The 143,522-nt window shown below is 43.9% G+C and overlaps 4 protein-coding genes and 11 long non-coding RNA genes across 18 annotated transcripts; 11 read left to right on the forward strand and 4 right to left on the reverse strand.

The window, feature by feature from the left end:
• Positions 1–5,554: 5,554 nt before the first annotated feature.
• LOC309687644 (very long chain fatty acid elongase 4-like) lies at positions 5,555–42,238 on the reverse strand (the record flags this gene model as incomplete). The annotated part of the gene is made up of 5 exons (XM_082502737.1): positions 5,555–6,981; positions 7,158–7,244; positions 7,395–7,522; positions 8,313–8,484; positions 42,224–42,238. 4 exons carry the CDS (start codon positions 42,236–42,238, stop codon positions 7,194–7,196), a joined length of 366 nt encoding a protein of 121 aa, XP_082358863.1. The 3' UTR covers positions 5,555–6,981; positions 7,158–7,193.
• Positions 42,239–42,821: 583 nt separating this feature from the next.
• LOC309688056 lies at positions 42,822–44,971 on the forward strand. Its single transcript, XR_014270949.1, has 2 exons — positions 42,822–43,347; positions 44,519–44,971. It is a non-coding gene; the product is annotated as an uncharacterized lncRNA (long non-coding RNA).
• Positions 44,972–45,556: 585 nt separating this feature from the next.
• Positions 45,557–48,242, forward strand: LOC309688055. Its single transcript, XR_014270948.1, has 2 exons — positions 45,557–46,627; positions 47,790–48,242. It is a non-coding gene; the product is annotated as an uncharacterized lncRNA (long non-coding RNA).
• A 1,044-nt stretch (positions 48,243–49,286) lies between these two features.
• Positions 49,287–51,532, forward strand: LOC309688079. The gene is made up of 2 exons (XR_014270959.1): positions 49,287–49,909; positions 51,080–51,532. It is a non-coding gene; the product is annotated as an uncharacterized lncRNA (long non-coding RNA).
• A 1,191-nt stretch (positions 51,533–52,723) lies between these two features.
• On the forward strand, positions 52,724–54,822 carry LOC309687251. The gene is made up of 2 exons (XR_014270670.1): positions 52,724–53,199; positions 54,370–54,822. It is a non-coding gene; the product is annotated as an uncharacterized lncRNA (long non-coding RNA).
• A 585-nt stretch (positions 54,823–55,407) lies between these two features.
• On the forward strand, positions 55,408–58,097 carry LOC309687250. Its single transcript, XR_014270669.1, has 2 exons — positions 55,408–56,478; positions 57,645–58,097. It is a non-coding gene; the product is annotated as an uncharacterized lncRNA (long non-coding RNA).
• Positions 58,098–59,141: 1,044 nt separating this feature from the next.
• LOC309688351 lies at positions 59,142–61,387 on the forward strand. The gene is made up of 2 exons (XR_014271052.1): positions 59,142–59,764; positions 60,935–61,387. It is a non-coding gene; the product is annotated as an uncharacterized lncRNA (long non-coding RNA).
• A 1,191-nt stretch (positions 61,388–62,578) lies between these two features.
• LOC309688429 lies at positions 62,579–64,678 on the forward strand. Its single transcript, XR_014271075.1, has 2 exons — positions 62,579–63,054; positions 64,226–64,678. It is a non-coding gene; the product is annotated as an uncharacterized lncRNA (long non-coding RNA).
• A 1,038-nt stretch (positions 64,679–65,716) lies between these two features.
• LOC309687021 lies at positions 65,717–67,952 on the forward strand. Its single transcript, XR_014270605.1, has 2 exons — positions 65,717–66,334; positions 67,500–67,952. It is a non-coding gene; the product is annotated as an uncharacterized lncRNA (long non-coding RNA).
• A 606-nt stretch (positions 67,953–68,558) lies between these two features.
• On the forward strand, positions 68,559–71,230 carry LOC309687915. The gene is made up of 2 exons (XR_014270907.1): positions 68,559–69,608; positions 70,778–71,230. It is a non-coding gene; the product is annotated as an uncharacterized lncRNA (long non-coding RNA).
• Positions 71,231–71,324: 94 nt separating this feature from the next.
• LOC309687914 (zinc finger CCHC domain-containing protein 3-like) lies at positions 71,325–79,064 on the reverse strand. 2 transcript variants are annotated; one of them, XR_014270906.1, is made up of 2 exons: positions 71,971–79,064; positions 71,325–71,571 (listed from the first exon to the last, which is right to left on the reverse strand). XR_014270906.1 is itself a non-coding variant. In XM_082503221.1 (2 exons), exons 1-2 carry the CDS (start codon positions 78,345–78,347, stop codon positions 71,566–71,568), a joined length of 942 nt encoding a protein of 313 aa, XP_082359347.1. In that variant the 5' UTR covers positions 78,348–79,064; the 3' UTR covers positions 71,325–71,565. The 2 variants fall into 2 exon arrangements, 1 of the variants encoding a protein (XP_082359347.1); XM_082503221.1 differs by having other exon boundaries at positions 77,412–79,064.
• Positions 79,065–92,226: 13,162 nt separating this feature from the next.
• Positions 92,227–95,769, reverse strand: LOC309687608. The gene is made up of 2 exons (XR_014270821.1): positions 93,842–95,769; positions 92,227–92,679 (listed from the first exon to the last, which is right to left on the reverse strand). It is a non-coding gene; the product is annotated as an uncharacterized lncRNA (long non-coding RNA).
• Positions 95,770–100,824: 5,055 nt separating this feature from the next.
• LOC309687609 lies at positions 100,825–103,337 on the reverse strand. Its single transcript, XR_014270822.1, has 2 exons — positions 102,440–103,337; positions 100,825–101,277 (listed from the first exon to the last, which is right to left on the reverse strand). It is a non-coding gene; the product is annotated as an uncharacterized lncRNA (long non-coding RNA).
• A 6,460-nt stretch (positions 103,338–109,797) lies between these two features.
• Positions 109,798–116,729, forward strand: LOC309688460 (uncharacterized protein). Of its 3 annotated transcripts, none has more exons than XR_014271081.1 (7): positions 109,798–110,806; positions 110,928–110,987; positions 111,249–113,901; positions 114,102–115,146; positions 115,251–115,397; positions 115,975–116,076; positions 116,250–116,729. XR_014271081.1 is itself a non-coding variant. In XM_082504215.1 (7 exons), the coding sequence occupies exons 4-7, from the start codon at positions 114,112–114,114 to the stop codon at positions 116,553–116,555; spliced, it is 1,590 nt and encodes a 529-aa protein (XP_082360341.1). In that variant the 5' UTR covers positions 109,798–110,142; positions 110,928–110,987; positions 111,249–113,901; positions 114,102–114,111; the 3' UTR covers positions 116,556–116,729. The 3 variants fall into 3 exon arrangements, 2 of the variants coding, with proteins under 2 accessions (XP_082360341.1, XP_082360340.1); XM_082504215.1 differs by having other exon boundaries at positions 109,798–110,142; XM_082504214.1 differs by lacking the exon at positions 111,249–113,901 and having other exon boundaries at positions 109,798–110,142.
• Positions 116,730–120,153: 3,424 nt separating this feature from the next.
• Positions 120,154–122,175, forward strand: LOC309688430 (uncharacterized protein; the record flags this gene model as incomplete). The annotated part of the gene is made up of 2 exons (XM_082504145.1): positions 120,154–121,204; positions 121,661–122,175. The coding sequence occupies exons 1-2, from the start codon at positions 120,214–120,216 to the stop codon at positions 122,173–122,175; spliced, it is 1,506 nt and encodes a 501-aa protein (XP_082360271.1). The 5' UTR covers positions 120,154–120,213.
• Positions 122,176–143,522: the final 21,347 nt, after the last annotated feature.

Consider the following 143,522-nt stretch of genomic DNA (forward strand, 5'->3'; position numbering starts at 1 on the left):
AGAAGGAAGAAAGAAGTGCCAAGATACAATTGTCAGAAGTGGGATTCGAACCCACGCCTCCAGGTGAGACTGCGACCTGAACGCAGCGCCTTAGACCGCTCGGCCATCCTGACACATTGCAGCAGCCAACTAGTTGAATAATCCCACGCAGTTGCTGATTTCCATTTGACATACTTGTATGTTAAGTGCATGTAATAAACAAATAAAAATAATTACTAAGAAAATATATTGATTTAAAAGTTTGTGTTAAATGTTGTAAGTCAGATCGAAATAGAAAGATCAGGTGTGGTGGACAGGAATGATTAGATGTCAACAACTTGATTGGATGGCCAAAGTGTGAAATGTGACGTCCTGTGAGGGAAGCGTGAAAAAGCGTGAGCAGGTATAAAAAGACATTCTGGGTTCTTCTATTTTGTCTTTTGCGAGATGAGCAGTTGGGAAGGTTGGATCTAAGAGGTTCACAGTTGAAAGTTCAAGCAGACACGCTAGAGGGGGAACCACAGCCCAACCTGTGAACTGGTTTCAAATGAATGCCCAGCTGCTTTCCTGTTGGGTGATTTTCATCAACACAGAACACGGGGATAAATGCATTTTTGGTTCCATCCTCTCTCCTCACCAAGGAAATGTCCTACTTTGAGTTTGTCTCCACCTGCTGGGCGGTGGCGTGTTTAGAGTGGAGGATGTAGTTGCAGCTGTCCTGCAGGTGGAGGTGGTGCCGGACAAGCAGAGCAGCAGATTTGTGAGTGTTTTGGACTTGAATTAAAAAGACCAAGACATGCTGATGAGGTTGCTGTGTGATCTAGAGACAAGTATAAGGATGTGTATAAAGATTGGGTCTAGCTGTATTGCTCAGGCTGCGCTACAGCATCTATTCACAGGTGCGATCCCACTACTGAGCGACACGGGGGATTTGACCTGCTCCGTCTCCGACCTGGGCCGGTGCACCCCTCCTTAGGTGACCTGGTGGTCTCAGGCTCCCCCAGGATCACCATATCAATGCCGAACGCAATGCGGACACCCGATCGACATAGCCTGCTGCAGCTCAGAGCTACTGAGCTCAAACAATCCTCAAACCTCAGCCTCGCGGTAGCTTGGATTACAGGCACGCGCCACCGCACCCGGCGAGAAGCACTTACGTTAACAGGGCTTTTAACCATGTCTGAGGTAACATCATGACACTATCCTGCTGCCCATCATTAGCAAAGTTGTAATGATGGGCAGCAAAGATGAGGAATGAATGGTGCACAATTGTTATATGCAAGTTTTTAGAAAGCTCGTGGTTAACCCAAGAGTATTTTGTCACAATATCAAGAAGAGTAAAGCTTCAATGTCAGAAGTGGGATTCAAAGCCACACCTCCAGGGGAGACTGCAACCTGAACGCAGCGCCTTAGACCGCTCAGCCATTCTGACATTGCAGTGCCAGTTTGGTGGAGGTTACCACTGTTAGATACTTTGGAAGAAACACACATTATCCTTCTCATAACACATATAGCAGCTGTTCAGCCATGGAAACGTAGTGCGAATAATCTACAATGTCATGCATACTGATCATTTGGCTGAATACTTTTAGACAGGTTGCCATGACATGACAGTTCACACAGTTTCACATCGGTTCCATGGTGTAATGGTTAGCACTCTGGACTTTGAATCCAGCGATCCGCGTTCAAATCTCGGTGGCATCTGCTTTTTGGGAGGTGAAACCATACTGCATGTCACATAGTGGTAACTTGTTTTTGGTCGCCAAGCGGGCGAAGGCACTGCGTTCAGGTCGCAGTCTCTTCTGAAGGCGTTTGTTCGAATATAGCAGCTGTTCAGCCATGTAAACACATACTACGAAGCTCGTGGCGCCCACTTTCTGTGCTGACTTTGAGGTCGGAAGAGGTTTGGAGCTGTACAGTTAGTGAGTCAGCAGAGTGTTTGTGACTTTTGCGCACAAGCGCACCTCAGCACTCGGATACTCCAATCTGTAACTTTGTGTGGGTTGTAACTGAATTTCAGACAGCTCTTTAGTACCACATAGTGACTGACAAGTGAAGGAACTCTTTAGTGATTGACAAGTGTTTTGTAAAGGCAGACGTCATGGTTAGCTGCTTGATTTTATAAAGCTCTCACAGAAAACACAAGTCATACAGAAATTCAATGTGCCAGAGAAGACATGCAGTATGGTTTCACCCCCCAAAAATCAGGTCCCACCAGATTTCACTCCATAAGAGTTTCCTCTTTTCAAAACTCTCCCAATTCATCCAGTGACCCTGCTTGGCCAGCGCTATGGCTCTGGCGTGTCTTACTGTTTCCTCCTTTGGACACACCTCCTCCACCACCATTTTTTGACGTTCGGTTACAGATGCCTGTTGCCACCGAGGTTGCCAAGACCAAATCCTTCTCTGCCCTGTTGGACGCGACCCACCATGTCATTATGGCTCAGAGCCGATTTGGCCTGTAGCACAGACGTGGCTGTGGTCCACTTCCTCCCTGTTGCTAGGGTGGGAGCAGCGCCCCTCACTATGGGGTCCCGGGAGTCCTTGAGTGACATCTCAAGCCTCACTCAAGGAGTGCAGTGTTGTTAATCCGCCTGAGGTCATTAGCCAAGTTTTGCCTTCGTTTGTCAAGTTGCCAGGTATCATTGAGGTCTACATTATACCACCGTCCCAGGCTCTTGATGGACATCTCTTAGACTGTTGGAATTGGTTCTCCACTGATATAGAATTGCCAGTTTCAAGTGTATTTTGTCACAACAGTAAGAAGTCTCCAAAGGTTGATTCTGTTCATCTGAATGTAGCGTTTTCAGTGGGAAAAATGTCTCGTCACTCATCCAAGTGACTTCTTCAGTGTCAGCTGACTGCAGGTTTCCCCAATCTTATAAACAGTATATTTGCATAATGACTGAAAGTAGCCCCCTGAAGGAACAGTGGGCTTGGAGGTCAGTTCCTTCATCACGATTATGCAAATTCTCATGACCATTAATCAACAACCACAGAGAGTTAATCTCATACAGCTTATGACAAAATTTGATCCGAAGTGATTGATGGCCCTAATCACGACCTTTTGACCTCCCGCCCCTCCCCCCCGGAAGCGTGTAATGAGCGTGACGAATCGCATCCGGAGAAGGGGGGTGGGAAACCCCCCGCGTGACGAATCGCATCCTGAGAAGGGGGGGTGAACCCCGGAAGCGCGCCATCTGTTGCTAACCGTGTCGAATTGCATCCTGAGAAAGGAGGGGGGGAACCTCCGGAAGCGCGTCATCTGTTGTTGGGGAAAAAAAAAGTTTTTAGAGGGAGGGGGAAACCTCCGGAAGCGCGCCATCTGTTGGAGGGGAATAAAAAAGCAGAGAGGTGGAGTCCGTCACAATTTCTAAGGCACAGACACAAGATGGATTTCCTTCTGCAGCCCTGCAACGTTCCTGTGTCCGATGAGATCTGCTCTCCCAAAGAAGAAGGCTTTGAATATGACATATTCAAATACAGCATATTTACTATGGAAGGCCTCGATCCGGACCTTATGACCCTACCGGAAATACTCCGGAAGTGTCTAGTCATTTTCAGACCTGTTGTGTCATGTTCCCTAAGCACAGCGGTGATGCAGCAGATGATTCTGTGATGTATAGAGAGACAGAGCGGATGTAATTTTACTTTCTTAAGCTGCACCGGCGTTTGTAATGGAAATAAAGAGTGACTTCCTGTAGAGATTTCAATAGTATTTTATTTTCCTATAATACAGACGCTGTAAAAAACCTTTAAGATACACCATAGCTTGTGATGAAAAGAAGAACTTTCTATCCGCTTGTAACCTACAGGCTCAAAGCACGGTAGAGTAAACACGCTGTGTTAAAGACGGCTATAGACATTCACTGTTGTATCTCTCTTCGGACCTCTTCCATGCATATTTCAAATTTGGAATCATTACTCCATAAGACATATTACAGCTGATTTCTTTTTCCAGTCAATTTCTTGTGTAATTTGGCACACCTCAGCCTTATTTTTCTCTGTTCTCCTTCCTTAAGAATGGCTTATTAACAGCCACCCTTCCAACTCAGATAACTTTTGATGAGGTTTCATGAAATGTTTACAGCACTTGAGTTACTCGCCACGGCCATCCTAAATGCTAAAAACACTAAACTTTAATTCTAAATTACGTAATTAACGTTAACCAGAAAAAACAAGCCAAAGTCGAAATGTTGCTGAGCTGACCTGTGGTATGCTATGTCTTCTAAAGCACGTATAATGTAAACAGAACTGGTCTTTGCACAGAAGCCTGTGGAGCTTCATAATTAACCTCAGTGTGTGAAGAGGACTCTCCATTTAATAATAGCTGTAATAAAATGTTATGGCCGACGGTGTTAAACGCTGCACTTGGGTCTAGCAGGGAAGATTTCAACTTTTCAATACGAATGAAGGCTGCAAACTGATTAGATTAATGTCTGATGATCTTTTCCGTGCTTCTTCAAGTTTGTAACACCAAACATATTAAAGGATGATGTAAGGCTCACAGGAAGAGTTTAATTAGACACACATTTACTATTTTCTTTATACTCTTTCTTTCTTGACATGTTTAATATGATTACTATCAGAGGAGAAAATGAACCTTGTGTAGTCTAAAAACTTTTTTATTTAATCAAACTGTAATGTTGTTGAACTCTGACGGACGTGTCTTTTAATCTTGTCAACAAATCCTTAATCATCTAAATCTGCCATTTATCATCTTGTAAAATGTTCCCTCTGCTTCTGTTGCACATCTCCCCCCGACACTCTCTGCTTCACCAGCCCTGTGCAGCTGGTTCAACCCCTGCCTGCCTCCTTAAACTGGGGTGTTTAAATCTCTTTACCTCTGTTGTGAACTTCACACAAAGTTTGTGGTAACAAAATCAAACTGACGAGGATCTCGTTTGAAAAACACACACACTCACGAGACAAAATAAAAACAGACTGCTCAAAGCAAAAGCAGAGCCCTCACAGCTGGTAGTACAAACACAGTGACAACATGCGTATTAGATACCCTCAGTGCCAGAAGCATAAATATGAAAAAGGTGGGATCACCAAGAATATCCTAAAAATGGCGTTGAGGTGGGTGTTACAGTGAAAAAAACAAAAAGCAGCCAAATTTTCATCTGAAAATGTTGAATTTTAGTAAAAACAATGCTCTGTAGTTTGATACTGTCGTTACAGACAAAGCAGATGTTTAAAGCCTTTGAACGCTCATTTAAAATGCGCTCATTCTCCTTATCAGCTGGAAACATTAAAGCCGTAAAATGACTTTTTCAAACGGATAAAAACTATTGAACAGCAGCAATGATGAGCCTGTACCAGAATTTGAATGTACATGTGTTGAAGGTGCGGGTCTTGTTGAATTATTAAACATACTTTCTTTAATTTTTCGAGCCACAAAAACAACAACTTTTAATTTTCTTCTGCTTGAGTCTCGGCCTCGGGTAGCTCTACTTATCATTGCTCAATCAGTTGTCTGTTTGTGCTACTTTTTTAAGGAGCAGCGGATTATTGGTAAGGGTGACTTTATGTGTTTAGCTACTTAAGTGGAAGTACTGTGGATAGTTTTACCTTACATACATAGATCTACCAATACAGCTTCTGAGGTAACTGTTTACAAAATGTTATAATCTATTCAAAGGTTCTTTGCAATTTTACATTGATAAACATTATCCTTAACACATTTGACCCGCATAAAGTGCTATGGCCATCACACTGTCATTTAGAATTGTTTAAATAACTCGTGTCTTAAGTCCTTCCATCAAACAGAAAATAAAAAAATAAAAAAAATAAAAAAGTCGCATGGATCACTTTATATTTCTAACATTTTGTGATATAAAGTCGTTCATAACAAACTGAAAGGCTGGGAGTTTAAAATGCAAACCGATGGAAGCAGCAGTAGAAGACTATAATGTCACAGAGCACACGGTGTCTATTATTGTGTAGACAATTATAAATAAGAGCTTAATAAAGATGCTTAATTTCTTAAGAAATAAACAGGTGGAGGGATCTTTATCAAAAGTGGATGTTGCATCTGTGGCTAAACCACTGTACCCAAAAACTTTAAAAATCTACTGTGTGTGAGGCTGTGTAAGTAAAGGTTGCCCTTCACACCCGCGTGTAACAAACCATTTGTTGGGGGTTGTGGATTTGACACCTCAGCATTGTGAAAGTGGGGAAACATGTTTCTGGCTGTGCATAAGATTTCTGCTTACAACTTAGAATCTCAGTTCTAAATGAAATTCAGATGTTTTTTAAGTATGGCTAATGTATTATTTGACTTCTAAGGCACGCACACACACACGCACACACACGCACACGAACAACAACACCAACACAGAGAAGAAGAAGAGGGGGTCGGCAGACTATGAATAAATCTACATACTCTGATATATGGTATGTGTTTTATAAAAACCTACTCTACACCAGCTGAGGAAGTAATTAAACACAATGTTTTGCCAAGTTTCCCCTCTGGGAAAAAGTCTGTCTTCATTTATTCAGTTATTGTACTAATGTATGCACATTTCTATGCTATTAAAGGTACTGAAAAGCTTTACTTACACAATACTTTGGGTACTGAGTTGACTTACAACAAAGATTATGCTGAAATGCTGAAAAAAAAAAAAATATATATATATATATTATAAACTATATAAATAAAAAGTACTTTTAATAAATTAAATTATTTTTTCACATGAAAACAATATTTATATTAATAAATTCTCGTTTAACAGAAATCTCTGATAATGTTTGTGGTGTCAGCTTTTTCCTTTTCAAACTGTGCGAGAGAAGAAGTATCTCATGACATTCACGCCTAATGTGTTCAGCATATTCTGCACAGTCTGCATCGTCACTGGTACCTGTTTAAGGCTGACGGGGGGTTGAACAGCAGGCTCTGGACACGGGCCCCAGTGAGGAACCTGAGCCCTGATGATGGGGAGGGTGAGTGCAAACACCAGAGCCAAAGGTAGCTTCATGGTAAAGATGTGGCTTTATTACCTAAAGAGAGTATGAAAGAAAAGCAGGTAAGGTAACACAAACCAAAAGAAACATGGCCAACGCAAACAAGATTACTGCTACATCAACTCAGGCAACATTTTTCTTGGCAGAAATAATCTAATATTAACTAATTTATAGTTTAATCCTTCGCATGTATCTCCACAGATTTCTCTTACCTCTGTGTTCCAGTGGTTCAGATATGTGCTCTGTCTTTAGAGATAGAGAGACAAGGCCGTGTGACCGATGGTGACATGGAACTGAATCTGAGCCCCAAAGAGAGAATAAGAGTTATGCTTTTGCACCATATTGTGTTTTCACCGTTCTTTCATAGCAAGAAGAATGATTTTCAGTCAAATGATCCCTACAATCAGTATATTTAATTTCAAAATCAGCCACCCTGGAAATCAACCTACCATCTGGATAATTGTCAGATACTTCTTCCACCACAGGTACTTTTGGATCTTAGGTCCACAGGAGGCAAGACTGTAATACAGGTACATCAGGACATGGATCATCGCATTCATATGTGCACCAAAGAATGCTGCAGTAGAAGAAACAATAAGTTTTTAATTTTGTTCTGCTTACTATAGTTAAAAAAAATCTTAAACTGAGTTGCTCTGAACTCCTGCTGTCTGTATCCAATAAAAAGGCAATAGTTGAGGGGGTGGGAGATACAAACAAGTGTAGGTCCAGGGGCCCATGAATCCAGATTAAACTATCCAAGCTACATATGACGATACTATGCTTGTGGGTTTCAGTGAAATTTGTCATCTAGCTTCCTCATCAGTGTTCAGACTCAGTTTACTCTCAGTCACAATCATCTACTTGCAAATATACATATAGCTGCACCTGTGTTTACTAATTAGCAAGTGATAGCGTGTTATCATGCTAAATACATACTGTGAACATGATAAACATTGTACCCAATAGTAAACTTCAGCGATTAAATGCTATTACTCTCAACATGTTGCCTTGTTGGCATTAGCACTTAGCTCAAAGTGCTCCTCTGCCAATGGTATACCTTTACAGAGTTGCTAGCATGGCTGTTAATATGCAGATGCATATTATAAAAAAAATAAAAATAAATAAGCTCAACAAACAACAATAATGAATACATTAACCAGTAGTGAATAAAAGGTTTATAGACAAGTAGCTCCACATGTTTGGTTTAGCTTCCTGAAGCATCCACCAAGGCATTTGTGTCTCTTCCCAGCCCTCACCCAGTATAAACCACAAAACTACAGAGCCGATGAAGGCTTTATCAACAGCAATGCTGATAAATTCATATATATATCATATAGCTGATGTCTGCTGTGTTGTAAGCTACTCACACTGTCCTCCTGCCACCCACTTGATGCCAATCCACCAGAGCGTGAACATGGAGCAATGATGGTAGACGTGCAGGAAGGTGACCTGGTTAAATTTTTTCCTCAGGATGAAAAACACAGTGTCCAGATACTCAATGCCTTTGGAGATGAAATACCTCCACAGAGTTCCTGCCACCTGACTCCCGCAGAAATAAAGAAGGGGAAGAAAAAGACTGTTAACATATGAACATATATGATCATGTGTGTGAACTCTGATTTTGGAAATCCTAACCTCGACCCGAGACTGACTCACTTGTGGTTTCTGTTTCAAACTACGTCATAGAGCAACAGGAAGGAAGGTGAAACTGAACACCATTCAACTCCGGCTTGTACTTTTTTCTGATAACAGACCCGTGCTCTAAATGTATGGATGCCTCTCATGTTTCTAAAAGCTCTCTGAGTGACGTGTCCCTGGCAGGCTGACTGTAATTTTCTGAACCATGGGTACAGTGGAGAATTATTAACAGGTAGGGATCTGGTTCCAAGGAAACTAATTATTGTAGACACAAAAGTCTTAAGATAGTAAGTTACATAAACAGCTGAAGTCCCACTACTATATTCAGATTTTATCTATGCAAGCGTGTGTGTGTGTGTGTGTGTGTGTGTGTGTGTGTGTGTGTGTGTGTGTGCAGTCGGGAGAGTTGGGGTATCCAATTTCCTTTTTTTGAATGCCTTCTTGTGAACGCTGTCTGTTTTCCACATTCTGCAACGGTAAAATACGACTTAGAGGCGGATATTTGTTTTACCTTATGGGCAACAGTTGTCTGGCTTTGTTCTTGCTGTTGACAAAACTCGCCTCATGGTTGACTCTGAGAAAAAAACTCTTTCCCACAGAGGGGAATAAACTTATTCGAATATGAGCTTTTTTCCACTAAGACTTGTTTTATGGGGAGATGTACGAAATTATTTACCGGGTTACAAGCAATGATAATATCGGATGTTGACTCCTCAGCGTCATCATTTTCTATCTATTGAGAAATCCCATTGTAAAAGTAATGAAGAAAAAAACTATTCTGCCGTCTCACTCCTCCTTGACCCGCGGTGTGTGTGTGTGTGTGTGTGTGTGTGTGTGTGTGTGTGCCTTCTGTTTTCCGCATTCTGCAACGGTAAAATATGACTTTGAGACGGATATTTGTTTTACCAAATGGACAATTGCTGTTGACAAAACTCGCCTCATGGTTGACTCTTTCCCACAGAGGGGGGTGCTTTAATAAACTTATTCGAATATGAGCTTTTTTTTCCGCTAAGGCTTATTTTAGGGGAGGAGATGTACGAAATTATTTACCGGGTTACAAGCAATGATAATATCGGATGTTGACTCCTCAGCGTCATCATTTTCTATCTATTGAGAAAACTTATTGTTAAAGTATTGAAGAAAAAAAACTCCTCCTTGGCCCGCGGGGTGTGTGTGTGTGTGTGTGTGTGTGTGTGTGTGCCTTCTTGCGAACGCCGTCTGTTTTCCGCATTCTGCAACGGTAAAATACGACTTTGAGACGGATATTTGTTTTACCAAATGGACAATTGCTGTTGACAAAACTCGCCTCATGGTTGACTCTTTCCCACAGAGGGGGGTGCTTTAATAAACTTATTCGAAAATGAGCTTTTTTCCCCGCTAAGACTTGTTTTATGGGGAGATGTACGAAATTATTTACCGGGTTACAAGCAATGATAATATCGGATGTTGACTCCTCAGCGTCATCATTTTCTATCTATTGAGAAAACTTATTGTTAAAGTATTGAAGAAAAAAACTCCTCCTTGGCCCGCGGGGTGTGTGTGTGTGTGTGTGTGTGTGTGTGTGTGTGTGTGTGTGTGTGTGTGTGTGAGTGAAACAAGATCGCCTGTCGCTGGTTTGTTTTTCAGTCTCTCAAAAGGAAAAGTAGTATTCACTAAGGGATATTTATTCGTTTTTTACACATAGGCAGCCTGTAGGTTACAAGCGGATAGAAAGTTCTTCTTTTCATCACAAGCTATGGTGTATCTTAAAGGTTTTTTACAGCGTCTGTATTATAGGAAAATAAAATACTATTGAAATCTCTACAGGAAGTCACTCTTTATTTCCATTACAAACGCCGGTGCAGCTTAAGAAAGTAAAATTACACCCGCTCTGTCTCTCTATACATCACAGAATCAGCTGCTGCATCACCGCTGTGCTTAGGGAACATGACGCAACAGGTCTGAAAATGACTAGACACTTCCGGAGTATTTCCGGTAGGGTCATAAGGTCCGGATCGAGATTGAATATGTCATATTCAAAGCCTTCTTCTTTGGGAGAGCAGATCTCATCGGACACAGGAACGCTGCTGGGCTGCAGAAGGAAATCCATCTTGTGTCTGTGCCTTAGAAATTGTGACGGACTCCACCTCTCTGCTTTTTTATTCTCCTCCAACAGATGGCGCGCTTCCGGAGGTTTCCCCCTCCCCTCTAAAACCTTTTTTTTCCCAACAACAGATGACGCGCTTCCGGAGGTTCCCCCCCTCCTTTCTCAGGATGCAATTCGACACGGTTAGCAACAGATGGCGCGCTTCCGGGGTTCACCCCCCCTTCTCAGGATGCAATTCGACACGCGGGGGGTTTCCCACACCCCTTCTCCGGATGTGATTCGTCACGCTCATTACACGCTTCCGGGGGGGGAGGGGCAGGAGGTCAAAAGGTCGTGATTAGGGCCATCAATCACTTCGGATCAAATTTTGTCATAAGCTGTATGAGATTAACTCTCTAACCACTGATCAAAGACCCATGAGTACCAGGAAGAAAGAAGTGCCAAGATACAATTGTCAGAAGTGGGATTCGAACCCACGCCTCCAGGTGAGACTGCGACCTGAACGCAGCGCCTTAGACCGCTCGGCCATCCTGACACATTGCAGCAGCCAACTAGTTGAATAATCCCACGCAGTTGCTGATTTCCATTTGACATACTTGTATGTTAAGTGTATGTAATAAACAAATAAAAATAATTACTAAGAAAATATATTGATTTAAAAGTTTGTGTTAAATGTTGTAAGTCAGATCGAAATAGAAAGATCAGGTGTGGTGGACAGGAATGATTAGATGTCAACAACTTGATTGGATGGCCAAAGTGTGAAATGTGACGTCCTGTGAGGGAAGCGTGAAAAAGCGTGAGCAGGTATAAAAAGACATTCTGGGTTCTTCTATTTTGTCTTTTGCGAGATGAGCAGTTGGGAAGGTTGGATCTAAGAGGTTCACAGTTGAAAGTTCAAGCAGACACGCTAGAGGGGGAACCACAGCCCAACCTGTGAACTGGTTTCAAATGAATGCCCAGCTGCTTTCCTGTTGGGTGATTTTCATCAACACAGAACACGGGGATAAATGCATTTTTGGTTCCATCCTCTCTCCTCACCAAGGAAATGTCCTACTTTGAGTTTGTCTCCACCTGCTGGGCGGTGGCGTGTTTAGAGTGGAGGATGTAGTTGCAGCTGTCCTGCAGGTGGAGGTGGTGCCGGACAAGCAGAGCAGCAGATTTGTGAGTGTTTTGGACTTGAATTAAAAAGACCAAGACATGCTGATGATGCTGCTGTGTGATCTAGAGACAAGTATAAGGATGTGTATAAAGATTGGGTCTAGCTGTATTGCTCAGGCTGCGCTACAGCATCTATTCACAGGTGCGATCCCACTACTGAGCGACACGGGGGCTTTGACCTGCTCCGTCTCCGACCTGGGCCGGTGCACCCCTCCTTAGGTGACCTGGTGGTCTCAGGCTCCCCCAGGATCACCATATCAATGCCGAACGCAATGCGGACACCCGATCGACATAGCCTGCTGCAGCTCAGAGCTCCTGAGCTCAAACAATCCTCAAACCTCAGCCTCCCGGTAGCTTGGATTACAGGCACGCGGCACCAGACACGGCGAGAAGCACTTACGTTATCAGGGCTTTTAACCATGTCTGAGGTAACATCATGACACTATCCTGCTGCCCATCATTAGCAAAGTTGTAATGATGGGCAGCAAAGATGAGGAATGAATGGTGCACAATTGTTATATGCAAGTTTTTAGAAAGCTCGTGGTTAACCCAAGAGTATTTTGTCACAATATCAAGAAGAGTAAAGCTTCAATGTCAGAAGTGGGATTCAAAGCCACACCTCCAGGGGAGACTGCAACCTGAACGCAGCGTCTTAGACCGCTCAGCCATTCTGACATTGCAGTGCCAGTTTGGTGGAGGTTACCACTGTTAGATACTTTGGAAGAAACACACATTATCCTTCTCATAACACATATAGCAGCTGTTCAGCCATGGAAACGTAGTGCGAATAATCTACAATGTCATCCATACTGATCATTTGGCTGAATACTTTTAGGCAGGTTGCCATGACATGACAGTTCACACAGTTTCACATCGGTTCCATGGTGTAATGGTTAGCACTCTGGACTTTGAATCCAGCGATCCGTGTTCAAATCTCGGTGGGACCTGCTTATTGGAAGGTGAAACCATACTGCATGTCACATAGTGATAACTTGTTTTTGGTCGCCAAGCGGGCGAAGGCACTGCGTTCAGGTCGCAGTCTCCTCTGAAGGCGTTTGTTCGAATATAGCAGCTGTTCAGCCATGTAAACACATACTACGAAGCTCGTGGCGCCCACTTTCTGTGCTGACTTTGAGGTCGGAAGAGGTTTGGAGCTGTACAGTTAGTGAGTCAGCAGAGTGTTTGTGACTTTTGCGCACAAGCGCACCTCAGCACTCGGATACTCCAATCTGTAACTTTGTGTGGGTTGTAACTGAATTTCAGACAGCTCTTTAGTACCACATAGTGACTGACAAGTGAAGGATAACTTTAGTGATTGACAAGTGTTTTGTAAAGGCAGACGTCATGGTTAGCTGCTTGATTTTATAAAGCTCTCACAGAAAACACAAGTCATACAGAAATTCAATGTGCCAGAGAAGACATGCAGTATGGTTTCACCCCCCAAAAATCAGGTCCCACCGATTTCACCAGATTTCACTCCATAAGAGTTTCCTCTTTTCAAAACTCTCCCAATTCATCCAGTGACCCTGCTTGGCCAGCGCTATGGCTCTGGCGTGTCTTACTGTTTCCTCCTTTGGACACACCTCCTCCACCACCATTTTTTGACGTTCGGTTACAGATGCCTGTTGCCACCGAGGTTGCCAAGACCAAATCCTTCTCTGCCCTGTTGGACGCGACCCACCATGTCATTATGGCTCAGAGCCGATTTGGCCTGTAGCACAGACGTGGCTGTGGTCCACTTCCTCCCTGTTGCTAGGGTGGGAGCAGCGCCCCTCACTATGGGGTCCCGGGAGTCCTTGAGTGACATCTCAAGCCTCACTCAAGGAGTGCAGTGTTGTTAATCCGCCTGAGGTCATTAGCCAAGTTTTGCCTTCGTTTGTCAAGTTGCCAGGTATCATTGAGGTCTACATTATACCACCGTCCCAGGCTCTTGATGGACATCTCTTAGACTGTTGGAATTGGTTCTCCACTGATATAGAATTGCCAGTTTCAAGTGTATTTTGTCACAACAGTAAGACGTCTCCAAAGGTTGATTCTGTTCATCTGAATGTAGCGTTTTCAGTGGGAAAAATGTCTCGTCACTCATCCAAGTGACTTCTTCAGTGTCAGCTGACTGCAGGTTTCCCCAATCTTATAAACAGTATATTTGCATAATGACTGAAAGTAGCCCCCTGAAGGAACAGTGGGCTTGGAGGTCAGTTCCTTCATCACGATTATGCAAATTCTCATGACCATTGATCAACAACCACTGATCAAAGATACAATAGTAGAAGGAAGAAAGAAGTGCCAAGATACAATTGTCAGAAGTGGGATTCTAACCCACGCCTCCAGGTGAGACTGCGACCTGAACGCAGCGCCTTAGACCGCTCGGCCATCCTGACACATTGCAACAGCCAACTAGTTGAATAATCCCACGCAGTTGCTGATTTCCATTTGACATACTTGTATGTTAAGTGCAAGTAATAAACAAATAAAAATAATTACTAAGAAAATATATTGATTTAAAAGTTTGTGTTAAATGTTGTAAGTCAGATCGAAATAGAAAGATCAGGTGTGGTGGACAGGAATGATTAGATGTCAACAACTTGATTGGATGGCCAAAGTGTGAAATGTGACGTCCTGTGAGGGAAGCGTGAAAAAGCGTGAGCAGGTATAAAAAGACATTCTGGGTTCTTCTATTTTGTCTTTTGCGAGATGAGCAGTTGGGAAGGTTGGATCTAAGAGGTTCACAGTTGAAAGTTCAAGCAGACACGCTAGAGGGGGAACCACAGCCCAACCTGTGAACTGGTTTCAAATGAATGCCCAGCTGCTTTCCTGTTGGGTGATTTTCATCAACACAGAACACGGGGATAAATGCATTTTTGGTTCCATCCTCTCTCCTCACCAAGGAAATGTCCTACTTTGAGTTTGTCTCCACCTGCTGGGCGGTGGCGTGTTTAGGCTGGAGGATGTAGTTGCAGCTGTCCTGCAGGTGGAGGTGGTGCCGGACAAGCAGAGCAGCAGATTTGTGAGTGTTTTGGACTTGAATTAAAAAGACCAAGACATGCTGATGATGCTGCTGTGTGTTCTAGAGACAAGTATAAGGATGTGTATAAAGATTGGGTCTAGCTGTATTGCTCAGGCTGCGCTACAGCATCTATTCACAGGTGCGATCCCACTACTGAGCGACACGGGGGCTTTGACCTGCTCCGTCTCCGACCTGGGCCGGTGCACCCCTCCTTAGGTGACCTGGTGGTCTCAGGTTCCCCCAGGATCACCATATCAATGCCGAACGTAATGCGGACACCCGATCGACATAGCCTGCTGCAGCTCAGAGCTCCTGAGCTCAAACGATCCTCAAACCTCAGCCTCCCGGTAGCTTGGATTACAGGCACGCGCCACCGCACCCGGCGAGAAGCACTTACGTTAACAGGGCTTTTAACCATGTCTGAGGTAACATCATGACACTAACCTGCTGCCCATCATTAGCAAAGTTGTAATGATGGGCAGCAAAGATGAGCAATGAATGGTGCACAATTGTTATATGCAAGTTTTTAGAAAGCTCGTGGTTAACCCAAGAGTATTTTGTCACAATATCAAGAAGAGTAAAGCTTCAATGTCAGAAGTGGGATTCAAAGCCACACCTCCAGGGGAGACTGCAACCTGATCGTAGAGCCTTAGACCGCTCAGCCATTCTGACATTGCAGTGCCAGTTTGGTGGAGGTTACCACTGTTAGATACTTTGGAAGAAACACACATTATCCTTCTCATAACACATATAGCAGCTGTTCAGCCATGGAAACGTAGTGTGAATAATCTACAATGTCATCCATACTGATCATTTGGCTGAATACTTTTAGGCAGGTTGCCATGACATGACATTTCACACAGTTTCACATCGGTTCCATGGTGTAATGGTTAGCACTCTGGACTTTGAATCCAACGATCTGCGTTCAAATCTCGGTGGGCCCTGCTTAGTGGGAGGTGAAACCATACTGCATTAAACATAGTGATAACTTTTTTTTGGTCGCCAAGCAGTCGAAGGCACTGCGTTCAGGTCGCAGTCTCCTCTGAAGATGTTTGTTCGAATATAGCAGCTATTCAGCCATGTAAACACATACTACGAAGCTCGTGGCGCCCACTTTCTGTGCTGACTTTGAGGTCGGAGGAGGTTTGGAGCTGTATAGTTAGTGAGTCAGCAGAGTGTTTGTGACTTTTGCGCACAAGCGCACCTCAGCACTCGGATACTCCAATCTGTAACTTTGTGTGGGTTGTAACTGAATTTCGTTGACCGCGGCCCTGCAGAGGGAGGCAACGAAAGTTGGATTAAGAATCAGTGCCAAAAAAACCAAGGTACTCCGAGTTTGCTATGCACGTGCCCGCATTCCTGTCATGATCAACCAACAACGTGCTGAAGAGGTGGAGAATTTTACATATCTTGGCAGCATCATCTCGAATGACGGGGTCTCTGATCGGGATGTCGACGGCAGAGTAGGGAAGGCAGTTGGTGTCCTGCGACGTCTCCAACCTATTTGGAACTCGACCTCCCTGAATGTAAGGGTCAAGATCAGACTACTGAACTCTATAGTCTTCCCTACTGCACGTTACGCTAGTGAAACCTGGCGCTCAACAAGTGCAATTATTCAACACCTGAACGTGCTTCAACAACGTGGCTTGCGGCGAATCCTGAGAATTTCCTACCAGGACCGAATAACAAATGAGGAGGTCCTACGAAGAGCAGGCACCCGCCCATTAGCCGATGTTGTTGCAGAAAGGTGCTTTCGCTTTGCGGGACATATTTTACACCTACCCCCTCATCGCCCAGCTAAGATTACCATGACATGGCGTCCACGCACTGGCAAGCGAAAGCAAGGCCGACCAAAGATCACATGGCGTCGAACATTTATGGACGATCTGAGAACTGTCGACATTGCCTGGGACGAAGCTGAAGCAGTCGCTGCTGACCGACATCGATGGAGATCACTAGCTGCCCAATGCGCCGCTCGGCGTAGGAGGAACATAGTACTAAGTAAAGTAACTGAATTTCAGACAGCTCTTTAGTACCACATAGTGACTGACAAGTGAAGGAACTCTTTAGTGATTGACAAGTGTTTTGTAAAGGCAGACGTCATGGTTAGCTGCTTGATTTTATAAAGCTCTCACAGAAAACACAAGTCATACAGAAATTCAATGTGCCAGAGAAGACATGCAGTATGGTTTCACCCCCCAAAAATCAGGTCCCACCGATTTCACCAGATTTCACTCCATAAGAGTTTCCTCTTTTCAAAACTCTCCCAATTCATCCAGTGACCCTGCTTGGCCAGCGCTATGGCTCTGGCGTGTCTTACTGTTTCCTCCTTTGGACACACCTCCTCCACCACCATTTTTTGACGTTCGGTTACAGATGCCTGTTGCCACCGAGGTTGCCAAGACCAAATCCTTCTCTGCCCTGTTGGACGCGACCCACCATGTCATTATGGCTCAGAGCCGATTTGGCCTGTAGCACAGACGTGGCTGTGGTCCACTTCCTCCCTGTTGCTAGGGTGGGAGCAGCGCCCCTCACTATGGGGTCCTGGGAGTCCTTGAGTGACATCTCAAGCCTCACTCAAGGAGTGCAGTGTTGTTAATCCGCCTGAGGTCATTAGCCAAGTTTTGCCTTCGTTTGTCAAGTTGCCAGGTATCATTGAGGTCTACATTATACCACCGTCCCAGGCTCTTGATGGACATCTCTTAGACTGTTGGAATTGGTTCTCCACTGATATAGAATTGCCAGTTTCAAGTGTATTTTGTCACAACAGTAAGAAGTCTCCAAAGGTTGATTCTGTTCATCTGAATGTAGCGTTTTCAGTCCGAAAAATGTCTCGTCACTCATCCAAGTGACTTCTTCAGTGTCAGCTGACTGCAGGTTTCCCCAATCTTATAAACAGTATATTTGCATAATGACTGAAAGCAGCCCCCTGAAGGAACAGTGGGCTTGGAGGTCAGTTCCTTCATCACGATTATGCAAATTCTCATGACCATCAATCAACAACCACTGATCAAAGATACAATAGTAGAAGGAAGAAAGAAGTGCCAAGATACAATTGTCAGAAGTGGGATTCGAACCCACGCCTCCAGGTGAGACTGCGACCTGAACGCAGCGCCTTAGACCACTCGGCCATCCTGACACATTGCAACAGCCAACTAGTTGAATAATCCCACGCAGTTGCTGATTTCCATTTGACATACTTGTATGTTAAGTGCAAGTAATAAACAAATAAAAATAATTACTAAGAAAATATATTGATTTAAAAGTTTGTGTTAAATGTTGTAAGTCAGATCGAAATAGAAAGATCAGGTGTGGTGGACAGGAATGATTAGATGTCAACAACTTGATTGGATGGCCAAAGTGTGAAATGTGACGTCCTGTGAGGGAAGCGTGAAAAAGCGTGAGCAGGTATAAAAAGACATTCTGGGTTCTTCTATTTTGTCTTTTGCGAGATGAGCAGTTGGGAAGGTTGGATCTAAGAGGTTCACAGTTGAAAGTTCAAGCAGACACGCTAGAGGGGGATCCACAGCCCAACCTGTGAACTGGTTTCAAATGAATGCCCAGCTGCTTTCCTGTTGGGTGATTTTCATCAACACAGAACACGGGGATAAATGCATTTTTGGTTCCATCCTCTCTCCTCACCAAGGAAATGTCCTACTTTGAGTTTGTCTCCACCTGCTGGGCGGTGGCGTGTTTAGGCTGGAGGATGTAGTTGCAGCTGTCCTGCAGGTGGAGGTGGTGCCGGACAAGCAGAGCAGCAGATTTGTGAGTGTTTTGGACTTGAATTAAAAAGACCAAGACATGCTGATGATGCTGCTGTGTGTTCTAGAGACAAGTATAAGGATGTGTATAAAGATTGGGTCTAGCTGTATTGCTCAGGCTGCGCTACAGCATCTATTCACAGGTGCGATCCCACTACTGAGCGACACGGGGGCTTTGACCTGCTCCGTCTCCGACCTGGGCCGGTGCACCCCTCCTTAGGTGACCTGGTGGTCTCAGGCTCCCCCAGGATCACCATATCAATGCCGAACGTAATGCGGACACCCGATCGACATAGCCTGCTGCAGCTCAGAGCTCCTGAGCTCAAACGATCCTCAAACCTCAGCCTCCCGGTAGCTTGGATTACAGGCACGCGCCACCGCACCCGGCGAGAAGCACTTACGTTAACAGGGCTTTTAACCATGTCTGAGGTAACATCATGACACTAACCTGCTGCCCATCATTAGCAAAGTTGTAATGATGGGCAGCAAAGATGAGCAATGAATGGTGCACAATTGTTATATGCAAGTTTTTAGAAAGCTCGTGGTTAACCCAAGAGTATTTTGTCACAATATCAAGAAGAGTAAAGCTTCAATGTCAGAAGTGGGATTCAAAGCCACACCTCCAGGGGAGACTGCAACCTGATCGTAGAGCCTTAGACCGCTCAGCCATTCTGACATTGCAGTGCCAGTTTGGTGGAGGTTACCACTGTTAGATACTTTGGAAGAAACACACATTATCCTTCTCATAACACATATAGCAGCTGTTCAGCCATGGAAACGTAGTGCGAATAATCTACAATGTCATGCATACTGATCATTTGGCTGAATACTTTTAGACAGGTTGCCATGACATGACAGTTCACACAGTTTCACATCGGTTCCATGGTGTAATGGTTAGCACTCTGGACTTTGAATCCAGTGATCCGCGTTCAAATCTCGGTGGCATCTGCTTTTTGGGAGGTGAAACCATACTGCATGTCACATAGTGGTAACTTGTTTTTGGTCGCCAAGCGGTCGAAGGCACTGCGTTCAGGTCGCAGTCTCTTCTGAAGGCGTTTGTTCGAATATAGCAGCTGTTCAGCCATGTAAACACATGCTACGAAGCTCGTGGCGCCCACTTTCTGTGCTGACTTTGAGGTCGGAAGAGGTTTGGAGCTGTACAGTTAGTGAGTCAGCAGAGTGTTTGTGACTTTTGCGCACAAGCGCACCTCAGCACTCGGATACTCCAATCTGTAACTTTGTGTGGGTTGTAACTGAATTTCAGACAGCTCTTTAGTACCACATAGTGACTGACAAGTGAAGGATAACTTTAGTGATTGACAAGTGTTTTGTAAAGGCAGACGTCATGGTTAGCTGCTTGATTTTATAAAGCTCTCACAGAAAACACAAGTCATACAGAAATTCAATGTGCCAGAGAAGACATGCAGTATGGTTTCACCCCCCAAAAATCAGGTCCCACCGATTTCACCAGATTTCACTCCATAAGAGTTTCCTCTTTTCAAAACTCTCCCAATTCATCCAGTGTCCCTGCTTGGCCAGCGCTATGGCTCTGGCGTGTCTTACTGTTTCCTCCTTTGGACACACCTCCTCCACCACCATTTTTTGACGTTCGGTTACAGATGCCTGTTGCCACCGAGGTTGCCAAGACCAAATCCTTCTCTGCCCTGTTGGACGCGACCCACCATGTCATTATGGCTCAGAGCCGATTTGGCCTGTAGCACAGACGTGGCTGTTGTCCACTTCCTCCCTGTTGCTAGGGTGGGAGCAGCGCCCCTCACTATGGGGTCCCGGGAGTCCTTGAGTGACATCTCAAGCCTCACTCAAGGAGTGCAGTGTTGTTAATCCGCCTGAGGTCATTAGCCAAGTTTTGCCTTCGTTTGTCAAGTTGCCAGGTATCATTGAGGTCTACATTATACCACCGTCCCAGGCTCTTGATGGACATCTCTTAGACTGTTGGAATTGGTTCTCCACTGATATAGAATTGCCAGTTTCAAGTGTATTTTGTCACAACAGTAAGACGTCTCCAAAGGTTGATTCTGTTCATCTGAATGTAGCGTTTTCAGTGGGAAAAATGTCTCGTCACTCATCCAAGTGACTTCTTCAGTGTCAGCTGACTGCAGGTTTCCCCAATCTTATAAACAGTATATTTGCATAATGACTGAAAGTAGCCCCCTGAAGGAACAGTGGGCTTGGAGGTCAGTTCCTTCATCACAATTATGCAAATTCTCATGACCATTGATCAACAACCACTGATCAAAGACCCATGACTAGAAGGAAGAAAGAAGTGCCAAGATACAATTGTCAGAAGTGGGATTCGAACCCACGCCTCCAGGTGAGACTGCGACCTGAACGCAGCGCCTTAGACCGCTCGGCCATCCTGACACATTGCAGCAGCCAACTAGTTGAATAATCCCACGCAGTTGCTGATTTCCATTTGACATACTTGTATGTTAAGTGCAAGTAATAAACAAATAAAAATAATTACTAAGAAAATATATTGATTTAAAAGTTTGTGTTAAATGTTGTAAGTCAGATCGAAATAGAAAGATCAGGTGTGGTGGACAGGAATGATTAGATGTCAACAACTTGATTGGATGGCCAAAGTGTGAAATGTGACGTCCTGTGAGGGAAGCGTGAAAAAGCGTGAGCAGGTATAAAAAGACATTCTGGGTTCTTCTATTTTGTCTTTTGCGAGATGAGCAGTTGGGAAGGTTGGATCTAAGAGGTTCACAGTTGAAAGTTCAAGCAGACACGCTAGAGGGGGATCCACAGCCCAACCTGTGAACTGGTTTCAAATGAATGCCCAGCTGCTTTCCTGTTGGGTGATTTTCATCAACACAGAACACGGGGATAAATGCATTTTTGGTTCCATCCTCTCTCCTCACCAAGGAAATGTCCTACTTTGAGTTTGTCTCCACCTGCTGGGCGGTGGCGTGTTTAGGCTGGAGGATGTAGTTGCAGCTGTCCTGCAGGTGGAGGTGGTGCCGGACAAGCAGAGCAGCAGATTTGTGAGTGTTTTGGACTTGAATTAAAAAGACCAAGACATGCTGATGATGCTGCTGTGTGTTCTAGAGACAAGTATAAGGATGTGTATAAAGATTGGGTCTAGCTGTATTGCTCAGGCTGCGCTACAGCATCTATTCACAGGTGCGATCCCACTACTGAGCGACACGGGGGCTTTGACCTGCTCCGTCTCCGACCTGGGCCGGTGCACCCCTCCTTAGGTGACCTGGTGGTCTCAGGCTCCCCCAGGATCACCATATCAATGCCGAACGTAATGCGGACACCCGATCGACATAGCCTGCTGCAGCTCAGAGCTCCTGAGCTCAAACGATCCTCAAACCTCAGCCTCCCGGTAGCTTGGATTACAGGCACGCGCCACCGCACCCGGCGAGAAGCACTTACGTTAACAGGGCTTTTAACCATGTCTGAGGTAACATCATGACACTAACCTGCTGCCCATCATTAGCAAAGTTGTAATGATGGGCAGCAAAGATGAGCAATGAATGGTGCACAATTGTTATATGCAAGTTTTTAGAAAGCTCGTGGTTAACCCAAGAGTATTTTGTCACAATATCAAGAAGAGTAAAGCTTCAATGTCAGAAGTGGGATTCAAAGCCACACCTCCAGGGGAGACTGCAACCTGATCGTAGAGCCTTAGACCGCTCAGCCATTCTGACATTGCAGTGCCAGTTTGGTGGAGGTTACCACTGTTAGATACTTTGGAAGAAACACACATTATCCTTCTCATAACACATATAGCAGCTGTTCAGCCATGGAAACGTAGTGTGAATAATCTACAATGTCATCCATACTGATCATTTGGCTGAATACTTTTAGGCAGGTTGCCATGACATGACAGTTCACACAGTTTCACATCGGTTCCATGGTGTAATGGTTAGCACTCTGGACTTTGAATCCAACGATCTGCGTTCAAATCTCGGTGGGCCCTGCTTAGTGGGAGGTGAAACCATACTGCATTAAACATAGTGATAACTTTTTTTTGGTCGCCAAGCAGTCGAAGGCACTGCGTTCAGGTCGCAGTCTCCTCTGAAGATGTTTGTTCGAATATAGCAGCTATTCAGCCATGTAAACACATACTACGAAGCTCGTGGCGCCCACTTTCTGTGCTGACTTTGAGGTCGGAGGAGGTTTGGAGCTGTATAGTTAGTGAGTCAGCAGAGTGTTTGTGACTTTTGCGCACAAGCGCACCTCAGCACTCGGATACTCCAATCTGTAACTTTGTGTGGGTTGTAACTGAATTTCGTTGACCGCGGCCCTGCAGAGGGAGGCAACGAAAGTTGGATTAAGAATCAGTGCCAAAAAAACCAAGGTACTCCGAGTTTGCTATGCACGTGCCCGCATTCCTGTCATGATCAACCAACAACGTGCTGAAGAGGTGGAGAATTTTACATATCTTGGCAGCATCATCTCGAATGACGGGGTCTCTGATCGGGATGTCGACGGCAGAGTAGGGAAGGCAGTTGGTGTCCTGCGACGTCTCCAACCTATTTGGAACTCGACCTCCCTGAATGTAAGGGTCAAGATCAGACTACTGAACTCTATAGTCTTCCCTACTGCACGTTACGCTAGTGAAACCTGGCGCTCAACAAGTGCAATTATTCAACACCTGAACGTGCTTCAACAACGTGGCTTGCGGCGAATCCTGAGAATTTCCTACCAGGACCGAATAACAAATGAGGAGGTCCTACGAAGAGCAGGCACCCGCCCATTAGCCGATGTTGTTGCAGAAAGGTGCTTTCGCTTTGCGGGACATATTTTACACCTACCCCCTCATCGCCCAGCTAAGATTACCATGACATGGCGTCCACGCACTGGCAAGCGAAAGCAAGGCCGACCAAAGATCACATGGCGTCGAACATTTATGGACGATCTGAGAACTGTCGACATTGCCTGGGACGAAGCTGAAGCAGTCGCTGCTGACCGACATCGATGGAGATCACTAGCTGCCCAATGCGCCGCTCGGCGTAGGAGGAACATAGTACTAAGTAAAGTAACTGAATTTCAGACAGCTCTTTAGTACCACATAGTGACTGACAAGTGAAGGAACTCTTTAGTGATTGACAAGTGTTTTGTAAAGGCAGACGTCATGGTTAGCTGCTTGATTTTATAAAGCTCTCACAGAAAACACAAGTCATACAGAAATTCAATGTGCCAGAGAAGACATGCAGTATGGTTTCACCCCCCAAAAATCAGGTCCCACCGATTTCACCAGATTTCACTCCATAAGAGTTTCCTCTTTTCAAAACTCTCCCAATTCATCCAGTGACCCTGCTTGGCCAGCGCTATGGCTCTGGCGTGTCTTACTGTTTCCTCCTTTGGACACACCTCCTCCACCACCATTTTTTGACGTTCGGTTACAGATGCCTGTTGCCACCGAGGTTGCCAAGACCAAATCCTTCTCTGCCCTGTTGGACGCGACCCACCATGTCATTATGGCTCAGAGCCGATTTGGCCTGTAGCACAGACGTGGCTGTGGTCCACTTCCTCCCTGTTGCTAGGGTGGGAGCAGCGCCCCTCACTATGGGGTCCTGGGAGTCCTTGAGTGACATCTCAAGCCTCACTCAAGGAGTGCAGTGTTGTTAATCCGCCTGAGGTCATTAGCCAAGTTTTGCCTTCGTTTGTCAAGTTGCCAGGTATCATTGAGGTCTACATTATACCACCGTCCCAGGCTCTTGATGGACATCTCTTAGACTGTTGGAATTGGTTCTCCACTGATATAGAATTGCCAGTTTCAAGTGTATTTTGTCACAACAGTAAGAAGTCTCCAAAGGTTGATTCTGTTCATCTGAATGTAGCGTTTTCAGTCCGAAAAATGTCTCGTCACTCATCCAAGTGACCTCTTCAGTGTCAGCTGACTGCAGGTTTCCCCAATCTTATAAACAGTATATTTGCATAATGACTGAAAGCAGCCCCCTGAAGGAACAGTGGGCTTGGAGGTCAGTTCCTTCATCACGATTATGCAAATTCTCATGACCATCAATCAACAACCACTGATCAAAGATACAATAGTAGAAGGAAGAAAGAAGTGCCAAGATACAATTGTCAGAAGTGGGATTCGAACCCACGCCTCCAGGTGAGACTGCGACCTGAACGCAGCGCCTTAGACCGCTCGGCCATCCTGACACATTGCAACAGCCAACTAGTTGAATAATCCCACGCAGTTGCTGATTTCCATTTGACATACTTGTATGTTAAGTGCAAGTAATAAACAAATAAAAATAATTACTAAGAAAATATATTGATTTAAAAGTTTGTGTTAAATGTTGTAAGTCAGATCGAAATAGAAAGATCAGGTGTGGTGGACAGGAATGATTAGATGTCAACAACTTGATTGGATGGCCAAAGTGTGAAATGTGACGTCCTGTGAGGGAAGCGTGAAAAAGCGTGAGCAGGTATAAAAAGACATTCTGGGTTCTTCTATTTTGTCTTTTGCGAGATGAGCAGTTGGGAAGGTTGGATCTAAGAGGTTCACAGTTGAAAGTTCAAGCAGACACGCTAGAGGGGGATCCACAGCCCAACCTGTGAACTGGTTTCAAATGAATGCCCAGCTGCTTTCCTGTTGGGTGATTTTCATCAACACAGAACACGGGGATAAATGCATTTTTGGTTCCATCCTCTCTCCTCACCAAGGAAATGTCCTACTTTGAGTTTGTCTCCACCTGCTGGGCGGTGGCGTGTTTAGGCTGGAGGATGTAGTTGCAGCTGTCCTGCAGGTGGAGGTGGTGCCGGACAAGCAGAGCAGCAGATTTGTGAGTGTTTTGGACTTGAATTAAAAAGACCAAGACATGCTGATGATGCTGCTGTGTGTTCTAGAGACAAGTATAAGGATGTGTATAAAGATTGGGTCTAGCTGTATTGCTCAGGCTGCGCTACAGCATCTATTCACAGGTGCGATCCCACTACTGAGCGACACGGGGGCTTTGACCTGCTCCGTCTCCGACCTGGGCCGGTGCACCCCTCCTTAGGTGACCTGGTGGTCTCAGGCTCCCCCAGGATCACCATATCAATGCCGAACGTAATGCGGACACCCGATCGACATAGCCTGCTGCAGCTCAGAGCTCCTGAGCTCAAACGATCCTCAAACCTCAGCCTCCCGGTAGCTTGGATTACAGGCACGCGCCACCGCACCCGGCGAGAAGCACTTACGTTAACAGGGCTTTTAACCATGTCTGAGGTAACATCATGACACTAACCTGCTGCCCATCATTAGCAAAGTTGTAATGATGGGCAGCAAAGATGAGCAATGAATGGTGCACAATTGTTATATGCAAGTTTTTAGAAAGCTCGTGGTTAACCCAAGAGTATTTTGTCACAATATCAAGAAGAGTAAAGCTTCAATGTCAGAAGTGGGATTCAAAGCCACACCTCCAGGGGAGACTGCAACCTGATCGTAGAGCCTTAGACCGCTCAGCCATTCTGACATTGCAGTGCCAGTTTGGTGGAGGTTACCACTGTTAGATACTTTGGAAGAAACACACATTATCCTTCTCATAACACATATAGCAGCTGTTCAGCCATGGAAACGTAGTGTGAATAATCTACAATGTCATCCATACTGATCATTTGGCTGAATACTTTTAGGCAGGTTGCCATGACATGACATTTCACACAGTTTCACATCGGTTCCATGGTGTAATGGTTAGCACTCTGGACTTTGAATCCAACGATCTGCGTTCAAATCTCGGTGGGCCCTGCTTAGTGGGAGGTGAAACCATACTGCATTAAACATAGTGATAACTTTTTTTTGGTCGCCAAGCAGTCGAAGGCACTGCGTTCAGGTCGCAGTCTCCTCTGAAGATGTTTGTTCGAATATAGCAGCTATTCAGCCATGTAAACACATACTACGAAGCTCGTGGCGCCCACTTTCTGTGCTGACTTTGAGGTCGGAGGAGGTTTGGAGCTGTATAGTTAGTGAGTCAGCAGAGTGTTTGTGACTTTTGCGCACAAGCGCACCTCAGCACTCGGATACTCCAATCTGTAACTTTGTGTGGGTTGTAACTGAATTTCGTTGACCGCGGCCCTGCAGAGGGAGGCAACGAAAGTTGGATTAAGAATCAGTGCCAAAAAAACCAAGGTACTCCGAGTTTGCTATGCACGTGCCCGCATTCCTGTCATGATCAACCAACAACGTGCTGAAGAGGTGGAGAATTTTACATATCTTGGCAGCATCATCTCGAATGACGGGGTCTCTGATCGGGATGTCGACGGCAGAGTAGGGAAGGCAGTTGGTGTCCTGCGACGTCTCCAACCTATTTGGAACTCGACCTCCCTGAATGTAAGGGTCAAGATCAGACTACTGAACTCTATAGTCTTCCCTACTGCACGTTACGCTAGTGAAACCTGGCGCTCAACAAGTGCAATTATTCAACACCTGAACGTGCTTCAACAACGTGGCTTGCGGCGAATCCTGAGAATTTCCTACCAGGACCGAATAACAAATGAGGAGGTCCTACGAAGAGCAGGCACCCGCCCATTAGCCGATGTTGTTGCAGAAAGGTGCTTTCGCTTTGCGGGACATATTTTACACCTACCCCCTCATCGCCCAGCTAAGATTACCATGACATGGCGTCCACGCACTGGCAAGCGAAAGCAAGGCCGACCAAAGATCACATGGCGTCGAACATTTATGGACGATCTGAGAACTGTCGACATTGCCTGGGACGAAGCTGAAGCAGTCGCTGCTGACCGACATCGATGGAGATCACTAGCTGCCCAATGCGCCGCTCGGCGTAGGAGGAACATAGTACTAAGTAAAGTAACTGAATTTCAGACAGCTCTTTAGTACCACATAGTGACTGACAAGTGAAGGAACTCTTTAGTGATTGACAAGTGTTTTGTAAAGGCAGACGTCATGGTTAGCTGCTTGATTTTATAAAGCTCTCACAGAAAACACAAGTCATACAGAAATTCAATGTGCCAGAGAAGACATGCAGTATGGTTTCACCCCCCAAAAATCAGGTCCCACCGATTTCACCAGATTTCACTCCATAAGAGTTTCCTCTTTTCAAAACTCTCCCAATTCATCCAGTGACCCTGCTTGGCCAGCGCTATGGCTCTGGCGTGTCTTACTGTTTCCTCCTTTCGACACACCTCCTCCACCACCATTTTTTGACGTTCGGTTACAGATGCCTGTTGCCACCGAGGTTGCCAAGACCAAATCCTTCTCTGCCCTGTTGGACGCGACCCACCATGTCATTATGGCTCAGAGCCGATTTGGCCTGTAGCACAGACGTGGCTGTGGTCCACTTCCTCCCTGTTGCTAGGGTGGGAGCAGCGCCCCTCACTATGGGGTCCTGGGAGTCCTTGAGTGACATCTCAAGCCTCACTCAAGGAGTGCAGTGTTGTTAATCCGCCTGAGGTCATTAGCCAAGTTTTGCCTTCGTTTGTCAAGTTGCCAGGTATCATTGAGGTCTACATTATACCACCGTCCCAGGCTCTTGATGGACATCTCTTAGACTGTTGGAATTGGTTCTCCACTGATATAGAATTGCCAGTTTCAAGTGTATTTTGTCACAACAGTAAGAAGTCTCCAAAGGTTGATTCTGTTCATCTGAATGTAGCGTTTTCAGTCCGAAAAATGTCTCGTCACTCATCCAAGTGACCTCTTCAGTGTCAGCTGACTGCAGGTTTCCCCAATCTTATAAACAGTATATTTGCATAATGACTGAAAGCAGCCCCCTGAAGGAACAGTGGGCTTGGAGGTCAGTTCCTTCATCACGATTATGCAAATTCTCATGACCATCAATCAACAACCACTGATCAAAGATACAATAGTAGAAGGAAGAAAGAAGTGCCAAGATACAATTGTCAGAAGTGGGATTCGAACCCACGCCTCCAGGTGAGACTGCGACCTGAACGCAGCGCCTTAGACCGCTCGGCCATCCTGACACATTGCAACAGCCAACTAGTTGAATAATCCCACGCAGTTGCTGATTTCCATTTGACATACTTGTATGTTAAGTGCATGTAATAAACAAATAAAAATAATTACTAAGAAAATATATTGATTTAAAAGTTTGTGTTAAATGTTGTAAGTCAGATCGAAATAGAAAGATCAGGTGTGGTGGACAGGAATGATTAGATGTCAACAACTTGATTGGATGGCCAAAGTGTGAAATGTGACGTCCTGTGAGGGAAGCGTGAAAAAGCGTGAGCAGGTATAAAAAGACATTCTGGGTTCTTCTATTTTGTCTTTTGCGAGATGAGCAGTTGGGAAGGTTGGATCTACGAGGTTCACAGTTGAAAGTTCAAGCAGACACGCTAGAGGGGGAACCACAGCCCAACCTGTGAACTGGTTTCAAATGAATGCCCAGCTGCTTTCCTGTTGGGTGATTTTCATCAACACAGAACACGGGGATAAATGCATTTTTGGTTCCATCCTCTCTCCTCACCAAGGAAATGTCCTACTTTGAGTTTGTCTCCACCTGCTGGGCGGTGGCGTGTTTAGAGTGGAGGATGTAGTTGCAGCTGTCCTGCAGGTGGAGGTGGTGCCGGACAAGCAGAGCAGCAGATTTGTGAGTGTTTTGGACTTGAATTAAAAAGACCAAGACATGCTGATGAGGCTGCTGTGTGATCTAGAGACAAGTATAAGGATGTGTATAAAGATTGGGTCTAGCTGTATTGCTCAGGCTGCGCTACAGCATCTATTCACAGGTGCGATCCCACTACTGAGCGACACGGGGGCTTTGACCTGCTCCGTCTCCGACCTGGGCACCCCTCCTTAGGTGACCTGGTGGTCTCAGGCTCCCCCAGGATCACCATATCAATGCCGAACGCAATGCGGACACCCGATCGACATAGCCTGCTGCAGCTCAGAGCTCCTGAGCTCAAACAATCCTCAAACCTCAGCCTCGCGGTAGCTTGGATTACAGGCACGCGCCAACGCACCCGGCGAGAAGCACTTACGTTAACAGGGCTTTTAACCATGTCTGAGGTAACATCATGACACTATCCTGCTGCCCATCATTAGCAAAGTTGTAATGATGGGCAGCAAAGATGAGCAATGAATGGTGCACAATTGTTATATGCAAGTTTTTAGAAAGCTCGTGGTTAACCCAAGAGTATTTTGTCACAATATCAAGAAGAGTAAAGCTTCAATGTCAGAAGTGGGATTCAAAGCCACACCTCCAGGGGAGACTGCAACCTGAACGCAGCGCCTTAGACCGCTCAGCCATTCTGACATTGCAGTGCCAGTTTGGTGGAGGTTACCACTGTTAGATACTTTGGAAGAAACACACATTATCCTTCTCATAACACATATAGCAGCTGTTCAGCCATGGAAACGTAGTGCGAATAATCTACAATGTCATGCATACTGATCATTTGGCTGAATACTTTTAGACAGGTTGCCATGACATGACAGTTCACACAGTTTCACATCGGTTCCATGGTGTAATGGTTAGCACTCTGGACTTTGAATCCAGCGATCCGCGTTCAAATCTCGGTGGCATCTGCTTTTTGGGAGGTGAAACCATACTGCATGTCACATAGTGGTAACTTGTTTTTGGTCGCCAAGCAGTCGAAGGCACTGCGTTCAGGTCGCAGTCTCTTCTGAAGGCGTTTGTTCGAATATAGCAGCTGTTCAGCCATGTAAACACATACTATGAAGCTCGTGGCGCCCACTTTCTGTGCTGACTTTGAGGTCGGAAGAGGTTTGGAGCTGTACAGTTAGTGAGTCAGCAGAGTGTTTGTGACTTTTGCGCACAAGCGCACCTCAGCATTCGGATACTCCAATCTGTAACTTTGTGTGGGTTGTAACTGAATTTCAGACAGCTCTTTAGTACCACATAGTGACTGACAAGTGAAGGAACTCTTTAGTGATTGACAAGTGTTTTGTAAAGGCAGACGTCATGGTTAGCTGCTTGATTTTATAAAGCTCTCACAGAAAACACAAGTCATACAGAAATTCAATGTGCCAGAGAAGACATGCAGTATGGTTTCACCCCCCAAAAATCAGGTCCCACCGATTTCACCAGATTTCACTCCATAAGAGTTTCCTCTTTTCAAAACTCTCCCAATTCATCCAGTGACCCTGCTTGGCCAGCACTATGGCTCTGGCGTGTCTTACTGTTTCCTCCTTTCGACACACCTCCTCCACCACCATTTTTTGACGTTCGGTTACAGATGCCTGTTGCCACCGAGGTTGCCAAGACCAAATCCTTCTCTGCCCTGTTGGACGCGACCCACCATGTCATTATGGCTCAGAGCCGATTTGGCCTGTAGCACAGACGTGGCTGTGGTCCACTTCCTCCCTGTTGCTAGGGTGGGAGCAGCGCCCCTCACTATGGGGTCCCGGGAGTCCTTGAGTGACATCTCAAGCCTCACTCAAGGAGTGCAGTGTTGTTAATCCGCCTGAGGTCATTAGCCAAGTTTTGCCTTCGTTTGTCAAGTTGCCAGGTATCATTGAGGTCTACATTATACCACCGTCCCAGGCTCTTGATGGACATCTCTTAGACTGTTGGAATTGGTTCTCCACTGATATAGAATTGCCAGTTTCAAGTGTATTTTGTCACAACAGTAAGAAGTCTCCAAAGGTTGATTCTGTTCATCTGAATGTAGCGTTTTCAGTGGGAAAAATGTCTCGTCACTCATCCAAGTGACTTCTTCAGTCTCAGCTGACTGCAGGTTTCCCCAATCTTATAAACAGTATATTTGCATAATGACTGAAAGCAGCCAATTGAAGGAACAGTGGGCTTGGAGGTCAGTTCCTTCATCACGATTATGCAAATTCTCATGACCATTGATCAACAATTACTGATCAAAGATACATGAGTAGAAGGAAGAAAGAAGTGCCAAGATACAATTGTCAGAAGTGGGATTTGAACCCACGCCTCTAGGGGAGACTGCAACCTGAACGCAGCGCCTTAGACCTCTCGGCCATCCTGACACATTGCAACAGCCAACTAGTTGAATAATCCCACGCAGTTGCTGATTTCCATTTGACATACTTGTATGTTAAGTGCATGTAATAAACAAATAAAAATAATTACTAAGAAAATATATTGATTTAAAAGTTTGTGTTAAATGTTGTAAGTCAGATCGAAATAGAAAGATCAGGTGTGGTGGACAGGAATGATTAGATGTCAACAACTTGATTGGATGGCCAAAGTGTGAAATGTGACGTCCTGTGAGGGAAGCGTGAAAAAGCGTGAGCAGGTATAAAAAGACATTCTGGGTTCTTCTATTTTGTCTTTTGCGAGATGAGCAGTTGGGAAGGTTGGATCTAAGTGGTTCACAGTTGAAAGTTCAAGCAGACACGCTAGAGGGGGAACCACAGCCCAACCTGTGAACTGGTTTCAAATGAATGCCCAGCTGCTTTCCTGTTGGGTGATTTTCATCAACACAGAACACGGGGATAAATGCATTTTTGGTTCCATCCTCTCTCCTCACCAAGGAAATGTCCTACTTTGAGTTTGTCTCCACCTGCTGGGCGGTGGCGTGTTTAGAGTGGAGGATGTAGTTGCAGCTGTCCTGCAGGTGGAGGTGGTGCCGGACAAGCAGAGCAGCAGATTTGTGAGTGTTTTGGACTTGAATTAAAAAGACCAAGACATGCTGATGAGGCTGCTGTGTGATCTAGAGACAAGTATAAGGATGTGTATAAAGATTGGGTCTAGCTGTATTGCTCAGGCTGCGCTACAGCATCTATTCACAGGTGCGATCCCACTACTGAGCGACACGGGGGCTTTGACCTGCTCCGTCTCCGACCTGGGCCGGTGCACCCCTCCTTAGGTGACCTGGTGGTCTCAGGCTCCCCCAGGATCACCATATCAATGCCGAACGCAATGCGGACACCCGATCGACATAGCCTGCTGCAGCTCAGAGCTCCTGAGCTCAAACAATCCTCAAACCTCAGCCTCCCGGTAGCTTGGATTACAGGCACGCGGCACCAGACACGGCGAGAAGCACTTACGTTATCAGGGCTTTTAACCATGTCTGAGGTAACATCATGACACTATCCTGCTGCCCATCATTAGCAAAGTTGTAATGATGGGCAGCAAAGATGAGGAATGAATGGTGCACAATTGTTATATGCAAGTTTTTAGAAAGCTCGTGGTTAACCCAAGAGTATTTTGTCACAATATCAAGAAGAGTAAAGCTTCAATGTCAGAAGTGGGATTCAAAGCCACACCTCCAGAGGAGACTGTAACCTGAACGCAGCGCCTTAGACCGCTCAGCCATTCTGACATTGCAGTGCCAGTTTGGTGGAGGTTACCACTGTTAGATACTTTGGAAGAAACACACATTATCCTTCTCATAACACATATAGCAGCTGTTCAGCCATGGAAACGTAGTGCAAATAATCTACAATGTCATCCATACTGATCATTTGGCTGAATACTTTTAGGCAGGTTGCCATGACATGACAGTTCACACAGTTTCACATCGGTTCCATGGTGTAATGGTTAGCACTCTGGACTTTGAATCCAGCGATCCGCGTTCAAATCTCGGTGGGACCTGCTTATTGGGAGGTGAAACCATACTGCATGTCACATAGTGATAACTTGTTTTTGGTCGCCAAGCGGGCGAAGGCACTGCGTTCAGGTCGCAGTCTCCTCTGAAGGCGTTTGTTCGAATATAGCAGCTGTTCAGCCATGTAAACACATACTACGAAGCTCGTGGCGCCCACTTTCTGTGCTGACTTTGAGGTCGGAAGAGGTTTGGAGCTGTACAGTTAGTGAGTCAGCAGAGTGTTTGTGACTTTTGCGCACAAGCGCACCTCAGCACTCGGATACTCCAATCTGTAACTTTGTGTGGGCTGTAACTGAATTTCAGACAGCTCTTTAGTACCACACAGTGACTGACAAGTGAAGGAACTCTTTAGTGATTGACAAGTGTTTTGTAAAGGCAGACGTCATGGTTAGCTGCTTGATTTTATAAAGCTCTCACAGAAAACACAAGTCATACAGAAATTCAATGTGCCAGAGAAGACATGCAGTATGGTTTCACCCCCCAAAAATCAGGTCCCACCGATTTCACCAGATTTCACTCCATAAGAGTTTCCTCTTTTCAAAACTCTCCCAATTCATCCAGTGACCCTGCTTGTTTTACTGTTGCACCCAACCATTCTACAACTGAAATGCCTTGGACTGTTAACCATTTCAGGCAAGTGGAGTGAACCATATTTTGCTACATTCTCATCTGATTGGGGCTTCCTTTTCTTGATTTTTGGAGAGAACTCTTAATTACTGGTATTATTCAGGTCTCGCTCACATGTTTGTCCCTGGTTTCTCAGCCAAGAGGAGCTTGAACTCCAGATACTGTGAGTTCTTTTCACACATTGAGATCATTGATAATTTTTAGCAACGACGTGATCTTGTAGAAATAATTAGGTGTCATGGATTTAGCTATAAATGCGACTCTTATTTTTCACCTTACTGGAAAACATTTCTGCATTTTACCCATATTTTATTTTTAACTCAAAATCAAAAATTCCAGATTCTCCTACATGTTGGTTTTGGACCAGATAGGACGACAGATTTCAGGTGGCCCTGTGTTTTTCTCTATTACATCTGCCACTGAATCTCGATAATCTTTGTGTGGCTCCTCCTGGGTTCTCACCCTCTCCTATCTGGCTCACATGACTCTCATCTTCTGAAAAATCTATGTTTGAATCTCGCTCAATTATTCTGTTGAGAATTTTCTCTGCCTTTGTTAAAGAGTTGTCTACTAGGAAAAAGTGAAATAAATATAAGTACAAAGTCCCGACGTGCACTAGAGTACACATTAATAAATTAGTCATTTCCTCTGTGAAACTAAATAAGCATAATTCTTAAGAACCCCTCAAATTATTTACTAGATGTTTATTTTTGAAAATTAATCAAGATCTGAGTTTAACAAAACATTTTAATTGTATCAAGTTTACCTTTCTTTCTTCCATAAAATGTGCTTGTGGGCATGCCAGCCATTTTGAAAAGGTGGGGGGAAAAACCAAAACAATTGGCAAGGCCACGCCCCCACACATTTGATATAATTTTAAAGGTACTGTTGTCCTCTCTAAGAAACATCAGGACTTAGATGAGTGGTAAGTAGAGTATGAGAGCTACAAGCAAAAACTAAATGTGTACTAGTGCGCAAAAATGAAGTACTGGGTCATCAGGAGGTTATGAGGGACATTTATAAAACTAAAAATCCCACAAACCTTGAAGGGCACTTGAAAAGCTCACACAAGAAGGCTAACCTAGCTTACCTTGAAGAGCTCATCAGGGGGAGCACACTCCCCCTCCTTGAAGAGCTCCCTCACTCAACCTGCATCCCCAGAAAACAGCTAACCCCAGATAAGGCAGCGTGATGCATCCCGAGACAACAGGACGGGGACACCTATATAACTGTGTGAGTCAATCGCCTTCAAAAAGTTTATCAATTCACTTGAACCAAAATTAGGAGCACCCGGTGCTGCAAGAGTTAATAGTCTCAATACCCAAGGATAAGCAGAAGAGCATGACTGATATGATGGAGCTGGGATTTGGTGACACTTAATTTTTGCAAAACACTACTAAAACTATAACTGGCGCTAATCAAAACATTTTTATACATATTGCAGTTTGTTGCTCATTATAGAGTTGTGCTCAAGTTAATAAGGGTTAAAAGCTACAGTCAGCACGATGTCTGGCTGATCTATGGAGGGGAAAGGCTTCGAGCATGGAAGGCCGCACGCGCTTACATAACACTGATATCATGTTATTCTCTGTGATCTTTTATTCAATTATATCTTTAAGTTAAGTTTTAAGTAGTGGCAGTTAATTACACGAGATTCATTTAATATTATATACCTGAGTCAGAGAATCACATGCAGATCAACTTGACAACCTGGGAGACCTTGTAGCTGCAATATTGTGTCTCCATAAGGGACAGTAGGCAGAAGCAAACACATGATTTTTGGGGGGCAAATGTTAGGATTAAAAATGGCTAATTTGTTTTTGATGTCTTTTCTTAATATGAGTGGCTTTAGTAATTTTCAGACACACTTTGCAAATGTGCTTATAATGAGTTGGCACTCAGTCTTTTGAAGGTCATAAGCTTCGTTCGGCGTGATGGTCCGGACTGATAAAGTGTAGGAAATGCCTTGAGTGCAGAGGGCTAAATGCAAACACGCTTACACACACATAGGATATGATTACAATAAGTCCCTGGGACATTCTGAATATTCTAAACCAATTCTGAATCACTAGAAGGTCAGTAGATAACAACATTAGGTTATTAGGGTTAGGAAGAGAGGTGTTTTGGTTTTTTGTCTCTTACAGAGAAAGGAACAGACACCAGACGAGGTCACAGATAGGCGAGGATCCTTCGCAGCAGAGACGGACACAGTGACTGCCGAGACGCCAGCTGGGTGCAAGTGTCATGGCGTTTGGGCTCCAGCTAGTCACCTCAAAAGGATGGATCCCATAAACACAGCAATAACCATGAAGGGGTTGGCGGAAATCCGGGAACACCAGACCAACGAGGTTCGAGAGGCTCTTGGGCAAAAGGGGGACGCGTTCCTGTTCTTTTTCTGGAGGATACACAGGACACACAGGACCCGAGGATACACAGATCGTCGTTTGAAATCGAGGCAGAACAATCCCCTGATCTGTGCCACGACTGAAGGGTTGTCTAACCCCTGAGGTTGAAGAAAGAAGAGCAGAGGATCACCCAACTGGACGACACTGGTAGCTGCAGCAATAAAATAAAGGCTAAAAGCTCCTTGGACAGAGGTTCTAGTCTGAGTACGTCTGAAGGGTATAAGGTAGCACCAAATAAAGCTGTGGGAGAACTGGGGAGTGTCATCTGTACCGGCTACTGTTGTAATAATAGTTTTTCTTACATCTGAACTGCGCAAACTCAGAGGTCATCTCACATGTGGTTCGCCCATCAGGGGGACAAAGGACCTCAGGAGTAAGAAGAAATGAACCCGGCCACACTGGAGTACAGGGTGTAGGTGAGCTCATTATTCTAACGAGCTCATCAGGGGAAGTGTTAGATTATAATATTATTTTATGCCATGTTAGACCCCTAATTAAAGGTTGTGAATTATTATGTAGTTTTAGTTTGCATTATTCTCCTGAATTAGAAGAAGCTGATAACTATTGCATTTGTTAAACTGATTTGCATTACATTAGACTGCTGATTTATTGTGGATGAATGATGTTGTTTTATGATGTTATAAGAAATACTGTTTGCAGAAAGTCATCGCCTTATTTGTCTGATTAGAAGAGAACGGAACATGCTGGAGTTTTCTGCCCCATCTCAGCAGGAGCAGATAAACAGGGAGCCAAGGTCGTAGCTTAGGCGCCGTGTGAGAGAAAGCATGTGAATGTTTAGGCTTTTATGATAAGGTGGGGACACCAGAGGCTATAAGAGTTTGATCAATGCTCCACCATTTTGAGATCTGAGGCTGTCTGCATACAGTGTCCATCTCCCACGCGTGTGACTATTAAAATCATCGTTTGACTTAACCCGGCCGGACCAGTGTTGTTATTGTGGTTTTTCCTCTTGTATCCATCCCCAATTTTGAACTCGTAACAACAACTACACGAAGTTTGCAAAACGATGGACATATGGCCAATCCTTTTGGTCAGGGGATAACCAAAATCGGATGTCTGGTGTAGGTTTTTTGATTAACAATAAAACTGTTAATATAGAAAAAGTGGAGGTAGTGGTGGACGGAAGAGCTTTATGTATAGATGTAGAAAAAAATGGGAGTAAACTCAGGATTATTAATGTCTATGGACATACAGAGTTGAAAGAACGGACGGCATTATTTCAAATATTACAACCATTTCTTTGTAATAGAAGACCGATAATAATGGGTGGGGATTTTAACTGTACACCAGAAACAAGTGGAATCCAGGGGGCGGCTTCAACAGTGAAGAAAGATTCAAGTACTTGTGCATTAGATAATTTGATTAAAGACGGTAATTTGAAAGACGTGTTTAGATTTCTTAACCCGTCAGACCCTGGATATACCTGGTCTAATAATAAGTCCTCTTCACGGATTGATTTTTTGTTTGCCAGTGAAGGCTTAATACCCCTGTCATGTAAAGTGGAACCAGTACCTTTTTCTGATCACCATAAGGTCATGTGTGGATTTAGTATTCAATCTTCTTTTCAGTCGGCCCCAGGGCCATGGAAACTAAACCTGAATCTATTGAAGGACGGAAAGGTTACGGGAAGGTATAAACTTAAATTACAACAATGGGTCTCTCTACAACCACTATATGAATCTGTAGGGGAATGGTGGGAGAGTATAAAGATTAGGACCCAAGTATTTTTTAGTCTTGAAGGGAAAAGGCGGGCAAAGAGGAGGTTATTGAGAAAGCAAGAAAAATTACAAAGGTTTTACAACCTCCTGAATTTGGGCTTTGATGTTAGTGAAGAGATTACAAATCTGAAAAAAGAAATGATGGTAGTTTTAAATGACAAAAGCAAGGGAGTATTAATATGGAGTAGGGTAAAACATGTGGAAGAAAATGAAAAATGTACGAGATATTTTTTTTAAAAATTGTATAAATCTAAACCTGCTATTGACAGCCTGATTAATGAAGAAGGGAAAGAAGTGAAAAGTACCCAAGAAATTTTAAAGGTAGTATATTCCTTTTATATCAACTTGTACAAAGAACAAAGTATTGATGAGGCGATTGTAGAATCCTTTATCTCAAAGTTAACACAAAAATTGGATCCAGAAGATGGTATAAATTTAGATGAAGGTATAACACTAGAGAAAATCACAAGAGCCATGGAAAGTATGCAAGATATCAAGTCACCAGGTATGGATGGCTTACCTAAGAAATACTATCAGGCCTTTTGGGAACAACTTAGCCCGTCGTTGTGCAAGGTTTATAAAGAAGCATGGGATAAAGGTGTATGGTCAACGTCCATGAATACAGGAGTGATTTCCCTGTTATGGAAAAGGGGTTCTAAAAAAGATTTGAGAAATTGGAGACCCCTGACATTGTTAGGGGTAGATATTAAGATTTTAGCAAAAGCCCTTTTTTTTCGTTTACAGACAGTAGTACCTAAGTTAGTTGGAGTGGAACAAACATGTGGGATACAAGGACGTAAGATGACAGATAGTTTAGTGATTATAAGGGATAGCTACCTTTATAGCCATGAGCGGAATATCCCCCTTTGTGGGTTAAGCTTGGATTTAGAAAAAGCCTTTGACAATGTCAGTCATGCCTTTCTGATGAAAGTCCTAGATAAATTAGGATTTGGAGAAGTCTTTCAGAGATGGATTGAGGTGTTGTATTCTGGTTATAGTAGTGTTGTGAATGTGAATGGTGTACAGACTACTACAGTTGCAGTGAAAGCTGGAGTAAGGCAGGGATGCCCGTTGTCTCCCACCTTATTTATATTGGTGATGGAGCCATTAGCGTGTGCATTACGAGCTAATGAGCTAATTAAAGGGTTGACCCCACCGGGTAGCGGACGGTTGGAAATTAAATTTTCCATGTATATGGACGATATAACTCTGCTGCTTACGGACAATAAGTCGATTGAAGTAAGTTTGGCAGTTTGTGAAGCTTTTTCAGCAGCCTCAGGGATGAAAATGAATAAAGAGAAGAGTGAGGTGATTTATTTTAAGTGGCGGAAGATTAAAGAAAAATGGGGATTGCAAGAAAAATCAGAAACGTTGAAAATTTTAGGGGTGGAAATAGGAGAAAATATGAGAATTAAGAACTGGAATTCAAAATTACAAAAAATATGATGATGATGATGATGATAGGGTGGGGGTCGCTAGGACCCCCTCGGGGCATATATGTGTTATGATGATGATGATGATGATGATGATGATGATGATAGGGTGGGGGGGGGGGGGTCGCTAGGACCCCCTCGGGGCATATGTGTGTTATGGTGATTAGGGTGGGGGTCGCTAGGACCCCCCTCGGGGCATATGTGTGTTATGATGATGATGATGATGATGATAGGGTGGGGGGGGGGGGGTCGCTAGGACCACCGTGGGGCGCTTGTGTTATCACGGCGTCGGTGGCGTCTGGGGAGCGGCGGCGCGGGAAGAAGCGGCGGCGAAGTTGGGACAGTACGTGACGGCGCAGTTTGTACACACGTGTACTCGGCACTCGCGGCACAGGATCTTGGTCTTGACGTCTTTGCTCATTTTTGCTCAAATGAAAAAGAAAGAGGAAAAAGGGGCAATTATGGAACTGGAAAGGGAAGGGAAATCGGTTACTGGACGGGATAATATTTTGAAGATGGTAGAGGAGTACTACAGTTCATTGTTTGGTGTGGAAGAAGTAGATAGAGGGGCTCAAGAAATGGTTTTAGGTTTTCTGAAAGAGAGGTTACCAGAGGACGCAAGGAAGCTTTTGGAAAGGAGCATAACAAACCACGAACTATACGAGGCGATAAAGACAATGAAGAATAACAAGGTACCTGGGATAGATGGACTCACAAAGGAGTTTTACATCACCTTTTGGGATCTCATCGGAGACCACTTGTTGGAGGTATTTGAAGAAATGTGTGAAACGGGTAGAATGCCAAAGAGTATGAGGACGGGTGTGATAAGTTTTCTACATAAGAAAGGCTCACCTGCTGTGCTTTCAAATTATAGGCCTCTTTCAATGGTCTGCGTGGACTACAAAATTTTGAGTCGAACTCTAGCAAGACGCCTGGCCCGAGTCTTGCCTGCTATTATTAATGCAGACCAGACATGCGGGGTAAAGGGCAGGCAGATTGGTTGGAACTTACAATTACATAGAGATGTGCTTACATACATCGAAGAGAGGAACTTGACAACAATATGCGTAACACTTGATCAGGAAAAAGCTTTTGATAGGGTCAATCATGATTTCTTATGGAGGGTGATGAGAAATTTTGATATAGGAGGTAAATTTTTGAATTGGATAAGTATGATGTATACTGACATAATCTGCAAGATAAAGATAAATGGACACTTAACAGAGGAAGTACAACAAACGAGAGGGCTACGGCAGGGTTGCCCCCTGTCCGCCCTACTCTATGTTATATATGTAGAACCTTTAGCATGTGCAATAAGAGGAAACGAGAAAATTAGAGGAGTGCCCTTGCCAGGGGGGAGGTGTTGAAGATCTCCCAGTACGCTGACGACACAGTTCTTTACTTGGAAGATGATGGAAGTGTGAGGGAGATGATACGAACAATACAGACCTTTGAGAGCGCTGCGGGGTCAAAGGTCAATGAGGAGAAATCAAAATATACATTTTTGGGACGATGGGCAGGTAGGAGACAGACGCTTTGCGGGCTTTCTTTGTGTGAAGGGTCCATGCAGGTCCTGGGCATTGATTTTGGAAATCCAGCAAATTACAACTGGGATTTGAAGATAGCGAAGATCTTAAAGAAATTGGGGATGTGGTCAAAAAGAAAGCTCACTATAACTGGCAAAGTTTTGGCCGTAAAAGCTGACATCTTACCTGCCCTACTCCATTTGGCATATGTCTTTCCAATGCCACAGACTCATAGGAAGGTGCTAACACGGGGAATTTTTAAATTAATATGGGGGGGGGGGGGGGGGGGGTATGAATATGTAAAAGAACAACTATGTATCAGACAATATCAAAAGGTGGGAGGGATGTCCAATACATCCCTTTGAAATTGGATGTGATGTATTACAGTAACATATGTGCTCCTCTCCAGTCACCCCTTTCCTGTCAAAGTGGAACTCTGGAGCAGAGCAGGCGGGGCCTGAGATCTGCCCCTTCAGCCAAGCAAACAGGGCCTACCGTGACGCCGGAAGCCGGGACGAGGAGTCACTGCGGCTTCCTGCGAGGCCAAAGAAACACACACTCTGGCTTCTCTTCAAAACGTACAAGTCTTTCGCCTTTTACTAAAGACTTCCGTGGAGAGTGAGGCTAAGGAGTTGCACCTATTTTTGGCAGGGTCTGCCGTCTGGCTGGCCCCTCTCCTCGTTGTTCAAAAGAAGAAATAGAAGAAAGCGCGTGTAGCAGATTTCAAATGGTTGACTGCGTTGTGATGACAGACTGGCTGGAAACTGGATTTATTTCTAAAAGACAAAGTGCAGCAGCAAAATCAGTGTCACACAGCAACAGCAGGCCTCTCCTCATCCCAGTGTGGAGTCCATGCAGCTCTGCTTACAATATATAAAAGAAAATACAATCTATCAAAACAACGATTCTCCCAACAGCCACTTTAAAGTCAAATGTTATAGTGGGGTAAAACAGAGACAAATATGAAGCCACTAATAATAACTTGTAATATTTAAATCCCCACTAAGATGGATCAATTACACAATACATATTCAAACAACTTTAACTTTTCTCAACATGGCTGAAAATACTATGCAGTGTGCAGCCTCAGGTGATGAACTCATTATACACATAAAACATAACCTATACATTTACACATACCTAGAAGACAAAGTGCAGCAGCAAAATCAGTGTCACACAGCAACAGCAGGCCTCTCCTCATCCCTGTTTAGCACAAGTAAGGACCACATAAACGGATGGTGTAACAGATAAAACGCAGTTCCAATTACTATTTTTCTCGTTCAAAGCAATCAAAAACACTTTGGGAGCTTTTAGCCATGAGAACTAATAGTTAGCAAAGAAAAATACACCAAATTTAAATGTATAATTTAGTACAGGGAGAGGAGCTACAGAAAGTGTGCCTCACCAGTGTGGAGTCCATGCAGCTCTGGCTGGGAAACCCCACACACGCAACATGTTTACAAGTGGCGTCACACTGATTAATGCCCCACTTCAACAGTGACACGTGGAACCTTAGTTTTACATAAATTAAATTTACACAATAAAAAAAAAATCAACTATATACAATACAGTTTTGAGAATGTTCACACTCAGTATATCTCAGCTACACGCACAGTTCCAGGAAGCTCCGCAGGCCTCTGAGGTACTGTAGGTGGGCGGAGATTTGAAGCGGCTCCCTCCCTGTGAGCCAAGTGAAAGAGCGCACCGTCACAAGCGAGAAGTGTCCCGAGAAGGCGGCTCAGCCAGGAACCTGCGGGAGGCCATCGCTTCTCGGCCTTTTGGCTAAGATCAAGTGTAGTAGCTGTTCTTATCAGTTTAATATCTGATACGCCCCCGATTTGGGGGCAACGTATTAAACGCATTTTTAGAACAGGGAGCCGAATAAGGGGCTCGCTCCGTTCGCTCCACGCATCGACCCGGTATTGCAGCGCCTCCGGGAACGGTGCCCCCTTTGCTGACTTTGTGCAAAAGCAAGAAAGCCAAACAAAGTCAGGTCGGCCAAACCAAGGGCCAGAAAGCAGCCGCAAGCGGCGAAAGTGCAGGGATAGAAGCTCAGAGAAATAAGGAAAAAAACTGGGAAGATAGCGAGGAACTGAATATATTATTAAAGGAACAGGAGGTTTTGTTTCAGGAGAGGGCAAAAACAAGAATGTTTAAATTTATGCAGGAGGAGTATATGCAACAGGAGAAGTGCTCGGCCTATTTTTTTGCTCAAATGAAAAAGAAAGAGGAAAAAGGGAAGGGAAATCGGTTACTGGACGGGATAATATTTTGAAGATGGTAGAGGAGTACTACAGTTCATTGTTTGGTGTGGAAGAAGTAGATAGAGGGGCTCAAGAAATGGTTTTAGGTTTTCTGAAAGAGAGGTTACCAGAGGACGCAAGGAAGCTTTTGGAAAGGAGCATAACAAACCACGAACTATACGAGGCGATAAAGACAATGAAGAATAACAAGGTACCTGGGATAGATGGACTCACAAAGGAGTTTTACATCACCTTTTGGGATCTCATCGGAGACCACTTGTTGGAGGTATTTGAAGAAATGTGTGAAACGGGTAGAATGCCAAAGAGTATGAGGACGGGTGTGATAAGTTTTCTACATAAGAAAGGCTCACCTGCTGTGCTTTCAAATTATAGGCCTCTTTCAATGGTCTGCGTGGACTACAAAATTTTGAGTCGAACTCTAGCAAGACGCCTGGCCCGAGTCTTGCCTGCTATTATTAATGCAGACCAGACATGCGGGGTAAAGGGCAGGCAGATTGGTTGGAACTTACAATTACATAGAGATGTGCTTACATACATCGAAGAGAGGAACTTGACAACAATATGCGTAACACTTGATCAGGAAAAAGCTTTTGATAGGGTCAATCATGATTTCTTATGGAGGGTGATGAGAAATTTTGATATAGGAGGTAAATTTTTGAATTGGATAAGTATGATGTATACTGACATAATCTGCAAGATAAAGATAAATGGACACTTAACAGAGGAAGTACAACAAACGAGAGGGCTACGGCAGGGTTGACCCCTGTCCGCCCTACTCTATGTTATATATGTAGAACCTTTAGCATGTGCAATAAGAGGAAACGAGAAAATTAGAGGAGTGCCCTTGCCAGGGGGGAGGTGTTGAAGATCTCCCAGTACGCTGACGACACAGTTCTTTACTTGGAAGATGATGGAAGTGTGAGGGAGATGATACGAACAATACAGACCTTTGAGAGCGCTGCGGGGTCAAAGGTCAATGAGGAGAAATCAAAATATACATTTTTGGGACGATGGGCAGGTAGGAGACAGACGCTTTGCGGGCTTTCTTTGTGTGAAGGGTCCATGCAGGTCCTGGGCATTGATTTTGGAAATCCAGCAAATTACAACTGGGATTTGAAGATAGCGAAGATCTTAAAGAAATTGGGGATGTGGTCAAAAAGAAAGCTCACTATAACTGGCAAAGTTTTGGCCGTAAAAGCTGACATCTTACCTGCCCTACTCCATTTGGCATATGTCTTTCCAATGCCACAGACTCATAGGAAGGTGCTAACACGGGGAATTTTTAAATTAATATGGGGGGGGGGGGGGGGGGGGGGGTATGAATATGTAAAAGAACAACTATGTATCAGACAATATCAAAAGGTGGGAGGGATGTCCAATACATCCCTTTGAAATTGGATGTGATGTATTACAGTAACATATGTGCTCCTCTCCAGTCACCCCTTTCCTGTCAAAGTGGAACTCTGGAGCAGAGCAGGCGGGGCCTGAGATCTGCCCCTTCAGCCAAGCAAACAGGGCCTACCGTGACGCCGGAAGCCGGGACGAGGAGTCACTGCGGCTTCCTGCGAGGCCAAAGAAACACACACTCTGGCTTCTCTTCAAAACGTACAAGTCTTTCGCCTTTTACTAAAGACTTCCGTGGAGAGTGAGGCTAAGGAGTTGCACCTATTTTTGGCAGGGTCTGCCGTCTGGCTGGCCCCTCTCCTCGTTGTTCAAAAGAAGAAATAGAAGAAAGCGCGTGTAGCAGATTTCAAATGGTTGACTGCGTTGTGACGACAGACTGGCTGGAAACTGGATTTATTTCTAAAAGACAAAGTGCAGCAGCAAAATCAGTGTCACACAGCAACAGCAGGCCTCTCCTCATCCCAGTGTGGAGTCCATGCAGCTCTGCTTACAATATATAAAAGAAAATACAATCTATCAAAACAACGATTCTCCCAACAGCCACTTTAAAGTCAAATGTTATAGTGGGGTAAAACAGAGACAAATATGAAGCCACTAATAATAACTTGTAATATTTAAATCCCCACTAAGATGGATCAATTACACAATACATATTCAAACAACTTTAACTTTTCTCAACATGGCTGAAAATACTATGCAGTGTGCAGCCTCAGGTGATGAACTCATTATACACATAAAACATAACCTATACATTTACACATACCTAGAAGACAAAGTGCAGCAGCAAAATCAGTGTCACACAGCAACAGCAGGCCTCTCCTCATCCCTGTTTAGCACAAGTAAGGACCACATAAACGGATGGTGTAACAGATAAAACGCAGTTCCAATTACTATTTTTCTCGTTCAAAGCAATCAAAAACACTTTGGGAGCTTTTAGCCATGAGAACTAATAGTTAGCAAAGAAAAATACACCAAATTTAAATGTATAATTTAGTACAGGGAGAGGAGCTACAGAAAGTGTGCCTCACCAGTGTGGAGTCCATGCAGCTCTGGCTGGGAAACCCCATGTTTACAAGTGGCGTCACACTGATTAATGCCCCACTTCAACAGTGACACGTGGAACCTTAGTTTTACATAAATTAAATTTACACAATAAAAAATAAATCAACTATATACAATACAGTTTTGAGAATGTTCACACTCAGTATATCTCAGCTACACGCACAGTTCCAGGAAGCTCCGCAGGCCTCTGAGGTACTGTAGGTGGGCGGAGATTTGAAGCGGCTCCCTCCCTGTGAGCCAAGTGAAAGAGCGCACCGTCACAAGCGAGAAGTGTCCCGAGAAGGCGGCTCAGCCAGGAACCTGCGGGAGGCCATCGCTTCTCGGCCTTTTGGCTAAGATCAAGTGTAGTAGCTGTTCTTATCAGTTTAATATCTGATACGCCCCCGATTTGGGGGCAACGTATTAAACGCATTTTTAGAACAGGGAGCCGAATAAGGGGCTCGCTCCGTTCGCTCCACGCATCGACCCGGTATTGCAGCACCTCCGGGAACGGTGCCCCCTTTGCTGACTTTGTGCAAAAGCAAGAAAGCCAAACAAAGTAAGGTCGGCCAAACCAAGAGCCAGAAAGCAGCCGCAAGCGGCGAAAGTGCAGGGATAGAAGCTCAGAGAAATAAGGAAAAAAACTGGGAAGATAGCGAGGAACTGAATATATTATTAAAGGAACAGGAGGTTTTGTTTCAGGAGAGGGCAAAAACAAGAATGTTTAAATTTATGCAGGAGGAGTATATGCAACAGGAGAAGTGCTCGGCCTATTTTTTTGCTCAAATGAAAAAGAAAGAGGAAAAAGGGAAGGGAAATCGGTTACTGGACGGGATAATATTTTGAAGATGGTAGAGGAGTACTACAGTTCATTGTTTGGTGTGGAAGAAGTAGATAGAGGGGCTCAAGAAATGGTTTTAGGTTTTCTGAAAGAGAGGTTACCAGAGGACGCAAGGAAGCTTTTGGAAAGGAGCATAACAAACCACGAACTATACGAGGCGATAAAGACAATGAAGAATAACAAGGTACCTGGGATAGATGGACTCACAAAGGAGTTTTACATCACCTTTTGGGATCTCATCGGAGACCACTTGTTGGAGGTATTTGAAGAAATGTGTGAAACGGGTAGAATGCCAAAGAGTATGAGGACGGGTGTGATAAGTTTTCTACATAAGAAAGGCTCACCTGCTGTGCTTTCAAATTATAGGCCTCTTTCAATGGTCTGCGTGGACTACAAAATTTTGAGTCGAACTCTAGCAAGACGCCTGGCCCGAGTCTTGCCTGCTATTATTAATGCAGACCAGACATGCGGGGTAAAGGGCAGGCAGATTGGTTGGAACTTACAATTACATAGAGATGTGCTTACATACATCGAAGAGAGGAACTTGACAACAATATGCGTAACACTTGATCAGGAAAAAGCTTTTGATAGGGTCAATCATGATTTCTTATGGAGGGTGATGAGAAATTTTGATATAGGAGGTAAATTTTTGAATTGGATAAGTATGATGTATACTGACATAATCTGCAAGATAAAGATAAATGGACACTTAACAGAGGAAGTACAACAAACGAGAGGGCTACGGCAGGGTTGCCCCCTGTCCGCCCTACTCTATGTTATATATGTAGAACCTTTAGCATGTGCAATAAGAGGAAACGAGAAAATTAGAGGAGTGCCCTTGCCAGGGGGGAGGTGTTGAAGATCTCCCAGTACGCTGACGACACAGTTCTTTACTTGGAAGATGATGGAAGTGTGAGGGAGATGATACGAACAATACAGACCTTTGAGAGCGCTGCGGGGTCAAAGGTCAATGAGGAGAAATCAAAATATACATTTTTGGGACGATGGGCAGGTAGGAGACAGACGCTTTGCGGGCTTTCTTTGTGTGAAGGGTCCATGCAGGTCCTGGGCATTGATTTTGGAAATCCAGCAAATTACAACTGGGATTTGAAGATAGCGAAGATCTTAAAGAAATTGGGGATGTGGTCAAAAAGAAAGCTCACTATAACTGGCAAAGTTTTGGCCGTAAAAGCTGACATCTTACCTGCCCTACTCCATTTGGCATATGTCTTTCCAATGCCACAGACTCATAGGAAGGTGCTAACACGGGGAATTTTTAAATTAATATGGGGGGGGGGGGGGTATGAATATGTAAAAGAACAACTATGTATCAGACAATATCAAAAGGTGGGAGGGATGTCCAATACATCCCTTTGAAATTGGATGTGATGTATTACAGTAACATATGTGCTCCTCTCCAGTCACCCCTTTCCTGTCAAAGTGGAACTCTGGAGCAGAGCAGGCGGGGCCTGAGATCTGCCCCTTCAGCCAAGCAAACAGGGCCTACCGTGACGCCGGAAGCCGGGACGAGGAGTCACTGCGGCTTCCTGCGAGGCCAAAGAAACACACACTCTGGCTTCTCTTCAAAACGTACAAGTCTTTCGCCTTTTACTAAAGACTTCCGTGGAGAGTGAGGCTAAGGAGTTGCACCTATTTTTGGCAGGGTCTGCCGTCTGGCTGGCCCCTCTCCTCGTTGTTCAAAAGAAGAAATAGAAGAAAGCGCGTGTAGCAGATTTCAAATGGTTGACTGCGTTGTGACGACAGACTGGCTGGAAACTGGATTTATTTCTAAAAGACAAAGTGCAGCAGCAAAATCAGTGTCACACAGCAACAGCAGGCCTCTCCTCATCCCAGTGTGGAGTCCATGCAGCTCTGCTTACAATATATAAAAGAAAATACAATCTATCAAAACAACGATTCTCCCAACAGCCACTTTAAAGTCAAATGTTATAGTGGGGTAAAACAGAGACAAATATGAAGCCACTAATAATAACTTGTAATATTTAAATCCCCACTAAGATGGATCAATTACACAATACATATTCAAACAACTTTAACTTTTCTCAACATGGCTGAAAATACTATGCAGTGTGCAGCCTCAGGTGATGAACTCATTATACACATAAAACATAACCTATACATTTACACATACCTAGAAGACAAAGTGCAGCAGCAAAATCAGTGTCACACAGCAACAGCAGGCCTCTCCTCATCCCTGTTTAGCACAAGTAAGGACCACATAAACGGATGGTGTAACAGATAAAACGCAGTTCCAATTACTATTTTTCTCGTTCAAAGCAATCAAAAACACTTTGGGAGCTTTTAGCCATGAGAACTAATAGTTAGCAAAGAAAAATACACCAAATTTAAATGTATAATTTAGTACAGGGAGAGGAGCTACAGAAAGTGTGCCTCACCAGTGTGGAGTCCATGCAGCTCTGGCTGGGAAACCCCACACACGCAACATGTTTACAAGTGGCGTCACACTGATTAATGCCCCACTTCAACAGTGACACGTGGAACCTTAGTTTTACATAAATTTAATTTACACAATAAAAAATAAATCAACTATATACAATACAGTTTTGAGAATGTTCACACTCAGTATATCTCAGCTACACGCACAGTTCCAGGAAGCTCCGCAGGCCTCTGAGGTACTGTAGGTGGGCGGAGATTTGAAGCGGCTCCCTCCCTGTGAGCCAAGTGAAAGAGCGCACCGTCACAAGCGAGAAGTGTCCCGAGAAGGCGGCTCAGCCAGGAACCTGCGGGAGGCCATCGCTTCTCGGCCTTTTGGCTAAGATCAAGTGTAGTAGCTGTTCTTATCAGTTTAATATCTGATACGCCCCCGATTTGGGGGCAACGTATTAAACGCATTTTTAGAACAGGGAGCCGAATAAGGGGCTCGCTCCGTTCGCTCCACGCATCGACCCGGTATTGCAGCACCTCCGGGAACGGTGCCCCCTTTGCTGACTTTGTGCAAAAGCAAGAAAGCCAAACAAAGTAAGGTCGGCCAAACCAAGAGCCAGAAAGCAGCCGCAAGCGGCGAAAGTGCAGGGATGGAAGCTCAGAGAAATAAGGAAAAAAACTGGGAAGATAGCGAGGAACTGAATATATTATTAAAGGAACAGGAGGTTTTGTTTCAGGAGAGGGCAAAAACAAGAATGTTTAAATTTATGCAGGAGGAGTATATGCAACAGGAGAAGTGCTCGGCCTATTTTTTTGCTCAAATGAAAAAGAAAGAGGAAAAAGGGAAGGGAAATCGGTTACTGGACGGGATAATATTTTGAAGATGGTAGAGGAGTACTACAGTTCATTGTTTGGTGTGGAAGAAGTAGATAGAGGGGCTCAAGAAATGGTTTTAGGTTTTCTGAAAGAGAGGTTACCAGAGGACGCAAGGAAGCTTTTGGAAAGGAGCATAACAAACCACGAACTATACGAGGCGATAAAGACAATGAAGAATAACAAGGTACCTGGGATAGATGGACTCACAAAGGAGTTTTACATCACCTTTTGGGATCTCATCGGAGACCACTTGTTGGAGGTATTTGAAGAAATGTGTGAAACGGGTAGAATGCCAAAGAGTATGAGGACGGGTGTGATAAGTTTTCTACATAAGAAAGGCTCACCTGCTGTGCTTTCAAATTATAGGCCTCTTTCAATGGTCTGCGTGGACTACAAAATTTTGAGTCGAACTCTAGCAAGACGCCTGGCCCGAGTCTTGCCTGCTATTATTAATGCAGACCAGACATGCGGGGTAAAGGGCAGGCAGATTGGTTGGAACTTACAATTACATAGAGATGTGCTTACATACATCGAAGAGAGGAACTTGACAACAATATGCGTAACACTTGATCAGGAAAAAGCTTTTGATAGGGTCAATCATGATTTCTTATGGAGGGTGATGAGAAATTTTGATATAGGAGGTAAATTTTTGAATTGGATAAGTATGATGTATACTGACATAATCTGCAAGATAAAGATAAATGGACACTTAACAGAGGAAGTACAACAAACGAGAGGGCTACGGCAGGGTTGCCCCCTGTCCGCCCTACTCTATGTTATATATGTAGAACCTTTAGCATGTGCAATAAGAGGAAACGAGAAAATTAGAGGAGTGCCCTTGCCAGGGGGGAGGTGTTGAAGATCTCCCAGTACGCTGACGACACAGTTCTTTACTTGGAAGATGATGGAAGTGTGAGGGAGATGATACGAACAATACAGACCTTTGAGAGCGCTGCGGGGTCAAAGGTCAATGAGGAGAAATCAAAATATACATTTTTGGGACGATGGGCAGGTAGGAGACAGACGCTTTGCGGGCTTTCTTTGTGTGAAGGGTCCATGCAGGTCCTGGGCATTGATTTTGGAAATCCAGCAAATTACAACTGGGATTTGAAGATAGCGAAGATCTTAAAGAAATTGGGGATGTGGTCAAAAAGAAAGCTCACTATAACTGGCAAAGTTTTGGCCGTAAAAGCTGACATCTTACCTGCCCTACTCCATTTGGCATATGTCTTTCCAATGCCACAGACTCATAGGAAGGTGCTAACACGGGGAATTTTTAAATTAATATGGGGGGGGGGGGGGGGGGGGGGTATGAATATGTAAAAGAACAACTATGTATCAGACAATATCAAAAGGTGGGAGGGATGTCCAATACATCCCTTTGAAATTGGATGTGATGTATTACAGTAACATATGTGCTCCTCTCCAGTCACCCCTTTCCTGTCAAAGTGGAACTCTGGAGCAGAGCAGGCGGGGCCTGAGATCTGCCCCTTCAGCCAAGCAAACAGGGCCTACCGTGACGCCGGAAGCCGGGACGAGGAGTCACTGCGGCTTCCTGCGAGGCCAAAGAAACACACACTCTGGCTTCTCTTCAAAACGTACAAGTCTTTCGCCTTTTACTAAAGACTTCCGTGGAGAGTGAGGCTAAGGAGTTGCACCTATTTTTGGCAGGGTCTGCCGTCTGGCTGGCCCCTCTCCTCGTTGTTCAAAAGAAGAAATAGAAGAAAGCGCGTGTAGCAGATTTCAAATGGTTGACTGCGTTGTGACGACAGACTGGCTGGAAACTGGATTTATTTCTAAAAGACAAAGTGCAGCAGCAAAATCAGTGTCACACAGCAACAGCAGGCCTCTCCTCATCCCAGTGTGGAGTCCATGCAGCTCTGCTTACAATATATAAAAGAAAATACAATCTATCAAAACAACGATTCTCCCAACAGCCACTTTAAAGTCAAATGTTATAGTGGGGTAAAACAGAGACAAATATGAAGCCACTAATAATAACTTGTAATATTTAAATCCCCACTAAGATGGATCAATTACACAATACATATTCAAACAACTTTAACTTTTCTCAACATGGCTGAAAATACTATGCAGTGTGCAGCCTCAGGTGATGAACTCATTATACACATAAAACATAACCTATACATTTACACATACCTAGAAGACAAAGTGCAGCAGCAAAATCAGTGTCACACAGCAACAGCAGGCCTCTCCTCATCCCTGTTTAGCACAAGTAAGGACCACATAAACGGATGGTGTAACAGATAAAACGCAGTTCCAATTACTATTTTTCTCGTTCAAAGCAATCAAAAACACTTTGGGAGCTTTTAGCCATGAGAACTAATAGTTAGCAAAGAAAAATACACCAAATTTAAATGTATAATTTAGTACAGGGAGAGGAGCTACAGAAAGTGTGCCTCACCAGTGTGGAGTCCATGCAGCTCTGGCTGGGAAACCCCACACACGCAACATGTTTACAAGTGGCGTCACACTGATTAATGCCCCACTTCAACAGTGACACGTGGAACCTTAGTTTTACATAAATTTAATTTACACAATAAAAAATAAATCAACTATATACAATACAGTTTTGAGAATGTTCACACTCAGTATATCTCAGCTACACGCACAGTTCCAGGAAGCTCCGCAGGCCTCTGAGGTACTGTAGGTGGGCGGAGATTTGAAGCGGCTCCCTCCCTGTGAGCCAAGTGAAAGAGCGCACCGTCACAAGCGAGAAGTGTCCCGAGAAGGCGGCTCAGCCAGGAACCTGCGGGAGGCCATCGCTTCTCGGCCTTTTGGCTAAGATCAAGTGTAGTAGCTGTTCTTATCAGTTTAATATCTGATACGCCCCCGATTTGGGGGCAACGTATTAAACGCATTTTTAGAACAGGGAGCCGAATAAGGGGCTCACTCCGTTCGCTCCACGCATCGACCCGGTATTGCAGCGCCTCCGGGAACGGTGCCCCCTTTGCTGACTTTGTGCAAAAGCAAGAAAGCCAAACAAAGTAAGGTCGGCCAAACAAAGAGCCAGAAAGCAGCCGCAAGCGGCGAAAGTGCAGGGATGGAAGCTCAGAGAAATAAGGAAAAAAACTGGGAAGATAGCGAGGAACTGAATATATTATTAAAGGAACAGGAGGTTTTGTTTCAGGAGAGGGCAAAAACAAGAATGTTTAAATTTATGCAGGAGGAGTATATGCAACAGGAGAAGTGCTCGGCCTATTTTTTTGCTCAAATGAAAAAGAAAGAGGAAAAAGGGAAGGGAAATCGGTTACTGGACGGGATAATATTTTGAAGATGGTAGAGGAGTACTACAGTTCATTGTTTGGTGTGGAAGAAGTAGATAGAGGGGCTCAAGAAATGGTTTTAGGTTTTCTGAAAGAGAGGTTACCAGAGGACGCAAGGAAGCTTTTGGAAAGGAGCATAACAAACCACGAACTATACGAGGCGATAAAGACAATGAAGAATAACAAGGTACCTGGGATAGATGGACTCACAAAGGAGTTTTACATCACCTTTTGGGATCTCATCGGAGACCACTTGTTGGAGGTATTTGAAGAAATGTGTGAAACGGGTAGAATGCCAAAGAGTATGAGGACGGGTGTGATAAGTTTTCTACATAAGAAAGGCTCACCTGCTGTGCTTTCAAATTATAGGCCTCTTTCAATGGTCTGCGTGGACTACAAAATTTTGAGTCGAACTCTAGCAAGACGCCTGGCCCGAGTCTTGCCTGCTATTATTAATGCAGACCAGACATGCGGGGTAAAGGGCAGGCAGATTGGTTGGAACTTACAATTACATAGAGATGTGCTTACATACATCGAAGAGAGGAACTTGACAACAATATGCGTAACACTTGATCAGGAAAAAGCTTTTGATAGGGTCAATCATGATTTCTTATGGAGGGTGATGAGAAATTTTGATATAGGAGGTAAATTTTTGAATTGGATAAGTATGATGTATACTGACATAATCTGCAAGATAAAGATAAATGGACACTTAACAGAGGAAGTACAACAAACGAGAGGGCTACGGCAGGGTTGCCCCCTGTCCGCCCTACTCTATGTTATATATGTAGAACCTTTAGCATGTGCAATAAGAGGAAACGAGAAAATTAGAGGAGTGCCCTTGCCAGGGGGGAGGTGTTGAAGATCTCCCAGTACGCTGACGACACAGTTCTTTACTTGGAAGATGATGGAAGTGTGAGGGAGATGATACGAACAATACAGACCTTTGAGAGCGCTGCGGGGTCAAAGGTCAATGAGGAGAAATCAAAATATACATTTTTGGGACGATGGGCAGGTAGGAGACAGACGCTTTGCGGGCTTTCTTTGTGTGAAGGGTCCATGCAGGTCCTGGGCATTGATTTTGGAAATCCAGCAAATTACAACTGGGATTTGAAGATAGCGAAGATCTTAAAGAAATTGGGGATGTGGTCAAAAAGAAAGCTCACTATAACTGGCAAAGTTTTGGCCGTAAAAGCTGACATCTTACCTGCCCTACTCCATTTGGCATATGTCTTTCCAATGCCACAGACTCATAGGAAGGTGCTAACACGGGGAATTTTTAAATTAATATGGGGGGGGGGGGGGGGGGGGGGTATGAATATGTAAAAGAACAACTATGTATCAGACAATATCAAAAGGTGGGAGGGATGTCCAATACATCCCTTTGAAATTGGATGTGATGTATTACAGTAACATATGTGCTCCTCTCCAGTCACCCCTTTCCTGTCAAAGTGGAACTCTGGAGCAGAGCAGGCGGGGCCTGAGATCTGCCCCTTCAGCCAAGCAAACAGGGCCTACCGTGACGCCGGAAGCCGGGACGAGGAGTCACTGCGGCTTCCTGCGAGGCCAAAGAAACACACACTCTGGCTTCTCTTCAAAACGTACAAGTCTTTCGCCTTTTACTAAAGACTTCCGTGGAGAGTGAGGCTAAGGAGTTGCACCTATTTTTGGCAGGGTCTGCCGTCTGGCTGGCCCCTCTCCTCGTTGTTCAAAAGAAGAAATAGAAGAAAGCGCGTGTAGCAGATTTCAAATGGTTGACTGCGTTGTGACGACAGACTGGCTGGAAACTGGATTTATTTCTAAAAGACAAAGTGCAGCAGCAAAATCAGTGTCACACAGCAACAGCAGGCCTCTCCTCATCCCAGTGTGGAGTCCATGCAGCTCTGCTTACAATATATAAAAGAAAATACAATCTATCAAAACAACGATTCTCCCAACAGCCACTTTAAAGTCAAATGTTATAGTGGGGTAAAACAGAGACAAATATGAAGCCACTAATAATAACTTGTAATATTTAAATCCCCACTAAGATGGATCAATTACACAATACATATTCAAACAACTTTAACTTTTCTCAACATGGCTGAAAATACTATGCAGTGTGCAGCCTCAGGTGATGAACTCATTATACACATAAAACATAACCTATACATTTACACATACCTAGAAGACAAAGTGCAGCAGCAAAATCAGTGTCACACAGCAACAGCAGGCCTCTCCTCATCCCTGTTTAGCACAAGTAAGGACCACATAAACGGATGGTGTAACAGATAAAACGCAGTTCCAATTACTATTTTTCTCGTTCAAAGCAATCAAAAACACTTTGGGAGCTTTTAGCCATGAGAACTAATAGTTAGCAAAGAAAAATACACCAAATTTAAATGTATAATTTAGTACAGGGAGAGGAGCTACAGAAAGTGTGCCTCACCAGTGTGGAGTCCATGCAGCTCTGGCTGGGAAACCCCATGTTTACAAGTGGCGTCACACTGATTAATGCCCCACTTCAACAGTGACACGTGGAACCTTAGTTTTACATAAATTAAATTTACACAATAAAAAATAAATCAACTATATACAATACAGTTTTGAGAATGTTCACACTCAGTATATCTCAGCTACACGCACAGTTCCAGGAAGCTCCGCAGGCCTCTGAGGTACTGTAGGTGGGCGGAGATTTGAAGCGGCTCCCTCCCTGTGAGCCAAGTGAAAGAGCGCACCGTCACAAGCGAGAAGTGTCCCGAGAAGGCGGCTCAGCCAGGAACCTGCGGGAGGCCATCGCTTCTCGGCCTTTTGGCTAAGATCAAGTGTAGTAGCTGTTCTTATCAGTTTAATATCTGATACGCCCCCGATTTGGGGGCAACGTATTAAACGCATTTTTAGAACAGGGAGCCGAATAAGGGGCTCGCTCCGTTCGCTCCACGCATCGACCCGGTATTGCAGCACCTCCGGGAACGGTGCCCCCTTTGCTGACTTTGTGCAAAAGCAAGAAAGCCAAACAAAGTAAGGTCGGCCAAACCAAGAGCCAGAAAGCAGCCGCAAGCGGCGAAAGTGCAGGGATAGAAGCTCAGAGAAATAAGGAAAAAAACTGGGAAGATAGCGAGGAACTGAATATATTATTAAAGGAACAGGAGGTTTTGTTTCAGGAGAGGGCAAAAACAAGAATGTTTAAATTTATGCAGGAGGAGTATATGCAACAGGAGAAGTGCTCGGCCTATTTTTTTGCTCAAATGAAAAAGAAAGAGGAAAAAGGGAAGGGAAATCGGTTACTGGACGGGATAATATTTTGAAGATGGTAGAGGAGTACTACAGTTCATTGTTTGGTGTGGAAGAAGTAGATAGAGGGGCTCAAGAAATGGTTTTAGGTTTTCTGAAAGAGAGGTTACCAGAGGACGCAAGGAAGCTTTTGGAAAGGAGCATAACAAACCACGAACTATACGAGGCGATAAAGACAATGAAGAATAACAAGGTACCTGGGATAGATGGACTCACAAAGGAGTTTTACATCACCTTTTGGGATCTCATCGGAGACCACTTGTTGGAGGTATTTGAAGAAATGTGTGAAACGGGTAGAATGCCAAAGAGTATGAGGACGGGTGTGATAAGTTTTCTACATAAGAAAGGCTCACCTGCTGTGCTTTCAAATTATAGGCCTCTTTCAATGGTCTGCGTGGACTACAAAATTTTGAGTCGAACTCTAGCAAGACGCCTGGCCCGAGTCTTGCCTGCTATTATTAATGCAGACCAGACATGCGGGGTAAAGGGCAGGCAGATTGGTTGGAACTTACAATTACATAGAGATGTGCTTACATACATCGAAGAGAGGAACTTGACAACAATATGCGTAACACTTGATCAGGAAAAAGCTTTTGATAGGGTCAATCATGATTTCTTATGGAGGGTGATGAGAAATTTTGATATAGGAGGTAAATTTTTGAATTGGATAAGTATGATGTATACTGACATAATCTGCAAGATAAAGATAAATGGACACTTAACAGAGGAAGTACAACAAACGAGAGGGCTACGGCAGGGTTGCCCCCTGTCCGCCCTACTCTATGTTATATATGTAGAACCTTTAGCATGTGCAATAAGAGGAAACGAGAAAATTAGAGGAGTGCCCTTGCCAGGGGGGAGGTGTTGAAGATCTCCCAGTACGCTGACGACACAGTTCTTTACTTGGAAGATGATGGAAGTGTGAGGGAGATGATACGAACAATACAGACCTTTGAGAGCGCTGCGGGGTCAAAGGTCAATGAGGAGAAATCAAAATATACATTTTTGGGACGATGGGCAGGTAGGAGACAGACGCTTTGCGGGCTTTCTTTGTGTGAAGGGTCCATGCAGGTCCTGGGCATTGATTTTGGAAATCCAGCAAATTACAACTGGGATTTGAAGATAGCGAAGATCTTAAAGAAATTGGGGATGTGGTCAAAAAGAAAGCTCACTATAACTGGCAAAGTTTTGGCCGTAAAAGCTGACATCTTACCTGCCCTACTCCATTTGGCATATGTCTTTCCAATGCCACAGACTCATAGGAAGGTGCTAACACGGGGAATTTTTAAATTAATATGGGGGGGGGGGGGGGGGGTATGAATATGTAAAAGAACAACTATGTATCAGACAATATCAAAAGGTGGGAGGGATGTCCAATACATCCCTTTGAAATTGGATGTGATGTATTACAGTAACATATGTGCTCCTCTCCAGTCACCCCTTTCCTGTCAAAGTGGAACTCTGGAGCAGAGCAGGCGGGGCCTGAGATCTGCCCCTTCAGCCAAGCAAACAGGGCCTACCGTGACGCCGGAAGCCGGGACGAGGAGTCACTGCGGCTTCCTGCGAGGCCAAAGAAACACACACTCTGGCTTCTCTTCAAAACGTACAAGTCTTTCGCCTTTTACTAAAGACTTCCGTGGAGAGTGAGGCTAAGGAGTTGCACCTATTTTTGGCAGGGTCTGCCGTCTGGCTGGCCCCTCTCCTCGTTGTTCAAAAGAAGAAATAGAAGAAAGCGCGTGTAGCAGATTTCAAATGGTTGACTGCGTTGTGACGACAGACTGGCTGGAAACTGGATTTATTTCTAAAAGACAAAGTGCAGCAGCAAAATCAGTGTCACACAGCAACAGCAGGCCTCTCCTCATCCCAGTGTGGAGTCCATGCAGCTCTGCTTACAATATATAAAAGAAAATACAATCTATCAAAACAACGATTCTCCCAACAGCCACTTTAAAGTCAAATGTTATAGTGGGGTAAAACAGAGACAAATATGAAGCCACTAATAATAACTTGTAATATTTAAATCCCCACTAAGATGGATCAATTACACAATACATATTCAAACAACTTTAACTTTTCTCAACATGGCTGAAAATACTATGCAGTGTGCAGCCTCAGGTGATGAACTCATTATACACATAAAACATAACCTATACATTTACACATACCTAGAAGACAAAGTGCAGCAGCAAAATCAGTGTCACACAGCAACAGCAGGCCTCTCCTCATCCCTGTTTAGCACAAGTAAGGACCACATAAACGGATGGTGTAACAGATAAAACGCAGTTCCAATTACTATTTTTCTCGTTCAAAGCAATCAAAAACACTTTGGGAGCTTTTAGCCATGAGAACTAATAGTTAGCAAAGAAAAATACACCAAATTTAAATGTATAATTTAGTACAGGGAGAGGAGCTACAGAAAGTGTGCCTCACCAGTGTGGAGTCCATGCAGCTCTGGCTGGGAAACCCCACACACGCAACATGTTTACAAGTGGCGTCACACTGATTAATGCCCCACTTCAACAGTGACACGTGGAACCTTAGTTTTACATAAATTTAATTTACACAATAAAAAATAAATCAACTATATACAATACAGTTTTGAGAATGTTCACACTCAGTATATCTCAGCTACACGCACAGTTCCAGGAAGCTCCGCAGGCCTCTGAGGTACTGTAGGTGGGCGGAGATTTGAAGCGGCTCCCTCCCTGTGAGCCAAGTGAAAGAGCGCACCGTCACAAGCGAGAAGTGTCCCGAGAAGGCGGCTCAGCCAGGAACCTGCGGGAGGCCATCGCTTCTCGGCCTTTTGGCTAAGATCAAGTGTAGTAGCTGTTCTTATCAGTTTAATATCTGATACGCCCCCGATTTGGGGGCAACGTATTAAACGCATTTTTAGAACAGGGAGCCGAATAAGGGGCTCGCTCCGTTCGCTCCACGCATCGACCCGGTATTGCAGCACCTCCGGGAACGGTGCCCCCTTTGCTGACTTTGTGCAAAAGCAAGAAAGCCAAACAAAGTAAGGTCGGCCAAACCAAGAGCCAGAAAGCAGCCGCAAGCGGCGAAAGTGCAGGGATGGAAGCTCAGAGAAATAAGGAAAAAAACTGGGAAGATAGCGAGGAACTGAATATATTATTAAAGGAACAGGAGGTTTTGTTTCAGGAGAGGGCAAAAACAAGAATGTTTAAATTTATGCAGGAGGAGTATATGCAACAGGAGAAGTGCTCGGCCTATTTTTTTGCTCAAATGAAAAAGAAAGAGGAAAAAGGGAAGGGAAATCGGTTACTGGACGGGATAATATTTTGAAGATGGTAGAGGAGTACTACAGTTCATTGTTTGGTGTGGAAGAAGTAGATAGAGGGGCTCAAGAAATGGTTTTAGGTTTTCTGAAAGAGAGGTTACCAGAGGACGCAAGGAAGCTTTTGGAAAGGAGCATAACAAACCACGAACTATACGAGGCGATAAAGACAATGAAGAATAACAAGGTACCTGGGATAGATGGACTCACAAAGGAGTTTTACATCACCTTTTGGGATCTCATCGGAGACCACTTGTTGGAGGTATTTGAAGAAATGTGTGAAACGGGTAGAATGCCAAAGAGTATGAGGACGGGTGTGATAAGTTTTCTACATAAGAAAGGCTCACCTGCTGTGCTTTCAAATTATAGGCCTCTTTCAATGGTCTGCGTGGACTACAAAATTTTGAGTCGAACTCTAGCAAGACGCCTGGCCCGAGTCTTGCCTGCTATTATTAATGCAGACCAGACATGCGGGGTAAAGGGCAGGCAGATTGGTTGGAACTTACAATTACATAGAGATGTGCTTACATACATCGAAGAGAGGAACTTGACAACAATATGCGTAACACTTGATCAGGAAAAAGCTTTTGATAGGGTCAATCATGATTTCTTATGGAGGGTGATGAGAAATTTTGATATAGGAGGTAAATTTTTGAATTGGATAAGTATGATGTATACTGACATAATCTGCAAGATAAAGATAAATGGACACTTAACAGAGGAAGTACAACAAACGAGAGGGCTACGGCAGGGTTGCCCCCTGTCCGCCCTACTCTATGTTATATATGTAGAACCTTTAGCATGTGCAATAAGAGGAAACGAGAAAATTAGAGGAGTGCCCTTGCCAGGGGGGAGGTGTTGAAGATCTCCCAGTACGCTGACGACACAGTTCTTTACTTGGAAGATGATGGAAGTGTGAGGGAGATGATACGAACAATACAGACCTTTGAGAGCGCTGCGGGGTCAAAGGTCAATGAGGAGAAATCAAAATATACATTTTTGGGACGATGGGCAGGTAGGAGACAGACGCTTTGCGGGCTTTCTTTGTGTGAAGGGTCCATGCAGGTCCTGGGCATTGATTTTGGAAATCCAGCAAATTACAACTGGGATTTGAAGATAGCGAAGATCTTAAAGAAATTGGGGATGTGGTCAAAAAGAAAGCTCACTATAACTGGCAAAGTTTTGGCCGTAAAAGCTGACATCTTACCTGCCCTACTCCATTTGGCATATGTCTTTCCAATGCCACAGACTCATAGGAAGGTGCTAACACGGGGAATTTTTAAATTAATATGGGGGGGGGGGGGGGGGGGGGGTATGAATATGTAAAAGAACAACTATGTATCAGACAATATCAAAAGGTGGGAGGGATGTCCAATACATCCCTTTGAAATTGGATGTGATGTATTACAGTAACATATGTGCTCCTCTCCAGTCACCCCTTTCCTGTCAAAGTGGAACTCTGGAGCAGAGCAGGCGGGGCCTGAGATCTGCCCCTTCAGCCAAGCAAACAGGGCCTACCGTGACGCCGGAAGCCGGGACGAGGAGTCACTGCGGCTTCCTGCGAGGCCAAAGAAACACACACTCTGGCTTCTCTTCAAAACGTACAAGTCTTTCGCCTTTTACTAAAGACTTCCGTGGAGAGTGAGGCTAAGGAGTTGCACCTATTTTTGGCAGGGTCTGCCGTCTGGCTGGCCCCTCTCCTCGTTGTTCAAAAGAAGAAATAGAAGAAAGCGCGTGTAGCAGATTTCAAATGGTTGACTGCGTTGTGACGACAGACTGGCTGGAAACTGGATTTATTTCTAAAAGACAAAGTGCAGCAGCAAAATCAGTGTCACACAGCAACAGCAGGCCTCTCCTCATCCCAGTGTGGAGTCCATGCAGCTCTGCTTACAATATATAAAAGAAAATACAATCTATCAAAACAACGATTCTCCCAACAGCCACTTTAAAGTCAAATGTTATAGTGGGGTAAAACAGAGACAAATATGAAGCCACTAATAATAACTTGTAATATTTAAATCCCCACTAAGATGGATCAATTACACAATACATATTCAAACAACTTTAACTTTTCTCAACATGGCTGAAAATACTATGCAGTGTGCAGCCTCAGGTGATGAACTCATTATACACATAAAACATAACCTATACATTTACACATACCTAGAAGCAAAGTGCAGCAGCAAAATCAGTGTCACACAGCAACAGCAGGCCTCTCCTCATCCCTGTTTAGCACAAGTAAGGACCACATAAACGGATGGTGTAACAGATAAAACGCAGTTCCAATTACTATTTTTCTCGTTCAAAGCAATCAAAAACACTTTGGGAGCTTTTAGCCATGAGAACTAATAGTTAGCAAAGAAAAATACACCAAATTTAAATGTATAATTTAGTACAGGGAGAGGAGCTACAGAAAGTGTGCCTCACCAGTGTGGAGTCCATGCAGCTCTGGCTGGGAAACCCCACACACGCAACATGTTTACAAGTGGCGTCACACTGATTAATGCCCCACTTCAACAGTGACACGTGGAACCTTAGTTTTACATAAATTTAATTTACACAATAAAAAATAAATCAACTATATACAATACAGTTTTGAGAATGTTCACACTCAGTATATCTCAGCTACACGCACAGTTCCAGGAAGCTCCGCAGGCCTCTGAGGTACTGTAGGTGGGCGGAGATTTGAAGCGGCTCCCTCCCTGTGAGCCAAGTGAAAGAGCGCACCGTCACAAGCGAGAAGTGTCCCGAGAAGGCGGCTCAGCCAGGAACCTGCGGGAGGCCATCGCTTCTCGGCCTTTTGGCTAAGATCAAGTGTAGTAGCTGTTCTTATCAGTTTAATATCTGATACGCCCCCGATTTGGGGGCAACGTATTAAAACGCATTTTTTGAACAGGGAGCCGAATAAGGGGCTCACTCCGTTCGCTCCACGCATCGACCCGGTATTGCAGCGCCTCCGGGAACGGTGCCCCCTTTGCTGACTTTGTGCAAAAGCAAGAAAGCCAAACAAAGTAAGGTCGGCCAAACAAAGAGCCAGAAAGCAGCCGCAAGCGGCGAAAGTGCAGGGATGGAAGCTCAGAGAAATAAGGAAAAAAACTGGGAAGATAGCGAGGAACTGAATATATTATTAAAGGAACAGGAGGTTTTGTTTCAGGAGAGGGCAAAAACAAGAATGTTTAAATTTATGCAGGAGGAGTATATGCAACAGGAGAAGTGCTCGGCCTATTTTTTTGCTCAAATGAAAAAGAAAGAGGAAAAAGGGAAGGGAAATCGGTTACTGGACGGGATAATATTTTGAAGATGGTAGAGGAGTACTACAGTTCATTGTTTGGTGTGGAAGAAGTAGATAGAGGGGCTCAAGAAATGGTTTTAGGTTTTCTGAAAGAGAGGTTACCAGAGGACGCAAGGAAGCTTTTGGAAAGGAGCATAACAAACCACGAACTATACGAGGCGATAAAGACAATGAAGAATAACAAGGTACCTGGGATAGATGGACTCACAAAGGAGTTTTACATCACCTTTTGGGATCTCATCGGAGACCACTTGTTGGAGGTATTTGAAGAAATGTGTGAAACGGGTAGAATGCCAAAGAGTATGAGGACGGGTGTGATAAGTTTTCTACATAAGAAAGGCTCACCTGCTGTGCTTTCAAATTATAGGCCTCTTTCAATGGTCTGCGTGGACTACAAAATTTTGAGTCGAACTCTAGCAAGACGCCTGGCCCGAGTCTTGCCTGCTATTATTAATGCAGACCAGACATGCGGGGTAAAGGGCAGGCAGATTGGTTGGAACTTACAATTACATAGAGATGTGCTTACATACATCGAAGAGAGGAACTTGACAACAATATGCGTAACACTTGATCAGGAAAAAGCTTTTGATAGGGTCAATCATGATTTCTTATGGAGGGTGATGAGAAATTTTGATATAGGAGGTAAATTTTTGAATTGGATAAGTATGATGTATACTGACATAATCTGCAAGATAAAGATAAATGGACACTTAACAGAGGAAGTACAACAAACGAGAGGGCTACGGCAGGGTTGCCCCCTGTCCGCCCTACTCTATGTTATATATGTAGAACCTTTAGCATGTGCAATAAGAGGAAACGAGAAAATTAGAGGAGTGCCCTTGCCAGGGGGGAGGTGTTGAAGATCTCCCAGTACGCTGACGACACAGTTCTTTACTTGGAAGATGATGGAAGTGTGAGGGAGATGATACGAACAATACAGACCTTTGAGAGCGCTGCGGGGTCAAAGGTCAATGAGGAGAAATCAAAATATACATTTTTGGGACGATGGGCAGGTAGGAGACAGACGCTTTGCGGGCTTTCTTTGTGTGAAGGGTCCATGCAGGTCCTGGGCATTGATTTTGGAAATCCAGCAAATTACAACTGGGATTTGAAGATAGCGAAGATCTTAAAGAAATTGGGGATGTGGTCAAAAAGAAAGCTCACTATAACTGGCAAAGTTTTGGCCGTAAAAGCTGACATCTTACCTGCCCTACTCCATTTGGCATATGTCTTTCCAATGCCACAGACTCATAGGAAGGTGCTAACACGGGGAATTTTTAAATTAATATGGGGGGGGGGGGGGGGGGGGGGGTATGAATATGTAAAAGAACAACTATGTATCAGACAATATCAAAAGGTGGGAGGGATGTCCAATACATCCCTTTGAAATTGGATGTGATGTATTACAGTAACATATGTGCTCCTCTCCAGTCACCCCTTTCCTGTCAAAGTGGAACTCTGGAGCAGAGCAGGCGGGGCCTGAGATCTGCCCCTTCAGCCAAGCAAACAGGGCCTACCGTGACGCCGGAAGCCGGGACGAGGAGTCACTGCGGCTTCCTGCGAGGCCAAAGAAACACACACTCTGGCTTCTCTTCAAAACGTACAAGTCTTTCGCCTTTTACTAAAGACTTCCGTGGAGAGTGAGGCTAAGGAGTTGCACCTATTTTTGGCAGGGTCTGCCGTCTGGCTGGCCCCTCTCCTCGTTGTTCAAAAGAAGAAATAGAAGAAAGCGCGTGTAGCAGATTTCAAATGGTTGACTGCGTTGTGACGACAGACTGGCTGGAAACTGGATTTATTTCTAAAAGACAAAGTGCAGCAGCAAAATCAGTGTCACACAGCAACAGCAGGCCTCTCCTCATCCCAGTGTGGAGTCCATGCAGCTCTGCTTACAATATATAAAAGAAAATACAATCTATCAAAACAACGATTCTCCCAACAGCCACTTTAAAGTCAAATGTTATAGTGGGGTAAAACAGAGACAAATATGAAGCCACTAATAATAACTTGTAATATTTAAATCCCCACTAAGATGGATCAATTACACAATACATATTCAAACAACTTTAACTTTTCTCAACATGGCTGAAAATACTATGCAGTGTGCAGCCTCAGGTGATGAACTCATTATACACATAAAACATAACCTATACATTTACACATACCTAGAAGACAAAGTGCAGCAGCAAAATCAGTGTCACACAGCAACAGCAGGCCTCTCCTCATCCCTGTTTAGCACAAGTAAGGACCACATAAACGGATGGTGTAACAGATAAAACGCAGTTCCAATTACTATTTTTCTCGTTCAAAGCAATCAAAAACACTTTGGGAGCTTTTAGCCATGAGAACTAATAGTTAGCAAAGAAAAATACACCAAATTTAAATGTATAATTTAGTACAGGGAGAGGAGCTACAGAAAGTGTGCCTCACCAGTGCGGAGTCCATGCAGCTCTGGCTGGGAAACCCCATGTTTACAAGTGGCGTCACACTGATTAATGCCCCACTTCAACAGTGACACGTGGAACCTTAGTTTTACATAAATTAAATTTACACAATAAAAAATAAATCAACTATATACAATACAGTTTTGAGAATGTTCACACTCAGTATATCTCAGCTACACGCACAGTTCCAGGAAGCTCCGCAGGCCTCTGAGGTACTGTAGGTGGGCGGAGATTTGAAGCGGCTCCCTCCCTGTGAGCCAAGTGAAAGAGCGCACCGTCACAAGCGAGAAGTGTCCCGAGAAGGCGGCTCAGCCAGGAACCTGCGGGAGGCCATCGCTTCTCGGCCTTTTGGCTAAGATCAAGTGTAGTAGCTGTTCTTATCAGTTTAATATCTGATACGCCCCCGATTTGGGGGCAACGTATTAAACGCATTTTTAGAACAGGGAGCCAAATAAGGGGCTCGCTCCGTTCGCTCCACGCATCGACCCGGTATTGCAGCACCTCCGGGAACGGTGCCCCCTTTGCTGACTTTGTGCAAAAGCAAGAAAGCCAAACAAAGTAAGGTCGGCCAAACCAAGAGCCAGAAAGCAGCCGCAAGCGGCGAAAGTGCAGGGATAGAAGCTCAGAGAAATAAGGAAAAAAACTGGGAAGATAGCGAGGAACTGAATATATTATTAAAGGAACAGGAGGTTTTGTTTCAGGAGAGGGCAAAAACAAGAATGTTTAAATTTATGCAGGAGGAGTATATGCAACAGGAGAAGTGCTCGGCCTATTTTTTTGCTCAAATGAAAAAGAAAGAGGAAAAAGGGAAGGGAAATCGGTTACTGGACGGGATAATATTTTGAAGATGGTAGAGGAGTACTACAGTTCATTGTTTGGTGTGGAAGAAGTAGATAGAGGGGCTCAAGAAATGGTTTTAGGTTTTCTGAAAGAGAGGTTACCAGAGGACGCAAGGAAGCTTTTGGAAAGGAGCATAACAAACCACGAACTATACGAGGCGATAAAGACAATGAAGAATAACAAGGTACCTGGGATAGATGGACTCACAAAGGAGTTTTACATCACCTTTTGGGATCTCATCGGAGACCACTTGTTGGAGGTATTTGAAGAAATGTGTGAAACGGGTAGAATGCCAAAGAGTATGAGGACGGGTGTGATAAGTTTTCTACATAAGAAAGGCTCACCTGCTGTGCTTTCAAATTATAGGCCTCTTTCAATGGTCTGCGTGGACTACAAAATTTTGAGTCGAACTCTAGCAAGACGCCTGGCCCGAGTCTTGCCTGCTATTATTAATGCAGACCAGACATGCGGGGTAAAGGGCAGGCAGATTGGTTGGAACTTACAATTACATAGAGATGTGCTTACATACATCGAAGAGAGGAACTTGACAACAATATGCGTAACACTTGATCAGGAAAAAGCTTTTGATAGGGTCAATCATGATTTCTTATGGAGGGTGATGAGAAATTTTGATATAGGAGGTAAATTTTTGAATTGGATAAGTATGATGTATACTGACATAATCTGCAAGATAAAGATAAATGGACACTTAACAGAGGAAGTACAACAAACGAGAGGGCTACGGCAGGGTTGCCCCCTGTCCGCCCTACTCTATGTTATATATGTAGAACCTTTAGCATGTGCAATAAGAGGAAACGAGAAAATTAGAGGAGTGCCCTTGCCAGGGGGGAGGTGTTGAAGATCTCCCAGTACGCTGACGACACAGTTCTTTACTTGGAAGATGATGGAAGTGTGAGGGAGATGATACGAACAATACAGACCTTTGAGAGCGCTGCGGGGTCAAAGGTCAATGAGGAGAAATCAAAATATACATTTTTGGGACGATGGGCAGGTAGGAGACAGACGCTTTGCGGGCTTTCTTTGTGTGAAGGGTCCATGCAGGTCCTGGGCATTGATTTTGGAAATCCAGCAAATTACAACTGGGATTTGAAGATAGCGAAGATCTTAAAGAAATTGGGGATGTGGTCAAAAAGAAAGCTCACTATAACTGGCAAAGTTTTGGCCGTAAAAGCTGACATCTTACCTGCCCTACTCCATTTGGCATATGTCTTTCCAATGCCACAGACTCATAGGAAGGTGCTAACACGGGGAATTTTTAAATTAATATGGGGGGGGGGGGGGGGGTATGAATATGTAAAAGAACAACTATGTATCAGACAATATCAAAAGGTGGGAGGGATGTCCAATACATCCCTTTGAAATTGGATGTGATGTATTACAGTAACATATGTGCTCCTCTCCAGTCACCCCTTTCCTGTCAAAGTGGAACTCTGGAGCAGAGCAGGCGGGGCCTGAGATCTGCCCCTTCAGCCAAGCAAACAGGGCCTACCGTGACGCCGGAAGCCGGGACGAGGAGTCACTGCGGCTTCCTGCGAGGCCAAAGAAACACACACTCTGGCTTCTCTTCAAAACGTACAAGTCTTTCGCCTTTTACTAAAGACTTCCGTGGAGAGTGAGGCTAAGGAGTTGCACCTATTTTTGGCAGGGTCTGCCGTCTGGCTGGCCCCTCTCCTCGTTGTTCAAAAGAAGAAATAGAAGAAAGCGCGTGTAGCAGATTTCAAATGGTTGACTGCGTTGTGACGACAGACTGGCTGGAAACTGGATTTATTTCTAAAAGACAAAGTGCAGCAGCAAAATCAGTGTCACACAGCAACAGCAGGCCTCTCCTCATCCCAGTGTGGAGTCCATGCAGCTCTGCTTACAATATATAAAAGAAAATACAATCTATCAAAACAACGATTCTCCCAACAGCCACTTTAAAGTCAAATGTTATAGTGGGGTAAAACAGAGACAAATATGAAGCCACTAATAATAACTTGTAATATTTAAATCCCCACTAAGATGGATCAATTACACAATACATATTCAAACAACTTTAACTTTTCTCAACATGGCTGAAAATACTATGCAGTGTGCAGCCTCAGGTGATGAACTCATTATACACATAAAACATAACCTATACATTTACACATACCTAGAAGACAAAGTGCAGCAGCAAAATCAGTGTCACACAGCAACAGCAGGCCTCTCCTCATCCCTGTTTAGCACAAGTAAGGACCACATAAACGGATGGTGTAACAGATAAAACGCAGTTCCAATTACTATTTTTCTCGTTCAAAGCAATCAAAAACACTTTGGGAGCTTTTAGCCATGAGAACTAATAGTTAGCAAAGAAAAATACACCAAATTTAAATGTATAATTTAGTACAGGGAGAGGAGCTACAGAAAGTGTGCCTCACCAGTGCGGAGTCCATGCAGCTCTGGCTGGGAAACCCCATGTTTACAAGTGGCGTCACACTGATTAATGCCCCACTTCAACAGTGACACGTGGAACCTTAGTTTTACATAAATTAAATTTACACAATAAAAAATAAATCAACTATATACAATACAGTTTTGAGAATGTTCACACTCAGTATATCTCAGCTACACGCACAGTTCCAGGAAGCTCCGCAGGCCTCTGAGGTACTGTAGGTGGGCGGAGATTTGAAGCGGCTCCCTCCCTGTGAGCCAAGTGAAAGAGCGCACCGTCACAAGCGAGAAGTGTCCCGAGAAGGCGGCTCAGCCAGGAACCTGCGGGAGGCCATCGCTTCTCGGCCTTTTGGCTAAGATCAAGTGTAGTAGCTGTTCTTATCAGTTTAATATCTGATACGCCCCCGATTTGGGGGCAACGTATTAAACGCATTTTTAGAACAGGGAGCCGAATAAGGGGCTCGCTCCGTTCGCTCCACGCATCGACCCGGTATTGCAGCACCTCCGGGAACGGTGCCCCCTTTGCTGACTTTGTGCAAAAGCAAGAAAGCCAAACAAAGTAAGGTCGGCCAAACCAAGAGCCAGAAAGCAGCCGCAAGCGGCGAAAGTGCAGGGATAGAAGCTCAGAGAAATAAGGAAAAAAACTGGGAAGATAGCGAGGAACTGAATATATTATTAAAGGAACAGGAGGTTTTGTTTCAGGAGAGGGCAAAAACAAGAATGTTTAAATTTATGCAGGAGGAGTATATGCAACAGGAGAAGTGCTCGGCCTATTTTTTTGCTCAAATGAAAAAGAAAGAGGAAAAAGGGAAGGGAAATCGGTTACTGGACGGGATAATATTTTGAAGATGGTAGAGGAGTACTACAGTTCATTGTTTGGTGTGGAAGAAGTAGATAGAGGGGCTCAAGAAATGGTTTTAGGTTTTCTGAAAGAGAGGTTACCAGAGGACGCAAGGAAGCTTTTGGAAAGGAGCATAACAAACCACGAACTATACGAGGCGATAAAGACAATGAAGAATAACAAGGTACCTGGGATAGATGGACTCACAAAGGAGTTTTACATCACCTTTTGGGATCTCATCGGAGACCACTTGTTGGAGGTATTTGAAGAAATGTGTGAAACGGGTAGAATGCCAAAGAGTATGAGGACGGGTGTGATAAGTTTTCTACATAAGAAAGGCTCACCTGCTGTGCTTTCAAATTATAGGCCTCTTTCAATGGTCTGCGTGGACTACAAAATTTTGAGTCGAACTCTAGCAAGACGCCTGGCCCGAGTCTTGCCTGCTATTATTAATGCAGACCAGACATGCGGGGTAAAGGGCAGGCAGATTGGTTGGAACTTACAATTACATAGAGATGTGCTTACATACATCGAAGAGAGGAACTTGACAACAATATGCGTAACACTTGATCAGGAAAAAGCTTTTGATAGGGTCAATCATGATTTCTTATGGAGGGTGATGAGAAATTTTGATATAGGAGGTAAATTTTTGAATTGGATAAGTATGATGTATACTGACATAATCTGCAAGATAAAGATAAATGGACACTTAACAGAGGAAGTACAACAAACGAGAGGGCTACGGCAGGGTTGCCCCCTGTCCGCCCTACTCTATGTTATATATGTAGAACCTTTAGCATGTGCAATAAGAGGAAACGAGAAAATTAGAGGAGTGCCCTTGCCAGGGGGGAGGTGTTGAAGATCTCCCAGTACGCTGACGACACAGTTCTTTACTTGGAAGATGATGGAAGTGTGAGGGAGATGATACGAACAATACAGACCTTTGAGAGCGCTGCGGGGTCAAAGGTCAATGAGGAGAAATCAAAATATACATTTTTGGGACGATGGGCAGGTAGGAGACAGACGCTTTGCGGGCTTTCTTTGTGTGAAGGGTCCATGCAGGTCCTGGGCATTGATTTTGGAAATCCAGCAAATTACAACTGGGATTTGAAGATAGCGAAGATCTTAAAGAAATTGGGGATGTGGTCAAAAAGAAAGCTCACTATAACTGGCAAAGTTTTGGCCGTAAAAGCTGACATCTTACCTGCCCTACTCCATTTGGCATATGTCTTTCCAATGCCACAGACTCATAGGAAGGTGCTAACACGGGGAATTTTTAAATTAATATGGGGGGGGGGGGGGGGGGGGGTATGAATATGTAAAAGAACAACTATGTATCAGACAATATCAAAAGGTGGGAGGGATGTCCAATACATCCCTTTGAAATTGGATGTGATGTATTACAGTAACATATGTGCTCCTCTCCAGTCACCCCTTTCCTGTCAAAGTGGAACTCTGGAGCAGAGCAGGCGGGGCCTGAGATCTGCCCCTTCAGCCAAGCAAACAGGGCCTACCGTGACGCCGGAAGCCGGGACGAGGAGTCACTGCGGCTTCCTGCGAGGCCAAAGAAACACACACTCTGGCTTCTCTTCAAAACGTACAAGTCTTTCGCCTTTTACTAAAGACTTCCGTGGAGAGTGAGGCTAAGGAGTTGCACCTATTTTTGGCAGGGTCTGCCGTCTGGCTGGCCCCTCTCCTCGTTGTTCAAAAGAAGAAATAGAAGAAAGCGCGTGTAGCAGATTTCAAATGGTTGACTGCGTTGTGACGACAGACTGGCTGGAAACTGGATTTATTTCTAAAAGACAAAGTGCAGCAGCAAAATCAGTGTCACACAGCAACAGCAGGCCTCTCCTCATCCCAGTGTGGAGTCCATGCAGCTCTGCTTACAATATATAAAAGAAAATACAATCTATCAAAACAACGATTCTCCCAACAGCCACTTTAAAGTCAAATGTTATAGTGGGGTAAAACAGAGACAAATATGAAGCCACTAATAATAACTTGTAATATTTAAATCCCCACTAAGATGGATCAATTACACAATACATATTCAAACAACTTTAACTTTTCTCAACATGGCTGAAAATACTATGCAGTGTGCAGCCTCAGGTGATGAACTCATTATACACATAAAACATAACCTATACATTTACACATACCTAGAAGACAAAGTGCAGCAGCAAAATCAGTGTCACACAGCAACAGCAGGCCTCTCCTCATCCCTGTTTAGCACAAGTAAGGACCACATAAACGGATGGTGTAACAGATAAAACGCAGTTCCAATTACTATTTTTCTCGTTCAAAGCAATCAAAAACACTTTGGGAGCTTTTAGCCATGAGAACTAATAGTTAGCAAAGAAAAATACACCAAATTTAAATGTATAATTTAGTACAGGGAGAGGAGCTACAGAAAGTGTGCCTCACCAGTGTGGAGTCCATGCAGCTCTGGCTGGGAAACCCCATGTTTACAAGTGGCGTCACACTGATTAATGCCCCACTTCAACAGTGACACGTGGAACCTTAGTTTTACATAAATTAAATTTACACAATAAAAAATAAATCAACTATATACAATACAGTTTTGAGAATGTTCACACTCAGTATATCTCAGCTACACGCACAGTTCCAGGAAGCTCCGCAGGCCTCTGAGGTACTGTAGGTGGGCGGAGATTTGAAGCGGCTCCCTCCCTGTGAGCCAAGTGAAAGAGCGCACCGTCACAAGCGAGAAGTGTCCCGAGAAGGCGGCTCAGCCAGGAACCTGCGGGAGGCCATCGCTTCTCGGCCTTTTGGCTAAGATCAAGTGTAGTAGCTGTTCTTATCAGTTTAATATCTGATACGCCCCCGATTTGGGGGCAACGTATTAAACGCATTTTTAGAACAGGGAGCCGAATAAGGGGCTCGCTCCGTTCGCTCCACGCATCGACCCGGTATTGCAGCACCTCCGGGAACGGTGCCCCCTTTGCTGACTTTGTGCAAAAGCAAGAAAGCCAAACAAAGTAAGGTCGGCCAAACCAAGAGCCAGAAAGCAGCCGCAAGCGGCGAAAGTGCAGGGATAGAAGCTCAGAGAAATAAGGAAAAAAACTGGGAAGATAGCGAGGAACTGAATATATTATTAAAGGAACAGGAGGTTTTGTTTCAGGAGAGGGCAAAAACAAGAATGTTTAAATTTATGCAGGAGGAGTATATGCAACAGGAGAAGTGCTCGGCCTATTTTTTTGCTCAAATGAAAAAGAAAGAGGAAAAAGGGAAGGGAAATCGGTTACTGGACGGGATAATATTTTGAAGATGGTAGAGGAGTACTACAGTTCATTGTTTGGTGTGGAAGAAGTAGATAGAGGGGCTCAAGAAATGGTTTTAGGTTTTCTGAAAGAGAGGTTACCAGAGGACGCAAGGAAGCTTTTGGAAAGGAGCATAACAAACCACGAACTATACGAGGCGATAAAGACAATGAAGAATAACAAGGTACCTGGGATAGATGGACTCACAAAGGAGTTTTACATCACCTTTTGGGATCTCATCGGAGACCACTTGTTGGAGGTATTTGAAGAAATGTGTGAAACGGGTAGAATGCCAAAGAGTATGAGGACGGGTGTGATAAGTTTTCTACATAAGAAAGGCTCACCTGCTGTGCTTTCAAATTATAGGCCTCTTTCAATGGTCTGCGTGGACTACAAAATTTTGAGTCGAACTCTAGCAAGACGCCTGGCCCGAGTCTTGCCTGCTATTATTAATGCAGACCAGACATGCGGGGTAAAGGGCAGGCAGATTGGTTGGAACTTACAATTACATAGAGATGTGCTTACATACATCGAAGAGAGGAACTTGACAACAATATGCGTAACACTTGATCAGGAAAAAGCTTTTGATAGGGTCAATCATGATTTCTTATGGAGGGTGATGAGAAATTTTGATATAGGAGGTAAATTTTTGAATTGGATAAGTATGATGTATACTGACATAATCTGCAAGATTATACCATGCGTCCATGCATTCCTCTCATGAAAATTGGCCGACGCCGCCGCCATCCTTCATTGCTTCTCGCCTACTGATAAGAACAGATTTTTTTTTTCCTTCTTTTTATTTTCTTTCCACAACAATTCCAACATTTTACCTTTTCCTTTAAAATGATAAGGTTACATTCACTTTTCTCCCAACATTCGTTCATAACAAAAAAAAAAAAAAAAAAAAAAAAATCCTATTTTCATCTTTCCCCATACAAAGTAACATTTTCAAATAACTTATCATATTACTCCTTATCTCCCCCTCCCCACTTTACCCCTTACCCTTTATCTACCACCTCCTTTTGGGTACTTTCAAAAAATAATCTTTCCATCTATCCTTAATCGTATCGATTCCCCATTTTTGTAGTTCGTACCAATATATCCCTTCAAATTCCTTCTCTATAGCCTTAATCGTCCCAATTTCCCCCCATTTAAATCCCCCCGTTATGCAGCCCTGTCTTGCCTTCCATAATTTAAGCTTAATAATTGACAACAACATACAACGTATTTTATGTCTCTCATTTGTTTTGCCCTTAGCCCTAAAAAAAGTGATTTCTTCATACGTCACCATCCCCAACCCTTTGTACTTCCCCTTTACCCCTTCCCATACCTTTTTAGCGTATTCACATCCCCATAGTACATGTTCAATTGTTTCTTCTTCTACACAATTTTCCCTTGGACACTTTTTTTGTTTCCCCAAATTATGTGCATGCATTGTGACCCTCACTGGTAGCCTTTTATGTAAGTGCATCCAGTTAAAGTCCTTTAAAACATTTTTGAAACTCTTGTCCTGTGCAAGTTCCCACACTTCCGGGCTCACCGTTACCTGATTGTGATTAGCTTTCCATACCAGTTTTTTGTATAAAAGTTTATGATTTAATACTGTATCCACCTCTTTACATTCCGAATGTTTCTTCCCCCATCTAGCCATCCTCTGCAAATATTCTGGTCTAGACTCTGCTTTGGGACCTTTATTTTCCCACCCAATCAAAAACCGGTATGGTATCGCTAACCAAAACCATAACAATATTTGGCATTTATGCATATAAGTCTTTTTCAATAATGTACAAACATTTGCATAAAATATTGTATCCAACTTTAAAGGAACGTTCGGTACCCCTTTCCCACCATCTGCAATTTCTTGATACATGTGTACTCTTTTTACATACTCATAACCCCCCCATATGAATTTGAATATCCCCCTCGTTATTTGTACTCTGTAAATCTGAGGCATCGGAAACACATAGGCCAAATGTAATAGTTTCGGCACTACCTCGCTCTTTATGACCAAAACTTTCCCCGATATTGTAAGTTTTCTTGCTTTCCATAGGCCTAATTTTTTATCCACCGCATTCATCTTCTCTTTCCAATTACAGAAAGCATCACCTTCCTTATTTCCAAATGAAATTCCTAAAATGTCCATAGGACCTTCACACAAAGTGAATTCACAAATGTTGTCTTTTCTACCCTCCCATATCCCCAAATATTTGTACTTTGTTTTCTCTTTATTTATTTTCGATCCCGTCGCTTTTTCGTAAGCTTTTAAAATTTCTATCACTTCCCTTAAGCTGTCATCATCTGCCAGATATAATATCGTATCGTCTGCATATTGCGATATTTTTAAGCTTTCCCCCCGTGGCATCATTATCCCTTTCACTATTTGGCTCTCCCTTATTGCACAGGCCAGAGGTTCGACATAAAGCACGTAAAGTACTACAGATAATGGACACCCTTGTCTCAAACCTCTTGTTTGGTACACTTTTTCTGTAAGAAAACCATTTAATTTAATTTTTGAGTTTATACCCTTGTATAAAATTTTTACCCTTTTTATAAAAGCCTCTCCTAACCCCATTTCCTCCATTACCCTCCACAAAAAATCATGATCTACCCTATCGAACGCCTTTTGCTGATCCAAACTAACACAAATTGCTGCTATATTTCTATCTCTTACATATGTAAGTATATCCCTATGTAATTGTACGTTCCAAGTAATTTGCCTCCCCTGGACCCCACACGTTTGATCCTTCTCCACTATGTGTGACATTACTCCTACCAGTCTATTTGCGAGTATCTTGCTCAAAATCTTGTAGTCCACACATAACATGGTTAGAGGTCTATAATTATCGAGTTGATGTGGATTACCTTTCTTAAATAATATAGAAACCACGCCCATCTTCATACTCTCTGTCATCACCTCTCCCTCCATGATTTCCTTAAAAACCCCCAACAAATGTATCCCCACCACTCCCCAAAACGTCTCATAAAATTCCTTTGTTAGACCATCTATTCCCGGCACTTTATTTGCCTTCATTCCCTTTATCACGTTATATGCCTCATCTATTGTCACTTCTCCTTCTAGCCTATCCCTTTCTTCTCCCGTTAATCTCTTCTTTATTTTCTTTAAGAAGAAATCCCCCTTCTCTCCCTCTAGTTTTTCTTTCCTGAACAAATCCTCATAATATTCTTTCACCACTTTTAACATATTTTCCCTCCCCTCGATCATTTTCCCATCCTTCTCTAATTTCGTTATAACCCCTCTTTTATCCCTACTTTTCATTTTTTTAAAAAAGAAAGCTGAACATTTCTCATTTTCCTCGTACTCCTCCTGCTTTATTTTATATATTTCAGCCCTTGCCTTCCTCTCAAGTAATTCTTCTTGCTTCAATTTTAAATTTTCTATTTTCTCGTCCATATTTTTATTTTTTCCCTCGTTTTGTTTTACATAAGTATGTTCTATCTCTTTCTGTAGCGTACAAAATTCTTCTTTTCTTGATTTTGACCTCTCCGTACAGTAATCCACTGTGAATTTTTTAATTTTATTTTTTACATCCTCCCACCAATCTAATTTCTTCATATATAGATTTTTCATCTCTGCCCATAACGGGAAGAGCTCTAAGAATTTTTCCCTATAATCTTTTTCCGTAAGTACTTCATTATTTAATTTCCAATATCCCTTTCCAAATTCCGTTCCTTCTATCTCCAATTCCGCCTCTACAGCTTGATGATCCGTGAACAGTGCCGGTATTATTTTCCCTCGCTTTATTTTACACTTTTTGTCTACCAATATATAATCCAATCTACTTTTCACCCCTCTTGTATTCTTCCATGTATACTCTACTCGTTTCCCCTGTAATTTGGCCATTACATCTATCAAACCATATTTTTTTATGAATGTCTTGAAGGGGAGGGAAGATTTTTCCTTCTCCAAAGAACAATTAAAATCCCCTCCCACTATAATATTCTTTCTTGTCATGAAACAGGTATCCATTTTTTAAAAAAGTTCTCTTCTCAACTTTGGATCCACCTGTGCATACACATTTATTATCCGACTTTGCATCCCGCTTTTTTCCACATCTACGACCATCACCCTTCCCTGTATTATCGTATAACTTTCCTTTATCTGTATACTTTTATTTCCACATAACACTCCAACCCCTGTCCCATGTACCCCCCCTATACTCCACGCAGATTCTCCTCCTCTCCATTCCTCCGTAAAAACAGCAACATCCCCTTCATCCTTTAAATGTACTTCTTGCAATAAACAAACATCAAAATTATAAAATAATAAAAATTCATAAACCATTTGTCTCTTTCGGGCATTTTTAAGCCCCCTTACGTTTAACGTAATTATTCGAATTTTCCCCATATCCCAACAACAAAAAGGAAATACAAAAACAAAACCATGGGGACATATTTAAACTTAAGATCCGGAGACAACAACAAAGAAAAATAAAAATAAAAATACCAACTTTAACTGTCCATATTGACATGTGCCAATAAGTTTTTTATAAAGGAATCTTCTGACTTTTCTTCACTTTCGGCCTCCTCTTCTATGTCCCCATCGCTTGTTAAGTCACTTGTAGGAGTATGCATACATTCAGTCTGTGTTCCTCTCAGGACGTACCCCTCCTCATTTCCCACCTCCTCAGTCCGCTCCTCTCTGCCCTCCTTACCTTTCATCTTAGTCTCTTCTGAAGAAGCGCCCGAACTCACCTTCCTCCGTCTCTTGGCAGTTTTTCTCCGTGGCTTAGCTACCACTTCCCATATCTGACCGTCCTCACCTTGCTTCTCGGCATCCTGTTCACAAATCGTTTCTCCTTTCTCTGTTCCACTCCATCTTCCATACTCCCAGCTTTCTCCTCATTAGTCTGATTTTCGGCAGCTGGTGGCACCTCCTGTGCTTTTTCTCCAGTATCAGTTTCTATGTCCGCTTCTCTGTGATGTTCAACCTCGATTCCAACCTTTGCCGCCTCCGAATATGACCTGGGCTTAGTACAGTCTCTTGCCATATGCGCATCCGAGTCACATAAATGACACCTTCTAGGCTCCTTGCAGTCTCTTGTTATGTGGCCAATTTTTCCACAACTCCTGCACCTCATTTGTTCACACTTGTCTGCATTATGCCCAGTGCTACCACATTTCCTGCATGCTTGAGGCTGCCCTGCATAAACCAGGAAGCCTCTATCCGCTCCAATAGAGAACACCGCGGGCGGGTGACAATACCCGTCCTCGGTGGCCGCATCCACTTTAAGTTTGACACGAAATTGTCTTTTTCCGGTCCATAGGCCCAAACCGTCCTTTATTTTCCGTACTCCTGGGAGTACAGTAACGTATCTTCCCAGGAAATACTTAATAGTCTCTTCAGTAACCCAAGGATTGTACATGTGTACAGTTAAGATCCTATAATCATTCCTATACAATGGAGTTACCGTATATTTCCTCAGTTCTTCATCTTCTTCTCCGATGCACCTCCTTCTTACTTCCTCCGCATACTGTCCCGTGCAAAAGGTCACGTCGTAGTGTTTACTCGCCGTGCTCTGCTGAAGACAGTAGATCTCCTCCGGCTGTATCTTTAAAGCTTCATAGAGGATCCTTCGTCCAAAGTTGATTCTGTCGTGGAAATCTTCTTCTTTCTCCATAAGTTCAAATCTCAAAGTATTTCTTGTACCATGCGTCCATGCATTCCTCTCATGAAAATTGGCCGACGCCGCCGCCATCCTTCATTGCTTCTCGCCTACTGATAAGAACAGATTTTTTTTTTTTTTTTTTTCACAGTATTAGATGATCACTTTTTATTAACAACTCTTTTATGTAATAAAAAAGTGGGATCTTCAAAAACAAATACAATGCAAAAGCCCTCAAATAAGGCATTTCTTGGGCGAGCCCCTTATTCGGCTCCCTGTTCTAAAAATGCATTTAATACGTTGCCCCCAAATCGGGGGCGTATCAGATATTAAACTGATAAGAACAGATTTTTTTTTTTTCCTTCTTTTTATTTTCTTTCCACAACAATTCCAACATTTTACCTTTTCCTTTAAAATGATAACGTTACATTCACTTTTCTCCCAACATTTGTTCATAACAAAAAAAAAAAAAAAAAAAAAATTCTATTTTCATCTTTCCCCATACAAAGTAACATTTTCAAATAACTTATCATATTACTCCTTATCTCCCCCTCCCCACTTTACCCCTTACCCTTTATCTACCACCTCCTTTTGGGTACTTTCAAAAAATAATCTTTCCATCTATCCTTAATCGTATCGATTCCCCATTTTTGTAGTTCATACCAATATATCCCTTCAAATTCCTTCTCTATAGCCTTAATCGTCCCAATTTCCCCCCATTTAAATCCCCCCGTTATGCAGCCCTGTCTTGCCTTCCATAATTTAAGCTTAATAATTGACAACAACTGATAAGAACAGATTTTTTTTTTTTTTTTTGGAAAAATTTTTATTGATACTCAGACATATAACAACATCATCATCATCTCATTTATTTTCATAAGCCCACCCCATTTAAAAGGATTACTTCTTTATTATCTCCCATCCCCTTTTAAAATACAACAGGAAAACAAATATTTAAATGTTTTTTCCTTTTTTTTTTTTTTTTTTTTCCATAGAGAATTTAAATTATTTAAAAAAAACCATCCCATCCCTTCACAAGCTTCCGATGCTCAGAGGGGACTCTCCCCAACTTGCTCCTTCCACACCGACCTCTCCCGGAGAGCCAGGCTGTTGCTGCTTAGACCTTTCTATGTGCGAACCCGGCTCCTCCATCCGAATGGGCACAGAGGCGATTCTTCTTTGCGGCTGCTCTCTCAACTTAGTATTTCTGGCACAGATCTCTTTTACTGTTGCTGTTGCCATTCGGAGAGCAGCCACGGGGGGGATCTGCGTGTGCTTGCTCACCAACAAGTTTCTGGAGGTCCAAATGGCGTCTTTTATAGCAGCAAGGGCGAGCCACTGCTTTTCAAAGCCTTTTCTTTGCGTTTTCACTCCTTGGCTCACCCCATAGAGGATTAGGTTTGCTGTCAGGACCTCCCTTGCTGGTAAGTACGGGAAATTTAAGGAGCCGGCCATGTCCCACAGGTCTATAGCAGCACTGCACTCCCAGAGTAGGTGCCTCACCGTCTCAGGCGCGCCACAACCCGGTCGGGGACACATTTCTGTTGTCGACATTCCTCTGGAGTGCATGACAGCCCTGACTGGGAGAATCTCATGAGCCACCATCCAGGACACATCCTGGAGCCTGTTAGAAAGGACGGGATGGTTTGTCAGACGCCACACTTCTATGGCCTCTCCAATAGGGAGGCCTCTGACTGGGACCACCTCTCCCCTCTCCTGCACAACTGAAATGAGAGAATGATGTTTTGTTAAAATGTCCAAACTCTGATCTTCCAATTTAAAGGAGGTTAAAAAGGATTTCAGCTCTACATAGGCTTCAGGAACATCAAAGGAGACGGGGACTCTAAGATCTACTGGCAGGATTTTCTTTTGTCTTAGGTAGCTACCTAACCAAAATCTAACCCATGCCTGTGTCAGAGGATTACTATTAGGACTCGTAGCCTGTCTCATATGGCTACTTGTATAGAGGCTTCCCATGAATAAATACAGATCTGGGACTCCTTTGCCACCATCTTCCTTTAATTTCTTCATTATCCCTCTTTTAAGTCTCTCCCATTTGGAGTCCCATAGAAAGTAAAAGATGGCTCGTTCTAGTTTTAACAATACGTCCTTTGGTGGCAAAAAGACTGCGCTGACTAAAAGAAGCAAGGGTAAAATCACTGCCTTAATTACTAAAACCTTCCCTCCAAGAGTCAGCTTTCTCAGTCTCCATAGGCCTAATCGTTGATTCACTTTTCCTATCATTCCCGGCCAATTTGCCTTTCCTCCACCATCCTTATCAAATCTAACCCCTAAAATTTTTTGGTCGGTTTGTGTCACATTTATTCCAAGTCCAGTCAATTCTATAGTCTCCCATGGCCCGTAGAATTGTACCTGAGTCTTGCCCCTGTTGAGTCTAGAGGCCGAAGCCCTTCCGAACCAGTCCGTAACTTCAAAAGTCCTTCTCATCGAGGATATGTCTGTACACAGGATGCTAATATCATCCATGTACAGTACACACTTTGCCACCTGCCCCCCACTCCCAGGTATGTTCATCCCGTTTATACTCTTATCTTTCCTCAAAATTTGTGCCAGGGGTTCAATACAAATAACATATAAAAGAGCGGACAGGGGACATCCCTGTCGTAAACCACAGTTCACCTGAACTGCATTCGTCAGGGTCCCATTCATGACAAATCTGCTCTTTATATCTGTGTACAACAACTTTACCCAGGATATAAGCCTTTCTGGGAAACCCATCTTCTGCAAAACTTTAAAAAGGTACCGGTGAGATATTCTATCGAAGGCTTTTTCAAAGTCTAAATTCAAAACAATCAGTCGCTTGTTTCTCTTTCGAGCAAAACAAATCGTGTCTCTAATCAACACCAGACTATCCGTGATCTTCCTGCCCTTTACAGTACATGCTTGGTCTTGGTGGATTATCTGGTCCAAAACCGGTCTTGTCCTTTCTGCTAGAAGCTTACTGAATAATTTACAGTCACAGTTTAAAAGCGTAATCGGTCTCCAATTTTCCAAGAGAGTTTTATCCTTCCCTTTATGAACGAGTGTGACTAAACCCATTCTAAAACTTTCAGGCAGCTTATCTAATTCACTAAAATCTGTAAAAATTGAAAGTAAATCAGTAGCTAAAATATCCCAAAATGTCAGATAAAACTCAATCGGCAGGCCATCTAAACCAGGGGATTTTCCAGTTTTAAAACTCTTAAGACACTGACCTAACTCGGCTGTAGTAAAAGGTTGACTTAACATATCACTAGACTCAACAATCTTATCAATATATTCCAGGGTTTGCTCAATGACTCTTTCCTCCACATTTTTCTCCCCATACAGGTTTTCATAATATTCTTCAATCACTTTTATTATACCTTCAGTACTCACTACTTTTTCTCCAGCTCTGTTTCTTAGCTGAGAGACAGAGCCAGGTTTGTTCATAATTTTTTTGAAAAAGTATCTCGTACATTTTTCTCCCTCCTCTCTCGCTCTCTCTCTACTCCTTAGTATGACTCCCATACTTTTATCATTTGCTATTTTCTGCATTTCTTTTTTAACCTCTCTAATTTCTTCGTAGAAGTGTAAACCCCACCTATTTAAGAGATGGTACCTCTGTAACCTTTTCTGTAGTCCTCTCATACACCTGTCTTTTGCGGCCTTCTTTCTCTTTCCTGCTTGTTTAAAAAAGGACCGAGTCCTACACTTCACCATTTCCCACCATGAGACACGTGTTGCATAGAAATCCTGGAGAGTCTGCCATTCAGTATACCTCTCCTTATACTGTCTGAGCAGATCCTGATCCTCCAGTAGGGAGCAGTTTAACCTCCACACTCCCCTCCCCATTGTTATATCTAGTTCAAGGGAAATTTTAACAGTTAACATCAGATGGTCAGAAAAAAAGACGGGCATCAAAGTGGCCTCTACTGGTGAAAAGTCTCTAACAAAGATATAATCAATTCTAGAGGCCCTGTCACCGTTTCCACTATACCAAGTAAAACCCTCCTCCATTGGATGAACCGTTGGAAAACAATCTATCAATTTAAAGTCTCTGACTAAACCTTGTAGTAAAAGTGACGTCTTATCAATCTTCACATCTTGTGTGGCTCTTCTTCTATCTTTCCTGTTTAAAATACAGTTAAAATCCCCTCCAAACACTAAAGGCGCTTTTCCCAACAAGTGGGGTTGCAAAGCCTCTAAAAGATCATATCTTTCGTGTTTGTCATTTGGGCCATAAATGTTCAAGAGCTTAAATTCCTTTTCCATATAAATAAGGTTAACAACAAGTGCTCTTCCATCACTTACTACAGTACTTCCCTTCACCGACACCAGAGGGTTTTTCACCAATATGGCTACTCCATCATTTTTATTTTCATTTGATCCACTCCAGATGGACATTTGTGGCCACATATCCTGCCACTGACCATATGCTTTTAGGAAAGGTATAGCACATTCCTGTATTAAAATAACATCTGATGTTACACTATTCAAGAAGGATAGAACACTTTGTGCTCTTACTTTAGACCTAACACTCCTGACATTTATGGATGAGAAGGTCAGAGCCATGAAGATTAATACAGAACACAAGCTAGTCATTATGAAACTAAGGAAAGATTGTTCTCTTCAAAGGCTCAACCCAAACTTTGGGGGGGCATACCATCAATTTATTTCTTGTGAGTGTAACTCTTCCTTCACCTCTCCGGGTTCCGAAGGGGGGACCGCCACTCTATTCCCTTTTCGTACTCTAGGTGACGGCCTTTGTCGCAGAGCTGCATTTACCATCCGCTCCTTTGGCGTTGACTGCAGAACTATGTTAAGGAAGGAAACCTCATTTGGTGAGTCAGAGGGGAAGACCCTGGAGTCCTCCCCTGAGGAACTCCCTGAAGGTGTTTCATGCCTCCCTCTCTTTCCTGAAACAATTGTCCCAGAAGACAGTTCTGCTGCAGTCCTCTTTGCCACCTGTGAATCAGGAAGGCCAGGGGGGACGGGGGGGGGCTGCCCTTGAGCATTTTCACTTTCACCACTTACTCCTTTCTGAACTCCACTCTCCTCCTGCCCTCTCTCCCCCTCCTCTGAGGGTTCTGGTTGGGCAGGTCTTCCATGCTCCTCCCCTTTTCCCTCCTCCTCCTGTTCCTCCCCTCCGTCTTCTGATAAGAACAGATTATTTTTTTTTTTTTTTTTTTTTTTTTTTTACTTACAACACCATCTTACATTTCCATTTGCTCAACATTCCATTGAATACTTTTCATATTTCACAAAAACATCTTTTACATCATTCATAATAATCCTTCCACCTGTCCTTAATCGTGTCTATTCCCCATCTTTGTAATTCATGCCGATATATCCCCTCAAATTCCCTCTCTATATCCTTTATTGTTCCCATCTCTTTCCATTCATACCCCCCCCTGGGATGAGGAGAGGCCTGCTGTTGCTGTGTGACACTGATTTTGCTGCTGCACTTTGTCTTTTAGAAATAAATCCAGTTTCCAGCCAGTCTGTCGTCACAACGCAGTCAACCATTTGAAATCTGCTACACGCGCTTTCTTCTATTTCTTCTTTTGAACAACGAGGAGAGGGGCCAGCCAGACGGCAGACCCTGCCAAAAATAGGTGCAACTCCTTAGCCTCACTCTCCACGGAAGTCTTTAGTAAAAGGCGAAAGACTTGTACGTTTTGAAGAGAAGCCAGAGTGTGTGTTTCTTTGGCCTCGCAGGAAGCCGCAGTGACTCCTCGTCCCGGCTTCCGGCGTCACGGTAGGCCCTGTTTGCTTGGCTGAAGGGGCAGATCTCAGGCCCCGCCTGCTCTGCTCCAGAGTTCCACTTTGACAGGAAAGGGGTGACTGGAGAGGAGCACATATGTTACTGTAATACATCACATCCAATTTCAAAGGGATGTATTGGACATCCCTCCCACCTTTTGATATTGTCTGATACATAGTTGTTCTTTTACATATTCATACCCCCCCCCCCCCCCCATATTAATTTAAAAATTCCCCGTGTTAGCACCTTCCTATGAGTCTGTGGCATTGGAAAGACATATGCCAAATGGAGTAGGGCAGGTAAGATGTCAGCTTTTACGGCCAAAACTTTGCCAGTTATAGTGAGCTTTCTTTTTGACCACATCCCCAATTTCTTTAAGATCTTCGCTATCTTCAAATCCCAGTTGTAATTTGCTGGATTTCCAAAATCAATGCCCAGGACCTGCATGGACCCTTCACACAAAGAAAGCCCGCAAAGCGTCTGTCTCCTACCTGCCCATCGTCCCAAAAATGTATATTTTGATTTCTCCTCATTGACCTTTGACCCCGCAGCGCTCTCAAAGGTCTGTATTGTTCGTATCATCTCCCTCACACTTCCATCATCTTCCAAGTAAAGAACTGTGTCGTCAGCGTACTGGGAGATCTTCAACACCTCCCCCCTGGCAAGGGCACTCCTCTAATTTTCTCGTTTCCTCTTATTGCACATGCTAAAGGTTCTACATATATAACATAGAGTAGGGCGGACAGGGGGCAACCCTGCCGTAGCCCTCTCGTTTGTTGTACTTCCTCTGTTAAGTGTCCATTTATCTTTATCTTGCAGATTATGTCAGTATACATCATACTTATCCAATTCAAAAATTTACCTCCTATATCAAAATTTCTCATCACCCTCCATAAGAAATCATGATTGACCCTATCAAAAGCTTTTTCCTGATCAAGTGTTACGCATATTGTTGTCAAGTTCCTCTCTTCGATGTATGTAAGCACATCTCTATGTAATTGTAAGTTCCAACCAATCTGCCTGCCCTTTACCCCGCATGTCTGGTCTGCATTAATAATAGCAGGCAAGACTCGGGCCAGGCGTCTTGCTAGAGTTCGACTCAAAATTTTGTAGTCCACGCAGACCATTGAAAGAGGCCTATAATTTGAAAGCACAGCAGGTGAGCCTTTCTTATGTAGAAAACTTATCACACCCGTCCTCATACTCTTTGGCATTCTACCCGTTTCACACATTTCTTCAAATACCTCCAACAAGTGGTCTCCGATGAGATCCCAAAAGGTGATGTAAAACTCCTTTGTGAGTCCATCTATCCCAGGTACCTTGTTATTCTTCATTGTCTTTATCGCCTCGTATAGTTCGTGGTTTGTTATGCTCCTTTCCAAAAGCTTCCTTGCGTCCTCTGGTAACCTCTCTTTCAGAAAACCTAAAACCATTTCTTGAGCCCCTCTATCTACTTCTTCCACACCAAACAATGAACTGTAGTACTCCTCTACCATCTTCAAAATATTATCCCGTCCAGTAACCGATTTCCCTTCCCTTTTTCCTCTTTCTTTTTCATTTGAGCAAAAAAATAGGCCGAGCACTTCTCCTGTTGCATATACTCCTCCTGCATAAATTTAAACATTCTTGTTTTTGCCCTCTCCTGAAACAAAACCTCCTGTTCCTTTAATAATATATTCAGTTCCTCGCTATCTTCCCAGTTTTTTTCCTTATTTCTCTGAGCTTCTATCCCTGCACTTTCACCGCTTGCGGCTGCTTTCTGGCTCTTGGTTTGGCCGACCTTACTTTGTTTGGCTTTCTTGCTTTTGCACAAAGTCAGCAAAGGGGGCACCGTTCCCGGAGGCGCTGCAATACCGGGTCGATGCGTGGAGCGAACGGAGCGAGCCCCTTATTCGGCTCCCTGTTCTAAAAATGCGTTTAATACGTTGCCCCCAAATCGGGGGCGTATCAGATATTAAACTGATAAGAACAGCTTTTTTTCTTTCGAAAAAATTTTATTGACACTCAGACATAAGTCAAAACATCGTCATCTCATTTGGTTCACAATCCCACCCCATTTAAAAGGATTACTTCTTTTTATTACCTCCCTTCACCCCCTTAAAAATACAAGCTAATAAAATTTAAAAGGTTAAAATTAACCATCCCATCCTTTTACAAGCTCCTGGTGCTCAGAGGGGATCCTCCCCACCTTGCTCCTTCCCACCAGCCTCTCCCGGAGAGTCAGGCCGCTGCTGCTTTGACCTTTCTGTGTGCGGCACCGGCTCCTCCATCCGAATGGGCACAGAGGCGATTCTTCTTTGTGGCTGCTCTCTCAGCTTGATGTTTGTAGCACAGATCTCTTTTATTGTTGCTGTTGCCATTCGAAGAGCAGCCACGGGGGGGATCTGCATGTGCTTGCTTACCAGCAAGTTTCTGGAGGTCCAGATGGCGTCTTTTATAGCAGCGAGAGTGAGCCACTGCTTTTCAAGGCCTTTCCCTTGTGCCTTTACTCCTTGGCTCACCCCATAGAGTACTAACTGTGCTGTTAGGACCTCCCTTGCTGGTAAGTACGGGAATTGTGAGGAGCCGGCCATTTCCCACAGGTCTCCGGCAGCGCTGCACTCCCAGAGTAGGTGCCTCACCGTCTCTGGCGCGCCACAACCAGGTCGGGGACACATAGCTGTTGCAGACATTCCCCTGGAGTGCATTACGGCCCTGACTGGGAGGATCCCATGAGCCACCATCCAGGACAAATCCCGGAGCTTGTTTGAAAGAATGGGATGGTTCACCAAACGCCACACCTCTGTGGCTTCTCCAATAGAGAGACCTCTAACTGGAGTCACATCTTCCCGCCCCTGCACAACAGAAATGAGAGAACGGTGTTTAGTTAAAATGTCCAAGCCTTGATCCTCCAAATTAAAAGAGACTAAGAAGGATTTTAACTCAGCATAGGCTGAAGGAAGACTAAAAGAGACGGGTACTCTAAGATCTACTGGTATAAGTTTTCTCTGTCTTAGGTAGCTGCCCAACCAAAATCTAACCCACGCCTGTGTTTGGGAGTTACTACTACGGCCCGTAGCCTGTCTCATGTGGCTGCTCGTATAGAGGCTTCCCATGAACAAATACAAGTCTGGGACTCCCTTTCCTCCATCCTCCTTCATCTTCTTCATTATCCCCCTTCTGAGTCTTTCCCATTTAGAGCTCCATAGGAAGATAAAAATGGCCCGTTCCAGTTCTTGCAGCACATTTCTGGGTGGCAGAAAAACTGCGCTAACTAATAGAAGCAAGGGTAAGATCACTGCCTTAATGACTAAAACCTTCCCCCCAAGAGTCAGCGTTCTCAGTCCCCAGAACCCCAATCGTTGCTTTACTTTCCCTATAATTTCAGGCCAATTTGTCTTCCCTCCCCCTTCCTTATCAAATCTAACCCCTAAAATCCTCTGGTCAATTTGTGTCACGTCCATCTCAAGTCCAGTCAGCTCTGTAGTCCCCCATGGTCCATAAAATTGTGCCTGAGTCTTACTCTTGTTGAGTTTGGAGGCTGAGGCCTTCCCAAACCAATCCGTAGCCTCAAAGGTCCTCTTCACCGATGGAAGGTCTGTACATAAAATGTTAATATCATCCATGTACAGGACACACTTTGCTGCTTGACCACCACTCCCAGGTATTTCCATCCCCTTTATGCCTTTATCTTTCCTCAAGATCTGTGCCAATGGTTCTATACAAATGACATATAGGGGTGCAGACAAAGGGCATCCCTGACGAACACCACAGTGTACCTCCACCGCACTGGTCAGGGTCCCATTCACAACAAATCTACTCTCTATCCCATTGTATAGCAGCTTCACCCAAGAAATAAGTCGTTCTGGAAAGCCCATCTTCTGCAGCACTCTAATGAGATACTGATGTGATATTCGGTCAAAAGCTTTCTCAAAATCCAAATTCAAGACGATTAATCGCTTGTTTCTATCCCTCGCAAAACAAATGGTATCCCTGATCAGTACGAGGCTGTCCGCGATCCTCCTGCCCTTTACAGCGCAGGCTTGATCCGGGTGGATTATCTGACTTAAAACTGGTCGTATCCGTGCTGCTAAGAGCTTGCTAAATAGCTTGCAATCGCAATTTAGAAGCGTAATCGGTCTCCAATTTTTCAAGTCAGTCTTTTCTTTGCCTTTATAAATAAGCGTGACTAAACCCATTCTAAAACTATCAGGCAACCTGTCTAATTTGCTAAAATCTATAAACACTGAAAGTAGGTCCGCAGCCAAAATGTCCCAAAAGGTCAGATAAAATTCAATCGACAGTCCATCTGTCCCAGGGGACTTCCCAGCTTTAAAACTCTTAAGACATTGACTTAGCTCGGACAATGTAAAAGCTTGCCCTAGAGTGTCACTAGCCTCAACAGTCTTATCAATAAATTCCAAGGTTTGTGTAATGACTCGTCCATCCACATTTTTCTCCCCATACAACTCTTTGTAATAATCTTCAATCACCCGCATGATATCCTCGGTATTCACAACTTTTTCTCCAGCTCTGTTTCTTAACTGAGAGACAAAACCAGGTTTACTCATAATTTTTTTAAAAAAATATCTTGTGCATTTTTCTCCTTCTTCTCTCTCTTTCTCTCTACTTCTCAATATGACCCCCCTACTTTTTGTGTCCGCAATCACCTGCATTTCCTTTTTGACCTCTTTAATTTCTTCATTAAAGTCCATCCCCCATTGATTTAAGAGATAGTATCTCTGTAGTCGTTTCTGTAATCCCCTCATGCGTCTGTCCTCCGCAGCCTTCTTCTTTTTTCCTGCCTGTTTAAAAAATAACTGTGTCCTTCCCTTCACCATTTCCCACCACAAAGCCCGTGTTTCATAAAGATCCTGTAGAGTCTGCCATTCACTATACCGCTCCCTGTACTGTCTGACCAGGTTCTGGTCCTCCAGCAGGGAGCAGTTAAGCCTCCACACTCCTCTCCCCATCGTCACACCTAAACCAAAGGAGATAGTAGCGGTCAGCATCAAGTGATCAGAAAAGAAGGCAGGCATCAACCTAGCCTCAGTTGGTAAAGCGTCTCTCACAAACAAGTAGTCGATCCGAGAGGCCCTAACGCCATCCCCACTAAACCAGGTATAGCCCTCCTCCCTGGGGTGCACCGCTGCAAAACAGTCTGTTAGTTTAAAATCTCTAACCAACCCCTGCAGTAAGAGTGACGTCTTATCGACCTTAAAATCTTGCCTGGCTCGTTTCCTGTCCTTCCTGCTTAAAACACAGTTAAAATCCCCCCCAAACACTAAAGGCACCCTCCCCAACAAGTGGGGCTGCAGTGCCTCTAGGAGATCATATCTCTCATGTTTATCATTAGATCCATAAACATTTAAGAGGTTAAATTCCTTTTCCATATATTTCAAATTAACTAAAAGTGCTCTTCCTTCTCTCACCACAGTGCTCCCCTTCACCAGCACGAGGGGGTTTTTAACCAAGACGGCTACTCCATCATTTTTATTCCCGTTTGATCCACTCCATATTGACAGTTGCGGCCACATGTCCTGCCACTGATTGTATGCTTTTAAGAAAGGTATTGCACATTCCTGAATTAAAATCACATCTGACGTTACACTATTTAAAAAGGATAAAACACTTTGGGCTCTCACTTTGGTCCTAACACTTCTAACATTTATAGATGAGAAGGTCAGAGCCATGAAGAGTAAAACAAGAAGCAGGCTAGTCATTATAAAACTGAAGGGAGTTTGTTCTCCTCAAAGGCTCAACCCAAAACTTCGGGGGTCGTACCATCAATTTATTTCTTGTGAGCATAGCTCTTCCTTCACCTCACCTGGTTCCGGAGGGAGGACAGTCGCTCTATTCCCCTTACGGACTCTAGGTGACGGCCTTTGTCGCAAAGCTGCATTAGCCATACGATCCTTAGGAGTTGACTGTAAAACTATATTAAGAAAGGAAACCTCGTTTGGCGAGCCAGAGGGGAAGACCCTGGAGTCCTCCCCAGAGGAGCTCTCTGACGGTGTTTCAAGCCTACCCCTCTTCCCTGAAACAATTGTCCCGGAAGACAATTCTGCTGCAGTCCTCTTTGCCAACTGGGTGTCGGGGGGGGCGGGGGGGGGCTGCTCTTGGGCATTGTCACTTTCACCCCTTTCTCCTTCCTGAGCTCCACTCTCCTCCTGCCCGCTCTCCCCCTCCTCTGAGGTTTCTGGTCGGGCAGGTCTTCCATGCTCCTCCCCATTTCCCGCCCCTCCCTGTTCCTCCCCTCCATTCACAGGTGCTGGCGGCAGGTTCAAATTATCTGCCCCAGCTGCATCAATCAAGACAACCTCATTTCCTATTGCAATCAGGTTTTGCTCGTTAATCGGGTTTGTCCTTTTAAGTTTATTTGCAAAAGACCTCGGGCAGTCCCTGAAGAGATGACCTTCCCCTCCACATAAATTGCACTTACGGTCATTTTTGCATTCAGCGTACGTATGTCCTTTTTCCTTACATTTCCCACAAATGATTTCCTCGCACGCCTCTACCAGATGCCCATGCTCCCCACACCTCCGGCAGAGCTTTGGTTGGCCCTGGTAATGAATGTAGCCTCTATTTTCCCCCAAGACTATCATGGACGGGAGGTGTTTTAGACCCCGGAACCCTTGCGGGTCTTCCCATTGCTGTATGGGTACCTTCCATGCACAGTTCCATATCCCATCCATATCCCTTACCTTCCTTGCCTGACCCTTCACTGTACAGTACCTCCCCAACCATACACAAATATCTTGGGCATTTACCGTTTCATTAAACATTCTGACAATTACCGTCTTCAAGGTATTGTCCGTCAATTTCTCCACATTGAAAATTTCAAATTGTGGTCTCACATTCTCGTACCTCATCCAAAACTCCTCTAGCAAAGCGCTTGAACAAAAACTTACGTCGAAACCTCTGTTGAAAGGCAGAGTCAGGATGCAGTTTAAGTCATTTGGCGAGAAGCCCAGCACCTGTTGAATCAGCTTCCTAGAAAAATCCAACCTGGACATCTTAGGTAGTTCTCCAACATTTTCAGCCAAGTTGAAACGCACACTGTGGTGCCTCCGCATGCTGGCATAAGCCGCCATGGCGGAGGCACCCAAAATCAGGCAGCGCCTGATACAATCAAACAACAACAAACAAAACACTGGAAAGTTTTCAATGTACAATAAATAAATTCTATAAGCGCCACCTACCTTCCAGCTGCAGAAAATACCCAAGGTTTCACCGCCCGGACACCCAAAGGAGAGGATCGCAGTCCTAGCCTAAGACCGAGAATCAAGTGCGAACTGATAAGAACAGCTACTACACTTGATCTTAGCCAAAAGGCCGAGAAGCGATGGCCTCCCGCAGGTTCCTGGCTGAGCCGCCTTCTCGGGACACTTCTCGCTTGTGACGGTGCGCTCTTTCACTTGGCTCACAGGGAGGGAGCCGCTTCAAATCTCCGCCCACCTACAGTACCTCAGAGGCCTGCGGAGCTTCCTGGAACTGTGCGTGTAGCTGAGATATACTGAGTGTGAACATTCTCAAAACTGTATTGTATATAGTTGATTTATTTTTTATTGTGTAAATTAAATTTATGTAAAACTAAGGTTCCACGTGTCACTGTTGAAGTGGGGCATTAATCAGTGTGACGCCACTTGTAAACATGTTGCGTGTGTGGGGTTTCCCAGCCAGAGCTGCATGGACTCCACACTGGTGAGGCACACTTTCTGTAGCTCCTCTCCCTGTACTAAATTATACATTTAAATTTGGTGTATTTTTCTTTGCTAACTATTAGTTCTCATGGCTAAAAGCTCCCAAAGTGTTTTTGATTGCTTTGAACGAGAAAAATAGTAATTGGAACTGCGTTTTATCTGTTACACCATCCGTTTATGTGGTCCTTACTTGTGCTAAACAGGGATGAGGAGAGGCCTGCTGTTGCTGTGTGACACTGATTTTGCTGCTGCACTTTGTCTTCTAGGTATGTGTAAATGTATAGGTTATGTTTTATGTGTATAATGAGTTCATCACCTGAGGCTGCACACTGCATAGTATTTTCAGCCATGTTGAGAAAAGTTAAAGTTGTTTGAATATGTATTGTGTAATTGATCCATCTTAGTGGGGATTTAAATATTACAAGTTATTATTAGTGGCTTCATATTTGTCTCTGTTTTACCCCACTATAACATTTGACTTTAAAGTGGCTGTTGGGAGAATCGTTGTTTTGATAGATTGTATTTTCTTTTATATATTGTAAGCAGAGCTGCATGGACTCCACACTGGGATGAGGAGAGGCCTGCTGTTGCTGTGTGACACTGATTTTGCTGCTGCACTTTGTCTTTTAGAAATAAATCCAGTTTCCAGCCAGTCTGTCGTCACAACGCAGTCAACCATTTGAAATCTGCTACACGCGCTTTCTTCTATTTCTTCTTTTGAACAACGAGGAGAGGGGCCAGCCAGACGGCAGACCCTGCCAAAAATAGGTGCAACTCCTTAGCCTCACTCTCCACGGAAGTCTTTAGTAAAAGGCGAAAGACTTGTACGTTTTGAAGAGAAGCCAGAGTGTGTGTTTCTTTGGCCTCGCAGGAAGCCGCAGTGACTCCTCGTCCCGGCTTCCGGCGTCACGGTAGGCCCTGTTTGCTTGGCTGAAGGGGCAGATCTCAGGCCCCGCCTGCTCTGCTCCAGAGTTCCACTTTGACAGGAAAGGGGTGACTGGAGAGGAGCACATATGTTACTGTAATACATCACATCCAATTTCAAAGGGATGTATTGGACATCCCTCCCACCTTTTGATATTGTCTGATACATAGTTGTTCTTTTACATATTCATACCCCCCCCCCCCCCATATTAATTTAAAAATTCCCCGTGTTAGCACCTTCCTATGAGTCTGTGGCATTGGAAAGACATATGCCAAATGGAGTAGGGCAGGTAAGATGTCAGCTTTTACGGCCAAAACTTTGCCAGTTATAGTGAGCTTTCTTTTTGACCACATCCCCAATTTCTTTAAGATCTTCGCTATCTTCAAATCCCAGTTGTAATTTGCTGGATTTCCAAAATCAATGCCCAGGACCTGCATGGACCCTTCACACAAAGAAAGCCCGCAAAGCGTCTGTCTCCTACCTGCCCATCGTCCCAAAAATGTATATTTTGATTTCTCCTCATTGACCTTTGACCCCGCAGCGCTCTCAAAGGTCTGTATTGTTCGTATCATCTCCCTCACACTTCCATCATCTTCCAAGTAAAGAACTGTGTCGTCAGCGTACTGGGAGATCTTCAACACCTCCCCCCTGGCAAGGGCACTCCTCTAATTTTCTCGTTTCCTCTTATTGCACATGCTAAAGGTTCTACATATATAACATAGAGTAGGGCGGACAGGGGGCAACCCTGCCGTAGCCCTCTCGTTTGTTGTACTTCCTCTGTTAAGTGTCCATTTATCTTTATCTTGCAGATTATGTCAGTATACATCATACTTATCCAATTCAAAAATTTACCTCCTATATCAAAATTTCTCATCACCCTCCATAAGAAATCATGATTGACCCTATCAAAAGCTTTTTCCTGATCAAGTGTTACGCATATTGTTGTCAAGTTCCTCTCTTCGATGTATGTAAGCACATCTCTATGTAATTGTAAGTTCCAACCAATCTGCCTGCCCTTTACCCCGCATGTCTGGTCTGCATTAATAATAGCAGGCAAGACTCGGGCCAGGCGTCTTGCTAGAGTTCGACTCAAAATTTTGTAGTCCACGCAGACCATTGAAAGAGGCCTATAATTTGAAAGCACAGCAGGTGAGCCTTTCTTATGTAGAAAACTTATCACACCCGTCCTCATACTCTTTGGCATTCTACCCGTTTCACACATTTCTTCAAATACCTCCAACAAGTGGTCTCCGATGAGATCCCAAAAGGTGATGTAAAACTCCTTTGTGAGTCCATCTATCCCAGGTACCTTGTTATTCTTCATTGTCTTTATCGCCTCGTATAGTTCGTGGTTTGTTATGCTCCTTTCCAAAAGCTTCCTTGCGTCCTCTGGTAACCTCTCTTTCAGAAAACCTAAAACCATTTCTTGAGCCCCTCTATCTACTTCTTCCACACCAAACAATGAACTGTAGTACTCCTCTACCATCTTCAAAATATTATCCCGTCCAGTAACCGATTTCCCTTCCCTTTTTCCTCTTTCTTTTTCATTTGAGCAAAAAAATAGGCCGAGCACTTCTCCTGTTGCATATACTCCTCCTGCATAAATTTAAACATTCTTGTTTTTGCCCTCTCCTGAAACAAAACCTCCTGTTCCTTTAATAATATATTCAGTTCCTCGCTATCTTCCCAGTTTTTTTCCTTATTTCTCTGAGCTTCTATCCCTGCACTTTCACCGCTTGCGGCTGCTTTCTGGCTCTTGGTTTGGCCGACCTTACTTTGTTTGGCTTTCTTGCTTTTGCACAAAGTCAGCAAAGGGGGCACCGTTCCCGGAGGCGCTGCAATACCGGGTCGATGCGTGGAGCGAACGGAGCGAGCCCCTTATTCGGCTCCCTGTTCTAAAAATGCGTTTAATACGTTGCCCCCAAATCGGGGGCGTATCAGATATTAAACTGATAAGAACAGCTTTTTTTCTTTCGAAAAAATTTTATTGACACTCAGACATAAGTCAAAACATCGTCATCTCATTTGGTTCACAATCCCACCCCATTTAAAAGGATTACTTCTTTTTATTACCTCCCTTCACCCCCTTAAAAATACAAGCTAATAAAATTTAAAAGGTTAAAATTAACCATCCCATCCTTTTACAAGCTCCTGGTGCTCAGAGGGGATCCTCCCCACCTTGCTCCTTCCCACCAGCCTCTCCCGGAGAGTCAGGCCGCTGCTGCTTTGACCTTTCTGTGTGCGGCACCGGCTCCTCCATCCGAATGGGCACAGAGGCGATTCTTCTTTGTGGCTGCTCTCTCAGCTTGATGTTTGTAGCACAGATCTCTTTTATTGTTGCTGTTGCCATTCGAAGAGCAGCCACGGGGGGGATCTGCATGTGCTTGCTTACCAGCAAGTTTCTGGAGGTCCAGATGGCGTCTTTTATAGCAGCGAGAGTGAGCCACTGCTTTTCAAGGCCTTTCCCTTGTGCCTTTACTCCTTGGCTCACCCCATAGAGTACTAACTGTGCTGTTAGGACCTCCCTTGCTGGTAAGTACGGGAATTGTGAGGAGCCGGCCATTTCCCACAGGTCTCCGGCAGCGCTGCACTCCCAGAGTAGGTGCCTCACCGTCTCTGGCGCGCCACAACCAGGTCGGGGACACATAGCTGTTGCAGACATTCCCCTGGAGTGCATTACGGCCCTGACTGGGAGGATCCCATGAGCCACCATCCAGGACAAATCCCGGAGCTTGTTTGAAAGAATGGGATGGTTCACCAAACGCCACACCTCTGTGGCTTCTCCAATAGAGAGACCTCTAACTGGAGTCACATCTTCCCGCCCCTGCACAACAGAAATGAGAGAACGGTGTTTAGTTAAAATGTCCAAGCCTTGATCCTCCAAATTAAAAGAGACTAAGAAGGATTTTAACTCAGCATAGGCTGAAGGAAGACTAAAAGAGACGGGTACTCTAAGATCTACTGGTATAAGTTTTCTCTGTCTTAGGTAGCTGCCCAACCAAAATCTAACCCACGCCTGTGTTTGGGAGTTACTACTACGGCCCGTAGCCTGTCTCATGTGGCTGCTCGTATAGAGGCTTCCCATGAACAAATACAAGTCTGGGACTCCCTTTCCTCCATCCTCCTTCATCTTCTTCATTATCCCCCTTCTGAGTCTTTCCCATTTAGAGCTCCATAGGAAGATAAAAATGGCCCGTTCCAGTTCTTGCAGCACATTTCTGGGTGGCAGAAAAACTGCGCTAACTAATAGAAGCAAGGGTAAGATCACTGCCTTAATGACTAAAACCTTCCCCCCAAGAGTCAGCGTTCTCAGTCCCCAGAACCCCAATCGTTGCTTTACTTTCCCTATAATTTCAGGCCAATTTGTCTTCCCTCCCCCTTCCTTATCAAATCTAACCCCTAAAATCCTCTGGTCAATTTGTGTCACGTCCATCTCAAGTCCAGTCAGCTCTGTAGTCCCCCATGGTCCATAAAATTGTGCCTGAGTCTTACTCTTGTTGAGTTTGGAGGCTGAGGCCTTCCCAAACCAATCCGTAGCCTCAAAGGTCCTCTTCACCGATGGAAGGTCTGTACATAAAATGTTAATATCATCCATGTACAGGACACACTTTGCTGCTTGACCACCACTCCCAGGTATTTCCATCCCCTTTATGCCTTTATCTTTCCTCAAGATCTGTGCCAATGGTTCTATACAAATGACATATAGGGGTGCAGACAAAGGGCATCCCTGACGAACACCACAGTGTACCTCCACCGCACTGGTCAGGGTCCCATTCACAACAAATCTACTCTCTATCCCATTGTATAGCAGCTTCACCCAAGAAATAAGTCGTTCTGGAAAGCCCATCTTCTGCAGCACTCTAATGAGATACTGATGTGATATTCGGTCAAAAGCTTTCTCAAAATCCAAATTCAAGACGATTAATCGCTTGTTTCTATCCCTCGCAAAACAAATGGTATCCCTGATCAGTACGAGGCTGTCCGCGATCCTCCTGCCCTTTACAGCGCAGGCTTGATCCGGGTGGATTATCTGACTTAAAACTGGTCGTATCCGTGCTGCTAAGAGCTTGCTAAATAGCTTGCAATCGCAATTTAGAAGCGTAATCGGTCTCCAATTTTTCAAGTCAGTCTTTTCTTTGCCTTTATAAATAAGCGTGACTAAACCCATTCTAAAACTATCAGGCAACCTGTCTAATTTGCTAAAATCTATAAACACTGAAAGTAGGTCCGCAGCCAAAATGTCCCAAAAGGTCAGATAAAATTCAATCGACAGTCCATCTGTCCCAGGGGACTTCCCAGCTTTAAAACTCTTAAGACATTGACTTAGCTCGGACAATGTAAAAGCTTGCCCTAGAGTGTCACTAGCCTCAACAGTCTTATCAATAAATTCCAAGGTTTGTGTAATGACTCGTCCATCCACATTTTTCTCCCCATACAACTCTTTGTAATAATCTTCAATCACCCGCATGATATCCTCGGTATTCACAACTTTTTCTCCAGCTCTGTTTCTTAACTGAGAGACAAAACCAGGTTTACTCATAATTTTTTTAAAAAAATATCTTGTGCATTTTTCTCCTTCTTCTCTCTCTTTCTCTCTACTTCTCAATATGACCCCCCTACTTTTTGTGTCCGCAATCACCTGCATTTCCTTTTTGACCTCTTTAATTTCTTCATTAAAGTCCATCCCCCATTGATTTAAGAGATAGTATCTCTGTAGTCGTTTCTGTAATCCCCTCATGCGTCTGTCCTCCGCAGCCTTCTTCTTTTTTCCTGCCTGTTTAAAAAATAACTGTGTCCTTCCCTTCACCATTTCCCACCACAAAGCCCGTGTTTCATAAAGATCCTGTAGAGTCTGCCATTCACTATACCGCTCCCTGTACTGTCTGACCAGGTTCTGGTCCTCCAGCAGGGAGCAGTTAAGCCTCCACACTCCTCTCCCCATCGTCACACCTAAACCAAAGGAGATAGTAGCGGTCAGCATCAAGTGATCAGAAAAGAAGGCAGGCATCAACCTAGCCTCAGTTGGTAAAGCGTCTCTCACAAACAAGTAGTCGATCCGAGAGGCCCTAACGCCATCCCCACTAAACCAGGTATAGCCCTCCTCCCTGGGGTGCACCGCTGCAAAACAGTCTGTTAGTTTAAAATCTCTAACCAACCCCTGCAGTAAGAGTGACGTCTTATCGACCTTAAAATCTTGCCTGGCTCGTTTCCTGTCCTTCCTGCTTAAAACACAGTTAAAATCCCCCCCAAACACTAAAGGCACCCTCCCCAACAAGTGGGGCTGCAGTGCCTCTAGGAGATCATATCTCTCATGTTTATCATTAGATCCATAAACATTTAAGAGGTTAAATTCCTTTTCCATATATTTCAAATTAACTAAAAGTGCTCTTCCTTCTCTCACCACAGTGCTCCCCTTCACCAGCACGAGGGGGTTTTTAACCAAGACGGCTACTCCATCATTTTTATTCCCGTTTGATCCACTCCATATTGACAGTTGCGGCCACATGTCCTGCCACTGATTGTATGCTTTTAAGAAAGGTATTGCACATTCCTGAATTAAAATCACATCTGACGTTACACTATTTAAAAAGGATAAAACACTTTGGGCTCTCACTTTGGTCCTAACACTTCTAACATTTATAGATGAGAAGGTCAGAGCCATGAAGAGTAAAACAAGAAGCAGGCTAGTCATTATAAAACTGAAGGGAGTTTGTTCTCCTCAAAGGCTCAACCCAAAACTTCGGGGGTCGTACCATCAATTTATTTCTTGTGAGCATAGCTCTTCCTTCACCTCACCTGGTTCCGGAGGGAGGACAGTCGCTCTATTCCCCTTACGGACTCTAGGTGACGGCCTTTGTCGCAAAGCTGCATTAGCCATACGATCCTTAGGAGTTGACTGTAAAACTATATTAAGAAAGGAAACCTCGTTTGGCGAGCCAGAGGGGAAGACCCTGGAGTCCTCCCCAGAGGAGCTCTCTGACGGTGTTTCAAGCCTACCCCTCTTCCCTGAAACAATTGTCCCGGAAGACAATTCTGCTGCAGTCCTCTTTGCCAACTGGGTGTCGGGGGGGGCGGGGGGGGGGCTGCTCTTGGGCATTGTCACTTTCACCCCTTTCTCCTTCCTGAGCTCCACTCTCCTCCTGCCCGCTCTCCCCCTCCTCTGAGGTTTCTGGTCGGGCAGGTCTTCCATGCTCCTCCCCATTTCCCGCCCCTCCCTGTTCCTCCCCTCCATTCACAGGTGCTGGCGGCAGGTTCAAATTATCTGCCCCAGCTGCATCAATCAAGACAACCTCATTTCCTATTGCAATCAGGTTTTGCTCGTTAATCGGGTTTGTCCTTTTAAGTTTATTTGCAAAAGACCTCGGGCAGTCCCTGAAGAGATGACCTTCCCCTCCACATAAATTGCACTTACGGTCATTTTTGCATTCAGCGTACGTATGTCCTTTTTCCTTACATTTCCCACAAATGATTTCCTCGCACGCCTCTACCAGATGCCCATGCTCCCCACACCTCCGGCAGAGCTTTGGTTGGCCCTGGTAATGAATGTAGCCTCTATTTTCCCCCAAGACTATCATGGACGGGAGGTGTTTTAGACCCCGGAACCCTTGCGGGTCTTCCCATTGCTGTATGGGTACCTTCCATGCACAGTTCCATATCCCATCCATATCCCTTACCTTCCTTGCCTGACCCTTCACTGTACAGTACCTCCCCAACCATACACAAATATCTTGGGCATTTACCGTTTCATTAAACATTCTGACAATTACCGTCTTCAAGGTATTGTCCGTCAATTTCTCCACATTGAAAATTTCAAATTGTGGTCTCACATTCTCGTACCTCATCCAAAACTCCTCTAGCAAAGCGCTTGAACAAAAACTTACGTCGAAACCTCTGTTGAAAGGCAGAGTCAGGATGCAGTTTAAGTCATTTGGCGAGAAGCCCAGCACCTGTTGAATCAGCTTCCTAGAAAAATCCAACCTGGACATCTTAGGTAGTTCTCCAACATTTTCAGCCAAGTTGAAACGCACACTGTGGTGCCTCCGCATGCTGGCATAAGCCGCCATGGCGGAGGCACCCAAAATCAGGCAGCGCCTGATACAATCAAACAACAACAAACAAAACACTGGAAAGTTTTCAATGTACAATAAATAAATTCTATAAGCGCCACCTACCTTCCAGCTGCAGAAAATACCCAAGGTTTCACCGCCCGGACACCCAAAGGAGAGGATCGCAGTCCTAGCCTAAGACCGAGAATCAAGTGCGAACTGATAAGAACAGCTACTACACTTGATCTTAGCCAAAAGGCCGAGAAGCGATGGCCTCCCGCAGGTTCCTGGCTGAGCCGCCTTCTCGGGACACTTCTCGCTTGTGACGGTGCGCTCTTTCACTTGGCTCACAGGGAGGGAGCCGCTTCAAATCTCCGCCCACCTACAGTACCTCAGAGGCCTGCGGAGCTTCCTGGAACTGTGCGTGTAGCTGAGATATACTGAGTGTGAACATTCTCAAAACTGTATTGTATATAGTTGATTTATTTTTTATTGTGTAAATTAAATTTATGTAAAACTAAGGTTCCACGTGTCACTGTTGAAGTGGGGCATTAATCAGTGTGACGCCACTTGTAAACATGTTGCGTGTGTGGGGTTTCCCAGCCAGAGCTGCATGGACTCCACACTGGTGAGGCACACTTTCTGTAGCTCCTCTCCCTGTACTAAATTATACATTTAAATTTGGTGTATTTTTCTTTGCTAACTATTAGTTCTCATGGCTAAAAGCTCCCAAAGTGTTTTTGATTGCTTTGAACGAGAAAAATAGTAATTGGAACTGCGTTTTATCTGTTACACCATCCGTTTATGTGGTCCTTACTTGTGCTAAACAGGGATGAGGAGAGGCCTGCTGTTGCTGTGTGACACTGATTTTGCTGCTGCACTTTGTCTTCTAGGTATGTGTAAATGTATAGGTTATGTTTTATGTGTATAATGAGTTCATCACCTGAGGCTGCACACTGCATAGTATTTTCAGCCATGTTGAGAAAAGTTAAAGTTGTTTGAATATGTATTGTGTAATTGATCCATCTTAGTGGGGATTTAAATATTACAAGTTATTATTAGTGGCTTCATATTTGTCTCTGTTTTACCCCACTATAACATTTGACTTTAAAGTGGCTGTTGGGAGAATCGTTGTTTTGATAGATTGTATTTTCTTTTATATATTGTAAGCAGAGCTGCATGGACTCCACACTGGGATGAGGAGAGGCCTGCTGTTGCTGTGTGACACTGATTTTGCTGCTGCACTTTGTCTTTTAGAAATAAATCCAGTTTCCAGCCAGTCTGTCGTCACAACGCAGTCAACCATTTGAAATCTGCTACACGCGCTTTCTTCTATTTCTTCTTTTGAACAACGAGGAGAGGGGCCAGCCAGACGGCAGACCCTGCCAAAAATAGGTGCAACTCCTTAGCCTCACTCTCCACGGAAGTCTTTAGTAAAAGGCGAAAGACTTGTACGTTTTGAAGAGAAGCCAGAGTGTGTGTTTCTTTGGCCTCGCAGGAAGCCGCAGTGACTCCTCGTCCCGGCTTCCGGCGTCACGGTAGGCCCTGTTTGCTTGGCTGAAGGGGCAGATCTCAGGCCCCGCCTGCTCTGCTCCAGAGTTCCACTTTGACAGGAAAGGGGTGACTGGAGAGGAGCACATATGTTACTGTAATACATCACATCCAATTTCAAAGGGATGTATTGGACATCCCTCCCACCTTTTGATATTGTCTGATACATAGTTGTTCTTTTACATATTCATACCCCCACCCCCCCCATATTAATTTAAAAATTCCCCGTGTTAGCACCTTCCTATGAGTCTGTGGCATTGGAAAGACATATGCCAAATGGAGTAGGGCAGGTAAGATGTCAGCTTTTACGGCCAAAACTTTGCCAGTTATAGTGAGCTTTCTTTTTGACCACATCCCCAATTTCTTTAAGATCTTCGCTATCTTCAAATCCCAGTTGTAATTTGCTGGATTTCCAAAATCAATGCCCAGGACCTGCATGGACCCTTCACACAAAGAAAGCCCGCAAAGCGTCTGTCTCCTACCTGCCCATCGTCCCAAAAATGTATATTTTGATTTCTCCTCATTGACCTTTGACCCCGCAGCGCTCTCAAAGGTCTGTATTGTTCGTATCATCTCCCTCACACTTCCATCATCTTCCAAGTAAAGAACTGTGTCGTCAGCGTACTGGGAGATCTTCAACACCTCCCCCCTGGCAAGGGCACTCCTCTAATTTTCTCGTTTCCTCTTATTGCACATGCTAAAGGTTCTACATATATAACATAGAGTAGGGCGGACAGGGGGCAACCCTGCCGTAGCCCTCTCGTTTGTTGTACTTCCTCTGTTAAGTGTCCATTTATCTTTATCTTGCAGATTATGTCAGTATACATCATACTTATCCAATTCAAAAATTTACCTCCTATATCAAAATTTCTCATCACCCTCCATAAGAAATCATGATTGACCCTATCAAAAGCTTTTTCCTGATCAAGTGTTACGCATATTGTTGTCAAGTTCCTCTCTTCGATGTATGTAAGCACATCTCTATGTAATTGTAAGTTCCAACCAATCTGCCTGCCCTTTACCCCGCATGTCTGGTCTGCATTAATAATAGCAGGCAAGACTCGGGCCAGGCGTCTTGCTAGAGTTCGACTCAAAATTTTGTAGTCCACGCAGACCATTGAAAGAGGCCTATAATTTGAAAGCACAGCAGGTGAGCCTTTCTTATGTAGAAAACTTATCACACCCGTCCTCATACTCTTTGGCATTCTACCCGTTTCACACATTTCTTCAAATACCTCCAACAAGTGGTCTCCGATGAGATCCCAAAAGGTGATGTAAAACTCCTTTGTGAGTCCATCTATCCCAGGTACCTTGTTATTCTTCATTGTCTTTATCGCCTCGTATAGTTCGTGGTTTGTTATGCTCCTTTCCAAAAGCTTCCTTGCGTCCTCTGGTAACCTCTCTTTCAGAAAACCTAAAACCATTTCTTGAGCCCCTCTATCTACTTCTTCCACACCAAACAATGAACTGTAGTACTCCTCTACCATCTTCAAAATATTATCCCGTCCAGTAACCGATTTCCCTTCCCTTTTTCCTCTTTCTTTTTCATTTGAGCAAAAAAATAGGCCGAGCACTTCTCCTGTTGCATATACTCCTCCTGCATAAATTTAAACATTCTTGTTTTTGCCCTCTCCTGAAACAAAACCTCCTGTTCCTTTAATAATATATTCAGCTCCTCGCTATCTTCCCAGTTTTTTTCCTTATTTCTCTGAGCTTCTATCCCTGCACTTTCGCCGCTTGCGGCTGCTTTCTGGCTCTTGGTTTGGCCGACCTTACTTTGTTTGGCTTTCTTGCTTTTGCACAAAGTCAGCAAAGGGGGCACCGTTCCCGGAGGCGCTGCAATACCGGGTCGATGCGTGGAGCGAACGGAGCGAGCCCCTTATTCGGCTCCCTGTTCTAAAAATGCGTTTAATACGTTGCCCCCAAATCGGGGGCGTATCAGATATTAAACTGATAAGAACAGCTTTTTTTCTTTTGGAAAAATTTTTATTGATACTCAGACATATAACAACATCATCATCATCTCATTTTTTTCATAAGCCCACCCCATTTAAAAGGATTACTTCTTTATTATCTCCCATCCCCTTTTAAAATACAACAGGAAAACAAATATTTAAATGTTTTTTCCTTTTTTTTTTTTTTTCCATAGAGAATTTAAATTATTTAAAAAAAACCATCCCACCCCTTACAAGCTTCCGGTGCTCAGAGGGGACTCTCCCCAACTTGCTCCTTCCACACCGACCTCTCCCGGAGAGCCAGGCTGTTGCTGCTTAGACCTTTCTATGTGCGAACCCGGCTCCTCCATCCGAATGGGCACAGAGGCGATTCTTCTTTGCGGCTGCTCTCTCAACTTAGTATTTCTGGCACAGATCTCTTTTACTGTTGCTGTTGCCATTCGGAGAGCAGCCACGGGGGGGATCTGCATGTGCTTGCTCACCAACAAGTTTCTGGAGGTCCAAATGGCGTCTTTTATAGCAGCAAGGGCGAGCCACTGCTTTTCAAAGCCTTTTCTTTGCGTTTTCACTCCTTGGCTCACCCCATATAGGATTAGGTTTGCTGTCAGGACCTCCCTTGCTGGTAAGTACGGGAAATTTAAGGAGCCGGCCATGTCCCACAGGTCTATAGCAGCACTGCACTCCCAGAGTAGGTGCCTCACCGTCTCAGGCGCGCCACAACCCGGTCGGGGACACATTTCTGTTGTCGACATTCCTCTGGAGTGCATGACAGCCCTGACTGGGAGAATCTCATGAGCCACCATCCAGGACACATCCTGGAGCCTGTTAGAAAGGACGGGATGGTTTGTCAGACGCCACACTTCTATGGCCTTTCCAATAGGGAGGCCTCTGACTGGGACCACCTCTCCCCTCTCCTGCACAACTGAAATGAGAGAATGATGTTTTGTTAAAATGTCCAAACTCTGATCTTCCAATTTAAAGGAGGTTAAAAAGGATTTCAGCTCTACATAGGCTTCAGGAACATCAAAGGAGACGGGGACTCTAAGATCTACTGGCAGGATTTTCTTTTGTCTTAGGTAGCTACCTAACCAAAATCTAACCCATGCCTGTGTCAGAGGATTACTATTAGGACTCGTAGCCTGTCTCATATGGCTACTTGTTGTAGAATAAGGAGGGGATGTTTTTCTCATTATCATTTAATATTTTAATATGCCATTATTAGTTCATTAGAAGTATATAACCAGCTTTGCATTAAGCATAAATTGAAGTTTTTGATCTTACATTATTCTTTGCATTACAGTGATGGTGATAACTTTAGTTTGATCTTTTTTTTTACAGGTACCAGAATAATAACATGATTTCCATTGCAGATGTAACCATGATCATTCCATACACATTGCAGTTTGTTGCTCATTCTAGAGTTGTGCTCAAGGTAATTAAAGGTTAAAAGCTACAGCCAGCGCGAGTCTGGCTGATCTATGGAGGGCAAAGGCTTTGAGCTTGGAAGGCCGCACGCGCTTACACAGCACTTATAAGATGTCATTCTTGGTGATTTTGTGCTTAGTCATGTTTTACTATGTTTTAAGTAGAAGTAGCTGATCCAGCAATATTCATTTAATATTATATACTTGATTTAGAGCAATACACACTGATGGTCTTAATAAATGAAAGAGTCCTTGTAGTTGCCATGTTGTGTCTCAGCAGGGTACAGACGGTTCCAGGAGAAGGGGGGCAGTTAGCGTCTGCCCTCGGGAAGGAGACAATGTTATTCTTTGTGTTAAATAAAATTGTCAACATTGATTGTATTACACCTGTCACTACGCATGAGGGGGCGTTCTAATACCCTGATTTCATAAAACTATGGAGATGTGTTTTTTGAGATGAGATCTGAGACTGTCTGCATACAGTGTCCATCTCCCACGTGTGTGATCATTAAATCATCGTTTGACTCAACCCGACCGGACCAGTGTTGTTATTGTGGGTTTTTCCTCTGGTGTCCATCTCCAATATTTTGAACCATAACATTTTGGGGGCTCGTCCTGTGGTATTGGGGTGGACGTGTGAGGTGTGGACGGTCTGAGGTTGTCGAGCGGACAGGCACGGACCAGGGATCTGATGTGAGTGAGCTTCCCGGGTGCATCTAAAAGGTAAGGCACTGCCTGTTGAGTTGATTCCCAAATTGTGCCAAATTGGGCTGCATTAAATTAAAAGCCTGCTCACTGACGTTGCTGGTGGGTGTCTGTTTTGATTTTGATGAGAATCACCGTGTGTTATGCAGTTAAAGTTGTTTAAGAGTATTTAATGAAGTTGAAGAAATATGAAACTGTTCCCAGAAGTAACAGAGAATGTTGGGTTTGAGTCCCTGGATATTGAGCTGAAGGCTCAGGTAGTTTGGTAGGGAAATTAGGACAGAAACTGTTCCCAGAAGTAACAGAGACTGGTTAATAGTTTTACAAATTAGGACAGAAACTGTTCCCAGAAGTAACAGAGACTGTTTAATTGGTCGTAAAAAAGTTATCTTTCTTCGGTGAGATCCGTTATGGTAAAATTTTTCAAAATCGGTTAGGTTAAAATTATTATAGGACGGCAGCCCAGAAGTCTGCTAAGAAGCACATAGCCCGGGGGTTACGCCCCCTCCTGGCCGTGGACGCGCGGTCTTGACCTGTCGGCGAACAGGGGTAGTTCAGTTTTGGTTTAACTGTGGGGTACAGGGCATCCCGAAATAAGCTAGGAGTTACCGAGACTCCTCATCGTTTAAAACGGTGTCATGTGCTTGTTTGGACAAAGTTAAATTGAGTTAGGGATTTAGAAGTTAGGTCAGAAACTGTTCCCAGAAGTAACAGATACTGTTTGATTGATTACAAAAAAGTGAAACTTTCTTCGGTTGGACCCGTTAATTTAAATTTGTCGAAATTTGTTAGGTGCTGAATCTGTCAGGCCTGTCAGTGATTGTAAATATAAGACGTCTTTTGTGAATAGAATTCTATCTGAGCTTTGTGTGACCCTGTGTGTGATGAGAGCGCAGCTGCAGCGCTGCGAGCTATTTTTAGACGGTGTGAACATGCAAATGAGCGTGTGGCTGGGAGGAGAACGGAGCTTTTCACTTCCTGCCCAGAGTGTGTGTGAGCCTTATAAGCAGAAGGCTTTTTATTGCTGAAAGTTTGTAAATATGCTGCTGGTTTTGATGTTATAACAATGTAAATAGTTTTTGATTTAAAAAGAGTGGTTTAAATAATTTTCAGACACACCTTGCAAATGTGCTTATAATGAGTTGGCACTCGGCCTTTGAAGGTCAGAAGCTTCATTCGGCGTGACTGTCCGGATTGATAAAGTGTAGTAAATGCCTTGAGTGCAGAGGGTTAAATGCAAACAAGCTTACAAACACATAGGTTATGATCAGAATAGGTCCCTAGAAGGCTTTTGAATGTTTTAAACCAAGTGGGAATCACTAGAAGGTTATTTGTTAATCACAGTTGATTTATGTAATGTAAAAAGCATTTAAGACTGAGTAACTTCAGTTTTTGAGGAGCATAAGAGAGTGTTCCTAGATCAGAGTAAGCTGCTGTAAGTCAATTGAAAACAATTTAATTAAATCTTAAATATTTTATACTGATAACACAACTGATTTTAAGCCATATCTTTAAATAAGTAAAGTTCATGAAGTTTTCTGAGCTGCCATGACACAGAGAAAGTGGAGTGTTTCACCCTGAAAGGATGAAATGATGCTCTGCCTTTGTTGTCAAGTTCAAACATAGGCCTTAAATAAATATGAGCCACTAATAAGCGTGACATAATTAATAATTTCAAACAATAAAGCACATTGGGTGAGTGACCCAGATAACAATAATTTATGAGCACGCAATAAAGTGGACCTGTTAGAACCCCTTTTGACATTTGTCCCTTCAACAATAAATGATTATATTGTGTCCCATGCACTAAACAGTCCCATTTAATACTGTTAAATCGTTGTTTAAATAGAATAAGCAAACATGCCTGTGCTTTATTTTGCAACCTGTAACATACAAATAGCAGAGGAAGAGGGTCGACTGGAGGTGACCTGTAAATGTCACATAGTGACTGAGGAAGGTGTTTCACCTTATGAGATGACAGTGTGGTCCGTGATTGAGCTGCATGAGCTAAATGCCTATATACAACGTTGCCTATTTTTATTTCAAGGCTTAAAGGAGATGACTGAGCATGAAAATGATCCAAATTGGGAGCCCACAGAGGCCGCCCACTTTGCTCAGGCTATGGTAGAGTCGGTACTAGACGGTTTTGATTTTGATATGCTTGCTTGGGAAATAATGTAATTATCTGTGGAGATGTCTCCAAGCGATTAGTAGATTTAAAGGAGACAAATGTGTGCTTGAGAGTGCGTGGTTGAAATTGTGTGTGTGGGTGTGCATTTGAAAGGCTTTGAAACATAGATTTGATTTGAATAAAGCTAATCACAGTACTATGGTTTGGCATTGAAGTAGAGCGAGCTATACAGCTAATTATTGAAGAGTTTGGAATTAATTGGTCCATTGCTCCCTCGCTCGGTAAACAACACAGTGAATTTGTTAGTTTGTGAGCAAACATGATATTGCTTTGGAGCAATTTTCTGTGAAAAATTTAAGGCTGTGTGAATGCATTCGAGCTGTGTTATTGTTTTGTGCCCCAAAGTTAACATGCAGTGTGTATGAGTTTATAACATTTATGTTACAGAGTGAAAAGTAGTTATTAAAAGTGAATATTGAAAGAGGCTTGGTTAAGTCTTGACACACTGCGTTGGCTGTATGTCTTACCAAGCAGATCACAAGGAGACAGTGACCCTGGGAGGAGCGAAAGTAATTCTGAAAGCTAACAGGCAGACATTGCGGAGTGATCCAGAAGGAGGAGCCGTATAACGTCACAAAAAGGGAGGTAAGCTTGTGTTCTAGGATAATGGCTGACGGCCCGAACACGACACCTACTGGGCACAGAGGCTATAAGCCTCTAAAGGAGCAGCAGCAACAGTTAAAAAAAGCTATTCGCTTAGCTTCCCCTGGATCAACAAAGTTAGCTGAGAAGGAAGGCAAAGCAATGGAAGCTGAGCTAAACAAGCTTATTGCTTCCCAACAGAGAGGGCTGGATGACAAAATAGCCCTAAGTCTTGTGCTCAAAATAGAAGGAGAGAGATGTGAGCAGCAATTGGAACAACTGCAAGCCGAGGCAGAGAAACGTTCAATTAACTGGAAGATTAAACAACAAATCAAGAAACTACAGCAAACACATGCAAAGTGTTGCAAGTGGATGTTCTTGTGGAATGGAGCATCTTCCTGGATGGAGGAGGAGGACACACCTGAAACAGAAGATATGGAAAGCATAATGGAGGCTTTGAAACAACTGAAAGACCAAAATAAGAAGCTGGAAGACCAAATGAAGAACTGGATTCCAAAACCAGGAGATGCTAACAAGTATCACACAGCAGAGATTCTTCCTTGGGCCACATTAACATCTAATGCCGTAGGACGACAATATGTCATGCCTGTAATGACCCTCAGAGGAGGACAAGTTCAAGGCCCCGATGGACAGACGGCAGTGGTTGTGGGAGGAGTAGCTGATGTTGAATACACCAGAGCACCACGGGTGTTTCATAATGAAGGGCCTATGACAGTTAAATGTCAGTCCCTGAATGGGGAAGGGAAAGAGATAACATCAGCCGCAGAGGAAGGCTTGCCTTTGCCTTCTTGTTCACATGAGGGAGGAGACAGGCCAAAAGCCGAAGCATCAAGAGAGAGCCTGCCGGACCAGACTGGAGAAGCGGATTGGACCCCAACAAACGAGGAAATGATTTCACCGGTGGAAAGGATGGCACAACCGGCTTTCATCGGACTGCCAACACCAGCAAGAGAAGAGCAGGCCCAAACCAGGTCAAAACACTCCAAAGCAATGGCCAAGTCAGACACATGGGCAGGAGAAGTATTCGGACGAATGCTTGAAGCCCCGCAAGGGCTATTGGAAGTATTAAATACACTGAAGACCGTAAAGGACAAAATGACCAAAAGCATGGCAGAAGAGGAGAGCGACAATGATTCATCTACCACAGAGGAGGAAGAAGATGATGAAGATAACGACAGAGGAGGAGTCGCGTCAGAACCAAGTATAGCCAGGAATCTTAGGTCAAGACAGGTGAAAAAAGAGCAGGGACAGAGGAGGCCTATTTTTAAGAGTTCAAAAGGTAAGGGAAAATTGGGACAGTGTAAAACTGTGACCAAAGCAGAAAAAGCTGCGGGCACTCATTATAATTTGCCTTTAGTGGCTGGTGCAAAAAATGAACCAGTGTACCGCGCATACAAAGTAAGAGATTTGGAGGCATTGGTTAAACAGCTTCCACCTATAACTGGGGGCGGAGCAAGGTGGTTGCGTGAATTAGGCAGACTAACAGAAGGAGAGGAGCTTGCGATTGGCGATTTTCGCGCCATTTCTGCGCGGTGTATGCTCGGTGGTGGGCTAGCAGATGTAGAGGCTATAGCTCGCACAACTCGCCATGCAAATGATTTGCCTTATCATGAAGTGCAATGTGCTTTGTCTGACGCAGTCCGTGAAAAGTACCCAACCCCTAATACAGGAGCCATACCTAAAATAATTTGGGACCCCCAAAACACACCTACACTGTAAAAACTGTGATTGGGGTTAATTAGAATCTAATAGGAGAGTAATAGTAATTATTACTCAGTAAAAACGTGTATGAGTAGTTTTAATCAAATCTAAGCAAAATTCAACAATTTTGAGATGTTCAGTTATTTAAATTTACACAGTTTTGTTTGGGGTAAATTCAGCAATGGTTTGTTGAGTAGATTTTAAAAAAATGTTTGAGTACTAAAAAAATTTAAGAAATCTAATAGATTTAACTGATGAAAGCATTTTCATTTTAATCATTGTACACTTCCGCCCATAATCCTTTGTGCCACGTGCAGGACACACGCGCTTCATGAGTGGACGTCTCCATTTTGTCAGAGGTAAGACTTCTTAATTTGTTCAAATATAAGACACGGTTTAAACAATAACGTATATCGGTTTTGAGTAAAGGTTTTAAACAGTATGATACGTCGAAATTTTATTAATAATCATCACTGTAATGATAGTATCGTATTTTTACACAAATGGCAGTTAGTGGACTGCTAGCACAAGGTCACTTTCCAAGCCTTCACGACTGTGTTACTGAACAGCTTTAACTAACCACATGTTTTACCGTATTAAAAAATATCAACGGTATATTCCGATGAGTTTTAACGTCTTTCATCCACGTTTAAAAGTTCATGAAAAGGTTTTGCGGTCAGTCGTGAGTCATTTTGTCAGCCACAGTCAGTTTTTCGAACTCCAGTTTCCAATAATGGCGGCCGCTACTAAGTTTTAAAATTACTCTTAGTAATCTTTCTGGGTCACAAAATAAACTTTTAACATATTTTCAGGCGCGAAAGTAGCTGTGTAAACATCAAATATCTGCTCGGTTTATCAAGATATCGCATGTTTGCAAAAGTGCTTCGACGTTTTCGGAGCATCTGCTACCCACCAGCTCGATAGCAAGCCGGGAGCTCGAGTGTCACTGAAGCCGCTGAGAACGGCACAACTCCCCGCACATCATTTTCAGATCACCGCGGGGTTTTGCTACTCAGTTTAAACGTAATGTATAAGTCACTTAGACAACCTAAAAATGTTATTGTTGGGGTTTTTTTCAGTGTTTTATTTGTTCGTGAGTAAATCGGTTTGGCTGAGATTAATGATAATGTTGCTTTCCTTTCAGGTAATGGAAGATCCCTCAACTTAAATTCACCTGATCAGCATCTAGACTGTGCATTATAAAGTAAGTTGTGATAACATGTTATATTAAATTAAACTAATGGTTTTGAAATTGAAGCGGCATGAAATTACCAAGTTGACCCCACTTAATCTAACTTATTTGTTTTTGTAAAAACAATAAGTAGAAAATAATTGCTTATTATTTGTAGGATTTTTTTCTTCTTCTCTATAATCTCAACATCAAATGTGTATAGATACCCATGCTCTTACATTTGTCATGAAAAACTATTTAGATTCTTAGATATATATTTTTCCATCACTTTAGGACCTGGCAAATGGGATGGCAGTGTAAGATATGCAAATCTTTTTCTACTACAAAGGGGAATCTTCTACGTCATTACAGATTGCAACACGCAACATTTGGTCGTGGACAGCACCAGCCATGTCTGTATGGCAGTTGTCCTTGCACATTTAAAACACAAGGAGCCCTTCGCACACATTTGTCCAGATACCATACCGCTGAAGAGAGTCCAAGGCCTGGAGTGATCACTGCATTTAAGTGTTTGGCTTGCACTGCTTTTTGCTCTACTCAGAAGGACTATTTTCAGCATATAGGAAATCACTTGAAGAGACACGAAACTGTATTTTGCGTTTTTAATGGATGTGACTTTCGCACAAATATATACAATACATTTCTAAAGCACAAAGGCAGGAGACATACATGTTGTTCCTTAACTGATTTTAAGAAAGAAGTCTTGGAAAGTCATCCTAGTCAGAACACTGACCATTCTGATGTCCCTGAACTCAACAGTGATGAATGCTCTAGTGATGTTGATCCAGAAAGTGCATCTTGTACTGTTCTTCAAGGACTTGGCTTACTTCTACTCAAGTTAGAAAGCACTTACAATGTTTCAGTGAGGTGCATTAATGCTTTGGTTGAAGATCTCTTCTATATTTCTTCTTCAGCATCTGTGGAGGCGGTTAAAAATATAATTGATTCAGCACTGAAATCTAACAAATGCACAGTTGACCACACTATCATAAAGGACTTGGCTGAACAGTTGTGCAGCTCTCATCCCATTAGCAGAGCTCTTGGAGCAGGCGGGCCACTTGGTTCAGCTTTTAAGAGAAATAAGTACTTTAAGGAGCATTTCCAGTTTGTGGATCCTATTGAATATATTCTTGATGCTGAACAAAAAAAGAGCTTTCAATATGTACCAGTTCTAAAGACTTTGCAAGAAGTACTGAAGAACAAAGATATTGCAGTGGAAGCCTTTTCGAGGTGCTCAAGTAGCACTGGGCATTTTGAGTCCATTTTTGATGGTACGTGTTTTAAGGACAATGACTTTTATGCTGTAGAAGAAACAAGACTCTCTATAATAATTTATGTTGATGAATTTGAGGTGTGTAACCCATTAGGAACCTCTCGAAAAAAACATAAAATAACTGCAGTTTATTGGGTTTTGGCCAATTTGCCATTGAGATTACAGTCTGCCTTAACATCAATACAACTAGCTTTACTTTGCAAATCTGTTGATGTGAAACAGTTTGAATACAAAGTAGTATTGGATCCACTTTTGAAAGATCTTGTCACTCTTGAACAGGAGGGGGTTTTTATTTCATGTTTAGGGAGAAATATTAAAGGCGCCCTACACTGTGTTGTAGCTGATAACCTTGGTGCTCATGCAATTAGTGGACTTGTTGAAAGTTTTAACGGGCCATATGTTTGTAGATTTTGCCTTGGACATTCTTCAGAGTACCAGACATATGAAGTACGGTCTGGGGTCTTCCCACTTCGAAAAAAGGATGACTATGATTTACACGTACAAGCTGTCAAAGAAAATCCAAATTTAGTGCCTCATTTTGGCTTAAAGCGGTCATGTCCATTAACTGATCAACTTAATAATTTTCACTTTGTGTCTGGATACCCACCAGATGTCCTTCATGACCTTTTTGAGGGAATAGTGCCAAGAGAGTTAGCATTGTGTTTTCAAGTTTTTTTGAAGAAGCACTACTTCAGTTTGACTGAACTGAATAATATAATCACATGTTTTCCATATAAGGGCTCAGACAAATTGAACAGTCCACAAGCAATCCCTTCAAATTTTGCTGGTCGCAAAACTGTGGGAGGAAATGCTCATGAAAACTGGGCCCTAATACGTTTGTTGCCTCTCCTTGTTGGTTTACGTGTACCTGAAGATGATCCTGTTTGGCAACTTCTTCTGACTTTGAAGGACATTGTTGAGTTAGTGGTTGCCCCTGTTCACACAACACAAAGTATTGCCTACCTTGAATTTAAAATATCTGAACATCGTGTCAGATATTTGGAAGTTTTTCCTGATCAAAGGCTCACACCAAAACACCATTTTTTGGAGCACTACCCTGCTGTAATAGAAAAATATGGGCCATTGGTTGGAGTATGGACAATGCGCTTTGAGGCGAAACACAGATTTTTCAAGCAAGTTGTGAGACACACTAACAATTTCAAAAATGTGTTGCTGACCCTTTCTACAAGGCATCAAATGATGATGGCATACCACATGCAATCAAAAGAGGTGAAACCTGCCCTGCTTGTCACAAAAATATCCAGAATGCCTGTAGATGTGCTGCATCCAGACATACAGGCAGATTTAAGAGCAAGATCACCATCTCTGACTTGTGTGCAGCTTGCCACCACTGTCACCTACAGTGGAACAAGATACACTGCTGGGATGATCCTGTCTAATGGTTCAACATGTGGACTACCAGACTTTGCTGAGATAATACAGATAGTCGTTTTGGACAATTGTGTATATTTCATTGTGAAGTTACTTGCTGCATGGTATGTAGAGCATCTGAGATCTTTTCAACTGGAGGACACTGGCAAGATCAGTCTTTTGGAGCAGCAGAAACTTGGTGACATGTGGCCCTTGGCTTCTTACAATGTGGGAAGAAAACGCTTGGTAACCCTGAAACGTTACATCTGCTGTGAATAATAGGTAAAAAAAAAAAACGACAACAACAAAAACTTGATAACATGTACATCTCCCAAGTATTTGTTATTTGCAACATTTGGTGTGTTGAAGTGTGCTTTTTGTTTTATAGTTTTATATCTCAACTATTGTATAAATGAAAAGTAATAACTAATTTTATTTAATTGAAGGGAAATTTAACTCTGCCCATTTACATTTTATTCTAGGTTGAACAAGATGGAGGCAAAGCTTCGTGTAATTATTGATGACCAAATCGAGAAGTTGGTTCTTCCATCAGGGATCCCACCAACATTGGAGGAGCTGCAGAGTGTTGTGAAGGATACTTTTGGGATTTCAAAAGACTTCAGTCTTCAGTATTTTGACCCAGAATTCCAGGACTACTTCACTCTTCACAGAGCTGACCAGATAAAAGACAAAGACACTGTGAAGGTTGTTGGCATCACCCCGGTCATGATAAGCTTGACTCCGGTTGATGACAGTTTTGGCAGCCCCTCTGGCCAACTGTCTGACTATGACTCCTCATATGCTGAGTCAGTTGTATCCAATGCAGACTCTGCTGCAACTACTTCTTCTCAGGACACCATTATTCTCAAAAGGCAGAAGACCACAGAACGTTGTGAGCCCTGGCCGAAACAGTTCCCCATTCCACAGTTTGCATATGAAACTGAGATGTACCTGGAAAGAGCCACTGAGGAGTATAAAAAGAATGGAAATCTTCTGCCCACCTCCAAAGTAAAGACTGATATTCTTGAGAAGTTGGCTGAAACTATATTTACATTTACGGCCTATCCTTCAAGTGCACAGGTTAGTTATGTTGCTGAGGCACTTGTGACAAAATACCCTTGTCTCAAGGAACCTGGCTCTTTCTCAGGTTATTATGGTTGGCAACAAAGCATCAAATACAAGATGGCCAATTATCGTACAAAACTTAGAGGGTTTGGTGTTCCTGAGTTGACATGCAATGCCATGAAACACAAGAGTCCAGGTGACCAGAAGTCTGCAAATAAAGTGAAAAAGCCTCGGAAAGCAGAGGTAAATTACCTTCCGCCATATCCAGCAGGTGAAGATGAGGACAGTCAAGAAGAAGAGAGAATTCAGTTGCTTACTGAAGTCAAGAAAAGAGACAACAACAAAGTGATAAAAGAAAAAATGGCTAAAACATTTGCACATAGACGACATGAAATTGTCAACCTGTCCCCCAGCATTGAAGACATCAAAGCCAGATGGCCAGCATTGTTTGAGGCATCTCATGTGAGTTCCAAATTCATTTTGGGTGGGCTTTTGGTTTTTTTTAATGTAATCTTTCAAACTTCAAATAATTTGAGGCTGCATCATGGTTTTTTTTTGTCGTTCAGCTGCAGGATGAGTTCTACAGGATCACCCTGGTACACCTTGAACCCAAATTCATGTCCATGCTGGATGAGTACACTCCCAAACTGTTGGCCCTTTTCCATTCCAAGGGGGGAGCCATGGGATTGAAGTTGCAGGCTATCATAGCCAAGGTATTTTCCACTGACATTTCAGCTTGGAATTTTATTTAAAGAATTTTTTTGTCAAATTTCATTTGCATGGTGCACAGCTCCACTAATTTGTTTGCATGTTTTTGTCAGTGCAAGAGGACGCCAGGACGTCACTGATATAATTAACAACACAATTATGGGTTTCATGTTTTAATTGTATTTTAAATACATGTCTATTCTTAGTAAAAAAACAAACAAAAAACAAACAAAAAAACACAAGTACAGGTATTGCTGGGTTTTTGTTTTGTCCCAAGAAGGAAAAACCCTTTCTGACGAACATAAACTAAATTAGATAAAAAACTAAATGACTAAATTAATGTAATTTACTAAAACGACACATTTAAAGATTGAAGCTTACAAGCATGTTGACAATACCTTTGTGTTGACTGTCAGCACCCAGGCATGTGCATTAACATCAGCTAATTATCGCACATAATGCTCCATGTGATGATAATTTGATATTTAACAGTTTTTTTTTATACTGCCAATTCTCACAGTTTTGTCTTAATAAATGGTCACTTATCTGATGGTAATTTTTGGAATTCTTGCTCATTTTCAGTCACCAAGCAATCCTAGCAATAACATAACCAGAAATCTGGTTATTCAGTGCTTGATGGTGTACCTTGGGGAGTCCATTGATCAACTGATCAAAGAGTACAGTGTAAGTGTTGAAGTAGAAACATTATTCTGTTTTTGTTATTCATATGTGTTTGTCAAGTTTCAAATAATTTGAGGCATTATCATGTTTTATTTGTCATTCAGCTACAGGATGTGTCCAGGAAATATTTCATGTGTGCAACTACAGTCAGAAAACCCATGTGTTTGTTGTTTCAGGATGCTGATGAGGATGGTGGGTCACAAGATCTTTCTGAACAGAGGATGAAAATCTACAAAATCAAGGCTGTTGGATCTGAGGAGGATGACATTGGCATTGTGCTGGAGGGTGTGAGAGTTATGCCTGCTCTGGGCAATTTTCCAAGAGCATGTGCAATGCTGGTTGGATTGACATATGCAGTCGATCTTGCCTATCCCAAAGAGCTAAAATACACCTTGGAAGTATTCCAGAAACTTTTCCTTGAACTGGATTGTGCTAAGCTCTCACCAAAAGTGAACAGCCTCAAGAACAAGTTATTGGCTTAAACGAGGACTCTGAAAGAATGAAAGGGAAGTAAGCTCACTGAAAACCTTTGGTTTGTCTGTTTTAGATGCAGCTATCTTTTCAGTTTTCAAGTTAAGCAGTTACGAGCAGAAAAATGTTATATTATAAATTACTGTGTGTGTTATTTTCCACAATAAAACAAATTACTGTTTTGATGTTTTCTTTGTGAAATTGATTCATTTTACTCAGAAAATAAGTAAAATTCATTTCATTTTCTCTTATTATTCAGTCATTATTTTTAAGGTTTATTTGGAAAATTATTGAATCCAATTTGAGTTTTACTGAAAAAACAAGATTTCATTTCTTTATAATGGATATTTTAGGAAGTTTTTACTAAACCTTTGCCAGATAGTTAGTAAATTCAAAGTAATTTTTCTCAGAGACTTATTTCATATCAATTATTTTTTTTGGTAAAGTTGGGCAATTTCAACCTTCAGTTTGAGATTTTGACCCTAAATCCAACACATATTTACAGTTTAATTCTATTAATATCTACTTTTGTTTTCTATTTGAAATTAATTAACATTTTCTCTACATTTTACATAAATCTTTTGAAATTAAAATCTACTTAATTATTTCAAGTGTCACTTTGTTGCCATAACTTTTTTAAGTAACCTCTAGTCACAGTTTTTACAGTGTAGAGAGTTTTTAGAAAAAGCCAGAGATCAGTGGTTGTTAGAAACAGGTACCCATCCGGGTAGAGAAGGTGAGCATCGGGCGTGGTTTCGCTCAGCGGTGCTGGCAGGGCTGCCAAACCAGGTCACAGAAGATCTACAGAAAAACCCAGATTTTGCCGTAGCAGATTCGGTGCAGTGGGAAAGACACGTCTCACATCGTTTGCAGCTGGAGCAGGACAGGGCGAACAAGCAGAAAAAAGAGTTGGAGGAGGCACAAGCGTCTCTACTCAAACTACAGTTGGTGGAGGCCAGAAACAAAGCCAGCGAAAAGAAAAAAGAGGAAAAAGAAAAAACAGAAAAAATTATGATAGTTGCGACCCAGCCTGGTCCTGGGCCTGAATGGCCAGATAGTGGCCCGGGTCCCTGCACTAATGACGGATGGCCCGCCAATGCACCAAGGCAGAACCAACCCACAGGGAATTGGGGAACCGGTGGATCGTACAGAGGGCGTGGTGGCTCAGCGGGGGGAGTACAAAGAGCTCGTGACACGGGGAATCTCAGCAGTGTGCCTTGGAATGTCTGTTGGAGGTGTGGAGCAGAGGGTCATTGGAACAGAAATTGCCCAGAACGTCGTCAGAACAATCAAAGAAGAGGCTACCAATCCCAGGCACGTGGAGCTCCGAGAGCAAGAGATGGCTCTAGGGGAGCATATCAGGCCCCAAACCCGAGTGCAGCACCAGCCGCGCAGTATCCAGTGGCTGACTGGGGGGAGGACCAGTACTGAAGGGACCCGGAGGGACCAAACAGTATGGTGATGGCAGATCCCATGCTGTTAATGACTGTAGAAGGGACAGAATTGCCCTTCTTAGTAGACACTGGAGCAACATATTCAACCTTGAGAGCAGCACCAGACAGTGCAACGTTGTCCTGCCACACAGTGAACGTGGTGGGTTTTTCCGGGATCCCGACAACTCTGCCAGTGACTGACCCAGCTTTGACAAAGCTGGGCAAGCAGACTTTGAAACACAACTATGTGGTGTCATCGCAAGCGCCAGTAAATCTTATGGGCAGGGACCTGCTCGTGAAGTTGGGCGCCACAATCACATGTTCAGCAGATGGATTATCTGTGACTCTGCCAGGGGGCCAGCATTTTCCGTGCCTGGGAACAAGTTCAAAGACTCAATACCTGCTTCAAGACTGTGAAAGAGCAAAAGTCAATATCTACTGGGGAAGACTAGTGAAAGAGGATGTTCTGAGGCAATTTCAGCTGTGGAGACCCTGGATAATGAGCTTGGCAGTTTACTCCCCTCCGCGCGACCCTTACCACGTTACCCTGTTTTATGATAAAGAGAATGACGACACCTATCGTGAATTATTTCAATCTGATCTTGAAGGTCAGACGTGGAATGTGCAAACACATGACATCTACATCGGACCAGAAGGTGTAGCCGCGGCTGTGAAATTAACTGATGAACAACTGCCTTGGTACAATGTGGAAGAAAATTCAACCCCTCACATTACATTGGCGGTCCACCAAGGTCATGGTGCAGGTGATCTAGGTCCAATGGTCAGGCGAGCACTGGACGACACAGGGTGGCAAAGAACCCAAATTCCTAACTTATCTTATGCTCCAAATTGTAAAACCTATCGCATAACTTGTGCCTGTGAGGATATAGTGATCTTGGAACATAAAGAAATTTCAAAAACACATGGTGAGGAGTGTGTAGATCATCCTCACGCAGTTGCTGGACTGTCGAATCTGCCTGACAGTCTATGGTCAAAAGGGCCCACGGATGTTGGCCTAGCTAAGTGTCCTCCTGTCTTGTTCCAGCTCAAGTCACACACACCAATCAATAGACCACAGTATAAACACAAGCCTGAAGCAGAGGCAGGAATTACAGAAACAATAGAAGGCCTGCTAAGGGCCGGGGTGTTAGAGCCCTCTCACTCACTGTGGAACACACCAATTTTACCAGTGGAGAAACATGGAACAGGAAAATACCGTATGGCACATGATTTGAGAGCCATTAATGAAATATTGCTCTCTACTACTGCACCGGTACCAAATCCGTACACAGCTTTATCAGCTATCACATGTGACCAAAAGTGGTTCACGTGCATTGACCTGGCAAATGCATTCTTTTGTCTTCCTCTGCATGAGTCACTCAGAGACATTTTTTCATTCACATACAGAGGCCAACAACTCAGATACACACGTTTGCCACAAGGCTTTGCACTTTCTCCAGGCATTTTCAATCAGGTGCTTAAAGAAGCCCTGTCGTCATGTAATTTGCCTAATGATTGTACATTAATACAATATGTTGATGATCTTCTCATTGCAGCCCCGTCAGCAGCGGATTGTACAGCGGCATCGTTCGTTGTGTTGAATAGGTTGGCGGAATGTGGCTTTAAAGTAAGTAAAGACAAGCTGCAGTTGGTTCGCCCTGAAGTGACCTTTTTGGGCCGGGTAATCGCACACAAATCAGTGGGTTTGATGAACACACACAGAGACCAAATTTTGACACACCCAAAACCGCGAACTGTGAGAGAAATGCTTTCTTTTCTTGGTTTAACAGGTTACAGCAGGCAGTTCATTCCGGATTATGCAGGCAAAACTGCCCCTTTAAGGGGCCTAATGAAGCAAGTTGGTGTTCGAAACTTTAAGGCTGAGTTGCCTTGGACGCCTGAAGCTGAAGCCGCATTTATTAGGTTAAAACAGGATTTGTCAAGGGCCTCAGATTTAGCCACACCCAATTATGACGAGCCATTCTATTTAGATGTTTCTGAAACAAACTCAATTGTAAATGGAGTGTTGTTTCAGAAAAAAGGGGGGGGTAGAGAAGTGCTCATGTATGTTAGTGTAAAACTACATCCAACAGAAGTAAAGCATCCTACATGTACACAACATGCAGCAGGGGTCGCTAGGATTATCCAAAAAACAGCACATGTAGTGAGAGAACACCCACTAAAAATACTCACTACACATAGCATAGTGGCATACGTGAATTCACAAGCATTTTGTATGTCACCACGGGCACAACAGAGACTGAGCAAAGTCTTAGAGGCCCCAAACTTGACATTCACACATGAAGGAATTAACATGGCAGATTTAATGGGTGTAGGGGAACCACATGACTGCGCCAAAAGAGCACAGATCGAGGAAAAGATTAGAGAGGACCTGAAGGCCGAACCCATACCGGGAGCTGAGGACTGGTTCACCGATGGATGTTGCCACCGAGACGAAGGAGGACTGAAAGCAGGGTATGCGGTGGTCTGCAGAGTAGAAGGAGATTATCAGGTCAGAGAGTCAGGAAGGATTGAGGGAAAGCAGTCGGCCCAGAGAGCTGAAGTGATAGCCTTAGCTCGAGCTTTGAGACTAGCCAAGAACAGGAGAGTGAACATCTACACCGATTCGGCATATGCGTTTGGAGCAGCGCATGTGGAGCTGCCTCAGTGGAAAAGAGCAGGATTCAGAACAGCAACCAATGCACCTATTTCCCACAAACATGAAATGGAGGAACTGGAAAAGGCCTTGGCTGACCCAGAGGAGGTGAGCATTATAAAATGCAAAGCTCACTCCCAAGGAACCAGCATGGTGGAAAAAGGAAACCAGAGAGCAGATGAAGCCGCAAAGGAGGCCGCAGGCTACAAAGGACAGAGACAAATGATACAGGTAACATCAGAAGAAGAGATACCTGTTGACCTGATTGAGGAAGTTAAACGGGCCCAGGAGGAGGCATCCCCAGAGGAAAAGGGGGTGTGGAAAAACAAAGGAGCCTGGCAGGATGGACATTTGTGGAGGGGGCCAGACGGGCGCCCCGTGCTGACAGCCAAAATGGCAGAACAGAAGGTGGATGAAGCCCACGGACTTGCCCACGTGGGGAGAGCCCAGATGGAAAGAAATTTGTGTCATTGGTGGCATCCTGAGCTGCGAGGAATGATAAGGGAGAAGGCCAGGATGTGCTTAATCTGTGGGGCACACAATCCTAAGCCAGCAGTAAAACCGGAAGTGGGTAAGTTTCGGCCCCCTGAGAGGCCGGGAGAGGAGATTGTTATTGATTTCACTGATATGATTGATTCTGGGCCGGGCGGTGTAAGATATTTGCTAGTGTGTGTTGACGCTTTGACCGGCTGGCCAGAGGCCTGGGCTACAAAAAAGGAGGATGCTAAGACTGTCATTAAGTGTTTAATCAATCATTACATTCCCCGTCATGGGTTCCCAAAAAGAATTAGATCAGATAATGGAACCCATTTTAAAAATCAAGATTTGGAAAAAGTAGAAAAAATGTTGGGCGTCCAGCATAAATTTGGAACGGTCTATCATCCTCAGTCTCAGGGGAAAGTAGAAAGAATGAACCTAAATTTGAAAAACAAATTGGCAAAAATCTGCGCGCAAACAGGGCTAAATTGGGTCGCAGCCCTGCCGGTTGCGTTGATGACCATAAGATGTTCTGTTAATCAATCCACAGGTTTTACACCATACGAGCTGCAAACCGGGAGACAGTTTCCGGCACCTTGGACGGTGGGCTCAGGTGAACGGGACAAAAAGGGGAACCGGTCCCACGCAGACTACTGGAACGAGCTAAAGGCGCTAGTGTCCAGTTTCACGAAACAGGCGACTTGTAAAGGGCCCACAGGAGAAGGAGAGGTCCCAGACGCGAAAACAGTGTGGCTGAGAGTCATCAAACGAAAGTGGAAGGAGCCCCGCTGGACTGGTCCATATGAGGTATCGGCTCGGACGGCGACAGCGGTCCAACTGAAGGGGAAAGGCGACACCTGGTATCACTGGACGCAGTGCGCAGCTGCGCACGAGGGCTTGGTGGGGAAGGATCAATCTCAACCCGACGCAGGTGAAATTGAGCGGCACAATAATCCCTCACACCTGTGCAACGGACCGACCGGTAGTCTACCCGGAAGGTCGAAGAAAGAAGAGCAGCCAAGGAGGAGATCGCCGCGCCAACGAAAAGGAGCGGTACCACACTGAACACCATAAAACAAGAGAGAGGCTCTGATAAAGGGCTTTGAACTTTTTACTACACCATAACATTCACATACCACCATGCCATCACAACAATTAGACACTGGTGAAGAAAGAAGAGTCTCAAAAGCCATCACAATGTTTAAAATTATTATGAGTTTGATGTTAACTATGTTGCTAATCATGGCTATTTGTTTTTTGATTTGTTTGTTGCAGACCGACCCGGGAAACCAGTCTGAGCACGGAGGCCATGCCAGTCCGGCGTTGTTTGATACACCAAGTACATCAATGTATAGGTTATGTTTTATGTGTATAATGAGTTCATCACCTGAGGCTGCACACTGCATAGTATTTTCAGCCATGTTGAGAAAAGTTAAAGTTGTTTGAATATGTATTGTGTAATTGATCCATCTTAGTGGGGATTTAAATATTACAAGTTATTATTAGTGGCTTCATATTTGTCTCTGTTTTACCCCACTATAACATTTGACTTTAAAGTGGCTGTTGGGAGAATCGTTGTTTTGATAGATTGTATTTTCTTTTATATATTGTAAGCAGAGCTGCATGGACTCCACACTGGGATGAGGAGAGGCCTGCTGTTGCTGTGTGACACTGATTTTGCTGCTGCACTTTGTCTTTTAGAAATAAATCCAGTTTCCAGCCAGTCTGTCGTCACAACGCAGTCAACCATTTGAAATCTGCTACACGCGCTTTCTTCTATTTCTTCTTTTGAACAACGAGGAGAGGGGCCAGCCAGACGGCAGACCCTGCCAAAAATAGGTGCAACTCCTTAGCCTCACTCTCCACGGAAGTCTTTAGTAAAAGGCGAAAGACTTATACGTTTTGAAGAGAAGCCAGAGTGTGTGTTTCTTTGGCCTCGCAGGAAGCCGCAGTGACTCCTCGTCCCGGCTTCCGGCGTCACGGTAGGCCCTGTTTGCTTGGCTGAAGGGGCAGATCTCAGGCCCCGCCTGCTCTGCTCCAGAGTTCCACTTTGACAGGAAAGGGGTGACTGGAGAGGAGCACATATGTTACTGTAATACATCACATCCAATTTCAAAGGGATGTATTGGACATCCCTCCCACCTTTTGATATTGTCTGATACATAGTTGTTCTTTTACATATTCATACCCCCACCCCCCCCATATTAATTTAAAAATTCCCCGTGTTAGCACCTTCCTATGAGTCTGTGGCATTGGAAAGACATATGCCAAATGGAGTAGGGCAGGTAAGATGTCAGCTTTTACGGCCAAAACTTTGCCAGTTATAGTGAGCTTTCTTTTTGACCACATCCCCAATTTCTTTAAGATCTTCGCTATCTTCAAATCCCAGTTGTAATTTGCTGGATTTCCAAAATCAATGCCCAGGACCTGCATGGACCCTTCACACAAAGAAAGCCCGCAAAGCGTCTGTCTCCTACCTGCCCATCGTCCCAAAAATGTATATTTTGATTTCTCCTCATTGACCTTTGACCCCGCAGCGCTCTCAAAGGTCTGTATTGTTCGTATCATCTCCCTCACACTTCCATCATCTTCCAAGTAAAGAACTGTGTCGTCAGCGTACTGGGAGATCTTCAACACCTCCCCCCTGGCAAGGGCACTCCTCTAATTTTCTCGTTTCCTCTTATTGCACATGCTAAAGGTTCTACATATATAACATAGAGTAGGGCGGACAGGGGGCAACCCTGCCGTAGCCCTCTCGTTTGTTGTACTTCCTCTGTTAAGTGTCCATTTATCTTTATCTTGCAGATTATGTCAGTATACATCATACTTATCCAATTCAAAAATTTACCTCCTATATCAAAATTTCTCATCACCCTCCATAAGAAATCATGATTGACCCTATCAAAAGCTTTTTCCTGATCAAGTGTTACGCATATTGTTGTCAAGTTCCTCTCTTCGATGTATGTAAGCACATCTCTATGTAATTGTAAGTTCCAACCAATCTGCCTGCCCTTTACCCCGCATGTCTGGTCTGCATTAATAATAGCAGGCAAGACTCGGGCCAGGCGTCTTGCTAGAGTTCGACTCAAAATTTTGTAGTCCACGCAGACCATTGAAAGAGGCCTATAATTTGAAAGCACAGCAGGTGAGCCTTTCTTATGTAGAAAACTTATCACACCCGTCCTCATACTCTTTGGCATTCTACCCGTTTCACACATTTCTTCAAATACCTCCAACAAGTGGTCTCCGATGAGATCCCAAAAGGTGATGTAAAACTCCTTTGTGAGTCCATCTATCCCAGGTACCTTGTTATTCTTCATTGTCTTTATCGCCTCGTATAGTTCGTGGTTTGTTATGCTCCTTTCCAAAAGCTTCCTTGCGTCCTCTGGTAACCTCTCTTTCAGAAAACCTAAAACCATTTCTTGAGCCCCTCTATCTACTTCTTCCACACCAAACAATGAACTGTAGTACTCCTCTACCATCTTCAAAATATTATCCCGTCCAGTAACCGATTTCCCTTCCCTTTTTCCTCTTTCTTTTTCATTTGAGCAAAAAAATAGGCCGAGCACTTCTCCTGTTGCATATACTCCTCCTGCATAAATTTAAACATTCTTGTTTTTGCCCTCTCCTGAAACAAAACCTCCTGTTCCTTTAATAATATATTCAGTTCCTCGCTATCTTCCCAGTTTTTTTCCTTATTTCTCTGAGCTTCTATCCCTGCACTTTCGCCGCTTGCGGCTGCTTTCTGGCCCTTGGTTTGGCCGACCTTACTTTGTTTGGCTTTCTTGCTTTTGCACAAAGTCAGCAAAGGGGGCACCGTTCCCGGAGGCGCTGCAATACCGGGTCGATGCGTGGAGCGAACGGAGCGAGCCCCTTATTCGGCTCCCTGTTCTAAAAATGCGTTTAATACGTTGCCCCCAAATCGGGGGCGTATCAGATATTAAACTGATAAGAACAGCTACTACACTTGATCTTAGCCAAAAGGCCGAGAAGCGATGGCCTCCCGCAGGTTCCTGGCTGAGCCGCCTTCTCGGGACACTTCTCGCTTGTGACGGTGCGCTCTTTCACTTGGCTCACAGGGAGGGAGCCGCTTCAAATCTCCGCCCACCTACAGTACCTCAGAGGCCTGCGGAGCTTCCTGGAACTGTGCGTGTAGCTGAGATATACTGAGTGTGAACATTCTCAAAACTGTATTGTATATAGTTGATTTATTTTTTATTGTGTAAATTTAATTTATGTAAAACTAAGGTTCCACGTGTCACTGTTGAAGTGGGGCATTAATCAGTGTGACGCCACTTGTAAACATGTTGCGTGTGTGGGGTTTCCCAGCCAGAGCTGCATGGACTCCACACTGGTGAGGCACACTTTCTGTAGCTCCTCTCCCTGTACTAAATTATACATTTAAATTTGGTGTATTTTTCTTTGCTAACTATTAGTTCTCATGGCTAAAAGCTCCCAAAGTGTTTTTGATTGCTTTGAACGAGAAAAATAGTAATTGGAACTGCGTTTTATCTGTTACACCATCCGTTTATGTGGTCCTTACTTGTGCTAAACAGGGATGAGGAGAGGCCTGCTGTTGCTGTGTGACACTGATTTTGCTGCTGCACTTTGTCTTCTAGGTATGTGTAAATGTATAGGTTATGTTTTATGTGTATAATGAGTTCATCACCTGAGGCTGCACACTGCATAGTATTTTCAGCCATGTTGAGAAAAGTTAAAGTTGTTTGAATATGTATTGTGTAATTGATCCATCTTAGTGGGGATTTAAATATTACAAGTTATTATTAGTGGCTTCATATTTGTCTCTGTTTTACCCCACTATAACATTTGACTTTAAAGTGGCTGTTGGGAGAATCGTTGTTTTGATAGATTGTATTTTCTTTTATATATTGTAAGCAGAGCTGCATGGACTCCACACTGGGATGAGGAGAGGCCTGCTGTTGCTGTGTGACACTGATTTTGCTGCTGCACTTTGTCTTTTAGAAATAAATCCAGTTTCCAGCCAGTCTGTCGTCACAACGCAGTCAACCATTTGAAATCTGCTACACGCGCTTTCTTCTATTTCTTCTTTTGAACAACGAGGAGAGGGGCCAGCCAGACGGCAGACCCTGCCAAAAATAGGTGCAACTCCTTAGCCTCACTCTCCACGGAAGTCTTTAGTAAAAGGCGAAAGACTTGTACGTTTTGAAGAGAAGCCAGAGTGTGTGTTTCTTTGGCCTCGCAGGAAGCCGCAGTGACTCCTCGTCCCGGCTTCCGGCGTCACGGTAGGCCCTGTTTGCTTGGCTGAAGGGGCAGATCTCAGGCCCCGCCTGCTCTGCTCCAGAGTTCCACTTTGACAGGAAAGGGGTGACTGGAGAGGAGCACATATGTTACTGTAATACATCACATCCAATTTCAAAGGGATGTATTGGACATCCCTCCCACCTTTTGATATTGTCTGATACATAGTTGTTCTTTTACATATTCATACCCCCCCCCCCCCCATATTAATTTAAAAATTCCCCGTGTTAGCACCTTCCTATGAGTCTGTGGCATTGGAAAGACATATGCCAAATGGAGTAGGGCAGGTAAGATGTCAGCTTTTACGGCCAAAACTTTGCCAGTTATAGTGAGCTTTCTTTTTGACCACATCCCCAATTTCTTTAAGATCTTCGCTATCTTCAAATCCCAGTTGTAATTTGCTGGATTTCCAAAATCAATGCCCAGGACCTGCATGGACCCTTCACACAAAGAAAGCCCGCAAAGCGTCTGTCTCCTACCTGCCCATCGTCCCAAAAATGTATATTTTGATTTCTCCTCATTGACCTTTGACCCCGCAGCGCTCTCAAAGGTCTGTATTGTTCGTATCATCTCCCTCACACTTCCATCATCTTCCAAGTAAAGAACTGTGTCGTCAGCGTACTGGGAGATCTTCAACACCTCCCCCCTGGCAAGGGCACTCCTCTAATTTTCTCGTTTCCTCTTATTGCACATGCTAAAGGTTCTACATATATAACATAGAGTAGGGCGGACAGGGGGCAACCCTGCCGTAGCCCTCTCGTTTGTTGTACTTCCTCTGTTAAGTGTCCATTTATCTTTATCTTGCAGATTATGTCAGTATACATCATACTTATCCAATTCAAAAATTTACCTCCTATATCAAAATTTCTCATCACCCTCCATAAGAAATCATGATTGACCCTATCAAAAGCTTTTTCCTGATCAAGTGTTACGCATATTGTTGTCAAGTTCCTCTCTTCGATGTATGTAAGCACATCTCTATGTAATTGTAAGTTCCAACCAATCTGCCTGCCCTTTACCCCGCATGTCTGGTCTGCATTAATAATAGCAGGCAAGACTCGGGCCAGGCGTCTTGCTAGAGTTCGACTCAAAATTTTGTAGTCCACGCAGACCATTGAAAGAGGCCTATAATTTGAAAGCACAGCAGGTGAGCCTTTCTTATGTAGAAAACTTATCACACCCGTCCTCATACTCTTTGGCATTCTACCCGTTTCACACATTTCTTCAAATACCTCCAACAAGTGGTCTCCGATGAGATCCCAAAAGGTGATGTAAAACTCCTTTGTGAGTCCATCTATCCCAGGTACCTTGTTATTCTTCATTGTCTTTATCGCCTCGTATAGTTCGTGGTTTGTTATGCTCCTTTCCAAAAGCTTCCTTGCGTCCTCTGGTAACCTCTCTTTCAGAAAACCTAAAACCATTTCTTGAGCCCCTCTATCTACTTCTTCCACACCAAACAATGAACTGTAGTACTCCTCTACCATCTTCAAAATATTATCCCGTCCAGTAACCGATTTCCCTTCCCTTTCCAGTTCCATAATTGCCCCTTTTTCCTCTTTCTTTTTCATTTGAGCAAAAATGAGCAAAGACGTCAAGACCAAGATCCTGTGCCGCGAGTGCCGAGTGCACGTGTGTACAAACTGCGCCGTCACGTACTGTCCCAACTGCGCCGCTTCTTCCCGCGCCGCCGCTCCCCAGACGCCACCGACGCCGTGATAACACAAGCGCCCCACGGTGGTCCTAGCGACCCCCCCCCACCCTATCATCATCATCATCATCATCATCATAACACACATATGCCCCGAGGGGGGTCCTAGCGACCCCCACCCTAATCACCATAACACACATATGCCCCGAGGGGGTCCTAGCGACCCCCCCCCCCCCCCCCCTATCATCATCATCATCATCATCATCATCATCATAACACATATATGCCCCGAGGGGGTCCTAGCGACCCCCACCCTATCATCATCATCATCATCATATTTTTTGTAATTTTGAATTCCAGTTCTTAATTCTCATATTTTCTCCTATTTCCACCCCTAAAATTTTCAACGTTTCTGATTTTTCTTGCAATCCCCATTTTTCTTTAATCTTCCGCCACTTAAAATAAATCACCTCACTCTTCTCTTTATTCATTTTCATCCCTGAGGCTGCTGAAAAAGCTTCACAAACTGCCAAACTTACTTCAATCGACTTATTGTCCGTAAGCAGCAGAGTTATATCGTCCATATACATGGAAAATTTAATTTCCAACCCTCCGCTACCCGGTGGGGTCAACCCTTTAATTAGCTCATTAGCTCGTAATGCACACGCTAATGGCTCCATCACCAATATAAATAAGGTGGGAGACAACGGGCATCCCTGCCTTACTCCAGCTTTCACTGCAACTGTAGTAGTCTGTACACCATTCACATTCACAACACTACTACAACCAGAATACAACACCTCAATCCATCTCTGAAAGACTTCTCCAAATCCTAATTTATCTAGGACTTTCATCAGAAAGGCATGACTGACATTGTCAAAGGCTTTTTCTAAATCCAAGCTTAACCCACAAAGGGGGATATTCCGCTCATGGCTATAAAGGTAGCTATCCCTTATAATCACTAAACTATCTGTCATCTTACGTCCTTGTATCCCACATGTTTGTTCCACTCCAACTAACTTAGGTACTACTGTCTGTAAACGAAAAAAAAGGGCTTTTGCTAAAATCTTAATATCTACCCCTAACAATGTCAGGGGTCTCCAATTTCTCAAATCTTTTTTAGAACCCCTTTTCCATAACAGGGAAATCACTCCTGTATTCATGGACGTTGACCATACACCTTTATCCCATGCTTCTTTATAAATCTTGCACAACGACGGGCTAAGTTGTTCCCAAAAGGCCTGATAGTATTTCTTAGGTAAGCCATCCATACCTGGTGACTTGATATCTTGCATACTTTCCATGGCTCTTGTGATTTTCTCTAGTGTTATACCTTCATCTAAATTTATACCATCTTCTGGATCCAATTTTTGTGTTAACTTTGAGATAAAGGATTCTACAATCGCCTCATCAATACTTTGTTCTTTGTACAAGTTGATATAAAAGGAATATACTACCTTTAAAATTTCTTGGGTACTTTTCACTTCTTTCCCTTCTTCATTAATCAGGCTGTCAATAGCAGGTTTAGATTTATACAATTTTTAAAAAATATATCTCGTACATTTTTCATTTTCTTCCACATGTTTTACCCTACTCCATATTAATACTCCCTTGCTTTTGTCATTTAAAACTACCATCATTTCTTTTTTCAGATTTGTAATCTCTTCACTAACATCAAAGCCCAAATTCAGGAGGTTGTAAAACCTTTGTAATTTTCTTGCTTTCTCAATAACCTCCTCTTTGCCCGCCTTTTCCCTTCAAGACTAAAAAATACTTGGGTCCTAATCTTTATACTCTCCCACCATTCCCCTACAGATTCATATAGTGGTTGTAGAGAGACCCATTGTTGTAATTTAAGTTTATACCTTCCCGTAACCTTTCCGTCCTTCAATAGATTCAGGTTTAGTTTCCATGGCCCTGGGGCCGACTGAAAAGAAGATTGAATACTAAATCCACACATGACCTTATGGTGATCAGAAAAAGGTACTGGTTCCACTTTACATGACAGGGGTATTAAGCCTTCACTGGCAAACAAAAAATCAATCCGTGAAGAGGACTTATTATTAGACCAGGTATATCCAGGGTCTGACGGGTTAAGAAATCTAAACACGTCTTTCAAATTACCGTCTTTAATCAAATTATCTAATGCACAAGTACTTGAATCTTTCTTCACTGTTGAAGCTGCCCCCTGGATTCCACTTGTTTCTGGTGTACAGTTAAAATCCCCACCCATTATTATCGGTCTTCTATTACAAAGAAATGGTTGTAATATTTGAAATAATGCCGTCCGTTCTTTCAACTCTGTATGTCCATAGACATTAATAATCCTGAGTTTACTCCCATTTTTTTCTACATCTATACATAAAGCTCTTCCGTCCACCACTACCTCCACTTTTTCTATATTAACAGTTTTATTGTTAATCAAAAAACCTACACCAGACATCCGATTTTGGTTATCCCCTGACCAAAAGGATTGGCCATATGTCCATCGTTTTGCAAACTTCGTGTAGTTGTTGTTACGAGTTCAAAATTGGGGATGGATACAAGAGGAAAAACCACAATAACAACACTGGTCCGGCCGGGTTAAGTCAAACGATGATTTTAATAGTCACACGCGTGGGAGATGGACACTGTATGCAGACAGCCTCAGATCTCAAAATGGTGGAGCATTGATCAAACTCTTATAGCCTCTGGTGTCCCCACCTTATCATAAAAGCCTAAACATTCACATGCTTTCTCTCACACGGCGCCTAAGCTACGACCTTGGCTCCCTGTTTATCTGCTCCTGCTGAGATGGGGCAGAAAACTCCAGCATGTTCCGTTCTCTTCTAATCAGACAAATAAGGCGATGACTTTCTGCAAACAGTATTTCTTATAACATCATAAAACAACATCATTCATCCACAATAAATCAGCAGTCTAATGTAATGCAAATCAGTTTAACAAATGCAATAGTTATCAGCTTCTTCTAATTCAGGAGAATAATGCAAACTAAAACTACATAATAATTCACAACCTTTAATTAGGGGTCTAACATGGCATAAAATAATATTAGAATCTAACACTTCCCCTGATGAGCTCGTTAGAATAATGAGCTCACCTACACCCTGTACTCCAGTGTGGCCGGGTTCATTTCTTCTTACTCCTGAGGTCCTTTGTCCCCCTGATGGGCGAACCACATGTGAGATGACCTCTGAGTTTGCGCAGTTCAGATGTAAGAAAAACTATTATTACAACAGTAGCCGGTACAGATGACACTCCCCAGTTCTCCCACAGCTTTATTTGGTGCTACCTTATACCCTTCAGACGTACTCAGACTAGAACCTCTGTCCAAGGAGCTTTTAGCCTTTATTTTATTGCTGCAGCTACCAGTGTCGTCCAGTTGGGTGATCCTCTGCTCTTCTTTCTTCAACCTCAGGGGTTAGACAACCCTTCAGTCGTGGCACAGATCAGGGGATTGTTCTGCCTCGATTTCAAACGACGATCTGTGTATCCTCGGGTCCTGTGTGTCCTGTGTATCCTCCAGAAAAAGAACAGGAACGCGTCCCCCTTTTGCCCAAGAGCCTCTCGAACCTCGTTGGTCTGGTGTTCCCGGATTTCCGCCAACCCCTTCATGGTTATTGCTGTGTTTATGGGATCCATCCTTTTGAGGTGACTAGCTGGAGCCCAAACGCCATGACACTTGCACCCAGCTGGCGTCTCGGCAGTCACTGTGTCCGTCTCTGCTGCGAAGGATCCTCGCCTATCTGTGACCTCGTCTGGTGTCTGTTCCTTTCTCTGTAAGAGACAGAAAACCAAAACACCTCTCTTCCTAACCCTAATAACCTAATGTTGTTATCTACTGACCTTCTAGTGATTCAGAATTGGTTTAGAATATTCAGAATGTCCCAGGGACTTATTGTAATCATATCCTATGTGTGTGTAAGCGTGTTTGCATTTAGCCCTCTGCACTCAAGGCATTTCCTACACTTTATCAGTCCGGACCATCACGCCGAACGAAGCTTATGACCTTCAAAAGACTGAGTGCCAACTCATTATAAGCACATTTGCAAAGTGTGTCTGAAAATTACTAAAGCCACTCATATTAAGAAAAGACATCAAAAACAAATTAGCCATTTTTAATCCTAACATTTGCCCCCCAAAAATCATGTGTTTGCTTCTGCCTACTGTCCCTTATGGAGACACAATATTGCAGCTACAAGGTCTCCCAGGTTGTCAAGTTGATCTGCATGTGATTCTCTGACTCAGGTATATAATATTAAATGAATCTCGTGTAATTAACTGCCACTACTTAAAACTTAACTTAAAGATATAATTGAATAAAAGATCACAGAGAATAACATGATATCAGTGTTATGTAAGCGCGTGCGGCCTTCCATGCTCGAAGCCTTTCCCCTCCATAGATCAGCCAGACATCGTGCTGACTGTAGCTTTTAACCCTTATTAACTTGAGCACAACTCTATAATGAGCAACAAACTGCAATATGTATAAAAATGTTTTGATTAGCGCCAGTTATAGTTTTAGTAGTGTTTTGCAAAAATTAAGTGTCACCAAATCCCAGCTCCATCATATCAGTCATGCTCTTCTGCTTATCCTTGGGTATTGAGACTATTAACTCTTGCAGCACCGGGTGCTCCTAATTTTGGTTCAAGTGAATTGATAAACTTTTTGAAGGCGATTGACTCACACAGTTATATAGGTGTCCCCGTCCTGTTGTCTCGGGATGCATCACGCTGCCTTATCTGGGGTTAGCTGTTTTCTGGGGATGCGGGTTGAGTGGGGGAGCTCTTCAAGGAGGGGGAGTGTGCTCCCCCTGATGAGCTCTTCAAGGTAAGCTAGGTTAGCCTTCTTGTGTGAGCTTTTCAAGTGCCCTTCAAGGTTTGTGGGATTTTTAGTTTTATAAATGTCCCTCATAACCTCCTGATGACCCAGTACTTCATTTTTGCGCACTAGTACACATTTCGTTTTTGCTTGTAGCTCTCATACTCTACTTACCACTCATCTAAGTCCTGATGTTTCTTAGAGAGGACAACAGTACCTTTAAAATTATATCAAATGTGTGGGGGCGTGGCCTTGCCAATTGTTTTGTTTTTTCCCCCCACCTTTTCAAAATGGCTGGCATGCCCACAAGCACATTTTATGGAAGAAAGAAAGGTAAACTTGATACAATTAAAATGTTTTGTTAAACTCAGATCTTGATTACTTTTCAAAAATAAACATCTAGTAAATAATTTGAGGGGTTCTTAAGAATTATGCTTATTTAGTTTCACAGAGGAAATGACTAATTTATTAATGTGTACTCTAGTGCACGTCGGGACTTTGTACTTATATTTATTTCACTTTTTCCTAGTAGACAACTCTTTAACAAAGGCAGAGAAAATTCTCAACAGAATAATTGAGCGAGATTCAAACATAGATTTTTCAGAAGATGAGAGTCATGTGAGCCAGATAGGAGAGGGTGAGAACCCAGGAGGAGCCACACAAAGATTATCGAGATTCAGTGGCAGATGTAATAGAGAAAAACACAGGGCCACCTGAAATCTGTCGTCCTATCTGGTCCAAAACCAACATGTAGGAGAATCTGGAATTTTTGATTTTGAGTTAAAAATAAAATATGGGTAAAATGCAGAAATGTTTTCCAGTAAGGTAAAAAATAAGAGTCGCATTTATAGCTAAATCCATGACACCTAATTATTTCTACAAGATCACGTCGTTGCTAAAAATTATCAATGATCTCAATGTGTGAAAAGAACTCACAGTATCTGGAGTTCAAGCTCCTCTTGGCTGAGAAACCAGGGACAAACATGTGAGCGAGACCTGAATAATACCAGTAATTAAGAGTTCTCTCCAAAAATCAAGAAAAGGAAGCCCCAATCAGATGAGAATGTAGCAAAATATGGTTCACTCCACTTGCCTGAAATGGTTAACAGTCCAAGGCATTTCAGTTGTAGAATGGTTGGGTGCAACAGTAAAACAAGCAGGGTCACTGGATGAATTGGGAGAGTTTTGAAAAGAGGAAACTCTTATGGAGTGAAATCTGGTGAAATCGGTGGGACCTGATTTTTGGGGGGTGAAACCATACTGCATGTCTTCTCTGGCACATTGAATTTCTGTATGACTTGTGTTTTCTGTGAGAGCTTTATAAAATCAAGCAGCTAACCATGACGTCTGCCTTTACAAAACACTTGTCAATCACTAAAGAGTTCCTTCACTTGTCAGTCACTATGTGGTACTAAAGAGCTGTCTGAAATTCAGTTACAACCCACACAAAGTTACAGATTGGAGTATCCGAGTGCTGAGGTGCGCTTGTGCGCAAAAGTCACAAACACTCTGCTGACTCACTAACTGTACAGCTCCAAACCTCTTCCGACCTCAAAGTCAGCACAGAAAGTGGGCGCCACGAGCTTCGTAGTATGTGTTTACATGGCTGAACAGCTGCTATATTCGAACAAACGCCTTCAGAGGAGACTGCGACCTTAACGCAGTGCCTTCGCCCGCTTGGCGACCAAAAACAAGTTATCACTATGTGACATGCAGTATGGTTTCACCTCCCAATAAGCAGGTCCCACCGAGATTTGAACACGGATCGCTGGATTCAAAGTCCAGAGTGCTAACCATTACACCATGGAACCGATGTGAAACTGTGTGAACTGTCATGTCATGGCAACCTGCCTAAAAGTATTCAGCCAAATGATCAGTATGGATGACATTGTAGATTATTCGCACTACGTTTCCATGGCTGAACAGCTGCTATATGTGTTATGAGAAGGATAATGTGTGTTTCTTCCAAAGTATCTAACAGTGGTAACCTCCACCAAACTGGCACTGCAATGTCAGAATGGCTGAGCGGTCTAAGACGCTGCGTTCAGGTTGCAGTCTCCCCTGGAGGTGTGGCTTTGAATCCCACTTCTGACATTGAAGCTTTACTCTTCTTGATATTGTGACAAAATACTCTTGGGTTAACCACGAGCTTTCTAAAAACTTGCATATAACAATTGTGCACCATTCATTCCTCATCTTTGCTGCCCATCATTACAACTTTGCTAATGATGGGCAGCAGGATAGTGTCATGATGTTACCTCAGACATGGTTAAAAGCCCTGATAACGTAAGTGCTTCTCGCCGTGTCTGGTGCCGCGTGCCTGTAATCCAAGCTACCGGGAGGCTGAGGTTTGAGCTCAGGAGCTCTGAGCTGCAGCAGGCTATGTCGATCGGGTGTCCGCATTGCGTTCGGCATTGATATGGTGATCCTGGGGGAGCCTGAGACCACCAGGTCACCTAAGGAGGGGTGCACCGGCCCAGGTCGGAGACGGAGCAGGTCAAAGCCCCCGTGTCGCTCAGTAGTGGGATCGCACCTGTGAATAGATGCTGTAGCGCAGCCTGAGCAATACAGCTAGACCCAATCTTTATACACATCCTTATACTTGTCTCTAGATCACACAGCAGCCTCATCAGCATGTCTTGGTCTTTTTAATTCAAGTCCAAAACACTCACAAATCTGCTGCTCTGCTTGTCCGGCACCACCTCCACCTGCAGGACAGCTGCAACTACATCCTCCACTCTAAACACGCCACCGCCCAGCAGGTGGAGACAAACTCAAAGTAGGACATTTCCTTGGTGAGGAGAGAGGATGGAACCAAAAATGCATTTATCCCCGTGTTCTGTGTTGATGAAAATCACCCAACAGGAAAGCAGCTGGGCATTCATTTGAAACCAGTTCACAGGTTGGGCTGTGGTTCCCCCTCTAGCGTGTCTGCTTGAACTTTCAACTGTGAACCTCTTAGATCCAACCTTCCCAACTGCTCATCTCGCAAAAGACAAAATAGAAGAACCCAGAATGTCTTTTTATACCTGCTCACGCTTTTTCACGCTTCCCTCACAGGACGTCACATTTCACACTTTGGCCATCCAATCAAGTTGTTGACATCTAATCATTCCTGTCCACCACACCTGATCTTTCTATTTCGATCTGACTTACAACATTTAACACAAACTTTTAAATCAATATATTTTCTTAGTAATTATTTTTATTTGTTTATTACATGCACTTAACATACAAGTATGTCAAATGGAAATCAGCAACTGCGTGGGATTATTCAACTAGTTGGCTGTTGCAATGTGTCAGGATGGCCGAGCGGTCTAAGGCGCTGCGTTCAGGTCGCAGTCTCACCTGGAGGCGTGGGTTCGAATCCCACTTCTGACAATTGTATCTTGGCACTTCTTTCTTCCTTCTACTCATGTATCTTTGATCAGTGCTTGTTGATCAATGGTCATGAGAATTTGCATAATCGTGATGAAGGAACTGACCTCCAAGCCCACTGTTCCTTCAGGGGGCTACTTTCAGTCATTATGCAAATATACTGTTTATAAGATTGGGGAAACCTGCAGTCAGCTGACACTGAAGAAGTCACTTGGATGAGTGACGAGACATTTTTCCCACTGAAAACGCTACATTCAGATGAACAGAATCAACCTTTGGAGACTTCTTACTGTTGTGACAAAATACACTTGAAACTGGCAATTCTATATCAGTGGAGAACCAATTCCAACAGTCTAAGAGATGTCCATCAAGAGCCTGGGACGGTGGTATAATGTAGACCTCAATGATACCTGGCAACTTGACAAACGAAGGCAAAACTTGGCTAATGACCTCAGGCGGATTAACAACACTGCACTCCTTGAGTGAGGCTTGAGATGTCACTCAAGGACTCCCAGGACCCCATAGTGAGGGGCGCTGCTCCCACCCTAGCAACAGGGAGGAAGTGGACAACAGCCACGTCTGTGCTACAGGCCAAATCGGCTCTGAGCCATAATGACATGGTGGGTCGCGTCCAACGGGGCAGAGAAGGATTTGGTCTTGGCAACCTCGGTGGCAACAGGCATCTGTAACCGAACGTCAAAAAATGGTGGTGGAGGAGGTGTGTCGAAAGGAGGAAACAGTAAGACACGCCAGAGCCATAGCGCTGGCCAAGCAGGGTCACTGGATGAATTGGGAGAGTTTTGAAAAGAGGAAACTCTTATGGAGTGAAATCTGGTGAAATCGGTGGGACCTGATTTTTGGGGGGTGAAACCATACTGCATGTCTTCTCTGGCACATTGAATTTCTGTATGACTTGTGTTTTCTGTGAGAGCTTTATAAAATCAAGCAGCTAACCATGACGTCTGCCTTTACAAAACACTTGTCAATCACTAAAGAGTTCCTTCACTTGTCAGTCACTATGTGGTACTAAAGAGCTGTCTGAAATTCAGTTACAACCCACACAAAGTTACAGATTGGAGTATCCGAGTGCTGAGGTGCGCTTGTGCGCAAAAGTCACAAACACTCTGCTGACTCACTAACTGTACAGCTCCAAACCTCTTCCGACCTCAAAGTCAGCACAGAAAGTGGGCGCCACGAGCTTCGTAGTATGTGTTTACATGGCTGAACAGCTGCTATATTCGAACAAACGCCTTCAGAGGAGACTGCGACCTGAACGCAGTGCCTTCGCCCGCTTGGCGACCAAAAACAAGTTATCACTATGTGACATGCAGTATGGTTTCACCTCCCAAAAAGCAGATGCCACCGAGATTTGAACGCGGATCGCTGGATTCAAAGTCCAGAGTGCTAACCATTACACCATGGAACCGATGTGAAACTGTGTGAACTGTCATGTCATGGCAACCTGCCTAAAAGTATTCAGCCAAATGATCAGTATGGATGACATTGTAGATTATTCGCACTACGTTTCCATGGCTGAACAGCTGCTATATGTGTTATGAGAAGGATAATGTGTGTTTCTTCCAAAGTATCTAACAGTGGTAACCTCCACCAACCTGGCACTGCAATGTCAGAATGAGTGAGCGGTCTAAGGCGGTCTCAGGTTGCAGTCTCCCCTGGAGGTGTGGCTTTGAATCCCACTTCTGACATTGAAGCTTTACTCTTCTTGATATTGTGACAAAATACTCTTGGGTTAACCACGAGCTTTCTAAAAACTTGCATATAACAATTGTGCACCATTCATTGCTCATCTTTGCTGCCCATCATTACAACTTTGCTAATGATGGGCAGCAGGATAGTGTCATGATGTTACCTCAGACATGGTTAAAAGCCCTGTTAACGTAAGTGCTTCTCGCCGGGTGCGGTGGCGCGTTCCTGTAATCCAAGCTACCAGGAGGCTGAGGTTTGAGGATCGTTTGAGCTCAGGAGCTCTGAGCTGCAGCAGGCTATGTCGATCGGGTGTCCGCATTGCGTTCGGCATTGATATGGTGATCCTGGGGGAGCCTGAGACCACCAGGTCACCTAAGGAGGGGTGCACCGGCCCAGGTCGGAGACGGAGCAGGTCAAAGCCCCCGTGTCGCTCAGTAGTGGGATCGCACCTGTGAATAGATGCTGTAGCGCAGCCTGAGCAATACAGCTAGACCCAATCTTTATACACATCCTTATACTTGTCTCTAGATCACACAGCAGCCTCATCAGCATGTCTTGGTCTTTTTAATTCAAGTCCAAAACACTCACAAATCTGCTGCTCTGCTTGTCCGGCACCACCTCCACCTGCAGGACAGCTGCAACTACATCCTCCACTCTAAACACGCCACCGCCCAGCAGGTGGAGACAAACTCAAAGTAGGACATTTCCTTGGTGAGGAGAGAGGATGGAACCAAAAATGCATTTATCCCCGTGTTCTGTGTTGATGAAAATCACCCAACAGGAAAGCAGCTGGGCATTCATTTGAAACCAGTTCACAGGTTGGGCTGTGGTTCCACCTCTAGCGTGTCTGCTTGAACTTTCAACTGTGAACCTCTTAGATCCAACCTTCCCAACTGCTCATCTCGCAAAAGACAAAATAGAAGAACCCAGAATGTCTTTTTATACCTGCTCACGCTTTTTCACGCTTCCCTCACAGGACGTCACATTTCACACTTTGGCCATCCAATCAAGTTGTTGACATCTAATCATTCCTGTCCACCACACCTGATCTTTCTATTTCGATCTGACTTACAACATTTAACACAAACTTTTAAATCAATATATTTTCTTAGTAATTATTTTTATTTGTTTATTACATGCACTTAACATACAAGTATGTCAAATGGAAATCAGCAACTGCATGGGATTATTCAACTAGTTGGCTGCTGCAATGTGTCAGGATGGCCGAGCGGTCTAAGGCGCTGCGTTCAGGTCGCAGTCTCACCTGGAGGCGTGGGTTCGAATCCCACTTCTGACAATTGTATCTTGGCACTTCTTTCTTCCTTCTACTCATGTATCTTTGATCAGTGGTTGTTGATCAATGGTCATGAGAATTTGCATAATCGTGATGAAGGAACTGACCTCCAAGCCCACTGTTCCTTCAGGGGGCTACTTTCAGTCATTATGCAAATATACTGTTTATAAGATTGGGGAAACCTGCAGTCAGCTGACACTGAAGAAGTCACTTGGATGAGTGACGAGACATTTTTCCCACTGAAAACGCTACATTCAGATGAACAGAATCAACCTTTGGAGACTTCTTACTGTTGTGACAAAATACACTTGAAACTGGCAATTCTATATCAGTGGAGAACCAATTCCAACAGTCTAAGAGATGTCCATCAAGAGCCTGGGACGGTGGTATAATGTAGACCTCAATGATACCTGGCAACTTGACAAACGAAGACAAAACTTGGCTAATGACCTCAGGCGGATTAACAACACTGCACTCCTTGAGTGAGGCTTGAGATGTCACTCAAGGACTCCCGGGACCCCATAGTGAGGGGCGCTGCTCCCACCCTAGCAACAGGGAGGAAGTGGACCACAGCCACGTCTGTGCTACAGGCCAAATCGGCTCTGAGCCATAATGACATGGTGGGTCGCGTCCAACAGGGCAGAGAAGGATTTGGTCTTGGCAACCTCAGTGGCAACAGGCATCTGTAACCGAACGTCAAAAAATGGTGGTGGAGGAGGTGTGTCGAAAGGAGGAAACAGTAAGACACGCCAGAGCCATAGCGCTGGCCAAGCAGGGTCACTGGATGAATTGGGAGAGTTTTGAAAAGAGGAAACTCTTATGGAGTGAAATCTGGTGGGACCTGATTTTTGGGGGGTGAAACCATACTGCATGTCTTCTCTGGCACATTGAATTTCTGTATGACTTGTGTTTTCTGTGAGAGCTTTATAAAATCAAGCAGCTAACCATGACGTCTGCCTTTACAAAACACTTGTCAATCACTAAAGAGTTCCTTCACTTGTCAGTCACTATGTGGTACTAAAGAGCTGTCTGAAATTCAGTTACAGCCCACACAAAGTTACAGATTGGAGTATCCGAAGTGCTGAGGTGCGCTTGTGCGCAAAAGTCACAAACACTCTGCTGACTCACTAACTGTACAGCTCCAAACCTCTTCCGACCTCAAAGTCAGCACAGAAAGTGGGCGCCATGAGCTTCGTAGTATGTGTTTACATGGCTGAACAGCTGCTATATTCGAACAAACGCCTGCAGAAGAGACTGCGACCTGAACGCAGTGCCTTCGACCGCTTGGCGACCAAAAACAAGTTACCACTATGTGACATGCAGTATGGTTTCACCTCCCAAAAAGCAGATGCCACCGAGATTTGAACGCAGATCGCTGGATTCAAAGTCCAGAGTGCTAACCATTACACCATGGAACCGATGTGAAACTGTGTGAACTGTCATGTCATGGCAACCTGCGTAAAAGTATTCAGCCAAATGATCAGTATGCATGACATTGTAGATTATTCGCACTACGTTTCCATGGCTGAACAGCTGCTATATGTGTTATGAGAAGGATAATGTGTGTTTCTTCCAAAGTATCTGACAGTGGTAACCTCCACCAAACTGGCACTGCAATGTCAGAATGGCTGAGCGGTCTAAGGCGCTGCGTTCAGGTTGCAGTCTCCCCTTGAGGTGTGGCTTTGAATCCCACTTCTGACATTGAAGCTTTACTCTTCTTGATATTGTGACAAAATACTCTTGGGTTAACCACGAGCTTTCTAAAAACTTGCATATAACAATTGTGCACCATTCATTGCTCATCTTTGCTGCCCATCATTACAACTTTGCTAATGATGGGCAGCAGGTTAGTGTCATGATGTTACCTCAGACATGGTTAAAAGCCCTGTTAACGTAAGTGCTTCTCGCCGGGTGCGGTGGCGCGTTCCTGTAATCCAAGCTACCAGGAGGCTGAGGTTTGAGGATCGTTTGAGCTCAGGAGCTCTGAGCTGCAGCAGGCTATGTCGATCGGGTGTCCGCATTGCGTTCGGCATTGATATGGTGATCCTGGGGGAGCCTGAGACCACCAGGTCACCTAAGGAGGGGTGCACCGGCCCAGGTCGGAGACGGAGCAGGTCAAAGCCCCCGTGTCGCTCAGTAGTGGGATCGCACCTGTGAATAGATGCTGTAGCGCAGCCTGAGCAATACAGCTAGACCCAATCTTTATACACATCCTTATACTTGTCTCTAGATCACACAGCAGCCTCATCAGCATGTCTTGGTCTTTTTAATTCAAGTCCAAAACACTCACAAATCTGCTGCTCTGCTTGTCCGGCACCACCTCCACCTGCAGGACAGCTGCAACTACATCCTCCACTCTAAACACGCCACCGCCCAGCAGGTGGAGACAAACTCAAAGTAGGACATTTCCTTGGTGAGGAGAGAGGATGGAACCAAAAATGCATTTATCCCCGTGTTCTGTGTTGATGAAAATCACCCAACAGGAAAGCAGCTGGGCATTCATTTGAAACCAGTTCACAGGTTGGGCTGTGGTTCCACCTCTAGCGTGTCTGCTTGAACTTTCAACTGTGAACCTCTTAGATCCAACCTTCCCAACTGCTCATCTCGCAAAAGACAAAATAGAAGAACCCAGAATGTCTTTTTATACCTGCTCACGCTTTTTCACGCTTCCCTCACAGGACGTCACATTTCACACTTTGGCCATCCAATCAAGTTGTTGACATCTAATCATTCCTGTCCACTACACCTGATCTTTCTATTTCGATCTGACTTACAACATTTAACACAAACTTTTAAATCAATATATTTTCTTAGTAATTATTTTTATTTGTTTATTACATGCACTTAACATACAAGTATGTCAAATGGAAATCAGCAACTGCATGGGATTATTCAACTAGTTGGCTGCTGCAATGTGTCAGGATGGCCGAGCGGTCTAAGGCGCTGCGTTCAGGTCGCAGTCTCACCTGGAGGCGTGGGTTCGAATCCCACTTCTGACAATTGTATCTTGGCACTTCTTTCTTCCTTCTACTCATGTATCTTTGATCAGTGCTTGTTGATCAATGGTCATGAGAATTTGCATAATCGTGATGAAGGAACTGACCTCCAAGCCCACTGTTCCTTCAGGGGGCTACTTTCAGTCATTATGCAAATATACTGTTTATAAGATTGGGGAAACCTGCAGTCAGCTGACACTGAAGAAGTCACTTGGATGAGTGACGAGACATTTTTCCCACTGAAAACGCTACATTCAGATGAACAGAATCAACCTTTGGAGACTTCTTACTGTTGTGACAAAATACACTTGAAACTGGCAATTCTATATCAGTGGAGAACCAATTCCAACAGTCTAAGAGATGTCCATCAAGAGCCTGGGACGGTGGTATAATGTAGACCTCAATGATACCTGGCAACTTGACAAACGAAGGCAAAACTTGGCTAATGACCTCAGGCGGATTAACAACACTGCACTCCTTGAGTGAGGCTTGAGATGTCACTCAAGGACTCCCGGGACCCCATAGTGAGGGGCGCTGCTCCCACCCTAGCAACAGGGAGGAAGTGGACCACAGCCACGTCTGTGCTACAGGCCAAATCGGCTCTGAGCCATAATGACATGGTGGGTCGCGTCCAACAGGGCAGAGAAGGATTTGGTCTTGGCAACCTCGGTGGCAACAGGCATCTGTAACCGAACGTCAAAAAATGGTGGTGGAGGAGGTGTGTCGAAAGGAGGAAACAGTAAGACACGCCAGAGCCATAGTGCTGGCCAAGCAGGGTCACTGGATGAATTGGGAGAGTTTTGAAAAGAGGAAACTCTTATGGAGTGAAATCTGGTGAAATCGGTGGGACCTGATTTTTGGGGGGTGAAACCATACTGCATGTCTTCTCTGGCACATTGAATTTCTGTATGACTTGTGTTTTCTGTGAGAGCTTTATAAAATCAAGCAGCTAACCATGACGTCTGCCTTTACAAAACACTTGTCAATCACTAAAGTTATCCTTCACTTGTCAGTCACTATGTGGTACTAAAGAGCTGTCTGAAATTCAGTTACAGCCCACACAAAGTTACAGATTGGAGTATCCGAGTGCTGAGGTGCGCTTGTGCGCAAAAGTCACAAACACTCTGCTGACTCACTAACTGTACAGCTCCAAACCTCTTCCGACCTCAAAGTCAGCACAGAAAGTGGGCGCCACGAGCTTCGTAGTATGTGTTTACATGGCTGAACAGCTGCTATATTCGAACAAACGCCTTCAGAGGAGACTGCGACCTGAACGCAGTGCCTTCG

Source organism: Aulonocara stuartgranti, assembly GCF_965226115.1.
Source record: "Aulonocara stuartgranti genome assembly, chromosome: 14".
Taxonomy (NCBI): Eukaryota; Metazoa; Chordata; class Actinopteri; order Cichliformes; family Cichlidae; genus Aulonocara; species Aulonocara stuartgranti.

What these genes read in the sequence shown, in the direction of transcription:
- LOC309687914 (XM_082503221.1), bottom strand. Translation starts at nt 78,347, where the DNA reads ATGGCGGCGGCGTCGGCCAATTTTCATGAGAGGAATGCATGGACGCAT.
- LOC309688460 (XM_082504215.1), top strand. Translation starts at nt 114,112, where the DNA reads ATGGAGGCAAAGCTTCGTGTAATTATTGATGACCAAATCGAGAAGTTG. An exon ending in CATTGTTTGAGGCATCTCAT is followed by an intron (nt 115,147 to 115,250) that starts GTGAGTTCCAAA and finishes TTTGTCGTTCAG; the next exon opens with CTGCAGGATGAGTTCTACAG. An exon ending in AACTGATCAAAGAGTACAGT is followed by an intron (nt 116,077 to 116,249) that starts GTAAGTGTTGAA and finishes TTGTTGTTTCAG; the next exon opens with GATGCTGATGAGGATGGTGG.